The sequence below is a fragment of the Arvicola amphibius genome, chromosome 3, assembly GCF_903992535.2.
Source record: "Arvicola amphibius chromosome 3, mArvAmp1.2, whole genome shotgun sequence".
Classification (NCBI taxonomy): domain Eukaryota; kingdom Metazoa; phylum Chordata; class Mammalia; order Rodentia; family Cricetidae; genus Arvicola; species Arvicola amphibius.
Genome location: NC_052049.1, coordinates 157,209,594 through 157,352,933, shown reverse-complemented (window position 1 = coordinate 157,352,933; position 143,340 = coordinate 157,209,594). Strand labels below are relative to the sequence as shown.

General features: G+C 47.0%; 2 protein-coding genes and 1 non-coding gene across 5 annotated transcripts; 1 reads left to right on the top strand and 2 right to left on the bottom strand.

Moving 5' to 3' along the window:
* The first annotated feature begins 22,493 nt into the window (after positions 1-22,493).
* Positions 22,494-91,888, top strand: Tbc1d2b (TBC1 domain family member 2B). 2 transcript variants are annotated; one of them, XM_038321624.1, is made up of 13 exons: positions 22,494-22,892; positions 46,857-47,010; positions 56,438-56,606; positions 65,064-65,227; positions 66,595-66,830; positions 67,732-68,115; positions 72,284-72,394; positions 73,716-73,909; positions 76,521-77,015; positions 80,362-80,479; positions 83,681-83,866; positions 85,837-85,958; positions 88,855-91,888. In XM_038321624.1, exons 1-13 carry the CDS (start codon positions 22,530-22,532, stop codon positions 89,048-89,050), a joined length of 2,892 nt encoding a protein of 963 aa, XP_038177552.1. In that variant the 5' UTR covers positions 22,494-22,529; the 3' UTR covers positions 89,051-91,888. The 2 variants fall into 2 exon arrangements, with proteins under 2 accessions (XP_038177552.1, XP_038177553.1); XM_038321625.1 differs by lacking the exon at positions 22,494-22,892 and adding an exon at positions 23,789-23,871.
* LOC119810894 lies at positions 35,754-35,858 on the bottom strand. The gene has a single exon (XR_005284835.1). It is a non-coding gene; the product is annotated as a U6 spliceosomal RNA (small nuclear RNA).
* A 1,997-nt stretch (positions 91,889-93,885) lies between the features above and the next one.
* On the bottom strand, positions 93,886-142,669 carry Adamts7 (ADAM metallopeptidase with thrombospondin type 1 motif 7). Of its 2 annotated transcripts, XM_038322519.1 has the most exons (24): positions 142,409-142,669; positions 132,906-133,261; positions 131,146-131,311; positions 130,512-130,690; positions 127,322-127,405; positions 126,903-127,027; positions 125,754-125,903; positions 124,481-124,627; positions 107,870-108,014; positions 107,205-107,297; positions 106,779-106,924; positions 105,416-105,585; positions 104,976-105,109; positions 104,030-104,150; positions 102,787-103,031; positions 102,387-102,522; positions 101,914-102,040; positions 101,276-101,489; positions 99,628-101,004; positions 98,633-98,785; positions 98,101-98,274; positions 97,876-98,022; positions 96,838-97,000; positions 93,886-94,287 (listed from the first exon to the last, which is right to left on the bottom strand). In XM_038322519.1, the coding sequence occupies exons 1-24, from the start codon at positions 142,476-142,478 to the stop codon at positions 94,130-94,132; spliced, it is 4,980 nt and encodes a 1,659-aa protein (XP_038178447.1). In that variant the 5' UTR covers positions 142,479-142,669; the 3' UTR covers positions 93,886-94,129. The 2 variants fall into 2 exon arrangements, with proteins under 2 accessions (XP_038178447.1, XP_038178448.1); XM_038322520.1 differs by lacking the exons at positions 106,779-106,924; positions 125,754-125,903; positions 126,903-127,027; ... (3 more) ...; positions 132,906-133,261; positions 142,409-142,669 and having other exon boundaries at positions 124,481-124,551.
* Positions 142,670-143,340: the final 671 nt, after the last annotated feature.

Here is a 143,340-nt window from a genome sequence, read left to right as displayed (position 1 = left end):
TTACACTGGCTCCTTTATTTATTATCTTGATGGGATTGGGGTTTCTGAGGGTGGCATGAGCATCCTCATTGACTTTCAGGTTTTGGACCAATAAACTAAGAATTTCTCCCTATTTTATTCACACATTTTTTTTCATGCCTTTATCTCTTGTCAGTTGGCTAATGAGCTATTCTACTCAGATCAAAAGTAACAATTCTAGACCAGGCTGTGGACACTGATGATCCTTCTAGTATTTCTCTGTCTTTAAGTTTTTTTCATAAACTGAAATGTGAAGCACTCAATTCTTTTCAGACAAACTGTACACTTTTATGCATTGACAACTACCATGAAATCTAACAAGCATGTGCATCCAACACAAAATGGAACATCAAACCAAATGTGAGGGAAAATATATTTATATAAGCAAACGAATCAAAACGTCAGAGAAACAAGGATTTACAGAGCAAGGATTAGGAGCTGTGAAAACAAATGAAAAAGCCTTAAGAGTCTGTTAAAGACCCAGACTTTCTTAATAAGATTTTATAATTAAAAAGATAGACAATAGATATTTATATACATATATGCAAATATAGATAGTATGTGGTTAGAAGATAGGTGATAGATGATAGATAATAGATGATAGATAGATAGATAGATAGATAGATAGATAGATAGATAGATAGATAGATGATAGATAGATAGATGATAGATAGATAGATAGATGATAGATAGATAGATAATAGATAGATAGCTCGCCGCTCGCTCCGCCGCTCGCTCGCTCGCCGCTTCGCTCGCTCGCTCGCCGCTCGCTCGCCGCTCGCTCGCTCGCTCGCTCGCTCGCTCGCTCGCTCGCTCGCTCGCTCGCTCGCTCGCGCTCGCTCCGCCGCTCGCTGCTCGCTCGCCTCGCTCCTCGCTCCTCGCCGCTCGCTCCGCCGCTCGCTCGCTGCTCGCTCGCTCGCTCGCTCGCTCGCTCGCTCGCTCGCTCGCTCGCTCGCCCGCCCGCTCGCTGCTCGCTCCCTCGCTCGCTCGCTCTCTCGCTCGCTCGCTGCTCGCTCGCTCGCTCGCTCGCTGCTCGCTCGCGCGCGCATCGCTGCTCGCGCGCGGCTCCCTCGCGCGCGCGCTGCGCGCGCGCTCGCGCGCTCGCTCGCTGCTCGCTCGCTCGCTCGCTCGCTCGCTCGCTCGCTCGCTCGCTCGCTCGCTCGCTCGCTCGCTCGCTCCTCGCTGCTGGCTGGGTGGCTGGCTGGCTGGCTGCTCCCCCGTGCTCCCCCTTCTGTCGCCGTCGCCGGCCTCCTACTACACGCTCTCCGGTACATCCAATATAGCCCCATACACATACATCTCTAACCGAGGGTTCTTTTCTTTGAAGAACAAATAGAATCATCTTATCAATACCCAAATATTTGACATTCATGATGATATTGAAATAAAATAATACTTAGCAGCACCTAGAAGGCCGACAAGATGGCTCAACAGTTTAAGGTGCCAGCTGCCAAGCTTAATGTTTTGATTTCAATGCCCAAAATCACATGGTGAAAGAAGCCATCCTCTGTCCTAAACATACATTTTATGGCATGGATGCACATATACAAAATAAATAAAATTATGACAAGAACTTCAAATCTTTAAAGAAAGAAATTGAAGAAGACACCAGAAAGTGGAAAGATCTCCCATGCTCTTGGGTAGGCAGAATTAACATAGTAAACATGGCAATCTTACCAAAAGCAATCTACAGACCTAACTGTACTCTCAACAGAGGAATCTAAAATGGCTGAAAGACACTTAAGGAAATGTTCAACATCCTTAGTCATCAGAGAAATGCAAATCAAAACAACTCTGAGATTCCATCTTACACCTGTAAGAATGGCCAAGATCAAAAACACTGATGACAATTTATGCTGGAGAGGTTGTGGGGAAAAGGGAACACCTCTGAATTGCTGGTGGGAATGCAAGTTGGTACAACCCCTTTGGATGTCAGTGTGGTGATTTCTCAGAAAATTAGGAAACAACCTTCCTCAAGACCCAGTATTACCACTTTTGGGTATATATCCAAAGGAGGTTTAATCGTGCCACAAAGACATGTGTACCGGCGAGTACCGGCGGTACAGGCGGTTGTACCGGCGAGTACCGGTGGTCGGAGGAATTAGGAAGTGACCAAGATAGTCCTTTTATAATAAATCAGTTTTAATAAAAGGGGGGATAAGGGAACTTACAGAACCAAGGGTCCAGCGGAGCAGCGGGTGACGCGGGGAATAGCAAAACGGGCTCCTCCCGGCGCCCCGATGCTATTTAAGGGGTATCCTACCTCGCTGGGGCAGCCACGCCCCTGAACGCAGGGATTGGGCCAGCTACCCCAACAGACATGTGCTCAAGTATGTTCATAGCAGGTTTGTTTGTCATGCCAGAACCTGGAAACAACCTAAGTGCCCCTCGACCAAAGAATGGCTAAGGAACATGTGGTACATTTACACAATGGAGTACTATGCAGCAGAAAAAAAATAACGACATCTTGAATTTTGCAGGAAAATGGGTGGAGCTAGAAAACATCATTTTGAATGAGGTAACCCAGACACAGAAAGACAATTATCACATGTACTCACTCATAGGTGGTTTTTAAACATAAAGCAAAGAAAACCAACCTACAAATCACAATCCCAAAGAACTTAGACAACAATGAGGACACTAAACGAGATTTACATAGATCTAATCTACACGGGAAGTAGAAAGTAGAAAAAGACAAGATCTCTTGAGTAAATTGGGAGCATGGGGACCTTGGGGGAGGGTTGAAGGGGGAAGGGAGAGGCAGGGAGGGGAGCAGAGAAAAATGTAGAGCTCAATAAATATCAATAATAAAAAAGTAAGGAAAAGTAAGCCACATAAATATGGAAAATATACAGAGTCTGGATTATATTATATTATTATATTATCATTATTATAATTATTATATTATTATATTATTGTGTTTCCTTGAATATTTTGACTGTAAAGGAGCGAAGTAAAGAGAAACAGCTCATTGTACAGACTGCTAAGCTAAACCAACATATACATCTTAAAGATGTCTTGACTTCAAAATATGGGTCTAAGGATATGTTGCTTTGGAAAAGAGGTTCTTCTTTGGTTTCTACAGAAGATGAAAACTTATGGATTCCTTCCAGACTAATGTGGTTTGATGGACCAAGATCCCCTGAAAGATCACCATGAACACCCCTCAAATATTACTTCACCCACCCAAAACCAGGAAGCAGTTTGGAGAGAACAATGCCCATATTCCCAAATATGGTCTATAAACATTTGTTTACATTAAAGAGAAATATACTATCGAGATTTGCATTGTTATAGATCTTGGTTTATTAATACAAATTTTAGATAAATTTTCTTATATGTATATTTCTGCTTTTGATTATAGTATTGTGTTTGTGCCACTCATTTAAAAATGTAATATATAATTAAGAAATACAGGTTAATAGATAATCATCCATAATAGTCAAATTTGTAGTCATGTTTGTTAGGTTTTCTATATATATAAAGATATATTTCAGTTAGATAAATAATCTTGAAACCTTTCAAAAACCTACAGAAGTTTCATTTAAAATGTTTAAGTTATTAACTTAAGACTTTTCATGATAATGAGGCACACCTACTTCTGGCAGCACCAATCTACTTCAAGAGGAAGATGGGCAAAAAAAAGGCTCCTTATGTAGATTTCTAGCTATTTGGGCAAGAAACTGCTCATGCTTGCACTGCCTGATGTTATGCTGTATGAACTGGACATGCAGGACCCACAGAGAAATGAGTGCTGAAGTTGCCTAGAGAAGGTGAGACAGTCCTTCAGGGTTCCTGTTTCATAAAAGAATCTGCCTGACATTCTGCAGGATACAGAATAAAGCAATTGGTGGACTTTGCCATTACAAGGCAGAACAGATCTTCAAATTTTCTGCTTCATGGATAAGTTTGCCAGATACTGTGGGCCTGTAGGCTGAAGATTGGATGCCCCAACATTATAGAAGAACTGTGGGTGACTGTCCAGGCAGCAAGATGTCTCTGTCAATTCTAGAGTTCTGGAAGTTGCTTACAATGTGCTTACTGTTAACTTAGATAATATTATATCCTTCTGGAGTCTTTGATGGAGTTGAAGAATAGATAGTTATAATTATAGCTTTCCTTAGTTATGATAAAAAATAACATATATATAAATGTTATAACTGTAATTCTTGCTGGATACCTGTTTTGCTATATATAATTTTACTATGTTAAAATTAAAACCTTCCTTTTCATTTAGGCAGAAAATGGATGGTTATGTAGGATTCCCCTCTGTATGCTGTGAATACCATTGGTTAATAAAGTTCTGTCTGGGGCCTATGCAGGGCAGAATTGAGATAGACAGAAAAAACTAAACTGAATGCTGGGAGAAAGAAGGTGGAGTCAAGAGATGCTATATAGCTGCCAGAGGGGAAAGACTTGAGCTGCCAGGTGGAACCTTTTCAGTAGGCCATGAACCTTGTGGTAAAATATAAACTAATAGAAATGTGTTAATTTAAGATATAAAAGTAAGCCAGAAATATGCTTAAGTGATTGGCCAAGCAGTGATTTAAATAATATAGTTTCTGTGTGATTATTTCAGGAGTCTGGGTGGCTGGGAAATGAACAAGCAGTCTCCTACAACAAAACAACAATGAAAACAGGTACCCCAGGTGATCCAGCCTCTCAGAGTGCCTATGTAGCAATTTCCTCAGAGTTCTACATCCAAGGCTGAGATGGTCCAACCTCACAGACTATTCTAGGCAGGACTGAAGATAAGCCTTGTGTTTTCCCATTGCACAGAGACTGGACAACAAATATTATACCTAGCTCTCCCAAAACCTCACCATTATTCTAATTTTTCTTAGGATCCCCCAAAGATGCTGTCACCCCCAGACAATGAGAAGCAGTCTAGAGAACACAACACCCATATCCCCAAGAGGTAGGGTGGGTGGTTTTTGGTCATTTTGTGAGTTATGGGTGCTTGTCATCATTTAGGGGGATTGGTTACAAAGTTTTATTGGTCATGGTCAGAAAAAAAAAGCTGAACAAAAGAGATTAGATTCTGAAGGGAATAAAGGGGGATAGAGCATAAAATGTTGGGATAAAAGAGTAGATTGCTGAGTCTACTTTTGAATAACCACTAGTCTCAATTATTTTACATTGGTATGGATTTTTGTATAGTGAAACAAATTTAAGGCTATTTTGTTATACTATTTATATGTTTCTATTCTTGTTTAAAGTATTATACCTATGTAGCTCATTTTAAAATGTTATGTAAAGTTTTAGTCCTTAGAGGCAATTAAGGATAATAAGGAAATACAGGTTAATAACTAATCATCTGTAACAATCAAACTTAAAGCCATGTTAGGTATGTTTTCAAGGTCATTCAGAGGTATATTTTAGATAGTTGATCTTCAAACACTTCAAAGACCTACAAAAAATGGCATTTAAAATGTTATAACATAAGGCTTTCACAACAATAAGATATATCTGCTACTAGTAGAACCAATATACTTTTAAAAAGTATATTTTTGAACTCCCATATAGAGTTTGCTTTCTTTGTGGCAAAAGCTAGACATTTGGGTAAAAACTTCCCTTATCTTGACTGCTAACAGTATGATGTCCACACTGAACAAACAGGACACAAAAGAAAGTAACTGCTGAACTTTGTCAAAAGTGAATAGAACAGTCCTTCAAAAATTCCTGTCACAGAAAAGTCTATTAAATATTTTAGGCCTCTAGGCCAAAAATGGATGTATCAATGTTGCAGAAAAACCTTGGGTGACTGTCCAGGCAGCCAAATGTCTCTGATGTTTCTTAGTTTTGGAAGTTGTTCTGTACTTCCTGCTTACTCAATATTTTATCCTTTTCAGGTCTCTGATGGAGTTGAAGGCAAGATAGTTAATAGTTACAGTTTTCTTTGTTACCAAATTCAAAGGAGAAACTTTCAAAAGGAATGTAAAATGTATAAAGTTGAGAGACATAAAAACTTTGTTTATCTAAAAAATGTTTTAAGATCTAAAAAGATGTTTTGGGGTTGGTAAACAAGCTATGATAAAAAAATGGTTTAGCTATAAAACTTTGAACTCACTAAGATAGCATTAGAGACAAGACCCTCTTCAACTGATGGTGCTGGAAAATTATATCCATATACAAAACAATGAAACTAGATCCCTGTCTATCACCCTGTACAAAAATGAAGCATTAATATAATTAATCTTTATCAATAAAAAAGTTAGGAGTCAGATATCAGGGTAAGAACCTAAAAGATGAGGTTAAAGTTCAATTAGTGCTTTCTATAATTGCCTGCCATGTAGGATTGTGTGATAAACCTGTAGTATGCTTTATGTTATAATATGCAAAAAACTGTTTAATTTTACTAGAGACATTACACTGGAGCATTGTCAGTCTTAATTTGTACAGGTATCCCCATGATGACCATACCTTCTAACAAACATGAAATTACAGAATCAGCCTTTTCAGAACTCAAAGCAATTGCCTACTGAAATCCTGAATATGTATCTATGCTGTGGTGTATATATTGTAATTTTCTAAACTCTGCAAAATTAAACATATCCATTTGTCAAATTTCATTTCTTTGAGTACCCTTTGTGTTATTTCCTGCAGGTAGTGGAGTTTGGCTATACAAAGAACAAGTAGGGAATTTCCTTGATTTGTTACCAAGGGATGGAAAAGTCTTTTTTTAAACCCTTGTTCTTAACATGGTCTTCTTATGAAACTCTGAGGCTTCTAGCACATTTACTGCCAATAGCTGATCAATTTCATCTTTACCTTGTGCTAGAGGGACTGGTATACCAGAATGGGTTCTGATATGTGTTATATACAAGGGATGGTTCCTATTTCTGATTATTTCTTGTAATTGAATAAATAATAAAGCCAATTCTGAATCATCTGGAATAAATTCAACAGTGTCAATATGTAAAACAACTCTTCCTGTATACTGAGAGTCAGTAACTCTATTAAGAGGTTCTGGAAAATCTAGTAATATCATGAGAATAACATATAATTCTGATTTTTTAAGACAATCATAAGAGCTTTGAGCCACTTTACTTAAATTTCCTGATTTATAACCTGTCTTTCCTGATTTGCTTGCATCAGTATAGAATGTAGGGGCTCCAGAAATTGATTCTCCCTGTACAATGTGAGGAAAGATCCAGTTAGTTCTCTTTATAAACTGAATTCTCCTGCATGTAGGATATTTTGTGCTAATCACTCCCAAAAGATTAATGAAAGCTCTTTGCCAGTGTTCCTTTTTTTGCCCATAAAGAGTAAAATTCAGCATTAGTAAAAGGTACTATAGTTTCTGTTGGGTTAATTTCTGCTAATTGATGAAGCCTCAATTTTCCTTTTAGAATCAACTCAAAAAACATTTTCTACATAGCTCTTTAATTTTTTTCTGTTTGTGTGGTAAAAGTATCAATTCTAAGATATTAACTTCTCTCTGCCTTAGAATCCCTGTAGGGAAATGAATAGAAAGTAAAACACCAGAATATGATCAAGCTCTAGATCCAAATAATCCACATGTGCATCCTGTAATTTCTTTTCTACCAAATCTACTTTTCTCTCAGCTCCAACTGATAATTTTCTTGGACTACTTAAGACTTAGTCACCGTGTATGGCTTGAAATAAATTACTTAGTTCTTGGGTTGTCAATCCAACTGTGGGTCACGGCCAGCTAATATCCCCCAGCAATTTTTGAAAGTCATTTAGAGTCTGCTATTGATCTCTCCTGATTTGTACCTTTGAGGGTTCAATTTTTGTAAACCTATATCTTATGTAATTAATAGACTCTTCTCTCTGTATTTTTTAAGGAACAATTTGAAATCTCCAACAAGGCAAAATTTTCTTTACCGCTTCAAAAATTTTCTCTGAGGTATCTACATTTGAATCATCTAATAAAATACCATCCATATAATGATAAATTATAGATTGAGAAAACTTTATGAATTATTTTCAATAGCTGTTATACAAAAGATTGGCACAGGGTGGCGCTGTTTAACATTCCTTGTGGAAGAACTTTCCACTGATACCTTTTAACAGATCATGAATTACTATAAGTAGGCACCATGAAGACAAACTTTACTCTACCCTGTTCTTGTAAAGGTATAGTGAAGAAACAGACTTTTAAATCAATCACTGTAATAGACTATCCTTTAGGTTATAGAGAAGGCAGAGGAATTCCAGGCTGTAAAGAGCCCATCAGCTGAATTACTTTATTGATGGCTTTCAAATCTGTTAACATTCTTCATTTTCCAGCTTTCTTTTTAATGACAAATACAAGAGAATTCCAAAGACTGGTTGATTCCTTAATATGTTGAGCATTTGGTGTTCCTATACCAACTGTCCTGTAATTTTTCTGATGTTAAACGCTATTATTCACACAGACAGGTTTGTCAGTTAAACATTCTAAAGGTAGGGCAGTTGGTACCTTTGAAAGATGAGCAGCTGTTGTGCCCTGCTTATGTACAACTTCTTGTTTTAAAAGAAATGAATGCTTTTAAATAACAGCAGGTCTTCAAGATAGTTTGGATTGGGATGAATTTTTGTATAGTGATTCCTGTCCTGAGAATAAGAAAAACAGATGAGGACAAAAACCATAAAACAAGATATATGTATGTATGTGTGTGTGTGTGTATATATATATATATATATACAAGATATATGTATATATATACAAGGTATATGTGTATATATATACTAAATAGGCTATGATGATTAAAAAATTAATAATTTTTGTTCCTCAACCAAGGTAATATAAATGAGATTTTGTTTACTGTGTTCAATAACTCTACACTCTTTAATAAAAATGGCTAAGCAACTGGTCTTCTGGATATCAACTTTATCTCAGAATAATGTCATGGGTTAAACCAAAATGTTTTTCCTTGAATGTTCTCAAAGTTCATTGAGTTTGCAACCATCAGTGATTTGACATATGCAAAGATTCTTCTAGTAATTTTACCAGTTCTAGTTTTCACTTTAAATAGAGTGCGACAGTCAGATACAAACCCAAACTAATAGAATACACCAGCTCAGGGCCCAGATGTAGGCTTGAGACATCTGTTTAAAGGGGCCAAGACGGAAATGCTGCCAGAGCAGAACCAAATAGGAAAACTCCAGAAAAGAAGCTGTCTTTAGAAATTGTCCCAGGTCACCTCCTAGCTTAGGACTTCTGGCCTCTAGGCAGGTTTAGATGCCAACCTGACAGTCACCGTCAGCCAGGGACCAGCATCCCTAGTTGGATCTTTTTATTAAAAATATAACTTAAAAAATATTAGCAGAGGTTTGATGTCATGAGATAAGATAAAAATTTTACCTCCTGGGGGTAGCCCTACAGTCTCCTTCAAAAAATATGACTCCACCCGGAGTATGGTAATGCTAACCATTGCCCCACACCTCACCAACCTCCAGAACTCCACCGAGATTGTGGCCAAGCAGGAAACTGGAGAATTGACTGCCCTCCTTTATCTCGCCTAGGTAGGCCAGTCTCTCAAATTCCTCACCCATAAGAAAGTCTCTCGGATCTTTTTGGGTCTGGCCGCAGAAGGCCGATGCTGCCCTGTGTGGTGGTCAGAGAGTTGATGCTATCCTGTGTGACCAGTGGAAACTGAAACCAGTCTGCCTCCATGGAGATTACCGAGATTGTGAAGGAAGAGCCTGTGATAATCATCCAGGTAGTGGGTAAGTCTCTGTCATTTTAATTAATAGAAGGGACTTTTGTTTTACACTTCCTATTCAAAGAGACCCTGGATGTTTGGATGCTGACAGAAGGGAAATTAACTATCCAATAAGGATCATCAAGAAAGAGGACTATGACTTGTAAGGACAGGTGGTCAAAACATATACATTTAAATATATATTTATGAATATATAGAGCTGGCCTTGGAGTTGGACAATGGCTCTGTCCTCTAAATCCAAGCATGTTGTTAAAAGAAAAATTCAGTTTCTGTCTCATGTCAAGAGCCATCTGATATGGGATAGAAAGAAGAAAGAACTTTATTTTTCTTCATACCTATTTTTGTCTCTGTTATACCTTTCATTGAATATATATGTCTGCATATGTCTATATAAATAATGTGTAAGTTTTCCACAATGAACAATAAATTTTCCTGCAGTAATCTTTGAAGTTTCCAGGAAAAAGATGAGCCCCACAACAACTCCACCTGGTTGATATGACATCATGATGCTGATAGCACTACTAAAGACCTGTTTTGGGTACCAGCTGCTTAAGATGGTTTCAACTTGGTAAGCTGAAATGGTACACTTTCTTATAATGTTCTGGCTAGAACTCCAAATAGGAACCTCAGAAAAACCCTACCGAATACTCAGAGACTATTTGCAATTATACCAAACAGTAATATTGGAACTTAACCATTATTTTACTCTCACAGGATCCCATAGAAAGAATATCACCCCCATGACAGCTGGAAGTAATTCTAGAAGACGACGTCCCCCCTCCCAACAAAGTTTGTCCTCAGGGTTAGGGATATCATTTAGAGGTTGATTATAATTATAATTATAATAGTAAGTAATAGAGTGAATACTTGTGAGCTATTATTTATAGACAATTTACATTGGTATAGATTCTTGTATATCAATACAAATTTAAATTATATTGAATATGTTCCTATTTTCATCTATAATATTTGTATATCTAGGCAAAGTTATTTTGTCATATTATATGCATGCATGGTTTTACCTCTGCTTAAAACATTTTGTATATTGATATAATTTTAGGATACAACTATCATATTACAATGTACATTTCTACCTCTGATCAAGATACTTATACATTGTTTACATTTTGAGGTTATTGTCTTCATTTGCTGCACAGTTGTTCATTGTATAATATTCTAATATGAAGTCTTAGTCTTTAAGTTATGTAGGTATTAAGAATTATAGATCAATAGTCCATCTACGTTTGTCATAGTTAGACTAGTCAGGTTCTTTAGATACAAAGAGATTGTATTCTGCATAGATAGGTAATCTTCAACCACTTCAAAGAACTGTAGAATGTGGCATTTAAATACCTTAGGACTCTATTGAAGTGAGAGGCAATTGCTCTGGCAGCACCAATCTATTCCCAAGAGAATTTTGTGCACTGAAGACACTCTACTTGGAGCTTATTTTCTTCTTGGCAAAACTGGCCTTTGGGCAAGGAACTGCCCATGCATCGACCACTGACAAAATGCATAATGTCCAGTTGGGACAAGCAGGATACAAGAAAAAAGACTGTCAAATCTTGCCAAGACAAGGTAAGATGGTTTTGAAAAATTTCTTGTCTCTGAAAATGGTCTGTCAGTTACTCTAAGCCTTAGCCAAAGTTGGTTGCTCCAACATTGAAAATGAGACTTTGGGTAATTGCCCAGGTAGCCAGTTGTCTCTGTCATTTGTTGTACATTTTTGGAAGTTGTTTGATTGCACTTCCTGTGTACTCAAGTAATATTATTTCCCTTCTTGGATCTTGGATGGGGTTGAAGACTAGATAGTTGTAGTTACTTTTCTCTCATGACTTGGCCAAGTTGTTTATTATACAAGACTTAAACTCATTAGGATAGGATAATTATTGAAACATTTATTACATTTCTTGCTTGATTTATTTGTTCTTATTGATGTAATTTTGTATTAGGCTTAGAACTCTCTTATTTAAACAAAAGGGGGGGTGCTGTAGGAATTCCTGCCACCAGTAGCCTTTAAGTTACCTGCCCACTTGGGCGGGCCTCTTATATTATTTATGCCAATATAAAGTGTGTCTGGGCTCTTTTACACCTGTGGGATTCTGTTGCTGTTCCCTCTTCCAAAGGATTGTGATCTGTGAGTCTATCCCTAAATAAGTAACCCTTTATTATTCTCAATTCTGACCTAGTGTGGGATTTCTTTTAACTGTACTTGTTCAACATTGCACCCTTGCTTGCCTATTGGCAGGTGAATTCCTCCCCAAAATTCTGTATCTAGGTATCCCTGTTCCCCTGGATGTATGTTTATGATGGCCCAGTAAATATGTTTATGAGAACACATGTACTCATGGACCCAGGTCCTTCCATACTTCTTTTTCAGGGGAAAATGTGAAATTCCCCTCCTTATACCCTTCACAATAAGTGTAGGGTTAGGAACAGTTGGAGTAGTCTTGGCTCCACTGGTACAGTAATGGCTAACATTAACTTTAAAAACCTAGGATGCCAAATAACCCAGGATTTGTTTATATTAGAAAGAAAATCTATTGCCAAGCTGGAACTTGACTCCCTCATTCAAATAAACTCTCAGCAGCATTCTGTTGGTGGTGGTTTTTTAAATTCCTTTCCACGGGTTGAAAGCTTAACTGGGCAAGGTCATGCCCTAAGGTCACCACTCCCTTTATTCCATTTAGCATCAAACTTTTCTTTAAACCCATCATCTCCTTGAGCAATGGACTTAGGTCCATTACACTTCCTGAAGTTTCTTTTCTCCTAAAACTATAAATTTTGTATTTTTCCTTTCTCAACTTGCTCCTTTTCGTTACAGATCTGCTAATAGTCACACAACAGAGTCAGTGAGAGGCTGCCTTTAAATCTCTTCTACCAACACCATTAACTCAAACTTCTTCCAGCAGATGTTTTAAACAAGAACAGAAAGCAGTCACATTCTTTGCCAAAATACCACAACAGTCTCTAGACCATTTACTAATATTCTTCTCCGAAACTTCTTGAACTTCATAATTTACATTGCTTTTCTGAGAACCCTTATAAAAGTCTGAAACCTTGGAAAACAAAGCAAAAAGAGCACTGTTTCTAAACCCCAAAAGGAAAAAAAAAGCATAGAATCACAATGAGTAAATATATGTCAGTGTCAGGATAGAGAACAGTTGCATCAGCTTTATCCAGTAGTCCTAAGAGCTTCCTCACATGTGAAATGGCTCAAAGGCAAGAACGTCTTACCTCTAAGGAATCCTTAAATGTGGAGAAAGATAGCCAGGAAATCCTTGCCAATTACAAATCCAATGACTGCCTCAAAGCCAAGTCATTCCAAAAGCAAAATCATAAAAATAACCCTTTCAAAAAATTAAAAACAAACAATGAAAAGAAGCACACTTGTGTGTGTGGTGCATGTGTGAGTACAGACATGTGCGCTAGTTTGCTTACCCCTCTGTGCATGTGTGAGTACAGATGTGTGTGTTAGTTTGTTTACCCCCATGTGCATGTGTTTGCTTACCCCCACATGTGCATGTATGATTACAGACGTGTGTGCTAGTTTGCTTACCCCCATATGTGCATGTATGAGTACAGACGTGTGCGCTAGTTTGCTTACCCCCATATGTGCATGTGTGAGTAGAGATATGTGTGCTAGTTTGCTTACCCCCTATGTGCATGTGTGAGTACAGATGTGTGTGCTAGTTTGCTTACCCCCATGTGCCTGTAGAGGCCAGAGGTCCATATTTGGTGTCTTTCTTATCACTGTCTACCTTATTTTTTGAGGCAGAGTCTCTCAGTGGATTTAAAGTTTACTGTTTTGGCTATTCTAGATGGCCATTGAGCTCCAGTCTTCTGCCTGTCTCTGCTACCATACTCCATGCCCCAGGTCACTATACCTGGCTTTTATATGTATTGTAGAGGCCCAAATTTAGTTCTTAATGCTCAAACAACCAAGCTATCTCGGCAATTTGCACATAGTATTAAAAATATTTTCACTGATTTGTATTTGAAGTGTATTTATGTGTATAAGTCTTTGCCTGCTTGTGTGTCTACGCACCATGGGCATGCCTGGCTCACAAGGAGACCAGAAGAGGGCATCATATCCCCTGTAACTAGAGTTATAGATGGTAAGAACTAAACCTAGGTCTTCTGCAAGGCCAGTAAGGGATCTTAACTGCTGAACCATCTCTCCAGTCCCTCCACATACTTTTAATGAGAAAGGTGGCCATGTCATTTGATTTAAACAGCTATCCTTCTATGTGGGGCAGTTCCACATCAGTGAATTCAACCAATCACTGATGGAAAATACTAGGTAAAAAAATTACATCTGTTTGAACATGTGCAGATACTTTTTCTCATCACCGTTTCCTAACGATAAAAGCATAGCAACTATTTGCATAGCATTCGCATCAGATTAAGTAACAAATAAGGCCAGTACAGTGGCATGTGCCCATAATCTCAGCACGTGAGAGGTGGAGGCAGGAGAATCAGGAGTTCAAGACCAGCCTTAGCTAGATGAGACCTTGTCTCAAAAACAAAAGTATTGTAAGTAGAAATGATTTAAGATAAATGAATATGATCTGAGATGGTATGTATAAGTTATATGCAAATAGTATATGTATATATACATATGTATATTATATATATATATTTGTATTATATATGGTGGAGTTGAGCATCCAAGGTTTCCTGATACTCACAGGTGTCCTGGGGATACTGAAGAATGACTATATTGATGTGCGGTTAGAGGAGAACCACAACAGTAAGAGAGCCTTGGATCTTCATCCAAAGGTCGCAATCAGCCCCACCTGACCCATGAAGCTATCATTCTGCCTGCTCTGGGTCTGTGGGCTCCTGACCACCTAGAAGAAGGGAAACCTGAACTTCCCCGATGCCTCTGTCAAAGCACCCACATGAATGTTTCTATAGAGAGCCCCAGCTTCACTAGATTACGTGCAAGAAGGAAATCATGATCTTCTAACAGAACAGTCTGTTTACCACAGCTAAAGAAAGGATGTGCATTTAGGATCTGATTAGGGCTCATTAGGAAAAGAAGGGCCAAGGATCAGACCTTGAAGAAACCTGTTCGACAGCTTCTTGGAGGCCAGATAGCTGCCAAGGGGCCCAGGTAGGTAGGCTGGTCCATCTGGCAGAGTACAGGGTGGGGGCCCCTGAGTTGCTGCTCCTCTTACTCTGGTTGGGGCACTCTTCCCTTCACTTCATTGCTGAGAAAATAGAGGCCCCCAGTAAATCTCTAATTGCTTTTAATTGTTTGTTTTCCGGGATGGGAGTTTCACTATGTAGCCCAGGCTTCCCTTGGACTTGCAGCCTTTTGGGCCCAGCAACCTTATCAGCTAGTATTGCAAAGTTTTATGCTCTGATCATGTGCCAAGTGTGTGAAATATCAACACATAAGATTTTCCACTGTCTTTATAGCAGGTACACGTTTAATATCACTGTTCACCAGATCTCATTATGAAACAGGTAAACTGGCACTCGGCACTAGAAATGGCCTACTAAAGACATAGAATAACCCCAGCCCCCTCCCTGTACTCATGCCAAACAACCTCTCATTACTTTGACCCCCACACACTTAAGATTCTGAAGTACCTTCATCTATCTATCTATTTGTTGTTGTGTTGAGTTAGGGTTTAGTTATGCAGACCTCTCTATGTTGACTAGGCTGGCCTTGAACTTACAGAGATCTGCCTGCCTACGTGTTGCAAGGGCTGGAAATAAAGCATGTACTACCACACCCAGCTGGAAGTACTTTTAAAATGTAATGAAACAATTAATGTTTCCTCCAACAAGTTGGATTGCAAAATAGAAGCCAAATTTACAAACATTTTCCCCTTCCACTCCAGCGTTCAGCTTCTTCAAGGTCTTGTCTGAGCTCCTTTTTAGCAACTCTGGCCTACTGGGGTCTGGTCATGTTACTTTGCTTACATAAGCACATTCTTAAAGTCCTTCCATGGACTCTTTTTGAACCCAGAGATGCCTGTACTTCCTCCACCAGCACAGCAGATCTCTTCAAGCTTTCAGTTCAATGTTCCCTCCTCCTCATGAGAACACAGAGAGTGCTCACTCTTTAATCCCGTGTGAAAAGGGAAGGAAGGGTCTGAGAGTAAGCTCAGTGCTGAGCACTCGCTGAGCACTCACGACACCCTGGGTTTGAACCTAGAGAATTGGAGATCAGGCTTGGCTGAGTGGTGCAGGGAAAGGGAGGGATGTGGTGAAGACAGTAGGGACACGGTGCTAGACCCTGGGGATAAAGTGGTGAATGAACAGAACCTAGGGCTTCTGCTGCTGCAGTCCCATTGCCCCCCACTTGGGGGTATCTTCCTACCTCCTGTAGGAATCTTCTTCACTAGGTGTGGGGGTAACGGTCAACTTCCACCCTCATCAGCTCCAAGGACTTCCAAGCCTCTGCCCACCCACAACTTGGTTCCCCAGACCCTAGGAAGTAGGAAGTCATCCAATGCCTTCTTCAGAAAGAGAACCACGGGTATAGAGATTTGCCTACTGATTTTCTAGGGAAAACGAGACCCTTTGGAGAGCAGAATGAAGTGCTCTGAGCCCTCCCCAGAAGTTCCTACATGCTGTGGTGTCTTACAACAGGGAATAGGCCCAGAGCCAGCACTGGAGCCACCCCACCCCAGCCAGAGGCACAGAACAGGGACTGGAAAGATTTGTGGAATATCTTAGCCACCGTGTTGACATTTAACTGGGTGTCAGGGACCTGCCCATGTTTGCATTCATTAACTCAGGTAACTTTAGGACAGCTCGAGAAGGCCACTGAATTTACTCCACTCAGTCCGTTCAGATGAGGAAGCCGAAGCACCAGGAGATGCCTTCTCTTATTTTGGCACCGCCCTCCACCCATCTTTCCCAGTTTCTCTACCAACCTCCTAGTTGGGCGATAGGCATCTTGTAGAATGCTCCTTCAGAACAATGCAGCCAACACAGAAAGCCTAGGAAGCCACTTGTTGCAGCCAAGGAGCCATTACACTCAGAATGGCCTTCTTCCTCACACCCTACCACCCTTCCAATATCCCAGCCTCCTCCCCTACTTCTGACCCCTCCTCACAAGGACAGTTTCTTCATACTGTGCCCCAGCTACCAAGCTAAGCCATCTCTGCCTCTTTCTGCTTCAAGAACAGAGGCCTTAATTGTGGTCCCTGTGGGATGAAAGTAAAGATGACTTCCCTTCCAAGCAGGACACAGGGAAGGTGCCAGCATGTTACCACAGAGTACTCACGGTTGTCCCGACCAGTGGGCAGCAAGGCCACCAGAAACCAATAAGACCTTAAGCACAAAGACTTGAACTGAACTGGGGAGTTGCAGAAGGATGACCACAGCCCACCTATCCTCTACCCCCAGCTAGGCCTCCTGCCAATGTTAGGTTGCAAAGCAGGCAAAGTAAGGCCTGGAAGAATATTCACTCATCCATTTCTAGGATATCGGTGGGAACTGGGGTCCTATGCAGGGGCCTTGCTATACAGATGGGAACTGGGGTCCTATTCAGAGGACTTGTTATACACGTGGAACTAGGGTCCTGTGCAGGGGACGTATACATGACTAAAAACTCTTCGTTGCAGGTGAACATCTTGACCAGCTCAGGCTCCCTGCAATCTGATAGGTGCAAAGGCTGTATGTGCTTTGAGGCTTCCATAGAGCCTCTGGGCATGCTGTTCCTTTGCTGGAAAGACTAACTGGGGATGAACCCCTGGATATTTATTCTCTGGGGTTTGCCCAGGAACTAGCCTTGTGTGAGTAAGTTCACTTCCCAAATTTCCTCTTTTCGGTAAGCAGTGGCTACTTCCTTCTGGGCGGCCACTTCCTCCTGGTCACTGGGTTACAAGAAGGGGCCAGAGCAGAGGCTCACATGGCACAGATGAGTGGCTGCAGCTACATTTGTTTGGTTGCACTCTGCATAAACTGTAAAAAGTATCCAAACTGAAGGTAAAAGGCAGTGCAAGGATGAAATAAAACTAGTATCCTAGATGAGACAAAAAATCATGAAGTCAGCAGCATCATAGAGTAGCCTTAGCAAATAGGTAGAGGTCAACTTGAATTTGGAGTTGATTACAAAGGCTTGGACACCTCCCAAGACTCAGGGGGAACCAGACTTTCTTTGGATCCCTACCAAGATGGTGCTTTACTTTGTCACTGGGGAATCTCAGGCCTGTGGTTTCAGACTCCAGAAAGAGCCACATTTTAGGGTTGGCCAGAGCCAGGCAGGGGTCAAGTCAGTTTATCCCTTAGATAGGTTTATCCCTTAGATAGATAGGTTCAGTGTCCAGGTATGCTGGATTTTGAGAAACCAGTTAAATAACTATTGTATAAGAAAAATGGCAGCTGTGTGTGTTGGTAAGGTGCCTATGATTACAGCACCTGAGAGGCAGAGGTAAAAGTGTAAATTCTAGGATAGCCTGGACTTCATAGAACCTGCTCTGCCCTACAGAAATCAAACAGGAATGTATTGACTTTGAAATCTACAAAGTAGGACAAAATCAAAATTACGAAGCATTTTCTTAAATATTTATAAAATATAATATTATGTCCACTTGCTAGGAATCATAAACATGCCCATATCCTGGAAAAAAACCTGTAGATTTTTTTTCAGTTGGCCAGAATTGCCCATGTAAATCTGTTAATTCTCAGGAACTCATAGCCAGGGACTAGAGAGATAGATCAATGGTTAATAGAAGTTGATGCTCTTGCAGAAGACAAAGATTCTGTTCCAGCACCCATATGGTGGCTCACAACCATCTGTAACTCCAGCTCCAGGGGATTTAACCCTCTTCTGACTTCTACAGGCACCAGGCACACATATGGTCTATCTACATGCGTGCAAGCAGAACACTCATACACATAAAATGAAATAAACAAATCTCTTTTTAAAAATTAAAAAGGAAATTAAAACGAACAATTCATCATTATATAATATCAAGAGCACAATTATGAATGTATCATATGACAATTTTTTTTATTTATGTGTATGAATGTTTTCCTGGGTGTATCTATGAGAACTGCTGTGGAATGATCTTTCCGTACACTGTGAATATGTGTCACTCTCATTGTTTGATAAATAAAGCTACTTTGGCCTATGGCAAGGCAGGATAAAGTCAGGTGGAACATCTAAGCAGAGATACAGAAGAAGGGCAGAATCTGAGAGATGCCAACAAGCTACCAAGGAAGCAATACTTTTAAAAGATGAGGTAACAACCCACAAACACAAATTGTGTGGCAAAGCATAGATAAAAATTACAGGTTAATTTAAATGTAAGAGTTAGCTAATAATAAGCCTGAGCCATCAGCATAGCATTTATAAGTAATATTAAGCTTCTGAGTGGTTATTCAGGAACTGGCGGGTGGGAGAAAAACCTCCGATTACAGTGAGCCATGAGCATGCCTACAGAGTGTGTGTGGGGGGGTCATATTCCCTGGAGCTGAAGTTACAGATGGTTGTGAGCCATGTGGGTGCTGGGAATCAAACTCAGGACTTCTGTAATAGCAGCAAGTACTCTTAATCAGTAAGTCAGTGGTTCTCAACCTATAGGTCAAAACCCCTTTGGGGAGTCTAACAACCCTTTCACAAGCATCACCTATCAGATATCATGCATATAGAATATTTACATTACAATTCATAACAGTAGCAAAATTACACTTATGAAGTAGCAACAAAATGCTTTATGGTTGGAGATCACCACAACATGAGGAACTATTTTAAAGGATCTTAGCATTAGGAAGATTTGGGAACTGTCAGGACCCAAAAACGTGAGCCTATTCCACCTTGTCTAAAGGTCAGAGAGTGTGAGCTTATTTTTGCTCTTTCAAAGTTGTTAACAACAGGTGTGGCTACAAAACAAGATATCCTGACCTAGGGTGTGGTTACTTGATGTTTTGGACCTTAAGACGTCCCATAGAGGTTGATTCATCCACCCTGACCAGAGGTCACAGGATTCAAGCTCACTTCTGCTCCTTTTGAAATAGGAGGTTTGACTTAGGGAGTGGGTGCCTGCAGGAGATTAGGTCTAGGGTATGTTCACTGCTCCAGACAGCAAATACTTTTCTCAGGAATTAATGGCTTGATATCTCAAATATTAAGGCAAGTAACTGTTCTGGTTGTCTTTTGTGTCATGTCGAAGCAGTCTTTTGCCTTCTTCCCCCTTTTGTGTTGGAATATAAAAGTGTATGGAAATTAAACATGGGTGAACTCAGAACTCAGAATTCAGCATCCAGTATTCGCTGAGTTGCCTTCCTGTTGCTATCCTGTGCCTCTGTGTTTTTTTCTTATTTCAATTCCTCCTACCAATTGTTTCTAATCCTCATGCCCCTACCCTGGAACATACAAATCCACCGTGGCTAGGATCACAGCATAAGTCTCCCCAAAAACATGGTTCACGGCAGAGAACCGCTGCTCTAAGCAAACTCTCCGACCCCAATCTTTGAACATTTTATATACAAATTCTGTTGTTATTTACTGTGGGACATGAGAGCATTTCAATTTGTTTACTCTGACATAAGCTGTGGTCTCCAAAGGAAGAAGGCAGGGCCCTGCAGGCACTGCAGTGGGTCCCCCTCTCACCCAATGTGCGTGTTCAGGGAACTCAGATGCAGCAGAGGAAGGCCAGAATCAGCTTGGGATCCCTTGTCCAGTACTGTCTTTCTACCTGCTCCAGTTTGCCAGCGCAGACTTTCTCCCAGGGCGGAGGCTCTCTCCCTCTGACCAAGGATGGCATCTTTAATTTTTACCAGACATCTATTTCCAAATGACATCTACAAAACTTGACTCTGTCCTCTAAGATCATAGTTTGTGGCCAACCCTGCTTTCTTGCAGCTCACTGACTGAGCTGAGGTGGGCTGTATCCTTCCTTCTGTTTCTCACACCTCAGCTGAACAGATCGACTTCACCCAGGTCTTCTCTTTTCCATAGCATTTCAAAGTCACACCCCACCCTGACTGCCTTCTCCACAAGCCAGTTAGTCACAGGCCCTCGTATACACAGAGTGAGGCTCAAACTGAACTTGGTTCCCCTCACTCCCACTCCCCAGGAAAGCCCAGCTGGCACACAGCGCGGAGGTCTCTTGGCTACTGTACAGGTAGGCCAGTCTGACGGATAGATTTTCCTCTCAGAATCTCCTTACTGAAGAAGAAGCAAGGCTAATGGCACAATAAAAACAATAATAGCAATGGCAGTAAATAAAAGACTGAGGCAAAAAGAGGTTATTAGCCTGGCCCAGGCTCTAAATAGGATGTGTGTGTGTGTGTGTGTGTGTGCGCGCGCGCGCATGTGTGTGTGAGCACGCGTGCATGTGTGCAAGAGAGAGAGGGCACGTGTGTATAAAATATGAGAAGGTGGTGGTGCTGGCCATGGAGCTGGAGAGATGGTTCTGCAGTTAAGAGCACTGACTGCTCTTCTGGAGGAACCAGGTTCAATTCCCAGCACCCACTTAGTGGCTCACGTCTGCCTGTAACTCCCATTCTAGGTGGCCCAACACCCTCACAAAAACATGTATGTGGGCAAAACATCAGAGCACACAAAATAAAATGAATACCTTGTGAGGTTGTTATGAGAGTTGAAATGACTTAATACAGAAAGTACTGGGAAGTTGGGTGGAGTAGCACACTCCTGTAATCCCTGCACTTTGGAGGTGGAGGCAGGAAGATCTCCAGCGACTACCAGCCAAGGTCACACAGTGAGAAACTGTCTCAATCCTGCATTCCCACCCATCGCTGGTAAGTGACGTCTTAGTTAATAAAGCACCATGACCAGAAGCGGCTTGGAAAGGAAAGGGCTTATTTCACCTTACAGACTATAGTCCACCACTGAGGGAAGTCACAGCAGAAACTTGGGGCAGGAACCTGAAAGCAGGAACTGAAGCAGCGGCCATGGAGGACCACACTCCTCGCGGTTTGCCTCTCATGACCTGCTCTTCCCGGTTTCCCCAACCTGCTTTCCTGTGCCGCCCAGGACCACTGCCCAGGGATGTCCCAGTGGTCACACCTCCCTCAATCATCAACCAAGAAAATGCTCACACACTTGTCTACAGACCAATCCTATGGAAGCATTTTCTCAATTAATATTTCTTTTCCCCTAAGGATTGTAGCTTGTGTCAAGTCAGCAAAATACTAACCAACACAGTGCTGTTATCTTAAGCAACAATCTTTATTTGCGGGTCATAACAACACTCACGCAGCAAAGCAGTTGTTCTAGTTATCTGCTTTTTAAAATGTGTGCAGTATTGTTCTGCTTTATTAGAATATAACATGAGGCCAGGAAGTCCTTGACTTGTCACTGCTGAGTCTGCCAGTGTTTGAACCCTACACAAAACGCCCTCCATAAATATTTTTTATTCAGTGAACAAACCAGGATGTGGAGAGGCAGTAAATACTTTGGCTTCCATTCACAAACTCTACAAATATTTACCGAGCACCCACTCTCTACCAGGCAACAGGCACTCTAACTATCATCTATGACTACTGGCTGGGCACAGATTTTAAAATTAAAGCTTATTTAGAGTTCCGGGCAGTGTTAAGTGGACCCACCACAGGTTTTAAAAAACCCTCTAGCGGAACCCACGCTCGCATAAAGAAACAGAACTTTGCTTCCCGGGATAGGGAGAACCTTGGCGCCTCGAGATGAGCCGAAACTCGGGTTGAGCAATCCCGGGTCGCTAGGGAACCTCTTCTCCCAGTCCTACGCAGCGGGGGCGCGGCGGGGGCGGGACTACAAGTCCCAGGCTGCTCAGCGCGCCGCGGCCCTGCGGAGGGCGCGGCGCGGGGAGGTGGGCGCTGCGGCGGCGGCCCGGAGGCGCGGGGCGCGGGCGCCGTCTGCGGGGTATGCCGGGGGCCGGGGCACGCGCGGAGGAGGGCGGTGGTGGTGGCGGCGAGGAAACGGTGCCGGTAACCGGCTCGGAGGCCGGGGCGGTGGCGGGGCGGGAACCCTCGCGGCTGTGCGGCTACCTGCAGAAGCTCTCGGGCAAGGGCCCGCTGCGCGGCTACCGCAGCCGCTGGTTCGTGTTTGACTCGCGTCGCTGCTACCTCTACTACTTCAAGAGCCCGCAGGACGCACTACCGCTCGGCCACCTGGACATCGCCGACGCCTGCTTCAGCTACCAGGGCCGCGATGAGGCTGCGGAGCCCGGAGCCGAGCCGCCCACGCACTTCCAGGTGCACAGCGCTGGTGCAGTCACGGTGCTCAAGGTGGGACAATCGCGCCCCGGTGCCCACTCGTGTCCCGCCTGCAGATTTCCCTCTCCACCTTCCTTCCTTGCCCCAATGGCCTCCTCCTATCCTGCCCAAGCCTCCCTTCGCCTCTGTCCACTCTGATTCCTTCCTCATTCTTATCTTTTGCTCTTTACCTGTGCTTAAACGTTGAGGCTGGGGCAGGCTTGGGGGATTATTCAGTCTGGTCTTTGACACTTTGACCCTTTATCTCCCTCTATACCCTCCCTCGGTTCCTTCCCGTGTCCAGCCACCCCATCCAGTGGATGCTCTGGGTGTCCCTCCCACAGTTGTAGGCTTCCATCTTTCACCTCTGCCTTTACAACTCTGCCTGTGACCTTGGTCATGCCCTTTGCGCTTTAGCTGCCTGCTCTGTAAAGTGGGAACAGCAGTAATAGCGGTCTCATAGGGGTTCTGGGATTAAGTGATTTCCACTCTAAAGTGCTCTGTGAATGTTAGTGCTCTAGCCAAAGGCAAGTGGTGGCAGGGCCCCCAGAGATCATTTACCACAGCCCCTCCAGAGAGGTCGGGGATGCCCCAGCCCTGCTCACTCTGGCAATGCCTCTTGCTCCTTATTTTGGCAGGGAAAGGTGGAAGGGGTTGCTTCAGCTTATGGGGGGGTCTTTCTTAGGCTTCACAGAGATTGAGCATTAGAGGCTTGATAATAGTCACCAGTCCTGGGGCAGCTTTCCCTGTTGCTGGGAGTTCTAGAGACCAGGACCTTAATATCTACTAGGGATTGCCCTGATGAGAGCACCCAGGGTTTGGGCCCTGGCCTAGAGCTGGGCGCCCCCCCCCCCATTTTAGCCCATGCTCCCTGCTTGATTCCCTGAGTCTCCACCCTCTCTCTTTCTGGCTTCTCTTCCGTATTGCAAGCTGGGCTTTCTCCAGAGCAACAGGGCTGGGCTTGAAGCAGCAGCTCTCTCGAAGCTGGCCAAGTGGAGAGCAGAGTGGCCTGGTGAGTGAGCACGCAACTGTCCCTGAGATCTGCAGAGCGTGCAGCAGCTGGAGCTGCTCCCTGGAGCCATTTCTCGTCTACTCAGCAGGGTCTGATCCCCAGGGTCTCGTGGGCCCCTCTCTCCACTCTCTGAGTAGGTGCATAAATGTTTCTCTAAAGGAAGCCAGGCAGGCCTGCAGTTCAGCTTGAGGTAACTTAGTGTCTGTGTGAACTTGGGACTCACTCCAGAGTGTCCACAGGGACTTTTGTCAGAAGCCAGCGCTTGTCCTCTGTGTACATTGTGGACACTGGTGAATTTCCGGTGGAATTGTTTGCCAAGAAAGAAAACTGAGCTTCCTGTTTCAGATTTTCTCAGATAACTTTAGAATCCTCTCCCCACCAGCTCTTTCATTTTGAAAACATCCAAATAATGGCAGTATCTGCATACGTGCAGTTCCAGTGCCTAATGTTAGGAGTACGGCTTTAGACCTGGATGGATTTGAACTTGCAGCCTGAGTCATCCATCATGTGTGTTGGACACATTTGATCCCTCTCTATCTACTTTCTGCTTTGATCTAATGTGAATTTTACTTTGCTCTTGAGTGGCTGTGGGGGCTCTAGAAAACATGGAAAGAGGCTGGTACATTGTAAGCCCTGCCTGGCAGACATATAGAACATGCGGCACTATCTTTAATCAACCCTGTGATGTAGTCATTCTATTCATATAATGGCATGTTCTGGGTGGTAACTGCAGAGGAATTAGAATTGTGTGTGACACTATGTGTGCCTGTCGCAAACATTAAACTGAGCAAGAAATAAAAAGTTTCAAGAATGATACCTTTTATGTGACGATTAAGTTGGTAGGAAGTATTACATCCCAGGAGGATCTATGCTGTGCTCCGCAGGGAGTTGGGAAGCTACTTCAAAGTGACAAGCCCTGGCTTCAGGGTGGTAGATAACTGATAGGAAGAGGATTGTGGAAGGGGATGGATATCCTGGGGCGTCTACTTCTGTTTTGCAGTGTTCTTCAACTTAGCCTAGGTCATAGCTATACCAGGGTTTGTTCTGTTGTTCTGCTTACCTTTTTGTAGCCCTGACTGACCTTAAACTCACAGAGATTCAGCTGCCTCTGCCTCCTGGAAGCTGAGATTAAGGGTATGCACCACGACACCCAGCTCAGAGTTAAACCATTTGTTTGTTTGTTTGTTTGTTTGTTTTGCGTGTGTGATTGTATGGATTGTGCCTGGTTTCTTGCAGGGACCTGAAGAGGATATGTGAAAACTGGAGTTACTTATGGGTGTGAACTGCCATGTGGGTGCTGGGAATCAGGGTCCTCTGTAAGAGTAAGTGCCCATAAGTGATTAGCCATCTCTTTGACCTCTGAGACTCTTGTTTTGCATTTTTTAAAAAGGTGGGGGAAGGGTACACCTTTACATGAGTTACTGACCCACCTGATTCTCATTCAGAATTTCACAAACTTCATGAATTTTCATGCATTTTTTTAAACTTATTTTTATTTTATGCCTACATTTATGTAAGTGTGTCATGTGTGTGCTGTGCCCATGGAGACCTGAAGAATTAATCAGATCTCCTGGAAGCAGAGTTACAGTTGGGAAGCACCACATAGTTGCTGGGAACTGAACCCAGGTCCTCTTGCAAGAGCAGCAAGTGCTTTTAACTACTGAGCCATTTCTCCAGCCCTTGGGCAAGACAGTTTTGTATATGTAAAATTAGAGAACAGAGACAGGATGTCTGAGTGTTGGCTTGATAGAAATGGTGGGGATGGAAAAGGGAAGGCTTTCCAAAGGAAAAGATCCACTGAGATGTAGGGTTTCAGAATCAGGGTGTTTTGTGTTTTAGGTTAAGAGGCTGGGAAGGTGGCTCAGTTGGATAAAGTGTTTGCTTGGAGGGAAGAGGACCTGAATTTGATCCCCAGCACCCAAGCAAAAGCTGGGCATGGTATTAACATACCTATAAGTCTGCCAAGCCCTTATAGGTATTAACATACCTATAAGTCTGCCCTGGGGCTCTCAGACTAGCCAGTCTAGTCATCTAGTGAGCTCCAGGCTCATTGATCTCCAGCCTACACTTTGTGTGTGTGTGTGTGTGTGTGTGTGTGTTTACATGTGCACATATACACACACAAGAGCACAGTAACCTCTTTGTGGTGGGAGACTGGAAAGTAGCTGTCATCTTCTTCCCACGAGATCTGATTCCCATGAGCATGGATGCTTCCCCTCGAGAGCTGCCCGCAGGGGAGACCCTGGCTTCCAAAGAGCTGGAGAGGATTTGTTTCTGCTTCAATTCAGGTATAACTGTGCAGATGCCATTTCTTCTGAAAAGGAATGGGTTAAAAAGAGGAGAGAATCGGTGATTCACTTATTATATTATCATGTGTTTCTTATTTTAAGTGTCTTTCAGTCTTCTCGGGAGACTTGACAAAGACTGTGGCTTTGTCAGGGGTTTTTCAGAATGCCTTCCTGCTTAAGTCTTAATGAAAGCTGATACTGGAATTTCTTGGTAAACTCCTCAGTTCTTAAAGTCAGGGATCTGGTCCAGAGCCCTATTTTACAGATGAGGGGAAAGAGGCCCAAGAAGGGGCTGCGATTTGCCTGAGATCACAAGGCTAGACTCAGACTATCTAAGAGCAGAGTCTCTGGAAACAGGGAGTTTCCCAGTTGCGTTATCTGTTTTGGCAAATCTCTCTCTCCAGACTCTGGTACTGTTTGTTTGGGATTAGGTAAGGTGTAGGGGCCTTTTCCCCTTCGCTGCATTTCGGTCAGCCCTTTTATGTCCGGGAACATTGTCCTGCCTGATTTTACTAGGATGGATGTACATTACTTTGAGTAGACATTGGAAACGGCTGCAAAGGCCTGGAGGAGGCAGATGCTTCCTGTGCAGTGTATACCATGTGCTGCTGGAGGCTTCTTTCCCAACTTCCCTGGGACCAGAGGCATGGAGTTATTTCTGGATTGAGCTGGTACTTGGGGATAAGAAAGCATGTGACTGAATGTGGGTAAAGTTTGGATGACCCGTGCTCCGCAGTTCTTGGAGCAAGATGCATCATCAGACTGGCCACAAATGAATTCCCCTCCCCCTCCCCCTCTTGGAGGCACGTGGTACTCACATGAACATGTGTGTTGTCTGTTGGTTTCCAAATCACACGTAACTGAACAACTATGCATCCCTATTCTTAACCCTGTTTTGTGGGGAAAGGCCCATTCCCTCGTGTCAAACGGCTCTCAGCTTAACGACAAAACATTTGTTAGTGTGGATAATGATAGTGTGCACGACACAGAATAGATGTGGTAAACCAGCCTTCCTTGGTGAATGGCTCTGCTAAGCTGTTCTGCACTAAGGCTTCTGTGTAGGGTCTTGAAGCATTATTTAAATCTTAAGTTGTGGGAACCTGGCTTTTCATAGATTTGTTATGGTTTCTCAGGCAGTCAGTTCCTTACAGGCAAGTATACCTGCTCAAGTTCCTGATAGAGTTGCTTCCTACCCCAAGGCCTCTCACATACTCCTTGTCCTGGGGAGTCTCTACTGTGTGGTGCCCAGTCTAGCTCTCTGAGAACTTCGCAGAACTCTACCTGGCATAAAATAGGTGTGCTGTAGACTGAGTGAATAGTCACTGCCTTTCTCAAAGTTTCTGTCTTGAAGACCTGACTCAAGAGTGTCATGGATTTGGAAGGTGGGATCTGCGTGAATGAGAATAAGCTCCATAAAAACAGATTCCAGAGAGAGGTCATAGCATAAACGTTCCCCTCCTCAAATATTTAGTGAAAACTCGTTGTGTGTTAGAACCAGGTACTGCCAGATCTCAGATTCACCGGCCCTTGGCCAGCATCTTGATTTTGGATGCCTTGGCATTCAGAACTGTGAAGAATAAATTTTTGTTTAAGCCACTCAGTCTATGACACTATTGTCATCGTCGTCGTCATCCTTGGTATGTGTGGTGTATATGTGTGAATGGCACATGCGTGTGAGTGATTTTGTGTGGTGTATATGTGAATGGCACATGCATGTGAGTGATTATGTGTGGTGTATATGTGAATGGCACATGCATGTGAGTGATTATGTGTGGTGTATACGTGTGAATGGCACGTGAGTGTGAGTGATTATGTATAGTACATATGTGTGAATGGCACGTGCATGTGATTACGCAAGCAGCAGGCAGAGGATATTGAGCATCTTCCTTTGTTGCAGTCTGCCTGTTCCCTTGAGAGGGTTGCTCACTGAAGCCAGCCAGTAAGTTTGTAGGATGTCCCTTTTTGTGCCACCCCATCCTACCCCAGCATGCATGCGTGTGCACACATAGGTTGCAGACATACATCCGTGCCCACTTTTTTATGTAGGTGCTGAGAATTGCACAGCACACACTGAGCCATCTCTGCAGCCTCAGTGTATAATATTTTTTTTTGGTACCTACATTAAGACAAGGAACCCAAGCAGACCTTCATTAAATGAAAGAATAGGAAGTCATCACCAGTAAGCATGATTTTAGTATGACCTCTGACCCTTTAGAAGTGACCATCTAGAGCTCTCAAATGTATAGATGTTATTCAAACAACAACAACAAAACATTTTGCCACCTCATGAAAGTGGCTGCCATCAGTAAATGACCAGTACATTTCACAAGCATCAGGAAGCCAAAAGAAGGTTTTTGATTCAGCCTTCCCCAGAGGAGAGAGTTTACTGTGTAGTGCGAAGCGGCGGGACTGCGTCCCGCCACCCGGCCACCGGCTAGCTTTACACCCGAAATAATTACATGGAAACTGTATTCTTTTAAAACACTGCCTGGCCCATAGTTTCAGCCTCTTATTGGCTAATTCTCACATCTTCCTTTAACCCATATTTAGTAATGTGTGTAGCACCACAAGGTATGGCTTACCAGGAGAGATCTTAACCTGCGTCCATCTCGGAGAGGAGAAGCATGGAGACTCACTATGGCGACTGCCTGAAGCGTCTCCCCCACTCTACTTCCTTCTTCCCACAATTCTGTTCTGTCTACTCCACCTACCTAATTTTCTGTCTCTTAAAGGGCCAAGGCAGTTTTCTTTATTAATTAACCAATGAAAGAAACATAGACAGATAACTCTCCTCCATCATTACTGTCTATCCTGTATGTGGGAGTTTGTGGAGTGCTTCTTAATCGTGGTTTGTACTCTAAGGACCCTGTTCCAGCAGGGACACTTTTTTATGGAATGGGCCATATCATAAATACTGAGGTGGCACTGGCCATGCCATCTCTGTCACTACTGTATTCTGCTGTAGTAGTCCAAAAAGAATCATTCACTGGATATAGCTGGGTTCCCAAATTTGAATTTCATATAATCTTATGTCACAAAAGGCTTCTATTCTGATTTTTCCCAACCATTTAAAATGTTAAGCTTGTTGCTCTTACGCAATACAAAAATAAACAGCAGCTGGTCCTTGGGTAGGAGGACGTAGGTAGTACAGGGCCATACTAAGACCCAGCCATGTCTCCTTAACTTGAACCTGTACAGTGGTCCTTGGGTTTGTGGCAGGGTTTTGATCTTTGTGTCTAAGAGCCGAAGAAGTCAGTGAATAAGGAGAAACCAGCTGGTTGTCTTAATCCATTTGGACAGCTGAAACAGCATCTATAGACTGCACAGCTTATAAATACCAGAAATGTATTCTCATGATTCTAGAGGCTGGGAAATCAAATCCAAGGTATCAGCAGATGTAGTCTGCTGAGAACTCACTCTGTTTTGCAGACAGTGCCTTCTGCCTGGACCTCACTGGCAGAGTTTACTAACCATCCCCCCTACATTATTTCAAAACAATCCCACTTAACTCACCTTACTCCCTCGTGCTTTAAGTTGAGATAGGGTTTCATGTAGCCCAGGCTGCTCCTGTGTCGCCCTCTTCCAAGTGGTAGCGTCAGGGGTTATGAACATCTGCTTAGACTGAACATCAGGCTTCACGCTTGCAAGGTAAGCACGAGCTCAGCCAACTAAGCCCTGTTTGTCTCTTACTGAAGGGGGAATTCAATTCTTCAAAGACTGCTTGATGGATCTGAGTGGAGAGGGGAAGGCAGGACAGTACTGGGAGCAGGGAAATGTGTGATGTATGAGGATTCCGTTCCCATGAGAAAGCACATTCTTGGTTCCTTCAGAATGGGTGTACTATTTCCAGCATGGAGCTTCCCTTGAAGGAATTCTTTATTCCAGAAAGGTAGGCATGAGTCCTTGCCCACAGGCACAACAACAGCAAAGGCCAAAGTATTTCTTGAGTGCCTGAGAGGCAGCTGAAGTTGGAAATGGAGCCAGGCACATCCTAGTCCTTGGGGGCCATTTGGTGACCCTCATGATATGCAGTAGTCCACTTGTGCCTGTGAAATGGCCTTCTCTTTTGAAGCGCAGTCTTCTGATTCCTTCTTCTGCCACAATCTGTAAACATGTGTGGAGCCTGGAGATACAGGGTGTGAGGAAGGGTATTTCTGGATAATAAGGTAGCCTTGTGTCAACACCCAAATACCTCTCAAGCCAGAAAGATGACAGTACTATCAACCAAAGCCTGTCTGTTTCTCTTCTGTTGCCAATAGCCTGATGGGACCTTTTCTGATGATTTAAAGTTGCTATAGTCTGACTTTGCAACAAGCCTTGTTGCAAAAGGGGAGAGTACAATAGATCAGGCATTAGGAAACCTGTGTTCTAGGTTCAGTTCAATTTGTTCTTTATTCCCCAGGATCATTGGAGGAAAGGCAGTTTTCCTCCTGCTGGATAAGTGAGTTTCTCTGACAACTGCCAGCCATAGGATGCTTGGACTTCAGTTGTTTTGTTGTTGGGGAATACAACCTAGGATAAGGAATCTGTTAAGAGCTTGGACCCTGGAGTCAGGCCTCTGGGTGAATTCCCACCTCACCTGCTTGCTGCGTGCTGCTGAGCAAGATAGCGATGGTTCCTACTTCATAAACTGTCATTGAAGGTCAGATAAGTTAACTTTGGGAAGTGTTTGGACAGGACCTGGGGCATTACTGTCATTATTATAAAATAAAGTGTTAAGTGCATGAATGGATAAAGGAAATGTGTCACAGACTGGGGAGCGGGGGTTGTTCAGTCATAAAGAATTAAATTATGTCATTTGTAGGAAAACAGGTTAAGGTAGAGAATACCATGCCAAGTGTTGCATGTTCTCTTTCCTGTGGAATCCAGAATGAAAAGATTGTGTGTGTGTGTGTGTGTGTGTGTGTGTGTGGCTGTGTGTATGTGTAGATGTGTGTCTGAGAGAGAGATGCATATGAAACATGGAAGTAGAAAAGGAACTGCTTGGGAAGAGGAAGGGAATCGGGGAGGGGGACAAAAAGGAGTAGGATGATGGGAATACATGTTCTACATGTAGGAAATGTCATAATAAAGCCCATTGTTTTTATAGAAAATGTAATTTTTAAGTAGATAAATGCAGAGTTGGAGGTATCTCCACAACGCCCTCAAGTATCTTTGTATTGTCATGGCTAGGAGTGCTGCCACCTGTTACGATGGCTTTGGAGCACCTGTTCTGCCCTGGCCTCCAAATTTCCCCTCCCGGGACAGTCCTGAAGGCCACCTTCACTAACTGGGTCTTTCACATTGTTTTCCTTCTGTGTACACTGCCAATTCATTTCCCCTTCCAAGATAACTGTTTTCTGAGAAACAGAGGGGGCGCTGTGGTGGTTCGCATGAGCACGTCCCCCATAGGCTCATATATTTGAATGCTTGATCCCCAGTTGATGGAACTGTTTGGAAAGGTTGAGGACATGTGGCCTTGTTGGAGGAGGTGTGTAACTGGGGGTGAGCTTTGGGGTTTCAAAAGCCTATGCCATTCCCAGTTAGCTCTCTCTGCATCGTGATTGTTAACGCAACACGTAAGCTCTCAATTACTGCTCCAGTGCATTGCCTGCCTGCCTGCCTGCCTGCCTGCCTGCCTGCCTGCCTGCCTGCCTGCATGCTCCCCTCCATCATGGTCATGGACTCTACTGCCTTCTGGAACCCTGAGCCCTAAATTAAATGCTTTCTTTTTTAAGTTGCTTTAGTCTTGATATTTTGTTACAGTAATTATAAAATAGAAAATTAACTAAGACAAGCACCAAGTGTACTTAGTACTGATTCCCACCTGGCCAAGGATCTGAGGGGAAGATAGGTCTCTTGGTTGAAGGATTTAATGATCAGCCACTGGTTGCGACCTCCTTGTCTCTAGTCAGCAGAATGTAAATGGTAACTCTCTTCCTCCAGAAAGGAGAGAAAAGGACCCTGCTGTTGTAGAAATTATTTTCAGACTTGGAGAGGGAAAGAGATTTGATTAAGAATTTGGGGTTCTGCTATCCAGAGACATCGGAGTGGGATCTTCCCTAAATCCTCATAGGCCAGGGCTCTGCTGAGTTTGCTTTGCTTTCTTAGCCTACACTATAGTATGAGAATGGGGAGTTGAGAATTGGCAATACATTTCGCCAGTTTTCTGTAAATCCCCTCTATCAAAGGTACTCAGTTTAGCTACTGTCCTGGGACTGGTATGTATAAGGCCATCAGAGGGCAAGAAGCTGAGAGGGCCCCGGGGAGACCACAGTGTTTGTGACCTAATTATAAGCACAAGAAACTCGGGGTGGACTGGAGAGTCAGATGGTTTTCCCCTGACCATATCAGATCCTCTCCTAGTCTTAGAAACACCTATACTGAGTCCTGCAGGAGTACAAGAGGTTCCTGCGTAGTTATCACTGTTTCTAATGTTTTTTAGGGGTGCCAGGCACCCTGTAGATGATGTCCAGGCTATGTTTGCTAAAGGACTGCACCGAGCCCTCAGCTTCTTCTGTAGAGAGTGGGTATGGGTGTGATGGTAGGCAATGTGCTCTTACTTCATGGCAAACGGAAGGTTTGCAGTGGTCATTTATTTAGCAAATGTTCTCGTATACATTATCATGTTCTAAGCATTGTGCACCACTTTTAAATATATTTATGTGTATGACTATTTTGCCTGCATTTATGTATGTGCACCACGTGTGTGCCTGCCAAGGCCAGAAAGAGAGTACCAGATCCCCTAGAATTAGAGGTTCAGTTGGTTGTGAGCTGTCATGTGGGTACTGGGAATTGAACTCAAGCCCTCTGGAAGAGCAGCCTGTACTCTTAACCACTGAGCCATCTCTCTAGGCCCAGTGTTGTGCATCTTGATGCAAATATATCAGTGAGAACTTTCTGTTGATATAAGAAAATATAGTGTTAGAGTTTTAAAAGTAATTTGCACCTGTTACGATCCAAGAATTGCAAGAATGTTGGAAAGAGGCCTTATTTGTCTGTGTATGCCAGTTCTGGGAGGTAAATACCAAATGTCTGCATGGAGCTCTGGCATTTCTCCATCGTAGATGAGGGGGAATCCCTGGGGTCTGCCGGTGTCTGTCTCCCAGCACCGGGGTTGCAGGCGTACATGTCACAGCTGGCTTTGTCCTTGTGTTCTAGGAGCTAAACTTGAATCCTTGTGCTTGCACAGCACGCGCTTACCTAACACTGAGCCATTTCCCCAGCCTATGTCTAATTTCATCAAGAAAAATCTCTGGAGAAGATGAGCAACCAGGGGAATTCGGCTCTGCTATAATTGCAGAGCTACTCAAAGACTTAGAACCTCTTGGGTCTGCAAGAATGTCCCTAGGAAGAGGAGAGATTGTAGAAATGTCCCCAGGAAAACGAGAATCTGCACTTTTTAATGGGTTTTCACCCTGCATTTTGGTCAACTTTGCTAGGATTGTGTGGAGAAATGAAACTAGGGGAAAGAGGTTTTGGGAGGTGGATCTGTTGGCCGCTTCTTCCTCTGCTGTCTCAGGCCAGTCCACTGGGAAGAGCAGCCTTTCTTCCAGCAGACTGCCCCAACCTAGCCCTGTGGCTGAGTGTCCCCTGGCTAGAGGAGAGCAGGCCAGTCTTATCAGGATGTTGATCTTGGATTAAAGGAATTACTTCTAGGCAGCCAGCCCAGTTTTAGTTCCCTTTCCAGCTCCCCGTTTTCAGGAAGACTGCTTATAGGGGAGATGACCTGACTTTTTAAATGTGACTGCAGCAGCCACTTACCCAGCTGGCCTTGTAGGGCAAGGCCATGATGGGTATCCAGCTGGAGTCGACCATCACCTCTGGCCCGGGGGCCTGTTACTGGAGTGTGATCAGGGCACTGTCGTTTAAATTAATGGCTCTGTGATCTGGAGGAGCTCATTTTTTGTTGGTGGTGTTCTGCCCATTACCCCAAAGTCAGAACTAGAAAGGCCCCCAGAGATCAACCTGACTTTCCCCTGCATATAACACATTGAAGAAGTTGATTCCCACTCTTAGGCTTAGAACTAAAATCATCTCCAAACACATGGTCAGGCTGTTAGATAATACTTGTTCCGTGTGTCTGTTCATGTTCATTATTACAAAAGCATCTTATGCTGTCATGGCTTTACATAGACACACAATTGTACATGTAACTATTTTATGTTGGGCATAATTTGAAGACTTTTTTTGAGAGGGGTGTGGTTTCAAGACAGGGTTTCTCTGTGTGACAGCCCTAGCTGTCCTGGAACTAGCTCTGTAGAACAGGCTGTCCTCGAACTCACAGAGATCTGCCTACATCTGCTTCCCAAGTGCTAGGATTAAAGGCATGAAGTTAAAGACATTTAATTGCATGAAATTTGAACATGGACAGCATAGATTATAAATTTCCAGTAGGAGCTGAGCAAACAGAAACAATGGTGTCTCCGTCCTCATTCCTCTCAGGGCCTTCATTGTAAAGTACTCACCCAAGGAAGCCCACCTTTGGCCATGGAGTTCCCTTCAATAGGGAACTTGATTGCTCACCCAGCCCTCACATGGGTGCTGTTTCAGACTAGTAAGACTTTTCCTGTCCTTTGAAGAAATGTGGCTTCTTCAGAACAGTGGTTCTGGAAGTGGCTGCGTAGGGGAAGACTGGGCACTCTCAGAGTGCAGTGGTGGAGTTCCTGCCCTGGAGATGCTACCATGCTCAGTGGGCCGGTGTGGGCTTCAAGAGCCTACATTTCCAGTGGGCATCCCTGCCCTTCCTCTCCCCTCTGCTCTCTGGGTCATGAGTGACCGTTCTTGTTGGTTCTGTTTGATGGTGGCCATGATGCATGCGTAGAGGTCACAGGAAAACTTTGGAGAGTCGGTACTCTCCTACTGTGCGAGTTCCGGGGATGGATCTCAGGTCGCCCACTCTCTGACGGTAGAACAGAAATAACAGAACTGTGTGGGTGGAAACCCGTGGGGTGTGAGCCCTTTACTCTCGGGTTCACACTCTGTGGTTCGTAGCCGCAATTAACTTGCATTCTGGGTTTCTATGCTCTAGGAGGAGGCAGTGTTGGTGCAGAGCTGTCTGTCTGGCAGGCCCCTGACTGAGGCCAGAGTTCTTATTTGTCCTGGTCCTTGCTGACTTCGCAGTGGCAGAGCCATTGGAGTGTAGCTCTCTGGTCACTTGAAGACCTCCAGTGCTCCCATTCTCTAAAACAGAAAACATTTAGCAGACTTTGCCATTTCCTGAGAGGAAGAGCAGGCCCAGAGAGTGGCCTTGTCGTCCTTGCCTGCATCCTGATGAACCTTGTCTGTGTGGTCAGTCTAGGCTGAGAGACTGCTGTTCCCTCAGTCCCTCATAGGCCGGTCGTGTCTGCTGCTCCCGTGCCTTTGTACTTTCTCGATCTTCTCTGATCTGCTCACGGGCCTATTCAATGTCCATCACCAGCAGCTGGCCTCTCCTTCTCACAGCAGGGTCCCACTGCAGCCCAGGCTGGCCTGAAACCCATTGTGTAGTCCACATTGGCCTCAGACTCCCAGCAGTTTGGCCGAATGTTGGGGTGACTGGTATAGGCCTCTACACCTGGCTGCCATCTGTTGTGGAATTAAGAAGTGGCTTTTTCGCTCAGGATTTTTTTTTTGTAAAATATGGAATACCGCACAGATTGACTTAGTCATCCTTTCACGGGTCCATACTAATCTTCTGTGTCCGTCCAGTTTCAGTAAATGTGCTGCCCAAGCGAGCACACGGCTTTGCTTTTAAAAGTGAACTGCTCAGGTGCTAGGGATATAGCAGCACTCACCAGTGCTAGAGATGGCAGTGCTCACCAGCTGGCCACCCACCAGGTGAGAAGCACAGGAACTATCCAGCCCTCATGAAGGAATTGGGTTGGAGTTCAGGTGGTATTTTCATAGGATATATGAAAATGCCAATTTTAATTAGCAGTTTAAAGACTCAATGAATGAGAATTTACCGTGTTCCCTAGTTGCATGGAGTTTGAAATTGCACTCTGAGGAGCAGGAGGTCCTTGGCCTCTCACTTGGGCTCAAATAGAAGATTTCAAAAATCTTCCAGGGGAAAAACACACATTTTTCCATTAGTATGAAGTATAATCCTTTGAGATTGTCTCTAGACTCATGCATGATTTTGAAATGCTCCAAAGGAAAATTGGAAACTAGAGTTTGTTAGATTTGGGTTGTAGTCTGCCCTCCACCTGAACTTTGTTTCATATCATCAGACTAGTACAGTTTTTATTGCTTATGGGCAAAGTACCTTAGACATTCCTTAGAAATAAGTATATCCTTTCTTTCTTAAATTTAAGAATTGAGCTGGGTGATGGTGGCACACCCTTTAATCCCAACACTCCAGAGGTAGAAGCAGGCAGATTCCTCTGAGTTCAAGGTCAGCCTGATCTACAAAGCCAGTTCCAGGACAGTCAGAGCTGTTACACAGAGAAACCCTATCTCAAAAAGCTGAAGATAGATAGATAGATAGATAGATAGATAGATAGATAGATAGATAGATAGATAAACAACTTTTAAGAACTGTGGGTAAAACCTGTGTGGTTTATGCAGCTTCTTATGGGGTATGCAAACTTAACCCATCTGTATGTGTGTTATCCTGTCTGTGGGCTCCTGTGTTACTGTTGGTTTTGCTGTTATGGTTTATAAATATGGTGGGACTTGACACCCCCCAACCAGGAAGGAAGCCAGGGTCCAATCTCTTAAGTAGATCCAAAGCCATCATCACATATAGCACATTGGAGAAAGGAATAGTGACTGCAGGATGTGGATGGCCTCATAGATGAATGTCTCTGGAGGTGTTAGGTGGGGGGGGGGGTAGTGCAGCAGAACTGGCCTTGTTCTTGCTCTGTTGTGTGAGAGGAAGGTCGTGGTCCTGTGGAGGGTGGCACTGTGGGCCCTATACTCAGCCAGATGACTTGGCATTTCAAAACATTTAAAGGTTTTAGACATGGGGTGGGTATAACTTCATTGACTAGGGGTCAGAAGAGGATTTGGAAAGCAAAGACTAGGGATAGCTGTCCAGTCAGAGGGCCTGCTGCAGAGGCCTGGATAGAATGAGTTTGAGAGCTTGGTCAGGGCATCAGTCCAAGAACAGCAGACCTGGCTGGCCTGCTCTGCCTAGAAGCTGCTGTATCTTCTCTGTGTCTGTTTAAATGTGGCCTCATGATTGCTTACTGCTTCCCATTTCTTCCAATTTTATTTTTAAACCTTTGTTTACTTTATCTTATGAGTATGAGTATTTTGCCTGCTTGTATATCTGTGTACCACATACATGCCTGGTGCCCTCAGATGTCAGAAGAGGTTGCTGGATTCCCTGGAGCTGGAGTTATGAATGACTTTGTGCTGCCATGTGGGTGCTGGGAATCGAACTCATGTCTTGTATAAGAACAACGAGCACTCTTAACGACATCCCTGCTGCTTTTTATTTCTAAACACTGTCCTTAGAGCAGAGTTGGTGTGAACATCCAGTGACGGCGCATTATGGTTGATAGTCCTGCTCTCTCACTCTTAGGGGACCATACTGGTGCCTCAGAATTGAAGCCCTGGGCACTGATGAGTGTGCGCATGCATGGCCTCTGGTTTGCCCCTGACACCAGCACCCTCGTGGGGTTTAAGATTGATCTGCAGTGTTATGTGAGGTCATCAGCCTTTCAGCATTCGGGAAAAGCCATAGAGGAACTTCTGTTTCCTGCTGAGGTACTGAGAAAGGCGTTTGTCTTGGGCATTACTCTAGACCTCCTCCAGGGGTGGGGCATGCAGACTTGACCATGAAGCTGGCTGGGAGAGCTAGGTAAGCACAATGCCTTAGAAACTGAGTATAGCACCTGTCAACTGAGACCACCAGCCTGGAGCAGTGTCCTGGTGTGACGTCCATTTCCCGAAGGCCATCCAAGGCTTGGGTAAATAAGGTGCTTGCCTCACCCAGCTATCAGGTGGAAGACCAGAGATGTGAGTTCAGGTGCTTAGGCTCCATGTGTAGGCAGATGATTCTGTTCGAGAATATTGTGAGGGTTAAATGACTGTATGGACAAAAGTTCAGTGCCTAATAATTGTTTGACGGGGGTCACATTACTAGCATGCACATATGGCTGCTTGGAGAGCCTATTCTTCATTTCAGTTTTTTAAAGAAAAATAATGATATATTTGTGGGTAGAAAAATGTTGAGAAATAAGTACATCAAGGTTTTGGGAGGTATCATTTCCAGTGATGTGGTGATGTTCTATTTTCTTTGTTTCCCAAATTCTTCATGGGAGTTATGTGTGTGTTTTAATTCTTACTTGGCATTAAAGTCTAAATTTGGGTGCAGAGAAATGGCTTAGTGGCTAAGAGCACTTGTTGCTTTCACAGAGAACTGGGTTTGGTTCCCAGCACACACACGGCAGCTCATAACCATGTAACTTCAGTTCCAGGGGATCTGACTCCTTCTTCTGACCTTCACGGGTACCAGGCACATGCAACACAAAATACATCTTAAAAAAAACTGAAGTCTAAAATGTCCTTTTAGGCTAAGCACTTGGGAGGCAGAGGTAAGTGGATCTCTAAGTTTGAGTACAGGCTGGCCTATGTGGAGAGTTTTGGGACTGCTAGGGCTACACAGTGAGACCCTGTCCCAAGGAGGGGGGATTAAAATGTACTTTTATTAAAATATAGAAGAACGAGGTCTTTTCTAGGTCCTGCCATGCAGATTCCCCGCAAAGCTGTGATAACCCTAGACTCCACATCTAGATTCCAGGCTCAGACTTGGAAGATCTTCAGGCTACTTCACGGTTTCTCATTGCTTTTCATTTTATTTTAGTATTTTTAGTCACATAAACATTTTCTTTGCTTGCTTACAGTGTAGCTTTAGAAAGACTTTCTGTTCCAAGAAAACAGAAATGTGAGGACATTTCTTCCATGTTGCTAGGGGGACTCAACCCTGTAACTGTCAGCCTGGAGCCGGCCCCCTAGAGTTGTTGCAGGGGAGAAGCAGCTAGTGGCTTGTCATTTGAAATGTCCTTCTAGCTGTCATTTCAGGGCTCAGTCCTAAAGGACTGGCGTGTTTTTCTTAGGCCCTGCACCACAGTTCCCATCTAGTTTTTTGTTTTGTTTTGTTTTTTCCCGACCATAGAATGAAGGGTGTCTCAGTTATATAGCTGGATTTTCTTTTAATTTTTAAGACTGTTTTATTTAGAAAGTCAACAATCTGAGAAGACAGTGGATTAACATGCTAAAAAAAAATCTGTCTTTTGTCTTACCTCCAACCAACTGAGCATTTCATGTTGGCTGTGATAAACATGTGCCTCGTTATTTGCTGGGTTGAAGAAAATATTTGCCTTCCGAGTGACTTGGCAACAGGAATCAAGGGGTCTCCTTAAGGCCTGTGTCCCTTGCTGACTGCTAGGGTGTGGTCCTTGTCAATCTCTAATGCACATGCCATTGTCCCCTTTTCATGTTTGGCAGTGCTTGGGATCAATTCCTAGGAATGGGATCATGGGTCAAAGAAGTATTATGGTTTCTAAATGTACTGAGTGAGTGTGAGTATGTGTGTATGGGGGGGGGGGCAGAGAAACAGACATTGGCACCACATCTTCAAGGGTGTATATGTGTGTGTATTCATACAGAGGCCAATATTGGCTGTTGTTCTTGGGTACTTTCCACCTTTTCTTTTTGTTTGCTTGTTTGGTTGGTTTTGTAGGTGTGTGTGTGTGTGTGTGTGTGTGTGTGTGTGTGTGCGTGTATGTGTTGGTTTTTGACACCAGGTTTCTCCTTGGCCTGAAGTAGGGTAGACTGGCAAGCCTCAGGGATCTCTTTGCTCTGCCTCCCCCGCACTGGGATTACAAACATGCTGCCCTGTTGCCCTGCTGCTGCTGCTGCTGCTGCTGCTGCTGCTGCTGCTTCCCCCTTTTTCTTTTCCTTCCTCTCTTTTGTAATGTGAATTCTGGGGATCAAACTCAGGCCGTCATACTTAAAAAGCAAGTACTTTCCCAAAGAGCCGGTTCCCCAGCCCCTGTACTGAGTTTTGACAGATGAACATTCTGGACTGAAGGGCTGGAGTTTCAGGGAGTGAACAACTGAGGCAGTCATAATGGAGACAGTGCTAGTTGGTGAAGCCCAGCTCTCTGGCTTTGCTGCCAAGTCACCACCAAGCTCCCCAGTAATGTTTCCTGCTGTGGCGGGCCCTTAAAAGGTCTTCCAAAAAGGTTTGCAGTTACAGTTATAAAAGTCTAAGACAGGCAAAAGGACCAATAAGTTTCTGTTTCATACAACATATATTGTATCTGGACTGCCAACATGTAAAATGGCCAGTAAATTCTTTTGAAACTTCCCTTTTTGTTTTAATTTAAAAGGAAATTCCTGATGAAACCAACAACCTTGGGGTTAAATAACTTGATGTACTATTATTTTGAGCACTGCATTGGAAACCAGCTAGGCTGGAGAGAGAGAGCAGTCCTCGGGGTCCAAGAGAAGAAAGGGCCAGGGCCTGACTCATCCATGAGTGAGTGGGCTCCTGGATGGCCTAGGCACAGCTGGAGCATCACAAGGCACTTGGTAGGCAGCTGTCAAGAGCAGTTCCTCCATGACGAAATGCCAGGCTCTGTTCTCAGAACGGGAATTTTCTATCACAGCTCTTAGAGGCATTAGTTGGCTCTCATGTGAGGATTGCGCCCACACAGTCCTTGTCTGCCTTGTCTCTCACATCACATCTACTCTGGTTGTCTTCTTGATCACTCTGTTTTGTTTATTGAGGCAGGATGTCTCACTGAGCCCTGAACTCACAGATTCCAGCTAGTCTGGCGAGCCAGCCTTCTCTGGCAAAGGATTCTGTCTCTCTGCCTCTCCAAGTGCTGGGATTACAGCAGCTGCCACGCTCTTTACATGGATTTTACATGGGTTCTAGAGACCCAAACCCTGGTCCTCTTGCTTACACAGCACGGCCTTTTCCCCTGAACCATCTCCTGGCCCTGATTTCTATATTTCTTTTAAAAAGTCAGCAAACCCTTGATAATCACTGCCTCAAGGTAGTTTTGATGCCTGATTGGCCAGATTTCTGCAACCTGATAATATGCCAAACACAAAGGAATGTAAAGGCCTTTTGCCCCAGTACTTCAGTGAGAGATGACTGGTGTGTTTCTGATTGTTCCTAGTTAGATTTACTCTTCAGAGACTGAAGAAAAGGTTTTCTTGAGGAAAAGCAGATTTCCCATGGGGATACTAAAGACATCTGATGTGGGAGGGTTTTCTATCTATTTATCTGTTGCTTTCATTGGTTAATTAATAAAGAAAACTGCTTGGCCTGATAGGTCAGAACATAGGTAGGCAGGGAAGACAGAACAGAATGCTGGGAGGAAGAAGGCAGTGAGACAGTAGCCATGAAGCCAGCCACCAGGTCAGACATGCTGAATCTTTCCCGGTAAGCCACTACCACCTTGTGGTGCTACACAGATTAATAGAAATGGGTTAAGCAAGATATGAGAGTTAGCCAGTAAGAGGCTAGAGTATTTAAATGAACACAATTTGTGTGTTGTTATTTCGGGTGTAAAGCTAGCCGTGTAGGATCCGGGCAGGATGAAAAGCAGGCCTGCTCGCCTCACTATAGACATCAGTGAAGGGTCTCTATCAGCAGGTGTACCCAAGTGTGCTGAGCAACTAGTGCATCTAAGGCCAGATCCAGTCACAATAAGAGTGCAGGCTAGAGGAGGGAAGTCAGGCAGGTGTCTGTCCTGTCCTTGACTTGAGGTACTTCCCTGTCCTGGGTCTCTCCAGGGCCAGGGTAGTCATAGAGGGGTGGGCAATCAGGAAGCAGTAGGAGGGCTGGGTCACTCTCCATATAACCCTGTCTTAGTTAGGGTTTCTGTTGCTGTGAAGAGACTCCATGACCATGGCAACTCTTTAAAAGGAAAGCATTTAATGGATGGCTTACAGTTCAGCGGTTTAGTCCATTAACATCATGGCAGGAAGCAAGGCAGCATGCAGGCAGACATGGTGCTGGAGAAGGAGCGAAGGGTTCTTACTTCTTGACAAGCAGTCAACAGGAAGTCATCTCAGACTCTGAGCATGGCTTAAGCTTATCTGAGACCTCAAAGCCCACTTCTGTAGGGATATACAACCTCCAACAAAGCCATACCTCCTATAGTGTCATTCCCTTATGGAGGCCAATTGTGTTCAAACTACCGCAACCCCTAAGTCATGCCTGTCGGTTGGAGTGACATGGGGTCTTAGAGCTGACACTGTGCTTGCCTCACTGTGCAACCTCGGCAAGTCTCATCCCTTCTAGATCCTGAGGGGAAAGGACTAGGGGGCTTCAGGCTCTGACTCTGGCCACAGTTCAGTCTCATAGTAGCTGACTTGCTCCATGGCTCCTTTCTGTCTCCCATAAAGATGCTTGTGTTTTCTTGGTTTTGTCCCATGGTCAGGCCCAGCCCTCACCATCCAGCCTGCAACCAGCCTGACACTCAGACCCTAGGCTCTGCCTCAACTGGTGTCAGCTCTGGTCTGATGAATTGATTTCCTTCTCCTCCCCAAGATTATTCTCTAGCACACACACACCCATTTCACCAGCAATGTGTTGACTAATGTTGCCATTGCTTCTGCTGAGTTCCATATTCCACCTCTCTAGGAAGTGTTGGTGGATGTTTCTTGCCTATTGGCACTACCAAGTAACCACACTGAGGCACAATATTACTTATAAATGCTCAGCCAATAGCTCAGGCTTATTACTAATTCTTACAACTTAAATTAACCCATTTCTATTTAACTATGTCCTGCCCTAAGGCTCATGTCTTTATTTCTCCAGCATGTCTTCCTTACTCTTTATCTTTCTGGCGACTCATTCTCTGATGCCACCCTTCTTCATCCCAGCATCCTTAGTTTGGTTATCCCATCTATACTTCCTGTCTGGTTGCTGGCCAGACAGTTCTTTATTAACCAGTGAGAGTAATACATAGGCACAGTGTACAGAAGGATTATTCCACAGCAAGGAACTCTGTGAGTGAATGAGTAAGAAATGAATGAGTGAAGAATGAGTGAGTGACCGAGTTGGTGGCCTGGCCTGGCCCATACCGAGCTGCCTCCCCTGTCTGCTACCTCTGCTGCCCTACCTGTAGGCTTTTGCAGATGCCCCTCCACCTGGTGTCCCTTCTTTTCCCTTGTCCTTCAGGATGATGTAAGTATTCCCTTTGAGACTAAGTTTCTAGGGCACCTCTGGCTTTGTTGTTCGTTTGTTCAGTCACCTAGTACGTCTCCTGCTCTCTACCTGACACTGCAGTAGATGCTGCAGAAACTGACATCTTAGAGTTTGGGTGAACTGGAGAAGAGAGGCAGTAGGCTGCTGCTGGGCTGGCTAGTAGTCTGTGTGCATCAAACTAGAAAGACAATTCCCCTGCTGGACTGGCCAGTGGGAAAGCTTGTGGTGCATTTTATTGATTGATGATTAATGTGAGAGGCTCCAGCCCTCTGTGGACAGTCCATCCCTAGGGTGGTGGTCCAGAGTTCTTTAAGAAAGCTGGGTGAGCAAGCCAGTAAGCAGTACCCCTCCATGGCCTCTGCTTCATCCCTGCCTCTAGGTTTCTGCCCTGTCTTTCTTTAGTGATGGGCTATGATCAGAAAATGTAAGCTGAAAGTTCTTTCCTCCCACATTGCCTTAGGTCATGGTATTTTATCACAATAGTCAGAACTCTTTAAAGCAAGTATTCCGAAGCTCTCAAGCCCTCAGGTGATCTGTCCTAATCTTTGACTTTCTTTCCCCTCACATTACATTGCTACTTGCCTAGAGGTCCTTCTGCAGAGCTGTTGCCTGGGCCCTTTTTCATAGCACTCAACCTCTTGTGAAAACAATGATTTGTTTTCTTCCCAATGGGCCAGGTCCCAATAGCTAACAGGTACTCAGTAAAAGCTGTTGAATGAGTGGATGAATTGAGTGCTTGGCTGATAGCTGAAAGCATTTTCCATAAATCTCAGAGATCTGTACACACGGTTTTCTTTACCTTGGGCCAGGTGTGCAGATGTTAGCACGGAAGAGCCCAGACTGGAGTCTTAGTGCCCAGATTGGTCGAGATAGCAGCAGTTTGGCATTTAGACCTGTTATGTGCTGTCAGGCATGCATTCCCTGTGTCCGAAGTTTGCACACCATGTTGTATGCCAGCAAAGTTCCCACCATGGTGGCATAGCATTTTTATTCTTGCAGGAGGTCAGCCTGGAGCTTTGTGACCAACATTGTCTATTTGCAGTGGCTCATAGTTTGGGTCCCTTGTACCTTGGTTCATTATATGTGCACATATATATGTGTAATATATAGTATATTCACGTCTGTGGTGTATGTGGGTCACATGCTTGTACATGTACCAGAGAAGGACTATCACACTCCAACCGATTCACTTGAGAAGACAGGTCTCTTTCTGAACTAGACTAGTAGCCAGCAAGCCCTCCTGGTTTCCTGTCCCTACTGTCATGCCACTAGGGTTACAGGCAGTTATAAATGACTATTCCTGGCTTTTTACATGGGTTCTAGAGTTTTGAACTCAGGTCCTCATGTTAATGAAGTAAGAACTTTTACCCACTGATCCATCCCCTCAGCTCTTTTTATTTTTCTTTTTTTTTAAGGTACTTATGTTACAGAATGAAATCCATTCTATGGGTATATAGTTCTATGGGTTTGGATCAGAGCATAGAATCATGACTACCATAATGGTTATAATAGGGATAATTCCATCATCCCTGTTTCTCTGGTTTTGCTTTTTTTTTTTTTGTCAATTCTCGTTTCACCCTCAAGTCTAGAAACCCCACATCTGGGGTTTGCTTATGTCCTTGTGAGTTTTCCCTTTTTGATTGTTTGGAGACATATGTTACCTTTGTGATGTGGCTTCTTTCACTTATCAGTATGTTTATGATACTCATATGTTTTCTGAGTCCACAGTTTGTTCCTTTTGTTGTGTGGATATGCCACAGTCTGTTTGTCCATCCACCAGATGGTGTATATTTTGGCTTGCTGACAGTTTTTAGCAGCTGTGAATAAAGCTCATACAAGCTTTTGTGTGAGCGTAGTTCTTACTCCTGGACATGGATGAGAAGTGAGGCGGTAGTGTTACCCGATGACTGTATGTGTGACTTCATAAGGAACTGTGTGTGTCCACCACAGTTTATGAAAATTGTAGTTGTAGTATACCTTTGTCAGTACACCATACTACAAATAAAACATTACATTCTAAACTGAGTACAGTGGGCATACCTGTAATTTCAGAATTTAGGAGACTAAGGCACTGTGGTCATAGTAAGTTCAAGACCAGCCTGGGCTACATAGGGAGCCCTGTTTCAAAAACTGAGTAAGTGACTAACACCCATCTTAATGTATGTAACATCTGGTTTACAAGGTGTAATTTTCTCTTTATACACCCAAATTATGGCAAGTTAACAGAGTTAACTTGTTGTTTGGCAAACACACCATCTGTAAGTATACCGTCCATACTTATACTTAAATTGGGTTTCTTGAGGTGAATTTTTAGCAAATAGGTTTAGAGTAAAAGAACAGGGGCTTGCCCATCCTTCCCAAAAATCTTGGAGGAAAGTGTTATAGCTCATCATTCTCTAATCTTAGACTTAAAAACGGTTTCTGATCCATTAGGCTAAAATCTTTCATTAGAATTGCTGTTTGCTCACATCAGTCACGAAGCAAGAGATGCTCATCTGTGACTGAATCTTCCTCTGTCTGTCTGTCTGTCTTTCTGTCTGTCTGTCTGTATCTGTGTATCTAGAGTGCTATTGTGCATCTGTGAATTCTTGATGCATGTGAGAGCGCACTGTGCAGTGGTGCAATGTGGAAGTCAGAGAACAAATTATGGGAATTGCTTCTCTCTTCCCACTTTATGTGGGTTCAGACTCAGGGCTCCAGGCAAAACAGTAGTAGAAGGTTCCTCTCTAGGGCCTGTGCCTGCCTCTGCCAGAGGCTCTTGACTAGGTTTATAGTACTAGGTATGGCTTCCCTCTTATGCAGCAGGCCTCAAATCCTAACAAAAAGTGTTTGGTTACTGTCTTAGTTAGAGTTTCTATTGCAGTGAAGAGACACCATGACCATGGCAGCTCTTAAAAAGGAAAGCATTTATTTGAGGTAGCAGCTTAGAGTTTCAGAGGTTTAGTCCATTATCATCATGGTGCGACTTGTGGCTGGGAGTATGGTGGCATGCAGGCAGACATGGTGCTGGAGAATTCTACATCTTGCAGGCAACAGGAAGTGGTCTGAGACACTGAGTGTTGCTTGAGCATATACGAGATCCCAAAACCTGCCTCCACCGTGACTTACATCTTCCAAGGCCACACCCACTCCAACAAAGCCACACCTCCTAATAGTGCCACTCCTTTGAGGGCCATTTTCTTTCAAACCTCTACAGTTCCTCCCATCATAACCTTGCCAACCTTGCAGTGGTTTGCATATTGTGGTTGGTGCTGTACCTCTTGGGGTTCACATCTGTAATACTGCAATTGGCTTTTCTCCCCTAGGCCTAGCCTAGCAATCTGAAAGCTAGATAACAGGAAGGATGCTTGCGCTCAGTTGAGCTTTGTTTCTCTGTGTTCTGTATCTGAAGTGTGTGGTTAGTTTTCCAGCAGTAAGGCTTTACCATCGTGTTCTGGACAACCAAGTTGCTCTCTTCTTAATGCTGTTCTCTTCCATAAATACAGTTAGTACACAGATACTTTGTAGGCCTTTCTGTTACTTGTGGCTATGACAAGGTTTCCCTTCTCTCATTCTAGGCTCCTAATCGCGAGCTCATGACTTACTGGCTACAGGAGCTTCAACAGAAAAGATGGGAATATTGCAACAGCCTTGACATGGTGAAATGGGACAGCAGGACTTCCCCAACTCCTGGAGATTTTCCTAAGGGCCTGGTAGCCAGAGATAACACAGGTAAGACACAGATGGAAGGCTCCATGTCTGTCCTTTCAAGTTAGCCATTTGACACAGCATTTCAAATTAGCATTGAGTAGAAATGAATTCAGAATGAAAATAATGATAATCCCTTATGAATGGACTATAGTCTACCATGTCAGGTGAGAGAGCCATTTTCAAGCTAGTGCTGGCCTGGGTGTCAGACAGGGCTAATACCAAGCATATTGCAGAGATGGTGGAGGGCAACACCTGTGTATAACTGAAATCATGACCCACAGCATCTGCCTTCTGATCTGGCTCCAAGGCTAGCCTAATGTCTACCATAACTAAAGATGGAAGTCTACTCACCTAAGTATTCATGCTTGGGCCAACTTCCTGACACATTGCATTTCAAATGTGCCAAGAAAGTAACCGCATTCCACTGGTTATTTTCTAGTGTTTCTTAGAAAGGCCTTAAAAGCCAAACACTGATTTGATTTTATTCCAGATTCATGGCATTTTCATAGGTCCTAGTTCGTCCTGGTCATTTGCACCCTAGAGAGGGTGTACTTTTGTACTTGAAAAGCAAAACTTAAGCCCCATGATTAAGCCTTCTCGTGATTGTTGATTGTATTGAGCCCTCTAGAAAGAATGGGACAATTATTTGTAGATCATCTTACAAACCTACCTCTCCCCCTCTGAAGTGTGAGGCTGTTTCTCGTTGCCCCCCCCCCCCCCCATTAGCTTGTTAGAACAAGCCTATGAACTCTAAAATGGCCAGGGCATTGTACTAACGATTTAAAAATTATATTTACATGTGTGTGTGTGTATGTATATGTGTGTGCATGCACCTGTATATACTACAGTGAGCATGTGGAGGTCAGAGGACAATTTTCAGGTGTCAGTTTCTACCATGTGGTTCTTGGAGATGGATCCAAATCAGGTCATGAACCTCAGCAACAAGCATGTTTGCCCACTGAGCTATCTTGCCAGCGCTGTAATAGCATTCTTAGTTAGGCTTTCTTACCGAGATAGGGTCTCACTATGTAGCCTTGGTTAATCTGGAACTCTCTATTTAGACCAAGAAATCCGCCTGCGTCTGCCTTTGGGGTTCTGGAGTTAAAGGTGTATGACACCATGCCTGGCCCATACTAACACTACAAAGGAATGCACGTTACAATTAAAACCAGTACAGGGTTTGTTCTAGCACTTCTGTGAAGAGCTGTGGTCTGCACTCTGTGAAGTAAGTGGGACCCTCTGCTCTGCAGAGCAAGGGTAGTGGCTTCTGAGTTCTGGGCATTTAGCAGCTGTTAGACTAGGGTTTTCCAGCCTTGCTTTTCCTGGTTGGGCCTTTTTTAACAACTGTCCATATGAGTCAGTCAGAGGATACTACCTGATACTGCCTGTGTTTTATCTGTGCATTTCCTGGGAGTCTTTGTCATGGAGACTTAGAATTCTGGCTCTCCTGGGAGCAGAAGGGAATCCTTTATGTTCAAGTGCATGCCCCTCACTAGTTTAGAAAGGACTTCCTGTTGCCTGAGGCTTAGTTTGATTTGATTAATAAGTTAATTTTTATTTTCATTGTTTTGAGGCAGGCTCTGTAATCTAGGCTAGCCTTGAACTCGTATCCTCCTGCCTCAGCTATGTGCTGTACCACTGTGTTGGTTTATGGGGACCTGGGGTGTGGTGGGCAAGCACTCTGCCAACTGAGCTGCATCTTTATCTTTTTGTTTTGTTTTGTTGTTTTTCTGAAACAGGGTCTCATGTAGCCCAAACTGGCTTCAAACTCACTCTGTAGCTGAGAATGGCCTTGAACTCCTAATCCTCCTGCCTCTGCTCCCAGCCTATAGACAGGTATTTGGAAGCCACTGTTAGTGTCTTTTTCAAGACAGAAGCTCTATAGCCTCTTCAAGGTCTCTCGGGACACTAGGAAGAAACTGTAGGGGCATGGGCAGCCTCCATGCTAGTGGCTTATGCCTTTGGCACTGAAGATACTCCCTTGCCTCCACTCTGGGGACACAGATCAATGCTCTCCAGCAAGGACTTAGATGTGTAGCTGAAAGGAGGGCAAAGAGGTAGTACCTAGTCTTGAGTCCCCCTGTCATGGCTGTCCTGCTCCTTGCAAACCGGAGCGGTGAGGTTGGAGAGCCAGAGTGGCCATCTCTAGCTCTCATTTGGTTCCCCTCTGGTTTGTGTACTCTAGGTATGGAATTAGAGTTTGTGCCATGTTATTTGCTCATCCAGCAAGTGCCTGAGGTGGGCCCCAGTCTCGTCCTCAAGTGTTCTTGTGAGCTAGAGTATTTGTGCAGAGAAAAGCGAGAAGTGGAAATTGGGGAAGTACAGGGTAGCCTGGGCCCTTGCTGGGCTGAGCTCAGCATTGGGCTTATTGGGGCCTCTCTGAGGACAGATGGCCGGGGACTCAGTCAGTAAAGAGACAGAAAGGGAGAGGAAAGAGCCAGAGAAGGGTCCTTCCACATTGTCACAGGTCAGTAGGGCTGTAGGAGCCAGCAAAGCCACACCTGGAGGGCCACCCAGACCTGGAACAGACTGGGAGAGCTTGCTGGTTGGCCTTAAAAATTGAGGTGTTTTTTTTTAATCTAAAGGACAGTGGAGTTCTGAAAATTATCTGCATAGAAATAACCTTAAATGTCTTCTAAATTCTAGGTAGGAAATATAAGGAAGAACAAATATTGAAACCTTGAACCACTGAGCCATTTTCAAAATTGTAGCTATCTAGAAAGTGAAACATTCTCAAGTAGAAGGCCAAGAAGACCAGGGACTGGAGGGATGGCTTGGTGGTGAGAATGCTTATTGCTCTTTCAGATAACTTCAGTTTGGTTCACAGCAGCACCCACGTTGGCCGGCTCACAACTGCTTGTAACCGCAGTTCCAGAGGGTCCAGTGCCCATTTCTGGTCCCTGCGAGCACCTGTACATACATGGCATATACACACATGGACATACACACATACATTTTAGAGAGAACTGCATTTCAGGCCCTTTTGTTTCATCATCAGAGGGGAAAACTGGTTAAAAGATACATTTTGTGGTTATATGACAATGTCCTTTAATTTTCTGTCGTTAGCTTGTGGCTAACTGTGCTAACTCTAGCTTGACTGGGAGATGACTTTTTCATAGCACTGGTTTCCAGGAAACATAAAACTTGTCCTATTGCTGTCTAATCACCCAGTCACCTCCCCCAGCTGGACACTTTGTGGTCTTGAGTGTCCATCCATCATGATTCTCCAGGCACCTAAAGCCACTGTGGAGAAACATAGACGGAATTGACACTTTGCACGCAGAGCTAAGTATTTATCTTGGAAGGTGGTCCTGTCTGGAAGCTTTGTGGTCATCAGGCTCTGAACAGGTCACTTACCCATGACTGCAAGAGTGTACACCGTGCCATGGAAACGAAATTTGTCCACTCTCCACATCACAGGGATTGGAAGGGAAAGCACATTGCTAAGGTAGAGATAATTCTGTACCTGCACACACAGGCACGCTCACACACATACCTCTGGTAATGTGACTTCGAATGGGTGGGGACTGTGTTTCACTGCATTTAATAGGAAACTGGATTAACAAGAACGTTATTTCTTTTTCTCACTTATGGGCAGTTCGGTGCTGGAGCTGACTCCTCGGCCATGTCTGACTGTCCCATGCGTAGGACTGAGTTCCTGGCTCATGCTCACTGTCTCTGGGGTGCCACTCATATCACAGGAGGACGCTTTCACAGAGACCTTCCACTTCTCTTTAGCAGTGACTCTCACGTGCCCATTCCTCATTGCTACATCAGATGGTCAGAAGGAAATAAGGAGAGCCAAGTAGTTCAGCTGAGTGTATCCTAAGAAGCACAGCCTCTCGGGAAGCAGGGCGGACAGTTGGTTGGGAACTGGCACTGTCCCATAATTGCCTCTGTTTCTATATTTCTTGTCTTTGGAGAAAGAGACTTTTGTTTCTTGTGTGGTTGTTCAGTTTTTCAGTCAGGTATTAGAAAGTGGGGTGATCTTCTTCCTCTATTTGTTCTCTGTCATCTCTTCACAGCCTGGCTTCTGAGATGTACCTTAGACACCATCCCCACCCATTGTCTGCCAGAGTCAGTTGGATAAGGACCTAGCTTCGAATTATTGCTTTGGAAAGATAAAATCAACTCTCTACATGTAGAGATCTTCATGGCAATTAGGAACCAAGAGTCTGCCTTCAGGTTTCCATAGTGCTTGAGAATCCACAATACTGCATCCAGATTTAAGGTAGATGTCCAGTCCACTCGTTGACTGCATTCTCCACAAGACCTTAAGAGAAAGAGCAGAGGCATCAGGACCCTGCTCTTGGTGAGACTTCCTGAGCATCAGGCATGTGGAAGTATTCCTCACCCTACCCTACCCTCTCTCCTTCCCAGCCCCACTTCTTACTTCAGGGCCAGGTGACTCTTATCTCTGACTCGTGGTTTCAGTGGGCTGAGTGCCTCTACATGGTTGGTATTTCTTAAGAAAATTGTGTTGTGAAAACAGCTTGAGGCGACCACATTTCCTCCTCTGCAGAAGACATCACCTCCTGTAACTGTCACACATTCTGCAGGTCTGTGTGAGTGTGGGCAGAGGTTCCTCTAGACCAGTGCTTCTCAACCTTCCTAATGCTGTGTGTTGTGGCGAGCCCCCTAAAGTCATGTTCATTGGTACTTCATGATCTGTAATGTAAATATCTGAATGCAGGATCATGACCCACAGGTTGAGAACCACTGCACTAGGCCTTTAGGCTGCAAGGAGGCCTGTGGGTGGAGCACACAATAGTCACATGTTGTCTTCTAATGCCACGGCCCTCTGCAGTGATCACAGTGTGCGTCTGTATTACCCTGTTTGTGAAATGCTACAAAATACCCTGCAGTGTCCCCGTATGAGCCATGGTCATAGCAGCGCTGTCTCTGAGAGGCGTGTAGCACTGTGATTCAGCACATCTCAGCAACACCTTCTGGGAAATGAGACGTTCTCAGAGCCAGGTTCTTTGGAAGTCAGGCTGTGGGGGAGATGTGGAGTGCAAATTCAGCTCTGTGTGGAGGGGCCTCTGGAAACCCAGGAGAGGGGTCTGAAAGGAGGCTGTGCACAGCTGGCCAGGGTCTGGGCCCATGGAGGCATCCTGAACCAGGCTCTGGGTTTGAGTCTGTACAAGTGAAGACAGGGGTGCTGTACTATAAATGGCAGATGGGCCTGAGACTGCTGAAGATCAGGGATGGATGGGTAGGAGACAGGGAAGCTGAGTCTGGTGCACCCCTACTAATTCAGGGAACTGTAGCACAATTAATAAAAACCCAGAGACAGATATTTGGGTTCAAGCTGAAGATCAGAAAAGCAAAACAGCCAAGCCACTAGAGAAGTCTTACCTCTACCAGGTCTGGGCGACTGCAGACTGAGCCCTGAGCATTGTCTCCTCCCATCATATATTCCCCTCTAGTGCTGGGATCAAAGGCGTGTGACTCCCTAGTACTGAGATTAAAGGTGTGAGCCACCACCACCTGGATCTGTTTCTGCATTGTTCTTGTGTAATGCAGGGTGTCCTTGAACTGCCTCTGTCTCCCAAATCCTGGGATTAAAGGTGTGTGGCACATTGCCTAACCTCTTGTGACTTAGCTTTGCCCTACTGATATTCAGGCAAGCTTTTATTTATTAAAACATAAATATCACTATAGGGAATTTACCAGGAAATGGCAGGAAGAGGAAAGAGAACTGTGGAAACCTCTGTCACCTCCTGCATCATTTCCTTAGCCCACAGGAAGCCATTCTCGCCTCACAGCAACTTACTGTCATTAGCCATTCAGCAGGTCATGTTACCCATTTCACCTGCGCCCCTCTGCTGCTCAGTGAATCAGAGGGAGCCCCAGGCTTCAGGCTGTGTTCTTGGTGGGAATTATGAGCAGATGCTGGACCAGCTTTAACTTAGGCACATAGGCTGGTCCTCCCCAGGGGCTCTTAGAACCCTGACTTATTGCATCTCTATGGGAACTACAGCTTCTTGAAGGTGTCCCTGCTCCTGACCACGTACTCCTCCCCAATCTGGATTGGGATTGTAGCTCCCTGGTGGAGTGCTGGCCTCGCAAGCCCCAGAGCATAGTCCTCATTCAGCACATCCTGCCCTCCCCCACCTACTGTGGAGTTGCCAGTTCCTTTCCCCACCCCCACACTGGTGTGAGGAAAATAGCCATCTTCCCTGTGAGGATTCCCTGGGACATGCATACACTTTGCTGTCTGCAGGGGTTTCTGGCAAGGTGAGAGCAGGAAGGGAGGGAACAGACTCACAGGCTGGTCAGGTGAGTGTCAGCATTTTTGTGGGAGAGCTGTAGCAGGAAACTGGGACATTACAGGGAAGGAAACTGCCCCAGTCACCGAAATCTAGGGGTTGCCGTAGAATAGGGCCCTAGAAAGTGTACTGTACCAGCTCTCCAAGGTTCACGAAATGCCTAAAAAGAATGGAAGATACCCTCCAGGCAGATTTTCTCTTCCCACTGCAGTTGCCAGACAAAGAACATGCGCCACACTCCGAGCAGCCCCCAAGCCTCTGTTTCTCCCTAGGCTCCCTGTATACTAATGTTAGGGCATGTCCCCTGCTCTCCTTCTAGAGGCTTCTTGAATGCAGCTGCCAGGACACATACTGAAGAGAATCCAGCAGCTATACTTTGGGTGAAGCGTTTTTAAAAACCAAACCAAACAAAAAACAGGCAAAAGTAAATTGGAGCTGCAGTCGCTGTAAAAATATACTCAGGGCTGGAGAGGTGGCTCAACAGTTAAGATCACTTGCTGAGTTATTTCCACATGGCAGTCCACAATCATTCATAACTCCAGTTCCAAGGGTTCTGCACCCTTTTCTGACCTCCATGGGTATCAGGCCTGTACATGGTAAACATATATATGTAGGCAAAGTGCTCAAACATGTAAAATTTGATAAGCAAATAAATAAATAAGCAAGCATACCCAGCCAGGAAGCCGCTTCTTTTTCAGACAGCGATGACTTTTAAATACCATTTCTACACAAGACCCCACTAGAAATCATTTCTGCAGCATGGTCTTCCATGGTCTCCCTGTAGACCTTTTCTGCCCCTGCACCCTCCAGCTCCTCTAAAGTCCTTGAGTAGGCAGGGGTTTGCCGCAAGCCCTGGGTTTTCATAGTAATAGGTACCTTGCCACATCCGAGAGTGTGATAGCGCTTGCTCCTGCGGGGCCTCGCGACCTCACTGCCAGCCCACACAGGAAAAAGAACTGCACCTGCTGATCATAGCTGTGGATACAGCTGGTTGCTTGTTTCCTGGTTAGGCTTAGAACGACCATGCTCTTACTCAAGTTGGGTCTGTGAGAGGCCTGCCTTCAGGAAGTCTATAGAACAGCTCTGACCTTTCTGAAGTAAAGAGTAGACCTTCCATCCCTGTGTGCCCGTGGACTAACACGAGTACTTACAGGTGGTAAGTGCCTGCTATAATTTGACTGTCGGGTGCTGACCAATGTCATCTTTGCTTTCTAGCCATGTGTGTTACTGCCAAAACAGGTGATTCCTTTATCCCTGGCTCAGGCATTTAGTGTCGTGACAAAGTAGCTAGAGTGTGGCCTGAATTAGTGATGTCTGAACTTTTTTTCCTTTTGCTTAATAGATTCCCTTTCCAAATGAAGTCTTAAGGGGAACCCCAACATCTAAGTGAAGAGAGCAGCCACTGTGCTCTTCCTCCTCCCCCTCCAGCAGTCCCCAGGCATCTCCTGGAACCCTAAGACCCAGAGCAAGGGTCTGGCTACTAGAGCTCCATGTATCCTGTGGTGACTGGGAGCTGGCCATGCTGACCTTCCTTAAAGAATTTTCCTTTAGAGTAACAGCTCTGTGTCATGGGTGCTATTCCCTCAGTGCTTGGTGCTTAAGACATGACGGCGTATACAGAAGCTGTGTGTTGTTCTCCCGACAGCAGCCCCTATTCCTGTCACACTCAAGGCTCTTTTACAGGGCATTCTTGGAGCCTTTCCCACTGACACTGACAGCAGTCAAGTCAGTGAGCTGCCTACAAAGTGAGAGTCTCTGAGAAGACATTCCCAACCAGGACATCCGTCTCCAAGGGTAGTCGCTGCCCAGGATTCTTGGGCCCTGTTGTCTTGACCAGCGTTTTGTGGAGACCAGTCCTAAGCAGCCCTGGGCAATGCTGGTCCTATTAAAAACTAATTTTCTTCTTGGCTGTCAGTAGTTATCAGTTCTAGTCAACCTGTATTTTCATAGTAATATTGTGAACACTGTTAAAAAGACATGTAGACCAAGTTGGTTATAATGAAATAGCTTGAAGTTCTGTTCACAAACATTCATTATTCTCAGACGTTGCGACTGGGAAGAATGCAAGATGTTTGGCTTGTTAGGATTATTTCTTTGATCCGGGTATAAAATGAGTAACAGTGTTACCTTCTTGTTTATTAGATGGATTTAGTTACTATTTTTTATTACTTTATGACATTTTTATTTCCTACCCTTACCTGTTTTTCTAATTTTAAAACAATTAGCATGTTGCTTGAAGCAGATATTATTTAAACTATAAATATTGTTATTTCCAAATAAATATTAAGCATCATATTATTTCAAGCTGCAACATCTCCAGAAGTTACATTTTTAAAATTATTTTATTTATATGCATGAGTGTTTGGCTCTGTGTGTGTGTGTGTGTGTGTGTGTGTGTGTGTGTGTGTGTGTGTGTAGTGGGTGTGTGGCACGTTTGTAAGTATTCCACATGACCACAGTACCTGTAGAGGCCAGAAGAGGGCATCACATCTCCTGAAACTGGAAATACAGGCTAGTGAGCTGCCACATAGGTGCAAGGAAACTGAATTTAGATCCCCTCTACAAGAGCAGCCAGTGTTCTTAATCCCTGAGCCAACTCTCCGATTCTCAAAGCTTACATTTTAAAGAAAAGTTTTGAACTTGAACCATGGTTGGGTGCTGTTGCTTTTGCCTGTGGGTTTGCTGAGCTCCTGTTCTGTGATAAAGCTTACTTTTTCACTGTCACGGTTTGCAGTCGGGAAAACATGTTCATATCTGTAGTCTCTCCGTTTCCTAGAAGAAACAGTAAATAGAGTATACAAAGCTGATCCTTGCTTTCCTATTTTCAAATAACAGTTTAATCCTGGAAATTGTTCCTTATCAATACAGGTGAGTGGATTGTGTCATGCCGTTACTGAGGGGCATTGTGCCTTTTCTCTCCCCCTGAACCAACAGTTAATTTTGGTACCCTTGAAACACATCATCACCTTACTATGAGAAGCATGGCTCTGCTTTAGAAGATAGCACACGAGCACAAAAGCCACCCACAGACCGTGATTTTATATAGCATGCATCAAAATGTGCTATTAACATATGGCTGATATTCTTATGTAGTGTGGCAAATCAGTGTTTTATCTGGGATGACAGGTTTCCTGGAAAAGTTTGGGGTAACTGACAATTGTTTACCTTTCTTTCAGATATAATTTCCCAGCACCCAAATCCTTCTGCAGAAAAAGCCAGAACTGTGCTCGCTGTGGAAGCTGCCCCCGGAGAGCTGGTGGGAGACCGAGCTGCTCGCCAGCCAGCCCCAGGGCATCCGAATTCCATTAACTTTTACTCTCTGAAGCAGTGGGGTAATGAGCTCAAGTGAGTCTTTGGGAAGTAGCATATGTTATTGAAGATGGATTTTCCTTGATAATGAGTTATGTTGTGGGTTATATGTTTATATGTGACATTATAAAGCCACTTTACATGTATGAAGGGTCTTTGTGCTTTGCAGCACTTTCTCACATGGGTCATCTTCTTAAACAGTATGCCTGCTGTGTTTCTGGTACCATGCCAAGAGTCATCACGTGGCTTCATCTGATTGCTTGACTATGTCTGGTAGGTCAGATGGCTGACATTTTACAGAGACTGAAACTAGCTGAAGCGGGGTGGGGTGGTCTGAGCTGACAAGGCTTCTAGACGCAGGGCTGGGCTTTTTGTCCCTCCCACTTCACCCTGTTCCCAAATCTCAGGACTGACCCAGAGTTCTGTGCTCTGTCGGTGCATGGGCCAGTGAGAATGGATGTGTGTTTTTGTTTGTTTTATTTGTTTTTAAGAAAGGCTTTGTTGAGCTCTCCTGAGTAAATTGGGAGTATGGGGATCATAGTAGAAGGTGCGGGGGGGGGGGGGGAGAAAAATATATAGCCCAATAAAAACAATTAAAGGAAGGCCTTGTTGAAATTATATATAATTTATCCATTTACAATATAGTATTTTGTGTTTTTTTTTCATACATCCAGAGTTATATAATCAATTATAGAACATTTTGTTGTTGTTACTGTTTGGTTTGTTTGTTTGTTTGTTTGTTTAGCCAGGGCTAGTCTTGAACTTGAACTTGCAGCTGCCCTGCTGTCTCAGTTTCTCAGGTCAGGGATTATAGGCGTGGGTGAGCCGGACTCAGTTTTAGAATGTTTTCATCACCCTCAGAAGTTGTGCAATCCTTTCCTGCCTCTCTTGCCTTCTTTCCCCCTCTCCACCTTCAGTGGTAGGCAACCGCTAATCTGCTTCTGACTGTGTGGATTTGTTTGTTCTGAACCTTTCGTGTAAGTGGGATTGCTCAATACAAGCCCTTCAGTATGTGGCTTTCTGCACTTAGCATACTGTTTTCAAGATTTATCAAGGTGGTAGTGTTTAAATATCTCATTTTCTTTCCTGGTTAAATACTGTCCCTGTATACTATCCTAGTTTTGTTTCCTGTTACTGTGATAAAGCACTCTGACAAAAGTGACTTTATTTATCCGTCTTACAGTTCCAGGTGTGCTCTACAATTGTGGGAAAGTCAAGGTGGCAAGAACCTGGAACAGCTAGACAAATCCAGGCAAGAGCAGGGAGGAAGGAATTCATGTCATGCTCAGCTCCCTTTCTCCTCATACATAGTCCAGGACCCAAACGGCTCTTCCCACGTTGATTAACGTAATCACGACAGTCCCCGCAGGCCTGCAAGCACTTAACTACGGAGTCATCTCCGCAGCCCCAGTGTCATCTGTGTGACCCTAGCTGTCCTACTAGTGTGAGTCGACTGGTGTCTTACTGTGGAATTGGTTTGCATTTCAGTGATGACTAACAGCATCTTTTCCCACGTGGCGATTTTTGCATCCTTTTGTGTTGGATCTGTTCAACATAACAGATCCTTTACCTGTTTAAAATACTATTGGCTTTTTATTACTGAGTTGTATGTATTGTATAGAGACAATTCGTCTATATTGGCAGCAATACGTTTGGTGGACAAAGATTCTTAGGAGACTTGGCTTCAGTTAGAAATGGGAGTTAGTAGGAAGGTTTGTGTTCTGTGCATGAGCTTAGAGTAACTATTAGATAGCTCTGCCCAGAAAAGAGAATATATGTCACTTTTGTACATGACAACTCTTTTTTTTTTTTTTTTTTTGATTTTTCGAGACAGGGTTTCTCTGTGGTTTTGGAGCCTGTCCTGGAACTAGCTCTTGTAGACCAGGCTGGTCTCGAACTCACAGAGATCCTCCTGCCTCTGCCTCCTGAGTGCTAGGATTAAAGGCGTGCGCCACCACTGCCCGGCGTACATGACAACTCTTAAAGCAAGTTTGGAGTTAATGTCAACAGGAGCAATGCCAGCTATGCTGTTGTAGCATTGCATGCTGTAAGAGGCAGACTCCTTGAGAGAATTCTCAGCTGTGCCGCCTCATAATCAACTGTCTCACACAAGTTCCTTAGCACTCTGTGCCGGCATTTCTCATTTGTAAGTAAGCATGCATACCTCATGGGATGGACTGGATGATGATAATATGAACAAACAACATGGAACAGGGCCTGGGACTCAGTTTGAAGGAAAGTGAATGTCGTCATGTTGGGTCTTGTGACGACTGCTCTCTACAGAAGAGGGATGCTCAGACAGATCTCAAGTGCTTATGTTTTTTCTTTTCTTTTGGCTTGTGGGCATGCTGTAGGAGGTTAGAACAAAATGACCTGGGTGAATGGAGAACCTTTATAGTTCCAGGGATTGGAACATGCTAAGCAAGCTCATGCATGCTCTCTCAGCTACAACCCCAACCTGGAGAAAACGGAATGACCTTAGAAATAGTAAAGCTATTTTCCCCCAAAATGAATGGCTCAAAGGTTCTATTTTTGTAATGGATTCAAACTCGTATTAAGATTGATTGAGGTCAGGGTTTGAAGATGACTTGTGTGTAGCTTCATTGTGTTCATTAGTTCAGCTGGGCCTCAATTGGAATCACCTGCTAAACTGAGTTTAAATCCCACACTTTTCTACAACACCTGAGGGCCCACGCTCTGCAGTTACTGTTCAGTTGTCGTGACAGAGTACCATGGCTAAGGCAACTTATAATGTTTGATTTGGGGCTCATAGTTGCAGACGGTTAGAGTCCGCATCATAGTAGGAGGAGGCCAGCAGGCAGGCAGACATGGCACTAAGCAGTAGCTAGGAGCTTGCACCCCTATCTCCAAGTAGGAAGCAGAGGTACTAACTGGGAATGACCTGGGCTTTTGAAACTTCAAAGCCCACCCCTAGTGACACACCTCTTCCAACAAGACCATACCTCCTAATCCTTCCCAAAGAGTTCCACTAGCAAGGGGCCAAGTATTTAAATATCTGAGGAACATTCTTCTTCAAACCACCCTGATGTTCATTGTACCTATTCTTGTATCGTGTGACTGAATCACTTAGTAATCCCTTAAAATATATTTTTTCTATTGAAAGTAAGTTAGATGCTTAGGAAGAAAATTGATAAAGGTTATTATGCCACTAAAATATTGTTGAGACGATGTGGATGGCATAGTTTTGAGGAATCAAGAAGAAGAAAAACTTGTAAAAGCCTGTAATCTAGTCCTACATTGTAAGTGTATTCTTTATTCCATTAAGAGCAGCAGCAGCAGAGAAAGAGTATTGGAAAAGTTGGGTGACATCTTACAAGTGTGGTTTATCCAGGCAGGGCAGACTGCAGCCAGTAGCCCTGGCAGGCAAATCTTCTTACTCACTCCTGCATAGGCACCTCTGTTGTAGGTGTAGTTACTTTACTTAGTTCCCCACTTTAATGAATTTACTCTTTTAACCTACCCCATCCATCAGGTAATGGAGCTAGACCCTGTGTGAAATTCCAGGTGGTATGTATGAATAATCACTGCCTCGTAGAGTCTGGCTGGTTGGTAGTGTTCAGCCAGGTCTGGCTAGAGGATACAATGCTACAGGTCCTGCTCTCAGTCTTTGAGGCCATAAACAGTGTGGGCCTTCCCTTCATGTCAGGTGGAGAACCCCCCACCATGCCTGGGAAGTCGGAGCTTGCTGGGAAGGTGTACTTACCGTTCAAGGTTGTCTCTGCTGAGTCTTCTACTGATTCTGTTGCTGGCTGTGTCCTGGGCCCTTTGTTTCTGTTTTCCTCATGACCATTCAAGCCTGGTGGCAATGTCACTTGTATATGTGACTCAGATTCCTAGGAATCCACTGGTTTTGCCATTTAGGGCTTTGCCTGGTGACTCATCTCTTTCAGAGCCCCATTTCAAAGAGAAGGTCACCCCAGCCCAAACCAGTGCCCAGATATCTGGTGCATTTGGGGAAGTCATTTATGCCTGTGGCTATGTGGTACTTGCTGATGTTTTCCTTGTTTTAAGGCGTAGCTCAGTCTTTGCCAAGAAAGGAGGATTGTAGTCATGTTGCTGCCTCATGGGTGTTTTCAGAACCAGGCCTTCTGGAGGGGAAGCTCGGGGATGGGCTGAAGAAGGGCGGGCTGTATATGTTGCCGTGTCGATGCCCAGTCTTTCCGGCAAGCTTCCTAGGACATAACGCTGTTTGCACCTAGCTAGTCCTCCTCGCCTGCAGTCCTTCCCCTCCTGCTTGGAACCGTGCTCTTCCAGAGGCCCGTTCATTAGCAGGACTGCTACAGCTTAGAGAAGCCGTGAGTGTGGCTTGCAGACAGGAAGACCTTAGATGGCTGGAATGGCATCTGACTCAGTATAGGAAACCAGAGAATGTCAGTCCCTGCCTTATCCAAGGCCATCAAGCAATTAGCCCAAATTTATTAATTTTAATTAGAGCTGAGGGCTATATAAGAAGGAACAGTTGGTATCTTCTGCTGGGCCTGCTGGACCCACTTGTTGCAAGAGCCAAGTTCTCAGTAGCCTGAGTCAACTCATTCCGCTCTCTTGGCCCTGCAGAGGCTTCTCGGTGCCTCAGATTACCCAGCATAACCTCCCCAACTCAAGAGCCTTCCTGTAATCACAACAACAGAGTTCCTTTCCTGAGATTCAGATGTGGCCCTTGTGGGCAGTGGGCGTTACTTATCCCATCCCGTTGGCATTTTCCACTGGTTCCTGCTTTCTCTCTTGCCTCCCCAGCACTTCTCCAGCTCCCATTGGAATACGGGTATTGTGATAGCGGTCGGTGGGACAAGTGGTAGGAAGCACAGCCTGGGCTCTCAATCTTCTCTGAAATACTCAGACCTTGGACCCCAAGCTCTGGCCTAGATGAGCCCAGAGCCGCCTGTCTTGCGTGTTGCCACCCACCAGCTTCATTCAACCTGTCCTTTCTTAGTCCTACGTTTCTCCTTGATAGTGAAAGGCATGCATGCTTATAAAGAGAGAGGCCTGTTCCTGCTGAGGGGCTTGGAGCTAAAACAGAGGCCTTTCTCAATCCACGTTCTAGAAGTAGCTACTAGAAATAGAATCATAGACGTAAGCGCTCTGGAATTCTCTCTGCCTGTTGAAAGAGACCCTGCAGTACACACTCTCTTGGTGCCTTAATGTTCTGACGTTTCCCCTCGACGTGCTTTCTCTGTGACACCCAAGACACGAGGGCCACTGCACCAGTGCTCTTCCCTGCAGAGTGAGAGGCTTGGCAGTAACGGAGCGTGGGTGACAGCTCCAGGATTCCGGGGCTGAGCACTGTATGGTCAGGATGGCCTAACTCAGTAGCTCTTCTGGGGCTACAGACAGATTCAGGAGTGTGGTGTGCCCTTTATTTAACCTGTTTCCTAATTGTAGGTATCTGCTCATCAGTTCAGAGGAAAAATTGCTGAGTCACCTCCAGTGAGAGGGTACCTCCTGTTTTGTTTTCTGAAAACGGTCTGAGGGAAGAGAGCTGAGTACTGCCCCTTGGATTAGCCTGCTTCCTTGCTGCCCCCAGCCTCCTTTAAGTACCCAGACCTCCACCTTAGCCCACCTTTCACCACTGAAAAAGGTTGGGGTGCTGGCTACAGTATGGCTGTGCAGGCAGCATGTGAACTTGTAGGCTCAGGAGAGAGTTGATGGGCCATTTCCAAACCCTTCTCTCAACATCTAAAGTCCACTTGCTTGTCGAGATTACAGTGAGTATTGAGTATATAGTTACTGTGTTATTTGAATAACTTTAAATTATATTTATTCGTTTGGGAAAGTGTGGCACAGTGTGTTGCACAATAAAGAATTGGATTCTGCCAAGAACGCACTCACCCAGAGTGTGGCTAAATAGTACTTGAGCTGAAAGAGACTTCACTTTGAAGCCAGTCTCATTTCCCCTTTACCCCAGCCTTGGCAGTTGTCACAGCCCTCCAGAGCTGTCCCTCAGCAGTGGGGGTTTGCGACAGCCTGGAGACAAACCCTGGTGGGGGAAACAGAGGACGTGAAGTTAGTTATTGAAACGGCCTTTCTTCCTGCACAGGCTGAGTTTGAGTCTTCTCTGCTCTCATTTCTCCTTTTGGGGTTGACTTGAAGAACGAGAGTGGCAGATAGGGCTCCAGTTGCGCCTCAGCTCACTGTTCCGCACGCCATTCTTCAAGGAAAGAACAAGAGCACATTTTGAAGCTGTGGCAAATGGCAAGGAGATTTTTACCTCCTGAAATATGTTGTAGGAGAGTAGGAACAAGGAGTTCTGGTCTGGAAAATGTCACCAGAATGTTGGGGCAGGATCACAGGTGCAGGACTGTGCAAGGGTAGGGAAGCATTTGTGAGAGTTCCTTTTCTTCCAGAGCAGCTATTTTGAAATCATTTTCTGTACAGTTCTGGGGTGTTATGAAGCCAGAGTTGACCATGACGTGTGATCATTAGGTTCCCCTGGGGGCTAACAGAGCCCCTGCATGTACAGAGCCAGGCACCAGAAGAGATTAAGCTTGAGTAACATGCAACATGCTTACTCTGTTTACTTCCCTCTGGTCTCAGTCCTCAGTAAGTGAGAAAACAGCTGCCAGGTGTTAGACAGGTATAGTCACCAGTTTTAGGGTAAAACTGTGTGTGTGTCTGTGTATGTATAAAATGGTGCATTCACATCTTTTGCCAGCAGTATGATAACCTACATGTGCTGTATAATCTCTTTGTGTTCTAAAATTTTAAGTTACTTTAGTGAAATTCTAATATAAGGCATAAATCATGCTTTTAAAAACATAGAGACAGAGACCCACATTGGAGCACTGGACTGAGCTCCCAAGGTCCAAATGAGGAGCAGAAGGAAAGAGAACATGAGCAAGGAAGTCAGGTCCGCGAGGGGTGCGCCCACCCACTGTGACGGTGGGGCCAATCTAATGGGAACTCACCAAGGTCAGCTGGACTGGGTCTGATGGAGCATGTGATCAAACCAGACTCTCTGAACGTGGCTTGCATGGAGGGCTGACTGAGAAGCCAAGGACAATGGCACTGGGTTTTGATTCTACTCCATGTACTGGCTTTGTGGGAACCTAGTCTGTTTGGATGCTCACCTTTCTAGACCTGGATAGAGGATAGAGGACCTTGGACTTCCCACAGGGCAAGGAACCCTGACTGCTCTTTGGACTGGAGAGGGAGGAGAAAGGGGAATGGAGGGAGGGGAGAAATGGGAGGAGGGGAGGAGGTGAAAATTTGTAATAATAATAATAAAAATAAAAAAATAAAAATAATAGTAACACAAATATTAAGGGACTCAGGTGTCTTAATGAGTAAATGCTTGCAGCTCACGCATGAGGACCTGATTTGGGATTCCCAGTCCCCGTGTAAAAACCAAGCATTGGGTCCACATCTGTAACCCCACTCCTGGGGAGGAGCTCTGGAAAGCTTGGGGCCAGCCAGTCTAGCTAAAACAGTGTGTTCCAGCTCAGTGGGAAGGCTGGTGAGAGGGCCAAGCCGGGAAAAGTGTTCAACACCAAGCCTGCTTATCTGAGGTCTGGAAAACTGTCCTTTGGCCTCCTCCGCACACGCACTGTGGTGCACATGCTTCCTCCCCGGAAATAAATAGCTTATTTTATGAGGATGAATATTTTGTGTACATGTATTCCTGTGTGCCACATGCGTGCCCAGTGCCCATGTAGACCAGAGGAGGGATTTATATCTCCTGGAACTGCAGTTATAGGCAGTTGTGAGGTACCATGTGAGTGCTTGCTGGGAATTGAACACAGGTCCTCTGGAAAAACAGCCAGTGTTCTTATCTACCAAGCTATCTGTCTAGCCCAAAACTAAAGCAAAATTAAGTAAAAGAAATAGAGAGCAATAGTTTCCTCTATATAACCACTTTTTATAACCACATTTTCCTCCTTGAATCTTTTTACATCCGTGTTGAAGATCAGCTCACCGTAAGTGTAAGGAGTGGCTAACATAAATAATGCCATGTATACTTTAGTGTCTCCCTGAATTTGTGCACAGGAATTTCATTTAGGAAATTCTACCATCTTTAGGAAAGGCAGTTCTCATAAAAATATATTTGTTGGTGAAAGTATAAAATCCAGTGTGAAGCTCCACGACTTGAGAATAGCTAATCTAACTGTACAGAAATTCACTGAGGTGGATAGGCTTGGATCTGGTTAATTTTGGTGTGTGACTTTATATTTTAAATAAAGGGGTTTTTTTGTTTTGTGAAAGGAAGGAAGGAAGGAAGGAAGGAAGGAAGGAAGGAAGGAAAGAAAGAAAGAAAGAAAGAAAGAAAGAAAGAAAGAAAGAAAGAAAGAAAAAGAAAGGTCTCTTCTCCAGTCTATCTTGCTCTCCATGACACTAGATCAGTGCATACTTCCTAGCAATGTGTATTTTCTTGTTTTTTTTTTTTTATACTCTCAAAAACATCCGGTATTATCGAATCTTCATTTTTAGAAATCCTATATACAATTGTATTTTGTTTTTCCTCTTCTTGTTTTTAAATAGAAATTCGATGTCATCTTTCCGTCCTGGGAGAGGACATAGTGAGAGTCGCAGAACCGTGTTTTACACCAATGAAGAGTGGGAACTTTTAGACCCACCTCCTAAAGACCTAGAGGAGTCCCTGATACAGGAGGAAAAGAAGAAGCAAATGCCTGAGGGGAGCAAAGGTACAGATGCACCTGTGCTCTGTTGCTCTCTGTGCTGCCATTTGTCACCTCTGGGGACATAATAGACACTTGGCTGCCAGAGTTCCTGGAAGCATGAAGTGCAGTAGAGCCGTGTGTTTTGGCCAGGGGTGGGGGCAGTAATTCCTAAAGGTTTGTAAAGTGTTACAAGGAATAAATGTCCATCTAGCCCGGTGGCTGCAAACCTTTTCCAAGAGATAGAATACCTGTCATGTTTCTGTGCATCACAGAAATGCTGACTGAAGAAACTTTGTATTTATTAAGCCAGGCATTATGTCATATACCTGTAGTTCTAGGACCTGGGAGACTGACGCAGGAGGATTGCACATTTGAGGGCAGCCTGGGCCATGTAATAAGACTCTGTCTCAGAAACATACACACACACACATACACACCACCTTTATTTACAGACAGACGTTTGAGATGTACTCAGAAGGAACAAAACATAGTATCATAGATTCTGAAGAATTGGTTTAATTAGTCTTAGTCCCACTACTGTAACAAATGCCTGAGGTAAAGTATGTAGAGAAAAGGTTTATTTTGGCTCACAGTTGTAGAGATCTTAGTCTATGACCAGTTGAACCCATCACTTCGGGCCTGTGGAGGTGCATCCTCATGGGGACATGTGGTCAAGACACAGAAAAGCTAGAAGGGCTGGAGTACCACTCTCTGAAGACTTCCCGGTAACCCAGTTTTCATCACTAAGAAGGCTTGGGAAGACATGCTAGTCTGAACAGTCCCCAAGTCAGAAGCTTGCGCCTCTGTTTGTCATGAAACCAGACACAGCAGGCATCCAGTGCTACCGAGGGGCCTGATGCTCTTGCCCCTCCCAGTCTCTGCCTGACTTACTGCAGGGCCACTGTGTGCTTCTAACAGCGCAGATGCCTTCGTCTCTCATAGCTTCAAATAATCAAAACTCCATGGTGCTTTTGTGTCTCCTGTTTGCGTTCCTGAGAATGCATTTGAAGCCATTCATAAAGAACATTTATTTGGATCATTTAATATGTAAAGTCACACATTAAAAATGTATCTATACTTTTTAAAAAACATTCATTTTGCTTTTAGTTTTAGCCAAAAACAAATGAGTAAAAATAAGAAGCCAAGAATTTCCTAGTCCACCTCGGCTCGCTGTAAAGTGCCCATAGTAGTCTTCTGTAAAGAGTGGTCTGAAACTCCGCTGGCTTTACACCTATTGAGTAGTCTCTGTAATGAGATGGGACAAAGTGACATCCGCTGCTCTGCTTTCTTCATAGGTTGATTAGTCCACACCCCCTGAGAGGGCAGTCTCTAAGGATATCTAAGGATACAAGAAGATTTGACTTGCTCAAAAACTTTTTTTTTTAACATAGGAGTCACTAGTTCGGGATTCCCCTTCGAGTTGGGGCGGCACCCTTACAAAGGAAAGCGCCCCTTGAGAGACATAATTGGGTCATACAAAAATCGCCACAGCAGCGGTGATCCTCTGATCGAGGGAATGTCACCCGGTGCTGGAAGCCTTGCTAAACCCGTCTCTGAGATGCAGCTGCAGATTCAAAGCCAGCAGGAGGAGCTGGAGCAGCTCAAGAAGGACCTGTCCAGTCAGAAGGTAACTGTCTCTTGAGTTTTATGTCCCTTCACCTGACCTCCCAGGGCCCTTCCCTAACTCGTGCTGCTGCAGCCTCCATCCTGTGCCCTGAGCTATGCCCATCGTTAATTCAAGGACCCTAGACTATGTGGAGGGAAAGGAAGGTTGCAGGGTGCTGCTGTCTGCACCACACCCAGTTCCTCAGCCTAGAGGTCTCCGAAGTTTCCACATCCTGTCAGGCAGTACTACTTTTCTAAGCTGCTCAGACATTCTACCTAATTGCTGGACAATTCAGTGATTCTTAGAGCCTGGATTTTTCTTCCCCCTCCCCCCACCCTGTTTTATCTTATTTTTAATTATGTGTGTGGGTATGTGAATGCAGGCACTCTTAGAGATCCGAAAAGGGTGTCAAATCCAGTGAGCTTCCCAATGTTGGTTCTGGGAGCCAAGCTCAGAACCTCTGCAAGAGCATCATATGCTCTTAAATGCTAAGTCATCTTTCTAGCTACCCCCCACCACACACACACATCTATTTATTTTTGAGACAGCATCTCACGGCGTAGGCTATGGAACAATTGATCCTCCTCCAGTACAGGAATTACAGGCATGTGCCACCCCACGGTACTTCACAGATCCCTTAGTACTGATAAATATGTGCCAGGAACCATTGCTAATTACAGCGAGCACATCCATTATTTCCAGCTTCCTATTATTGTTCTCTTCACGCTGTATTTGTGGACTGAACTTCTTTCCTCTCTATTTTTGAGATCTTTCAAGAGGAAGTTTGGTATTAAAATGTTTCCAACAAAGTTTGTTTCCTCATTTCCTCAATTTCCAGTGGTTATTTATGTAACATGGTTATGATTTCTGTTTTTCTCCCTGGTGCTCATACCCTTTATCTCAGCATCTTCTTGGTTCCTAGGAGCTCATTCGGCTGCTCCAGCAGACAGTCCGGTCATCCCAATATGACAAGTATTTTACGAGCCACCAAATCAGCCAGGGGGTCCCCAGGGACACACTGGAGCTTCTCCACCAAAAGGACGAGCAGATCCTGGGCCTCAGCGGGCAGCTGGAGAGGTATGGTGTGGAGAAGGAGAGCCTCCAGCAGGAAGTGAGGACGCTGAAGAGCAAGGTGGGCGAGCTCAACGAGCGCCTGGGGATGCTGATGGAGACCATCCAGGCCAAGGACGAGGTCATCATCAAGCTCAGCGAGTGTGAGGGCAGCGTGACTTCGCCCACCATGGGGCCCAGCTCTCCTTTGGCCTCCCCAGCCAGCAGAGACCAGCTGGAGCTGGACAGGCTAAAAGTAAGGGCAGGGTGTGGGCTGGCTTTTTGGACAGAAATCCCAAACTTTGTTAGCTCCGTCAGTTTTGATCCCTAGAGGTACTGTTGTCAGTGAGCTAGTCTGGTAAGGGAGCAGAGCTGGGAGTGGGGCACAGAAACAGGCTTTGCAGTCAATTTAAAGAACTCCTTGGAAGCCCTTCCAGCACTGTTGCCATTGCTGCTCTTGCCTGCCTGGAACCCTTTCAGCTCCTCCTGTCCCTGACTTAGGAGTAGCTCAAACACCCCTTCCCTCTTATTTGTTCCCCTCTCAAGACTCCAGCGTACCATGGAACATATGGAGGTTGTCAGTTTCCTCTTCTGTTACATGAATGCAAACACAGGCTTAATTTGCACAGCTTCCCACAGGCCTGGGCAGGAATATTGTCCCAGTAGTCAGAGTAGGGCCAGCTGGGAAAGTGGGGAAAGGAGCCTGCTTGGACAAGGGTCAGTGCCTAACATAAGTCCTGCTCTTGGAAGGGAGGACAGAACTGTCTTCCCAGTGCTGTCTTCTGAGATGGCCCAGGATGGGAGGCTGGCTCCTGAACAGAAGGGAACTGGGGTGATAAGCAGCAGTTGAAGGAGGGGGGACCACTCCCCCTTTGGGAAGCAGAGCAGCCTGCATCTTATGCCTGTTGAGAATCCTGCAGGTCCAGAGCAGAGAGCTGAACAGTTTGGGCGCTATGTGGAAGGCTGTAGAGAAGACCAGCACATCTTTGCTGTCAGCAGCTCCTGAGACTCTGCTGGAGAAGTTTTAAGTAGACAAACATCCCCTGGGACGAGGGGCATTAGGTGGATCTGACTCCAGCGGACCCCGAGTAGATCTGTGACCCCTAGCCATGTTTTCACACAGCCGTTGTCCTCTTACAAAGAAATTGACTCTGGGTGTTTGAGTTTCAAATGGAGTTCCCCTTGAAGGGCCAGGTGTGTTACTGTTGAGATTGTTAGAGAATGTGAGTGGCATGGCTTCCAGCGCCTTCCATTGGCCAGCAGTGAGCTGAGCAAGTGCTGCGCAGGCTGGGGACTTCCAAGTTAGGAACACTGAGACAGCGGCAGCGTTGTTGGGTGTGTGGGTGGTCTGTTTTAGTGACAACTCCCTTCGGATACTCGAAAGACCAACATGGTTTATTTTTGGGGTGTGTGTGTGTGTGTGTGTGTGTGTGTAGATGCACATGTATTTGCAGGTCCACATGCCCAGGCGCACTCACACGTGTGGAGGCTACATGTTGATATTCTCCCTCCATACCTCCCCACCTTATTTTTTGAGACAAAGACTGAACCCAGAGCTTACCAGTTGGCCTGGACGCCCCAGCGATCCTCTTTCTCCATGCTCGCTGCACTAGGGTTATAGAAGCACCATCACACAAGCTTTTATGTGATGTCAGAAATCCAAATATGGGTCCTCCTGCGTGTACAGCAGACACTTGACTGGCTAAGCCCTGGCCACAGCTCCCAACAGGATTATTAATGAGGAATCAAAACACTTCTTATTGTATCAACTATAAAACAGCCTTCATTATTTTATTCTTTTATATTTATAAGACAAGGTTTCATACTGTAGCTCAGACTGACCCAGAACTCACTGTAGCCCAGGTTAGCTTCAAACTCAAGGTGTTTTGTCTCCGTGTCCAGGATGCTGAAACTACCAGGTGTGAGCTGCTGTGCTTGGCTGTTTGTTGTTTCTGTTTTGTTTTTCTTTTTACAAATTTTTCTTAGTGTTGCCTGTAGAAGTCAGTTTTGTTTATATACTCAACCTTAAATGTTTTGTTCCTTACTACACTTCCCCACAGCAGTGATACACTTAGTGTCTGCATTTGTAACGTGGGTTTTCCAGACGGTGTCTTTTGTTCTTGGCAGAAGAGAAGTATATGGCACACGTTTTCCCAGGGAGCTAAGCCAGGGTGTGAGAATGGGCCACGTAGCTGCTATAACCACCGAACCTTTGAGACTCCTAACTTACCTCATCCAACGTGGGCTGTCTCCTCCTGTGTCCTTTTGTAGCTGGAGTGACTTTTGATGAGTCATAAGGATCTTTTTCCTCAACATTTCTCAACAACTTTAAAGCTGTGGCTCCAAAGTCTACACAGTGAAGCGTAGTGGGACGCTTCTTAGCAGGCAGAGGCAGCCTGCCTAGGTCAGGACCTCACGTTGCTGGCCTTGGCTCTCCCTGAGCCGTATACAGTGAGATGCAGCGCTCCCAGAAGAGTGTAGGCAGCTTGCACGGAGCTCAGTCATCCTTCCACAGTGAACTCTGACTGTGGCGGCGACCTCAGGTCTAGGCCTCATCTGTCAAACAGTGCCACCTCTGGGGTGTTACGAGGGCTGAAGGAAGTAGTCCACATCTGGACCGGACACCTTGCGGAGTGTTTACTGCCAGATGTTATTGTTATATCAACATACTCAACAAAGTATTCTGATGGTAAATAGTGAGAATTTACTTAGACTGGAGCACAAATTTTACACTAAAGACAAACTACACAGCCAGCAGAGACCAAGTACCTGTCATCTAGTCTTTCTCCTCGGTTCAGTATCTTTAGTTCCTTTCCAACCAACCTCCTGTTAACTGACCTGCCTTTTAATGATGTGTTTATTCATTGTTTCCAAATACAGTATTTTTAAGATGCCAGGAAAGAGGAGAAAATGTCATCATTTGAGCTAGAAAAGGACACATTAACCTTCTTTGGGGCCTGACATTTTCACTTACATACTTGGATTGCTGGGGCGATGTCGGTACCATGCAAAGGTTGGATTGCAGGTGAGGAGGCTCAAGCACTCAGCCTGGCCCTCCGAGCTTAGAAATTGACTTCCCAGCACAGCATTCAGCGAATGCATAGCCTCCCTGGCCTGGGTCTGCCTGGAAAATAATGTCAAGAATGCCTCCTGGGGCTCGAGAGGTCTAAGTGAGATCAAGAAGCTCATGTGCCTTGCCTAGGGTTCTGTGACCCATAGCATGTGTTCCATGAGTGCCAGCAAATCAGAGGCACCAAGGGCACCTTTCCAGTTCCTCTGCATCTCACAGAGCAATCTGTCGGAGACTGGGGTGTCTGGAGAACTGTTTAGAAATGGTCAGTCTATCTATCGGGAGACTGGGGGTGTCTGGAGGACTGTTTAGAAATGGTCAGGGGCAGAGGAGGCTGTGGTTGCAAAAGATGGAATTTATAAGTAGTCTTTAGAAACCACAGTCTTCAAGATGCTTCTAATTCATCTTTATTTAGAAGCTTCCTTGGTTTACCATGAGGAACATCTAAAGGAATCAGTAAACCTTATTACCAGAGAAGTTTGCATGAGAGCTCTTCCCCACCCACCCACAGCTGCACTTCAAGTGGAACAAGGCAAAACCTTGTTTTGTGACCATGGAAGGCAGAAGCAGGGCCAGAGTATGATACTCTGAGTTCATACTCATACATAGATACGTCCAGGACAGCCAAGGATTTATAGTAGAGAGACCCTGTCTTTACAAAGCAACCTTGTCTCCAACTCGCTATGTTCTCTCAAATAAAAAATAAATGTCACAGAAGTGAACAGGTGGGCACCCACTAGAGGGCCCGTTTTGTTCTTGTAATTTGTGGAGTTGGTTGTGCCGGAAAGGAGAGCTTTACCACCGAGCTCCACCTCTGCCCTGTTGTGCTTTTCCTTCAGCTCTTCCCCAGCTTTGAAACTTGGCAATGTTCTCCAAAGTCCCTGATGCTTCATAGATTGTAGCATTTATCATTACATGCCATACTTAATTAAGGGCTTTGTGCATTTTTATAGCCATTTTAAAATAGAAGCTATATGTAAAAACAAGAACCTACAAAGAATATGTTCAATTTCTCTAGTTGAAAGCAATGTTAAATTTTGCTTTTTTTTCTCATCACCAACTTAATGGGTATGAATGAATTTAGAAAATACATCCTGTTTATTTCTCCTGAAATCAGTTGAGAGAAATCTCCACTGCTAAGTAAATGTTTTGTTCACCTGCTTCATTGCAACAGCAGTTCCTACCTCCTCCTGCCACCGCAAATGACCGGAACATTTATCAGAACACACCTTCAAACATCTTCAATGTTCTTTTAGAACTTGCTCTCACTTAGCAGGACTCAGATATGCTAATTAGGTAGGATAATTAACCAACATGCAACCCACATAAACTGATAAATATTTTCCCCTTACAGGATAGTCTGCAAGGGTACAAAACCCAAAATAAATTTCTAAATAAGGAAATTTTGGAACTCTCCGCTCTACGAAGAAATGCGGAAAGGAGAGAGAGAGATCTGATGGCAAAGGTAAGTCAGGATAGACACATTTTACCATTTGGTGAAAGAGGAAACTTGTAACGGGAGGAGTGGGCTGCTTGTCGTCCCAGCTGCCCAGCTATCTTATACCCAAAATAATCACACAGAAACTATATTCATTTAAACACTGCCTGGCCCATTAGCTCTAACTTCTTATTGGCTAATTCTTACATCTTAATTTAACCCATTTCTGTTACGTGACCATGGCTTACCAGCAAGATTCTAACCAGCATCTGTCTCGGGCAGGAGATCCATGGCGTCTGCCACTCTGTCCTTCTTCCCAGAATTAAGTTCTCTCTACTCCACCTACCTAATTTTGTCCTATCAACTAGGCCAAAGCAGTTTCTTTATTCATTATCCAATGAAAGCAACACACAAACAGAAGGAACTCCTACCCCAGAAACTGTATTTAAGTGGATGTGCTTTAGAACCTACCCAGCCACCACATTGGGAAAAGCATGGCTACTGGCATCAAAATATATGTTAAGTGTGTCCAGTACATTTTCGTTGTGAATGACAAAGAAATACTCTCACACATGTGACCTTCTTCATACATTTTTAAAGTGTTTTCTGGGGTGAAAATGAAGTGCAATTTGGGGTTCTTCCAAGTTAAAATTGTCTAGCTTTTCATTTATGCTGTTGAGACTTAGTTTCACATCTGTGAAGCAGGAATGGTGAGAATATTACCATCTCCATAGATCCAGCAGTGTTGGTTTGAGAGTCAACCATGATGATGGCGGCAGAGGGCTTTTTAAAGTATAAGGGGCTTTCCAGCTGTTTGCTAGTGAGTTACAAACACCTGACACTGCTCCACAGCTGTGGTGTGTATATGCTGTCTTTTGAACAGTCTTCTGAGCACATTTCTAAATCGTATTCCTGCATATTTGCCAGGGTGAAGTTGATTTTTCTGATCAGGTAGCAAATGGGAACTAGTCCTGCATGAACATGATGTCCTAACAAAGTTGGTGTATGTGGGGTAGGGGGATTCATGGCCCATGTAACCAACTAGGATTAGATTTGACCTCAGTAATTGGCACACAACAAGTTGTTGCTCACTCTAAGCATGGTGAAGACTGGTACCTGTGCTTATCGGCACTCCCTCTGCGTCAAAACCCTTAGGAAGAAGAGGGCAGCTATTTTAGCCCTAAGAAGGTCTGTGGCGTGATTAGCTGTAGTCTGCAGCGGGCTCACTTCCTCATCTACTGGGCATGCTGGCTTGAGCTCATTGTTGGCTAAGATACCCAAGGCTTGCTTTTCCTGTGTTTCTCTCTGGGTGGGGGTAACACCTCACCTAACCTTATATTCTCTGCAGTATTCTAGCCTGGAAGCCAAGCTCTGCCAGGTAGAAAGTAAGTACTTGATACTGCTTCAAGAAATGAAGACACCAGTTTGCTCAGAAGAACAGGGGCCTACCAGGGATGTCATAGCCCAGTTGTTGGAGGATGCTCTGCAGGTTGAGAGCCAAGAACAGCCGGAGCAAGCGTTCATTAAGCCTCATCTGGTCAGGTAAATGTGTTTGATTCTGTCGGGAAGTCCACCACTTTCTAAAGTTACCTCTCCACAGCGGGAGACACTCACGGGCACTTAACACTGTGTCTGATTTGATGCCTGTGACAGCTGCTGTCAGGCCAGTGAAACGTATATCATGATTCTCCCTCAGAGATCAAGTGGTGGAGCTGAAATCAGTCCACATCTGTTGATTCCAAAACTATGTCAAAGAGGCCACACCTCTGATACATACCTCCTTCTGCCGGGGCCAGTTTTCTAAGGAATGGGAACCTTTTCCTGACACACATGCATCCCATCCATAGGGGAACCAAAAGCAAAGGGCCAGTGAAGGGAAGCTGTTTTCCTTGTATGGGGAGAAAGTTTCTACAACAACTGAACGGCCCAAGACCCACATAGGATCTGAAACAAACCATGGACCCACCCTAAGATGCGCTAAGACACGTACATGTAAAATACTGCACTGTTTTTGCAGGGGTGAGGGTGCTGTAACAACGGTGCTGCTCATATTCTGAAAGTTTACTTTCATAATATATAGAACCTAGAAGTATATGATGGATCTTGGATTAAAAGCTCATATACAATATATTTTCTGACAAGTCTCATAGTGTTAGGACTAGAAAACTCTGCAGACTCACCTGGTATACCCTCCCCTTCTGCCTCTGTCACTCAGACACAGCACTATCTCTGGGCCTTGCTCAATGGTCTCCTCACTGCCTTTCCTCCAGCCTAAGATGAAGCCCTTTGACATGCCTGGCCCCTTCCCCAAGCTAACAGAACCTGCCAACATTGACTGCTATTCAAATGACAGAAGTAAACTTTCAGAATATGAGCAGCACCATTGTTACAGCACACTTTTCTGTACCAGTGCGCCGGGAACAGGAACTGCTAAGTGCTCACATGCACAACTGTGTTAAATGCTCAGTGCAGGTGGGCTTTGCCTCCCTCTATGAGGTGACTGAGTTAGGGGGTGGTATAGCATTTCCTAGGTTACACCCTGTGATACATGGGTGAAACCCAGCCAGGCAGCCAGAGCCTCACGTTCAGGGCTGCTTTCTCCACATATGTGGTTGCATCATTCATAGTTGTGGGTGACCTCTGGGAGCTGTTCTGAAGGTGTGTTGCGTTCTTCCTGTGTGCAGTTAGGAGTTTTTTCCATCCTTCCTTGCTTTGCCAAACTACACTAGATAAACAGACCACAGAGGCATTATTGCTTTCCCTCATGAAGGGCACTTAAGACCTTTCTAGTTTTTGTAGTTACAGACACCGTGGTCTGTGTTCTGTGTGCCCAGGCAAGAGTATATCCAGAACAGAGAAAAGGAACGCGATTCCTAGTGTGGAAGAAGTGCATGCCTTCAGCTCCACTAGATTTGATTTCCAAAGTTCCTAAGCATATCCATTATGTCAGAAGCTTTGTACTAGATTCTGATACTACCGCAACTAATCACAGACTTAGCAGCAATTTTGCTGTCATAAAGTTCATAGGTCAGAAGGTCTTGCTGATTGAAATCACAGTTTAATCAAGGACTGGCTCCTTTTGGATCTTCTGGGGAGCAGTTCATTTCCATCATTAAAAATGTTGGTAGATACAGTTCCTGGTAGATATAAAGTGAGCCCTGCATTCCATGGCTCACGGCCCCTTCCTTCTTTAAAGGGTCAGCAGCTGACCCAGTTCCTGCAAAGGTACCCATCCCTCCTGCCTCTTCTATTGTCATTTTCCTCTGATCTGTTCTTCAGCTTTCCCTTTTTCTCTTTGAAGGGTGCATGTGGCTATTGGGTCTCTTGGTAAACCAGACAATCTCCTTGTCTTAATTCTGTAACATGAGTACCATCTGCCACCATCTTCTTGTATGTTGTCACAGATTTCAGGAGTAGAATGTTGACATCCATGGGGCCATGTTCTGTCCGCCAAAGCCTTGATTAATATTCGTACCCAACATCTTACAAATATACCCTCTTCATGTCTTTTCACCTTTGAAAATGATGCCTTGTGGGTAGGTATGGTAGCACACACTTGTGATCCCAGCTACTTGGGAAGCTGAGACAGGAGAAGCAATTGAGTCTAGGCTGGCAAACATCACAAGATAGTTTTTTCTTTTCTTAAAACAATACCTTTTGAAGCATGAAGTTGTTCCAGGTGTATGAAGGCAGAGACATGTACATTGACATAGTCTTATAGTTGGGCCTCCTTTTTTTCATTTTCTTTGGTCCTTTATCTGAGACAGTGTCTTTCTAGCTATACCCAGACTTGTCTTGAACTTAGAATCCTCCCTCTCCAGCCTCCTAAACACTGAGATCGGCCGTGTACGCCCCTCTGCCCCACTTAGGTCAGTCTTGCTTGGTGATAGTGCCTGTATTTCCTTCCGGTTTTAGCTGCTTTTATGGGTTTTACCTGGTTTTAGGGGAGTTTTAACCCATCTGACAGTGACTTTTTTTCCCTGTATGAATGGAGAGTTGATCTCATTAGACCTTTTCTGTGCAGATGGCCCGTTGTCCTGGCCCTGCTCATCCAGACGCTTGTGTGCTTGATGGACTGAAATGTCTCCTGTTTCGGTGCATTGTTTGCCAAGATCATGACGTTTCTACTGTCCCTCTTGTTGTTTGTCCACAGTGAGTTTGATATCTACGGGTTTAGGACTGTCCCTGATGACGATGAGGAAGAGAAGTTGGTTGCCAAGGTCCGAGCATTGGACCTGAAGACTCTGTACCTCACAGAAAATCAGGAAGTTTCCACTGGGGTCAAGTGGGAAAACTATTTTGCAAGCACAATGAACAGGGAGATGGTATGCTCTCCGGAGCTGAAGAACCTGATCCGAGCAGGCATTCCGCACGAGCACCGCTCCAAGGTATGGAAGTGGTGTGTCGACCGCCACACCAGGAAATTCAAGGATAGCATGGAGCCCGGCTACTTCCAGAGCTTGCTCCAGAAGGCACTGGAGAAACAGAATCCGGCCTCCAAGCAGATAGAGCTGGACCTGCTGCGGACTCTGCCCAACAATAAACATTACTCCAGCCCCACATCAGAGGGCATCCAGAAGCTGCGCAGTGTCCTGCTCGCCTTCTCCTGGCGAAATCCAGATATTGGCTACTGCCAAGGCCTCAACAGGTGGGTGTCAGACTACTCTCTCACTGTGGCTTAGAAAACCTCCAGGCACCAGGCAGTACCTGGCAGCTTCCTTTCCTCCCAGCTAAGAAAAGCCTGTATTCTGTGGGGGAAAGATCCTGGGATGACAGCAGGTTTTCATGTTGCAGTACCTCCAGCTCTGTAGCAAGCTTTCTTGACGACTGTCTTTGAATTGCCAGCCCACAGATAATGACCCGGAGACTTAATATTAATTATGAAAGTTTAGCCTTTAGCTTAGGCTTGTCTCCAACCAACTCTTATAACTCAAATTAACCTGTTTCTATTCATCTATGTTCTGCCATGTAGCTAGGGTGCCTCTGTTCTGTACTGTATGTCCAACTTCTTCAGAGTCTCATTGGAATCTCTCTGGTATAATCCACTTGCCTAGATTCCTCCTCCTCTTCCTTTCTCTCCCTGGAAGTGTTGCCTCTCTCTCCTGCATAGCTATTGGTCGTTCAGTTTTGTATTGCACCAACCACAGGAGTACATCTTCCCACAGTGTACAGATATCCCACAACACAGTTCTAGATTAACTCAAGCAGGTTCTGCTTTAGAAAGTCTAAGGAGTAAAAAGCTGGCTGGGATATGTGTCCTTGGCATAAGTAAGACCCTGGTTCAGTATCAGCACCAGGATTGGTAAGCACAGAAGTCATGTGATGAACATCTTGGAGTCTCATTTTTTTCTTCGTTGCTTTTCTCTTTACACTTCAGTTTTAATCATAAAAATATGCATTATTTGATAATTGATGGAGTAGAAGCTTGTGTTATTTGTTTATGCAGGATCTTGAATGTTTTTTTTTCTGTTAATTAGAACTCAGCCCTTAAAGGACGTAAACTTGCTTGCCTTTTTTTTTTCAATTAGATTTTTTTTCTTACCAATTTTACTCGTGTACGTAGTCCATCCTGACTGCTGTCATTCAGTGCTCTCCCACCTCCCTCCATCCCTGTTTACTCCCCTCCTCCCCACAGATCTCTCTCACATTTATGTCTATTTGTTTTGCTTTGTAGCCATTGAGTAGAACCTCTTACAGGTCTTGACTGTTTTCTGCGTTTCCATAAGCAGAGAACACAGAGGGCCTCTCACCTTTTAGTAGTGATGCAGGCTGTCACCCTGAGCTGCATGTTGGGCCAGGACAAGGCTTTGTGGGTACCAAGGTCTGCTGCCCACCAAACTCCCCCTCAGCACCAGGCCCTGGGTGCTGGGACCGCTTCTTCCCACGTGTCTCGTCTTACCCTGTGTCATCTCTCTGCTCTCTGCTGTCACTGCAGTTTGTGTTCCCTTCCAAGCTCGTCAGAAAGATAAGCCGCACATGGTGACACTCCTTTAATGCCAGCACTTGGGAGGCAGAAGTAAGTAGATCCCTGTGAGTTTGAGGCTAGCCTGGTCTATATAGTAAGCTCTAGGCCAGTAAAGGCTACGTAGTGAGACCCTGCCTCAAATGGGAGGGAAAAGAGAATAAGAATGAAGATCTTTGTGTGTTCTTGAGAAGTTCTCCCCTAAGCAAATTGCATGTGCTTGAGTTTTGGATGCTGGTGTTTAGTCTGGCGGCTCAGAGGCTTTTTGCCCCTGATCTCCTGGTAAGCTGTCCGAGTCTACATGCGAGTATTATGGGAGGGGAGGCTTAAAGCTGGACTACTGCTTACTCAAAACCCATCTGAAACCCAGTGGCTACCAGGAAACCGTGACATCTGTTAACAGGACAGGGTACTTCTCTCTGCCCTTGAGAGATTAAAGACACCTCAGCTTCTCTTAGTCTCCATTTCAAAATTAAAACCTGCCTAAAGCAGTCTTGGTTTTACTTAAAGCCACAGCTCACACCGCACCGCACCGAGTCTGAAACCTCTGAGGCCAGGGCTCCGTGGAAGACTTGCAGTGCTCTCCTGGAATCAGTTCTGTGGTCCTCGGTGTACTGAGAGCACTGGCACACCCCCACCCCATCCTGTTAAAGCTCTGAGTTTTAATTGGTGGGTGGGGGTAGATTTTTTCCTCGGAATACTTGGTACATGCCCCTGGCTTCTGAGAACCTAGCACTTGACTGTGAGAGCCCTAGCTCATTCCCGATTTGTGCTTACCGTGCTCAGCCTCAGTTAAGTGTGGTCCTGACAGTTCTGTTTGAGCTCGCAGCTGCCTCCTGGAGTCCTGGGAGCTGGGCCTGGTTGCCTTTGTTTGCACCGTTGGGAACTTTTCTCTGTAACTGACCTCCAGCTGTCACCTCCCCACTCTCCATCCCTTTTAGGAAAGCTGGAGTCATCCCATTGCCACCCACTCAGGTCCTGTTTTTTAATTTGAGATTTGCTGATTCTTTCAGTTTTATCAAAGAAAAAGAAAAGATCAAATTCTGAGAAAGGGCATTTTTCCTGTGAGTAACACATTTAAACTTTGTTTAGGGCAGAAGTTACTTGATTTCAGCTTAGTGGAAAGGGACTTTTCCTCACTTCCGCCCGTTTCTGGTATAGCCGCATCGCCCACCCTTGTTTTGTGGTGTGGGGATTGGACCCCAGGCCTGAGGCATGCCAGGCCAGTGCTGTGCCACTGAGCTGCATCCCCAGCACCCTCTCCTCACACACACTTTTATTTGAAATTTTGAGACAGGGTCTTGCCGACTTGCCGAGACATGGCCCTCACCCTCAGCTTGTGATCCCCTGCTCTAGCCTGCTCAGAAACTTGGATCAGCCATGTTTTACCAGCAGCCTCTTGATCATGACAGTGGACAGATGGGCGGAGCCAGGCTTCCATTATGAGTGGCACAGCAGTTGGTGTGTGGGAGCTCCTTTCCTGCCCCATGTGCTCACCTCCTGCAGCTCCAAGGGCCCCTCTTGGGGATTCTGTGCGGTGCCTTCCTCCCTCCAAAGAGGCAGCTGGATAGTGGGTGAAATCAGATTCTTAATCTTCCTCATACTCTGTTACATTCACATTACTTTTTAGAAATAAAAGGACTGATGAAAATATTTTAAGCAGTGAACTCAAAGAATTAGCTGCTTTAGCAGAATATTAGACTGAAACATTTTTTGTTTGTGGTCCTGACCTTCGATGGCTGAGCCCTTCAGCCCAAGTGAAGCATTTTTTATGCAAGTCTGATGGATCACAGGGAGGAGATTTCGTTGGGAAGTAATTTCAACTTTGAACAAAATCCAAATGACAGAATCAGAGGAAATGTGGCTTTTCTCTTCAGGTTTTCGAGGATCCATCACTTACAGAGAAGTCCTCATTCATCCTTCATTAGAGAAGTAGAAATCGCACTGGCCCTTAGAGAAAACGGCTTCAGCAGACATCTTGATGAAGGCAGAAACAGGAGCCCACACTGACCTTGTCCCTGTCTGCCCATAGGTTGGTGGCAGTGGCCCTCCTTTACCTGGAACAGGAAGATGCTTTCTGGTGTCTTGTTACCATCGTGGAAGTCTTCATGCCTCGAGATTATTACACAAAGACTCTGTTGGGGTCCCAGGTACTTCTAAATACTCTGCCGTGGTCACTGGCTTCTAGGACTCCAGTTGTCCTCTGACCCAAGTCAACCCCGTGGGGGCGGCTGTGTGCGTGACTGCAGCGGGGCTGCAACAGCTGATCTCTGAGTGGATAGGTCAGCTCCTTCCGCTCCCTGAGCACCTCAGAGAGACGGCCCTCCCTGGCAGTTTGTCATAGACCACAGATATGGGGGCGGGAGAGATGCTGGTATGTTTAATCAGTTCTTCCAGGATGCAGGGAGCAGGCTGGAGGAGATGAGGGGGACAGACACTGCTAAGGAAGCTGGAGGAGCCTTAACTGTTAAAGGTGCCCTACCCTGCCCTACCCTAGTTTCTGGGAACAGACAAACAATGATGAATCTTAAAGAGCTGCAGCAAGATTGCCAGTGACCTCCCAGTGACCTCCCCCATCAGAGGATCCCTCACGCCTGGATGATGACATCAGAGGCCAGAGGAGGGTGACATGGCCTGGAAGAGGCCAGGTCATCTGTCTGCACCTGGTCTTGCCTTGGGCACTTCTCTGGGGACTAGGACTACCCTAGTGCTCCCCGATTTCTCTGCTGTCCTGGCCGTTTTCTCTGTTTCCTGGCTGCCTTGTTCTCCGGCTCTTCCTGTCTCAACCATAGTTATGGCTGCTCCACAGCTGCCTCTCCAGGTTCACGCAAGCCTGGCATGCCTGTTGACGCAGTCATCCTTGCTTTCCTTTCTGCTCCAATTGGGCTAGCACCAGGGACTAGTTCCTGCCCACTCCTAACTGCTGGACACAGTTTACCTTCTAATGACAGAGAACTGGTTCTCAGTTTGCAGAAGTCCTCTACAAGAACAAATCCCCTGCATCCAGAAGTTGCAGCATACACCCTCCCTTCCACACTGCCATCCTGCATAACCAGGGCAGTGTAAGGGGTGCTTCAGTTCATGCCACCCCATGATGGCTGTTACCCAGCTGGATTAACTCTTGCCTGCCTGCTCATTCTCCAGCTAATCAGTGGTACCATCCAGACCACACCTCTGTCATCTTAGGATGTCCAGCACCATCCAAAGATATGTATTTAGTGAGCCTGACCTTATTACTACCAGTTACACTGTCAAGTCATACTATGTAGCAACCTTATTGTCCCCCATTAGGCTCAGGAGAGAAGGAAAGTCAAAGACATTGAACTGGGTAGGACCAGTTAATTCCCTTGGGCCAACAAGATGGCTCACTGTGTAAAGTCATTTTCACCAAGCTTGATGATCTAAGCTTAATCTCTAGAACCTACATGGTGAAAGGAGAGAACAAATTCCTTCATGTTCTCATTCCCATACCATGTACATGTACACACCCCCAAAAATGAATATTTAAAATACAAAAATAGATAAATAGAAACAAAAAAGGTGCAGTTGCTGTGGGACTGAGCTGAGGGTTGGACTTGGTCCTCGTAGCCCCACGCCTAAGCTTATGCGCTCCTTCCACGTAGCCGCTGGAAGTTGGTGAGAAGCTGAGCTCCGACCTTCCCACAGCAGCAAGTCGAGGTCCCTGTCCCAGCTGCATGATGTCATGGACACTAGAGAAGCTTGCCTGTTCGCCTTGCAGTCCCTTCACCTGCTCATTACCTGTGAGCTGTTTCCCTGTCAATATGAGTTTGTGAAGTAGGACATGGACAACAGGGGATGAGGCGGTAGTCTCAGTCAGGTGGGGTTTTAAAAATGAGCAGCTAGTGTTTTGTGTAATCAGAGCACCTGAAAACAGCCCTGTCAGCTCAAATTTAGAGCCTCGGATGCCCCAGTATTTTGAAATAGAAAAGACGAAGCATCGCTGTCCCTACCACTCTGGGTGGGGTGTCCTCAGATGTTTTTTTTTCCCCTGATATCGGTGCCTTTTCTTCTCTCAGATGTCTGTAACACATTCATTTCTCTACAGCATCCCCGGCTATTATGTGTAAGGCTGCTCTTAAAGTGAGTGTGCCATCGGTGCCAGTGCTGGCCAGATCCCAGAGCCCCAGGCCCGCTGCCTGCTGCTGCTGTGACCCAACTGTTGGCCAGGTTTCCCTTTCTTGCCGTCCTTGAAATGTATGTTGTGTGCCAGGACCTCACCAGGCATTGCAGACACCGATGAATGACATACTTATCCCATGTCCTCCAGTGCTCAGTGGAGGAAGGCTAAAACAAAGGCCTCAGCAAGCATTTCCTGGCAGCCTGCTCGATGCCCAGCCCTCTGCCAACCCCTGGACAGCCTCAAGTAGGCACAGTCTGCCATCCTGTTGGAAGAAGAGATGTGTACACATGTTTTCCCTCCACTTCAGTGTCAGTTGGCTGTCCTGCACTTACAGACGTCTTCAGCTGACCCCCACCCAGATAGAACAAATCCTGTGTCATCACTTGGTCTCATACTCAGATGTCCATCAGTCTTGTTACTTTCCAGCTTCTTCCATGCCAGGGTCTAGAAGTGTTGGCAAATGTGTCATTGTTTGATTGTTGAAGGATAAAGTCATGAGCAGAAAGTGTGTGATCTGACTGTCAAGGATGGCGCTCCTGGGGCAGGGGAGCAATGCTTCCTGCTGAATGTACATCAGCCCCAGCTTGACCTCTTAGGCAACTTGTGGGAGCATGGAATAGTTTGACAGCTTTTGAAATGGTTTTGAGGATATTGAGGTTTGACAGGGCAAGCAGACATGGGTGAAAGGTGAGGTGGGCTCTACAGCTTTTTATGTGCACTTTTGGTTTTTTATTATTCCAGAAAATTACGTTCATTTTAGCAGTTTATACCTTTGATTTTGACGCTGATGTTCTTTCTACCCACCCTGCCATGTTAAGCGTGTTCATTGCATGAATGTGGATAGTCACGTTGTATTTCTTGTTCGGTGACTCAGCTTTTCTCATGCACCCGTCTAAGACTGCCTGTATTCATGGGAGTGCTGGCACCAACCCGCCAGCTCTCTTGGTGGCCTGCTTTCACCTGAGGTGTTGAGTGCAGGAGCTGTTTTTAGGCTACAGACTGCTCCTTTCTCCTCATCCCCTGAGGAGAGTGCCATGTAGGGCCCTGCAGCATTTGCGCTAGCTGCCCCGGGCCACAGAGCAGCCTGGCTCTATGTGTCCCCATGAACATCTGAAACAGCTGTGTTATTGCATGTCCCCATGGGTTCCACGCTCTGTTCTCAGGTGGAGCAGCTGAGCCCAGATCTTTCTCCCCTCTGATCCCTCTCCAGGTGGACCAGCGCGTGTTCAGAGACCTCATGAGTGAGAAGCTGCCTCGGTTGCATACCCACTTTGAGCAGTACAAAGTGGACTACACCCTCATCACCTTCAACTGGTTCCTGGTGGTATTTGTGGACAGTGTTGTCAGCGATGTCCTTTTTAAAATATGGGACTCTTTCCTTTATGAGGGACCAAAGGTGAGTGTACTCTTTCCAGTTATATGCGCTTGACCGTGTCATCAGTGGCTGAGTGGCTGGTTCACCTGGAACTTAGGACATTACCACAGCACCAAAGTTCCCAGTGTGATTGCTCCTGCAAGCCTTGGGAAACAGCAGTTACTTGCTCATCCATCAAAAACCTCAGTGTGAAGCTGAGCTCGGTTACTCATAGGGAGATCCTGTAACTAGCAAAACACTCAGTAGTTTGGTGGTCCAGCACACACTTTGCTCCTGTGAGGCCTCTGGGTTCAGTACCTGTCCTCCTCTCACCCCCACACACCACTCCACAATACACCAAAAATAGATAAATAAGTGGCTGATAGGACATCACAACAACCTCATAGCCTGAGTGTAATTCCTGGAATTACGTGGTGGCAGGAGAGAGCTAGCTTCTACAAGTTTTCCTCCGACCTCTAGACACAAGCATGTGCCCACACACATAACACACACCAGATAAATAAGTAAATAATTTTGATTAAGTAAAAATAAAAGCAAAATATAACTAAGGATAAATAGTAGGAAAGCAATCTCTCTTCTCCTAATTTTCTGTTTTCTTCTCAATTTTTATATTCTCGTCTGTGTTTCTTGAGCCTATCTAAAGGATGCTGTTTTACTGTATCTTGGAGCTAGTGTACCAGCACATACAGGACCTTGTTACATCATGTTGTAACATGATGGCATTCCCTTGTACAGGAGTCAAAAATGTACACAGCAGCCCCTGATGGCGGCCGCTTTGGTTGATTTCAATCTCTTGCCACTTCAGAACAAGCTGCGCCCAGCTCTCCTGTGACTTTCCTCTTTCCGCACAAAGGCATGTGCATTATAGATTTAGCCAAGAATTGCAGGATCCAAGGTTAGTTCACCAGCAGTGTTGGGGTAGCACCAGGTTGCTCCTCAAAGGGGCCTTATGAGGGCTGGGTGGTTGTGGCGCACGCCTTTAATCCCAGCACTCAGGAGGCAGAGGCAGGTGGGTCTCTGTGAGTTCGAGGCCAGCCTGGTCTACAGGGCAAGTTCCTAGATAGCCAGGGCGATATACTCCCAAGGTGTGTGTGTGTGTGTGTGTGTGTGTGTGTGTTTGTGTTGCCCCGTATGCATATTCAGTGTCCAGCACAGAGTGCTACCACTTTTATAGTCTTAATTCTGTCATTAATACAAAGAATTCTCAGCTGGGATCATCAACACTGTTCCTCTTGGGCTATAAGTGAGTATCTGAAGAGAATCATGAACAATTTGACCCTGTAAATATCACTTTCTAAGTACAATACAGTGTAGGCTGGTGCAGGCTAGTCAAGACTCTTAGATGTGGAAAAGCAGTTTGTTCCAAAGCTGCCTGGACTTGTAAGACCACCAGTTTTTTCTCCCCAGCCCTGCCCAGAGTACCCCCAAAACAAATCAGCAAAGACCGCCGGTTCATTCTCCCCAGTCTTGCCCAGAGAACCCCAAAAACAAATCAGCAAAGACCGCCGCTTCATTCTCCCCAGCCTTGCCCAGAGAACTCCAAAAACAAACCAGCAAAGTCGACTGGTTGTTTCGCTGTGTTGAGGAGCCAGTCAGACCCCGAGCCAAGGCTGCGCTGCCTCTGGAGCTGCAGCTTCACATTTTCAGTCAGAAAAGCCTGGGTTTGATCCCAGGGGAAACTGGCTCCTAGGTTAGTATTGTTTGCCGAATACAAAGGTTAGCCAAATGCGAGAGGATTCCACAGAGGGCTCCTCACTCTTAGGAATGTTTCCGAATTGGGCTGAACTGTTGGAAACCACAAGCATTTGTTTTTCTGTACCGAAGGGCTTTGTCCAATCCTGGAAGTCACCCCTGAATTCAGGTGTCTACCTGAGGGCAGGGCCCTTGGGATTCTTGCTCCAGCCTGCCCCCAGCTCCAGAGTCCAGTCTCATGCCTGGACTCCTGTAGCCACAGTGTGTCTTCAGTTACAGTTTCCCTGGCTTTCCCGTAGGTTATTTTCCGTTTCGCCCTGGCACTTTTTAAATACAAGGAAGAGGAGATCCTGAAATTGCAAGATTCCATGTCCATATTCAAATATCTCCGTTACTTCACTCGGACCATCCTTGATGCCAGGTGAGTCGTCAGGAGTCCTCAGACTCGGAGCTGTCCAGAGGAAGGTTCTTTTTTGTTCTTTTTTTTTTTTTTTTTTTTTTTTTTTTTGGTTTTTCGAGACAGGGTTTCTCTGCAGCTTTTTTTTAGAGCCTGTCCTGGAACTAGCTCTTGTAGACCAGGCTGGCCTCGAACTCACAGAGATCCGCCTGCCTCTGCCTCCCGAGTGCTGGGATTAAAGGCGTGCGCCACCACCGCCCGGCTAGGAAGGTTCTTTTTTAGAGAAAGAAATGAGAAGGGCTGTGGCCTTCCAGTCAGTCGGGGAAACAGAGATGAATATGGTTTTGTTCTTTATTCAGTAAATAAATCCCAGTAACCAAAAGCAGTGGTTCCATGCCTAAAGCATTTCTCTCTCTGTGATAGGGCAGAACCTGTCCAGGAATGGGATGGTAGATTAAAAACAACTCCCAGTGGAGGGATCCTCCCTTGGACCATGTAGTGATGAAGCCAGGCTGGAAGAGAACAAGGCTAGGAGGAAATAGCAAGAATTGTGCTTGACAGATGCTTCCGGCACAGATGTGGGAACAAGTGTACTTAGAGACAGTGGGAGGGGCCGCCCAGCTCGTGCCAGGGTGCTGGGGCTCATGGCTACAGCCTAACCTGGCTCCTGTAGACTATGCTTGGGACTTTGAGCTTCATTCTAGACAGAAAGTTACTGAAGGCAGGAGAAGATTGGGACAGGACTGGCCGTAGGAGAGTACTGACTGTTGGAAGGACCAGGAAAGGGGGTGGCAGTCTGGAGAAAAGAGTCCTAAGAGGTGGAGAAAGGTGGGAGAGATTAAAGAGACTCAGGATTTTAACGTGGAAGGACCCTAGGTTTCTAGTGTGGACAGCTGGAATATTCATGAATCGTTTCCCTACACACACACACACACACACACACACACACACACACACCTCAGGCCACATATTTTCTGTCTGGGCTACCATTTTCCCTAGGCCACAATTGGTGTTTGCTCTGGCAGCTGGGGTGGTTGGCAGAAGCCACACCAGGCCTCTGGGAGGTCGTCTCTGTCTTTAGGATGTCTCTCTGGAGAAGATAGTTTCAGTTTTAGTACTAACACTAAAAATAACCTGATTCGTGCCCAGTGGGAAGGGTGTCCGAGAGTGTTCGCTGTGACAGAAGGGTGAGAAGTTCAGAATGCGGATTTTGTTCATCTCACGTTGGTCAAGATTATAAATGACTCAATGAATTCCCACAGGACAGCTGACTCTGTTGAGAGCATTTTGGTTCCAGAGACAGATTCTGCCTCACCCCGACAGTCTTAAGGGGAATGTCAGGACTGCCTGGAGATGAATTCCCCTCTACTTCCTGTCACCATAGCTAGAACTGGGCACTCCGATCTTGTCTGATCCTACAGCGCCACCTTGTGAATGGCTCTTGAAACAGTTTTCCTTTGCTGTGTTCAGTCAAGGTCACTGGACTAAGGGGCCTCTGGCCCCTGCTGCTGCACCTCCCCACCCCCAGCAAGGCTGCTGAGACTGCAGGTGCCTTGACTCAACCTCCACACTGAAGTTCCAGTGTTTTAAGGAGCTGCCCATGCTAGTGCTCTGAGGAGAGGCAGTTTTGCAGAGTTGATAGGTATTACAAAGAGGGACAGGGACTTCTGTCACCAGGTGCATTCAGGAGACGTTGGATGATGCAAGATGGGACTGGTTGGTATCTGTGGCAGGACTTCTGAGGTCCATGAGAGGCTGAGCATTCAAGGGCAGTATCTGAGTTCCCTAGGACTGCAGTATGGGCCCTGCTGCAGTTGGCTCTTTCCAGCTAGAGGAGTAAATTAATAATTTAGCAACCCCTTTTCCACTTTCTATAGTAAAGAATGAATGTTCTGGTTTACGGTGCCTGTAGCTCACATAAGAGAAAGGACAGTGGTGGCTCCTGGCTCCCAGTCTCAGTGATGTGCCCTAGCCAGGTCACAGAGCTGGGACCTGAAACAACACCTGGGCATGGTCAGGTCTGCCTTAACCTCTGTTGAATCCCTGTCCTCAAACATGGGGAACATGGCTGTGTAGAGAGCCAGCCAGTGTAGCCTTCCACTTCCTTGCCAAAGAAGGTGGTTAAATATAAGAAGGAAAAATCCTGGCACCTTGCATATCCTCTGTACGCCTGTGCTAACCGTAGCTCGCACAGCTAAAGAGCAGAAGAACAAATGGTTTGAAACGGGGGAAGTCCCGACAACATGCTGTTGCTGCAAGTTTATAGGGCCCATGGCCAACAAGGGAATGAGCCCCTGCTGTCGGGAAGCAAAGCCATGCCACGCGTCTGGCAGAATCAAAGCGGTGTGCCTGACCCATGAGTGCTGGAGAGCAAAGCCAGGCATCCAGATGGTCCTTAGCTCTGTCTTCATTAAACACTGACCAGTGGCTAACGTAACAAACTTAAGACATGTTTTTAGTTGGTTCCTTGACAAACTGGCTGTGCCTCTTTGAAGTGTGTCACACTACAGACAGGGTCTGATATAAGGATCTAATGTCATTACCATTCCTAATCCATTGGTGTCAGGACAATTTTCCTAAGCACTTAATATGCCCTGCCTAACGCTGGCCCTGAAGAGTCATACTCATTGACACCTGCTGCCTCCAGGTGAGCGCCAGGTATTAGTGCCTCCATGTGGGAACCATATGGGGTGACACCTCTGTTATTCCCAGAGTGCAGATGAAGAATCAGGCCAAAAACGATTCTGAGTTTAGGGTCGTCCTCTTGGCCACTGCACCTTCCTGCCTCTCTGCATAAGATAGGCCTGGGCTCCCAGGGTGGCATTCCCCCATCGGACTCTCAGCATGGTACATGTCTCTTGCTCCCTTTCCTGGTCTCCAGTCAGTGCTCTCCTGATGCCTCTGCCCTTTGTCCCACCAGGAAGCTAATCAGCATCTCCTTTGGGGATCTGAACCCCTTCCCCCTGCGCCAGATTCGGAACCGGCGAGCCTACCACTTGGAGAAGGTCCGGCTGGAGCTGACAGAGCTGGAGGCTATCCGAGAGGATTTCCTGCGTGAGCGGGACACTAGCCCTGACAAAGGCGAGCTGGTTAGCGATGAAGAGGAAGACACTTGAATGAACCCCCCACCCTAGGATGCTGCTCTTCTTGCCTTTATAACCAAAAGTAGCAAAGAGAACTCCAGGCGTGTCTCTGCTCATTCGGCTGCCAGAATGTAACGTCTGTGGCCTCTGGGTATCTGCTGGGCAGATGTCCAGAACTAAGCTGCACTTTCTCATCTCTCATTTGGGGGCAGAGGTCTGATGGCTTTGCAGCCATTTCTGTGCCACAGCATTCAGTCACTTATATCACAGCCGTGCTTGCTGCCCGGCTGGTGACTCGCCAGTTGGCTGTTCCCAGGGGCCTGTTTACAGCATCTTCCAGTTGTGTGTTTCACAAAATCTACTGTGCTCCACGTCTCCCCATGCTCTTTCTTTTTATTCATGGATAGCACTGTGGAGGAATGCATACAGGGCTTCAGCGTGGCTGCTTCCAGGGAAAAGGTCATCATAAGGAGAGGGACCTCTTAAAAACCAAGCACAACTCTTATTCAGAAGCAGCCTTCCTAGAGGGCATGGGAGCCCTCTGCTGGTGGTTCACACTGCCAGCCACAGCCCCGTCTGGACTAGCCTTTGCTTTCATACATTGCCTGTAGCACTCACCCTGCCCTGCAGCTAGCCCCACCCTTCTCGTCGCAAGCTGCTTTGCCAGTTGCTCTATCCTGACTTGCAGGGGATTGACACACCTCTAGAAGCTGCTGTGGAAAGCTCTTCTAGCTGTGGGTGACTTGGAGGTGCCATTCTCTAAGTGTGACTGGATTGGGGTTCCAAGTGAACCTTGCAGTAGGCCCACCTCTGCATGAAGGAACATGGGAAAGTTTCCAACGTGGCAGAGCTGTGGCTTGCGGGCTCTTGGGTGGCGGTGGCCAGGGCTCTGATACCATGCCCAGCCACTGGGTGGCGAGTGAGGCTGACTGCCAGCCTTCTAGCTCTGGAAGCATCTTTGCCTGAGGACAAGAGTGATGAGCTCTCCAAGTCTTTTTATTGCCTGGATCATCCTTGTCCCCAGCAGGGAGCTGGGGTCACTGTGGCCTCTGGCATAGCATATTCTGGGGACTTGGGACACTTCCTTCTTGAAGCCTAGAGAGGGTCTGAACAAGGGAGGTTATTTTTGCTCAACCCTAAGCATCCCTGATGGGTGGCTGTCATGAGAACATTTTTTAACACAGTATTATCGGAACACAAGGGAAACAGCCTTAAATGGACTATCTTACACTACCTGGAAAACAAATAGGAAACAATCCTTAGCTAGTATAAACAGTGAGACTGAGAATTGGAGCAAGGCAGTTGTAAGAAGTGCTTCTTCCATGACCGGTTTCCTGTTTTTGCTATCTACTTTTTAGCACTTGAATGGCTGAGTCGCTTTTCCAGCATCTTGACTGTGCTCAGCTTCTCTAAATGTTGCTTCATTTATTGCCATGTAAAAGGAGCTGGTCTCTATATTTAGTCAATAGCCTTTGTCTCATTTCAGCTATGAAAAGTGTCATCGTTGTGACTCCCTGAAACCAAATGCCGGAGGAAAGCCCACCCCTTATGAGATGATGGCTGTCAGCCTTGGGGACAGCTGCTAAGGAGGTGCAGTAGATAGGGTTGGAGCCCAGTGGCTCAGCTCCAGATGCCTGATCACAGTTGCCATGTAAGTTCCCCACTGAAAGGTGCCAGTCAGTCCAAATATGTATTTGACATCAATTCTCTTTTAGCAGTGTGTGCCCAGTAGAGGCATCTTAAAAGTATGTGGTAGTTCTGGAGACATGGCTTTAGTGGTAGAATATGTGACCTGGCATGGCCTGGGTTCCATCCCAGCAATGCAAAAGGAAAAAAAAAATCCCCAGTATGCTCTTCTACCGTCCCCTGAGAGACAGCATTAGTTTTCCAAGCAGTTTCAGTGGCCAGGTAAAGTCTCAAAGGTCTCAGACTCTCCTCCCTGCAGAGCTGAGAGGGCATGGTTGCCTTCATTCCAGTTTGGGGACAGAATGACACAGGCTCCTCCCAGAGGCATAAAGCCAGTGATTGGAGCCGTCACCTCCCGTTCCCTCATCACTGAGACCTCTCTTTACCCTCCAGTGCCCTGAGGTTCCAGACTTAAACCAGCCACCATGCCAGGTACCCTTAACATCAGGGGCTGCCTCATGCTGCTGTTGATTTGAACCTTTACCCAGCATGCAACATGTGGCTCCTTCCTGGTGAACCTTGTGGGCTGAGAAACCCAAAGCATAGCCTCCAGCGTATGGGTCCAAATGCACGTGCCATAGTGCGGGGAGCTCCCTGCCCTCAGAGCCCCCTCTGGTGGGTCTTACCAATAGTTCAACTGTTAATACTTTTATATTTTCACTACATTTTATATTTTTATAGACTATTTTATTAAGGTTTTTCTAGACTCTGTAAGACTTTTATATAACAAGTTCTATTTTGTGTTCACGGCTCCCTTGTATGTATTTATATCAACCTGAACATCCCAACTGCAGTTCCCTCCTGTTCCACCTCCTCCCCTTAGCCTTGACTATTCCTCACTTCTGCTCATCCAGGTCGCCTCTGGTGTCAGCTGTGCTCTGTTGGTACAGGAAGTAACTAGGCAGCACCCAGTCGGGTTTGTGATCTGTGTTACCACACAGCCCCTCTCAGTCTCTGTACAGTGCTGTCTTCCTGATCCACCCACCTCTGGGTGGGCCTGTTCAGGGAAGTCCTTGAAGATGAGGCTGGACGCGAGCCCAGTGCCTGCGGTTCTCGTGTGGGCAGCTGGAGGGCTTGAAGGCACACCATCAAGCGACTGTCCTTTTGTATCACAGCAGCTCTTATGCTCATCTTTGAGTTAAACATTAGACTCATAAAGGGAGAAATAAACTAATTTGTATTACATCCTGCCTGGAAAGGTAGCTGTAGTCATTTGTGATGGAAGCCTCTGCATGGTCTTGGAGCATGGGGTGTGTGTTATGGGGTTGGCATCCAGTCTGCCAGCCTGCTGAGTCTTGTGTCCCTGCCCTTGGTTCCACTGGGAGAGGAAGAACAGGATGCCTTTTTCAACACTGGTAGGCCTGAGTGTCATGGCTGAACTATGACCAAGGGCTCAGGGCAAAGGTCAAAGCCATAAAGTGAGATGCTGCCTGTGTCTGGACAGTCCTTACCACACCACCTCACCCCTTGGGAGACAGGTACCCTCCTGCACCAGCTGTGCGTGCCCAGCCTGAGTCATCGTTTGTTTGCCTTCTGTCTGGGCAGACAGCTCAGGCCCAGCTGCCACTGGGGACTCCCCCAGCCATTTCTGGAAAAACACAAGAATGATTAGGACCAAATGTCTTTCCACAAGGAGGTGGGGGCAGGGCTCATCAGTGTAGGCCTGGACCTGGTAAACTGCTACTCTTAGGGAGTCATGGATTTATTCAGCAAGGCCAAAGCTGGGTCAGGAACCCTAGGTCTCTGCCACAGTGCCAATCCCTGATGTGTGTGGGTCTGGAGCAAGGAAACGGCTCTGTTCCCATCTTAATGAGGAGCTGTCATGGGGAGTGGATTGGGCAAAGTTGTAGGAAGCCATTACTCAGAGCGTGGGTCTCCAGGGCCTTTTGGGGCCCACAGGGCAGCTGCAGACATAGACAGGAAGCAAATCCAATGCTTCTCCACCCTGAGCATGGAAGTGTTTGGATGCACACACGCAACCAGTGACTTGCTTTCCTGAGTAACCTGATCAGCTGTCTGTATTTGGCCAAGCCACACAGAGGCCTGCCTGGAGCTCAGAAGAGGAGGTAGGGGCTCCGGAGCTATACTGTGCCTGTACCTCCTAGTCACTTCCCTCCACTGTGAATGTCACCTGCTAATGTTTGATGTGATAGTGCGAGAATAGGGAACCTGGAGCTAGACAGAAACCTTTACTCCTGAGAACAGCCGCCCCTGATCCACCCTCCCCACTCATAGGTAGAGCACATCCTGGGACAGGCACAGTGCTGACTGGCTCCATCCTGTGATCCCATTTCCCCGTCTCAAGAAGTGACTTCCAGTGCACCCACATTCTCAGTGATCAGATTCCTCCATGTTTCCGCACACACCTCACTCTGGAGAATAAACTGTGACCAGTGTCGTCCTCTAGAACTCCCGTGCTCCAGACTTGGAGGAGGGCCTAATGCCTTCCACAAGACATCCAAGGATGGGCTGGAGAGATGGCTCAGAGGTTAAGAGCGTTGCCTGCTCTTCCAAAGGTCCTGAGTTCAATTCCCAGCAACCACATGGTGGCTCACAACCATCTGTAATGAGGTCTGGTGCCCTCTTCTGGCAGTCACACACACTGACAATATTGTATCCAGAAGGAAGAGTAAAACAGAGGCCAGGGGCAAGGCCTAGTTCTCCCTGTCACTAACCAGGATCCAGAACCTTCTTCAAAGTACCTGCATGTCCAGCTGCTCCCACGTAGCAGATCACATGTGCTTACTGTCGTGCCACCCTTGTGGGAGACAAGACAGCCTCAGCTGCATGAGGGCGTGTGGCTCCACCCCTGTGAACCCAGGTCTTTGCGGACCTAATGGACGGTAGCGGGCAGAGGTGTGGAATGAGTGGAACAGTGAACAGGATTCCTTAGGCCGCTGCCAACCTGGACCCCCTACAAAGACCTTCCTATCCCCGCTGTGTAACCCTCTGTAGATACGCCTTCCCTTGAAGCCATCTCTACCCACTTCAGGATCTTCCATGTGTACATCAGGCATCTTTGTGTCACCTCTGTGCTGGCCATGCTGATCTGCCCCCACAGGAACACAGACGCTGCTGTCTCTTGAGGCTTTAACAAGGGACAGGGTCATAGCCATTTGATAGGAGAGGTAGGTAGGTAGGGGTCATGTTGGAGAGTCTCCAAACCCAAGACAAGGCCAAGCTGCTTTGAAAGGGTAGATACTCATTTATGTAAAACAGTAACAAATGTGCAAACAGAATAAAAAAATACCTTTTCTGAGAGGAAGAGAGGTCCCCAGCCTGCCATTGCACAGGGATGGGGTTAGCACCATTAGGGCACGAGGAGCGGGGCTCCACCGCAGCCTGTGGTGGGGCACTGAGGTCTGTGTGTCATGGGTCAGTTTGTCTGTGCATTCTGATGTGCATTGGTGGAGGCCAGGCCTCTGTTCAGCGTCTAGCCACCCGCTGGTGGCCTCGGGAAGGGACACCACGGCTGAGCGGGGGGCATGAGCGGCAGCACTGGGCGCGGATGGTGGGTAGCTGGCAGCGGCCCAGTAGGCGCAGCGTCTCACAAAAACTGAAGGACAGGCGATCCCGTTCACAACCTAGGGATGGGAAGAGGTGAGAAGGATGGTCAGAACCACACCCAGTAATTGGGTTGAAAGACCCCTCACCTCAGTATTCTTAAGACTTCGGAGACAGGAAGAGACCCAGTTTCTGAAGGAGGTCCCCAGAATCAGAACCCCAAGTAAGTCCTTAGCTGTTGTCCCTGACTCGTCTGCCCTTGAACTACTGACACCGTTGGACTTAACTTTCTGGAAGAAAGGTTCTGAGACCCCATCCTTGACCACCTCAGGAGGCCATGAGATGCCCAAGAGCCTGCCCGGCAGTGCTGAAAGCCTTCCAGCACTTTCCATCCTTATTCAGTCATGGTACTTGACAGGACCGGGCCCACAACTTTACCTCCCGCACTTGTGTCAATATGCATCCCCTCCACATCCCTGCCACCTTAAGTCCCACGTGCTTCTGCTGCCACCACTGCACCATGCCGCCCCGCCCCCAGGCTCATGTGGGCCACATTCATCCTCACCATTCATGTAGCAGGACAGCCACCTGTTTCACTGGGTTATAGCCCAGAAAACTGGGCCTGGCCAGGACCACAAAGGCACCTGCGGCTGGGTGCAGGCCCCTGGTGACACGGCACAGGAGAGGGTGACTCTCCAAGCCCTGACTGTCAGTGGCTAAGGCCTGGCTGGCTCTCCTGGGAAAGCTATTTGGAGAAATGGCTTGCTCCCAGACCCTTGGCCTCCCTCCCAGTGCTGCTGCTCTGTTGTTGCTGCTGCTGAGGCCGCAGCTGCCTGAGACCCCACTTACTTCCGCAGACTCCCTGGAGAGAAGGAACAGGCGGGCAACCTGGAGCCCTAGTCTGCGGCATCCCCAGGGGTGGCAGAGGGCACGAGGCAGCAAAAAGACTCCTCTGCCCTATCTTTTTGGCAGCAACTCCAAACTCTGTCGGCCTGCACAGCAGTTCCCCTGGGTGACCTCAGCCAGACTTAACCACCGGGTGAAGGTTTCCTCTTGGTGGCACGCCCCACCTCCACAGGGAAGGCCACATAACTAACTAGGCGTGTCGGCGGCTTTGCCATGGTGATCGCACACCCTAGAGTTTCCAGGATTTCCAAATGTCCTGTCCCACAACCGCACAAGTCATCAAAACATCCTGGAAGCTCCAGGGACTTGGGGACCAAGAGTCTTCCCTGATTGGCTCCCTTCGCTAGGGGCATGAAACTCTTCATGTGGGTGAGCACTGGGTAACAGCCTAGTCATTTCCTTAAGTCCCTGCTGAGCCCACCCTCCCCATTCCCCTGGGAGACCTTGCAAGGCCACAGCCTCCTAAGCCAGGCTATTTCTGGTGGAGCTTCAGTTCCTGCCCTATCTAGCTGCATCACCTGGGATCATAGCTACCCCTGACTCTGTCAACTCTGAGCTTGGTGTGAGAGACAGAAGAGCCATGGGCACCATCAGTCCTGAGGGCAAGCCCTGTGGTACAGCACCCAGCTTATCTGTGCTGAAGTGTCTTACTGGTTCAGATAGATGCGGGGAAGTAAGGAGAGCAAGACAAGCGGGAATGGCTTGAGAAACCCAGGTTGGCATTTTCCTGGCACCTTGAGGCAATGGGATTCAGGGCAGACTGGCACAGCAGCAGCCGCTCTGGTCCTGAGCCTGTACCCCCAGGAGCCAGCTGCTGGTGGTGAAGGCTGTGCAGATCAGGGGGAGGCAGATTGGGGCTGACACCCACAAACTATCCTGGTAGCTGGTGCGGCAACCCAGGAGGTGAATGCCAAGCTCCTGTATTCCCTCAACTATCAGAGGTGGCCTCAGACTCCCCTGCCTTTGCTGTAGAGGACAGTAATGGCTGCTGAACGGGAGGAGGGTAAAGTGGTCTAGCCTGTGCTAAGCAGGGGCACTAGCCGTACTGAACCTTTAACCCTCAGACCCCACTGTACTAGAATAAGGGTTTTCGGCCACATTATGCTTGAAGAAATGACAATCCAGATAGGGAAATAGAGCCCAAGACTACACGGCTGGGGAACGGGTGCCCAGATATGACTCGGGCCACATTGTTTTCTGTGTTCAGCTGGCTGGGGACATCTGGAGCCTCAGGAAGGAGGTGATTTCCAGAGCCACCTCTGGCTCAGGCCTTTGCTCCACAATGGCTCAGTTGCCTAGGAAGCCCATAGACAGCAGGACCCTGGGAAAGAGTCCTTCCTGTGGCCCCGCTGCTCACTGCAGGCTGTGATCCTCCTAGGAATGGCAGCGCCCAGAGCCCAGGGGCATCCTCGCCTCACTGTGGGGACTAAGACCCCAAGGAAGAAAAGCTTGTCACAACTGAGAGAGCGGGGGGGGGGGGCTCCTCCAACTCCCCAAGGCTACAGAAGCCGCCTACAGGATGCCTGAGTGGCTGGGATTCCCCTTGGCTGATTCCCAGTTTTGAACCTTAGCACCCTGTGGCCTCCCAGTTAAGGTGACCATGTGGTTTGAAGGAACTGTAAATAGAACAGCAGCTGTTATGGGACTGACATCTGGATGATTCTCTAATTCCCAGCCACCCTTCTTCCCTGCCCCACCATCCCCAGGGGTAGGGAGACACTCACGTGGTGACTCAACCAGCTCACAGTCCTCAGTGGCACATGGTTGTGAGCTCTCAGGCCAGGCCTCATGGCCACACTGGTCATTGTCTTCCTCTGCCAAACCCGTCTGAGTGTTCACACATTTGACCAGACGCCGCTGAACACCACCACCGCAGGGGGCTGAGCACTGCACAGGAGAGAGAGGACAGAATGTCCCCAGGACCAGCTATCACCGGCTAGCACTGGACAGTACCACCCTCTCCAGGAAGCTATCCAGTAGAGCATAGCACTGAACCCCGCTGTCACGGGAGGCATCTGCCCTGGCAGGGAGGGCAAGACGAGAGTAAGAAGGAATGCAAAATGCACCTTGGACAGAGAAGGCAGACACTGGGATGAGACCACAGTGCCCAGAAGACACAGAAGATGTTCTGCGAGCCACGGGAAGCAGAGGGAGAGGCAGTGGGGCTCAGCCAGCGTCCCCACCCTGAGTCAGACTGTTCTCAGATTTAATCTATGCTGACACCACACAGGCTCCGTGTTCTTCCATTAATCTTCCATTCCTCCTCTATGCTGCCCCCATTTTAAAGGTGAAGAAGAAAAAAAGCTCTGCCCAGTCATTCAGCAACCAGTAGATGGAGGAATCACTGAGGTTCCTGAACCAATCAGCTCCCAACTGGCCCTCCCTTGGGGCGGCGGGGGGGAGGGGGGCCTTCCCTCCCCTCCTGCCACACTTGTCTGTGCCATCCGCTGAGTACTGAGTACTCCTCTTCATTCCTGCCTCATGGCTCAGCACTTGCTAGTCTCTTCATCCCTCATCTTCGCTCATTCCTTTAGGTATCAGTCTGAAGTCTCCTCCTCAGAGGATTCCCCACACACAGCCATTTTCCCTCTATATGATTTTCCCTGGCAAAGTACAAGGACTTCATCTGGTCACTACTGCATATTTAATGACCCCAGAGAGACCAGCACACAACACACACCCTACCACTCATCCTTCAAAGCCTAAGGACCAGGGGCTACCTGCCAAGGACTACTCCCAGTTCCTCAAAGAATCCTGCTCACCTGACCCCAAGGCCCCACCACCCACTGTGTGCAGGGGTGGGTGTTGCAGGGCCTGGTGCTGTTGGGTCTCAGCGACTCCTCACAGAGACCTGGCTCTGGGCATGTCACCAGACGCTGCTGTTCACCACCACCACAGGCCTCAGAACACTGGAGAAACAGGGAGGCATTAGGCATAGCCAGGGTCTGAGGGGGTCCCTAGTCCCTACCCTCAGGCCCAGGTCTCACCTCTCTCCAGGAAGATGTGTACCAGCTGAGGCAGGGTTGGGTCCCACAGAGCTGTCGGGTGGGTGGCTTCGTAGGCCCAGGCTGGCAGTGGAAGGGCCGCAGTGGCCGGAGGTCCCGTATGTCCACACACTGTACGTCCCTTGTGGAGGAGCCTCCGCCACAATTGCGGGAGCACTGGAGACCAAGGAGCACACATGTAGACACATTCTAAACCCATACATGCAATATGACCCAGTGAAGTTTATGGTACAGCAGGGTTAGACCTTCCAGTCTGGGCCAAAGAGCCCCCAGAAGACTTAGACTCTAGATGACAGCCCCAGAAGACAGGACAGATGGAATTGGGGTGAGCTGGTGAAAAACAAGTCCAATGGTGTGCCGTGGGAATGCAGAGGAAGGACGGCAGCATGAGCAGGACCAGGCCAGGTCATGCCCAATGAAGGGATCCCAGAGAGATGAGGACAGACAGGCGCCCACCCTGCCCTGCTGGTCTCTGACCCAAGGCCGTGAGACTCAAGTCTCCCTCCTTACTCACCTTACTCCAATTACCCGTGCGCCAGGCAGCACAGGGCCGCAGGTGACAATGGCGGGCCGGCTGGGGACGGCTAGAAGGGAGGCAGTCCTCATCGCGGCCAGAGCTGCAGCGCACCAGCCTCCAGGTGGCGCCCAGACCACAAGTGGTGGAACACTGTGGGCCACAGAGGATGTCTGTAAGCCCAGCAGACCCTCACCCTGTACACCCCACCTCAGAAGGCCCCAGATCCTCCACCCACCTCCTGAGGAGACTCAAAAAGTCAAATGTCACCTGCAGTTAACTGTCCCTGCTCCCGTGAGCCCTGTAGGCCCACCTATCTATCCTGCCACTCTGGCTTCTCCCTTACCAGGGAACTCTGGGCCCTAATTCAAGCAGCTAAATGAGTAAATCTCCCCCACAAGATCTCTTCCAATGACAATCTAGAGAAGGGGCACAGGTCATCTTTTTTTTCCCATACAACTCAGAACATTACGGGATCGCTAACAAAAGGGGGTGAGGCCTCTGGAGGAGTCTGGCTGTGTCTCAGCTAACCTAGGCAGTGCTGAGTCTGGGAGCCATGGAAGGAGGCCTTCCGTACCCTTCCATCTGGCTAAGAGAAGTCCTCCATTTCTGGGGCATGCGGATTAGTATAAGGACACTCCTCCCGGCTGCACTGAATTCACAGTTACTCATGTTTCTGAAGCCCTCCATGTGGCCTAGGAATGGCCCGCTAAGGACTCAAAACTCAAGCAGATGTAGCCCCTCACTCCACTTTATAGTTGGGAAACTGAGGTGCAGTGGGACGGACTAGCCTCAAGGCCGCACAAGAGCTGGAATAATACGCTTTCTGCTTCGTGGAACCTCAGCCCACCGTGGCCACCGGTCAGTTCATCCCAGGAACTATTACACTCTTCTCCATGGGAGGCAGGAAGAACACGGCTAGGTCTTTCTCTGCTTGAAACTGAGTCCCAGGGTCCTGCTCAGACTCCCCACCATCTCTGGTACCACAAACTCACCTGGCTCCAGTTGCCCACTTGCCAAGTGGCATTCTTGGCAGGCAGCAGATCTGTAGGGGACGCATCCTCCACTGGGCTGGGCTGCAAAGGCCGGACCGCAGGGTCCTTACTACTGTTAGTGTAAGTCTCCTGAGCTGGTTTAGGCAGCAGCGCAGAGCTCAGGGTCCCTTCAGGGTTAGGGGGCGGTGACTGCCCTGGTCCTGGGCTACTTAGATCAGTTGGTGCTGTCCAAAGGGAGGTTCCTGGCAATGCCAGAGTTTTCGAGTTCTGTGAGCCCAGTTCTGGGGCTGAAAAGGTAGGAGTCCCTGGCTCCACGGGGCTGTCCCTGTCCCAGATGCTTGGTACAGTGGCCAGGGGAGGAAGAAGAGGAGGAGCCGCCTCCACAGTGGGCCACTGCTCACCATGCACAGGCTTCAGGTCACCCTCTGACACTGGGTCCCAGGCCACAGGCCCTTCTGTCCACTTCTCTGCCGTATCAGGACCAGGAGATGCTTGAATGGTGCTGATGTAGGATGAAGAAGGCTGTGTGGGGAGAGGACTATGGGGCAGCGCTGGTGATGTATGACCCAGGGTATCCTCATCTTTGGAAACCTTGTTCCTGTTAGACCACGGAGTGGGTGACTGGTCCTGCCTGTCTTCTCTCACTAGTAACTCATCAGGGTTTCCAGGGGCAACAGGTGTTGCCATGCCATCAGCTGAAGCAGGGGGCCAGGGCAAGCTGGGAAGCCCAACTTCAGGAACTTCCATGGGAATATCTTCCTCGGACAAGAAATTGGCCAAGGGGTTCACAGGGGTCTGCTCTGAGAATACAGGTGGGGAATGGCTAGCCTGGCTGAGAGAAGGGCTAGGGGACCAAGCTCCAGGACCCCTCTCTTCCTTAACTCCAGGGGTCCCTGCAGTAGGCACTGGAGCATCTGAGGTGGGTTCAGTGGATCTGATGTGGGGTGATGCTGTCCAAACCCCTGCATCAACCGGGTCTGGATGGGGTTCTTCAAAGGATCCATAAGACAGGTCTTCATGGAAGTTAATGAAATTGTAGTCATAATAGAAGTCATCCACAAACACAGGCCCTGGCGGATCCAGTTCCAGGTCCTCCTCATCAATAGCATTGCTGATGCTCACTGGCTTGGGTGAGGATGCCGGTGAAGGGCGTGGGGCCGGCCGGTGTGGGATGAAGTCAACCTCATTGAAGAGCTCAGGGCTGGAGGAACCACTGCCAGAGCCATCTGTGCCCGTCATGTACATGGGGCGTGGGCAAGGAGGCAGAAGACAGGTGACCTCAGTCACCGGTCGCTCACCTTCATGGCAGGGGACATCAGTATCATTGATGCAGAGGACACTCCGCTGCCGAATGCCGGCTCCGCAGGTCACAGAGCACTGCAAAGGAGGCCAAAGCTCAGGCCAGGATGGGGCTTCTGGGAAAACCCAGGGCATGGTGGGAGAACCTGCCTACTGCTGGTATCATAGTGACAAGATGATAGTCAGCATGCCAGGGAATTCCTGATTCCCCACGGCTTTGTAAACCATGTTGTCCCAGGAATATTCCAGGCTCCCTCCCACCCCAGGTAACAAGCAGTAAGGATTCTGTGCAGGTTTTCTGAGTTAATGGTGGTACCAGACTCGGGTTCCCTTTCCTCCATACGCTTACCTGAGACCAGTTGCCCACACCCCAGGTGGAAGGACAGGGTACATGATGGTTGCATGGGGTTTCAGCCAAGGGACGAGGAAGATGCGCACAGGCACGTGGTTCCAGGGCTCGCTGCTCATCCAGCCCTACACTGCGTATGCAGAGCACGGTCCGGCGAGAGAGACCTCCAAGTCCGCAGGATCTGGAACACAGCTGCCACTCCCCTGCCCACCACCTGGCAAGGAGCACACGGTGATGATAGCCTGACATTAGCCCCTATCATGAGCAAAGGTGGTCATGGCATGGCTTCAGGCCGTCGGGGTGCAGACAGGGCTGAACAGACAATAATCCCCATAGAGCCAACCCCCAAGTTGGTGCTCCGCCCCTGAATCCCAGTAGTGGAGCCCTCTTCACTCCCACCACCGTCACCCCAGGGACCTGGACAAGATACCCAGTGACACAAAGAGGAGTGATCAAGAGCATCTAGGCTGGCACTGTCTGCCCAAGGACACTCAAGGGTAAAGCCAGGTCTATGGATTGATGCCTCTGACTTGGCCACAAGCTACTTGCTCTCTTCCCCAGAGGTACCAGCGTCCTGATGCAGAGGAAAGAGCAGGACACCTAGGAACTGGAAGTCTGGTGGGGAACAGTATGCTCACCTGGCAGGACAGGGCTCCTCACTGCATTTTCTCTGGCGGTCATCGGGCCGATTGAGATGTTCACAGTGCTCCTCATCCACAAGTCCCGCCTGCCTCTCCATGCAATACAAGCTCTGCCTCTGCACACCTGGAAGCCATGGCGATTCAGCCTGGGCCTGGCACCAGGGTATCCCAAAGGACGTAAACACACCCTCTCTGTCCAGACCCTCATGGAACAGGGTTCTACTGCCTCTGTCGGGGTGAAGACAGGCCTCTTTGACCTCAGTGCCCTCCCAGGCGTCCCTCCATGACACCCTACACTTGGAGGCAGTAGAAGGGGTAGTGGGCTAGGTGACCCACCCCACTGCTTCTTGGCTTAAGACTTTCAGCTCTATAAACTGGAAATAAATAACAAGACCCACTTCAAAGCCCTGGGGTGCGCGCTACATGTGATCACACATAAGCTTGAAGGGTTCATCAAGTGTGAATCTCACCTGTGCCACAAGTGACAGTGCACTTGCTCCAGGGCCCATAGTGCCAAGAGAACTCAGGTAACTGGACTTCATCATGGCTGTCCCTGTGGATGGTATACTTGTAGTGCACCCCAGGATTGCTCTCTTGGAACAGCAGCTGGAACAATCAAATGGGGGGAAATCTATGAGCCCAGGGACCCTCCCCCATCTGCCCAGCACCTGCACCTAGGGTCGTCCCCAGCCACCTCTGTAAACTGAACTGTTCTGGAGACCTACCCTAGAGACAAGAAAACTGACACAGAGGTTCATAGGCCCCATCAGCTGAGCCCAACCCAGAACCATACCCTATGACAGCCCTAAGGTTTCCCCATATATCCTACCAGGATGGAGTCCTCCCATCCTGGCCTTGAAAGGCAGGTACCTGGATCCAAACAGGCTCACTGGTGGGGCCGGGGGAGGTGAGGTTCTCCCAGTTGCCTGTGCGCACATAGGTGAAGGTAGTGCCCGCCACCTGATAGTCCCCATTCCATTGGATGGTCCAGCCACCATTGAGGAAGTACTTATCTGGGTCCTCACTCCGCAGGGCCAGGAAGTTGGCAGCCTCAGCTACCTCCTCAATGAGGATCTCTCGGGCTCCAGCTGGGATCAGCCCTATATCCACATACCCTGTTGGCAAGGGTTGGACAGTGTTTGGGCCCTGGGATAAGCAGTCAGTTACCCCCCCTCCCAACACACACACACACACCTTCTTGCTTCCTTTTGTTTATGCTGATGAAGCCAAAGACTCTATCATCAGCTCAGGATTCTAAGTCCTTGCACAGGGCAGGTACTCTATCTACTCTGGGTCACGGAGGCCTCAGAAAGGGTCCACAGATCCTTCCCCGCTGACACATGGCCCAGCATCACTCTCCTGGAAGACTGAACTGGTCTTTTTCACAGCCTTGTCTATAATCTCTCCCAACCTGGAAAGCCGAAGTGCTTGGGCCCTTCTCCTTTTCCCTAGTCAACCTGACACTCTTTTGCAGTTATGGAACACTGTGCTTGGGTCCACCCAGTGCTACCCCATGCCGTAACAGGCTCTGTTGCCATCCCCATTTTACAGAGGGGGAGATGAAGCACTGAGGGAAAGAAATGCAAGCTGTGGAGTCCAATGTCATAGCCTCACAGCCCACCTGCCCTGCAGGGCCAGGCTCTGCCACAGGCTCGAGCTGGGATTCTCCTCACCCAGTCTCCTGAATCCATCATCATCCACCTCCTATGGGTGTTTCCTTCTCTCCCTGAAGTACACAGCCTACTGCATTCATCACAGCGAAGGTTCTGTCACCCTGTGAGCTCTTCCCCTAGGTGCCCCCCATAGTTGAGCACAAAGTTGGCTCTTGAGCCCTATGTGTAACTCAGACCCCAAAGTTGAGGCACGGCACTAGGAAGGTCTCTGAAGGGTCAGAAGACAGCAGGTCTCTGAAGAGACGACAGATCACTCACAGTCCCTCGAAAAGAAGGACCACTAAGACAGGTCTCACTTGGGACAGGGTCTCACTGAATTCCGGAAGGATCCTGGCCAGACAAGGAGACCCCTGCCAGTCACGTCTAGTCTAGGCAATGCCCACAGGGGCAGAGACTAAGATGGCAGGCACACAATCACGGTCCAGCAGTCCCAGCCATACCTAGGCCCTCAGCCTCCTCGAAGGTTCTGCTCACGGTGTGGCAAGTAGAGCCATTGCCCTGGCATACACCACAGCGGTCCTCCACGGCACCAGAGTCGATCTCAAAGTCACAGCCCACATTCTGTAACAGAGAGGAGGCCCTTTGTGCTGGCTGCCAGCCTCCTATGGGTACCCACCAGGGCTCAGTAGAGAGGCCCTAGGTGGAGGTCAAGAGCCGTTGCCTTGGGTCCAGTCTCATCACAGCCAGTGTCCCTGTTACACGTGAGCTACTCTTACCCTGATGAGATAGGGGGACATCAGTCCATGCCTTACAGGAGTGTTGAGAGCATCACATGACACAAAAGGCAAGAAGTCTCTTTCATAGAAGGCTGCAGGTAAGCATGGCGCATAGCACATGGTGGAATTTTCCAGAAATAGGATTCAATTTCAAAGACACTGGGTTAGCACCTCTTTCCTAGGCTTCCTCTAAACCCAGGCCTTTAGCACAATAGCTTTAAAGGCGAGAAGCAGGGTAAGGAAGGTGGCTGAGGCCCTGGGCATGGAAGAGCAGCCAGAACTAGAAATCAGAAGAGCTATTGCTAAACAGCACTTTCTGCAGGCCCAGAGCCTGGCACACCACGAGTACCACCTTGTCAGCTCCTTCCTATCAGAGAGGAGGCGGTGGCCTGCACCCATCCAGGCTCTGGTTTCATGGCTGGGGTTGTATAGGCAGGTGTGCTAGGATGAGCAGCAATAGGCAGTTGGTGGAAACAAAGTAATAGGATGGTAGTGGCTGAGAATCTAGAGCCAACTGTGGGATGTCCATTGCCAGAGACAGCGGGGCACAGAGGCTTTGTCTTAGGGTCGGGGGACAGGGACGTGCAGCCTGGAGGAAGCCAGGAAAGACCTAGAGATGGAGCCCTTGCCTGCCAGTGAATCTAGGAGAGTCTCCTGCTATCCCACACACCTTGCAGATGCCGTTGATGCAGATGTCACGGCTGACCCGGCCTTGGTAGCAAGGGGTGCCATCCACCACGGCATCCCTCAGCTTCTCTGTATTGGAGTGTTTGGAGGGCCGGCAGTGCAGCTCACAGGGGTTCTCTACGGGGACAAGCAGAGGACGCGTGCAGCAAAAGCAAAAGAGCAGGCGTTACAGAGGCCATCAGGAAAATCCCTTCATCCTCCATAACGCGCATGAGTAGTAAGGCCAAGGGCATCCGACAGGACTGAGAGCTATCTGCAGAGTTGCAGACCAAGGAGCTGGGAATGAACAGCTACCCCAAACAATAGCAGGGAGCAGACAAGGGCTGAGGGTGATATCTGGACCTCAATACGTGGGCCTATATCACTGGGGCCTTTACATGCCCCATACCTGGCCTCGGTGTCTACATGGGTAGCAGGACTCACCATCATTGACCACAGGCACCCATGTATGCAGTTGGCCTTTGTAGAGCATGGCATCAAACTGGCTACACTGGGTATGGCGGAAAGAGGGGCGGCCAGCAGGACAGGCTGGCAGGTTGCAGAGTCGGAACCGCTTCCGCTCCCCCACACAGTACTTGCCTCTGTGCTTAGGCCTACGAGGAAAGCCATCAGGGTGTGAGCATGCTACTAGTACCCAATGCCAAGCAACATCTGTATCCTACGCACCCATAGTCCCCTGCTATCTTCGGTCATGCTGCCCTACCCTCGAGCCACTCTGACCCATACACATCCATCCTGTTTCTGAGGATCTACGGAAGAGTGGCAGCAAGAAGCCTAGGTTTGGCCAGACCTGCTGTACGACCATGGGCAAATGCTCGCCATCCTCCAGGCCTCAGTTTCCTCATCTCTAGAATGGAGTTGGGCTGCCTCGAAGGGGGATGCTGAGAGCTGGAACATGTGGTGAGCTGAAGGGCCGGCCTTATGTCATGAGAGTTGTCATGGGGGCAGCACCCTGAGCCAGCTCGAAGGAAGCCTCCAGGCCCCACCCAGGTGAGACACTGCCTTGGACTGGCATCTCATATGCACCCCATCTCAGCCAGGCCAGCCCCACCCTGGCTGAGCTGGAAGAGGAGACATGCAGAGAGGTACAGACCACCGGCCTGGTGAAGCACCAGCCCTGAGATGGAATTGCCTGTGAGTTCTACCTCCTTGGGAGCCAGGCAAAGAAGTTTATCCAAGAGCCAGACAACCTCTTGTTTCATGGAGTCTCCACAGGCCCCTTAAAATGAGAAAGCTCACCCCAGGCCACAGCCACCCCACCAGTGCTGCCCAACTGTTGCCAGTTTCCTCAGGTGTCTGAAGTAGCTGGTGCTGAGCACTTCCCAGAGCATCGGGAAGGTCAGTGCCTCACCCATGTGGCCTGACTTTACCCAATAGCAAGTTAACTAGGACTCTGCTAGCATCCCATTATAGAGTAGAGCACACTGAGGCCCAGAGGAGCAATGGAAAAGGAATCCCTTGTGTGATGGTGGAGGGCCTGAACCCTGAGCATTCCAGGACCCAGATGCTAAGCATTCACCTCTGCCCCGACCTCCCCACAGTCCCTGCCTGTGCAGCAAGGTCTCTGGTTCATCTCCCCAGGCTCTGGGAGAGCACTCCCCTGACTGCAACGGTGTCAGCTCTGGGGGAATGCTTCCAGAACACTCCCTGGAAGTGGCCGGTGGTGACTTAGACACTGGACTTGGCCCTTCTAGGGATACTTTTGAGAGCTGCATGCTAGAACACAGGTAGACTCCACAATCAGCTCCGCTCAGGTCCTTTATCCCAGCCTGGGCCCAGCACTCACACAGGTCGTGTGCACTGTCGTTCAGCACTCCGTACACCCACGCCACAGCTCCTCGAGCAGACAGACCAGGCACTCCAGCCAGACCAGCCACCGTCCACCGCCTCAGGCTGGAAGCCCTCAGGGACGCACTCTCCATTGAGACACCACTACGGAGACAGATGGAGGCAGAGCAACCCAACCCTGACACCTCTCAGTCATTCTCACCCCAGTGAGAACAAAGCGAGCAAGACAGTCTCGAAAGGCGGGAGGATGGAAGGTGCATGATAGTCTTTATGGTCACCCACAACCCAGACACCATGCTGAAGCAAAATGAATACTAAGAGCAGAAGCTAAAGTAGACCCCAGGGAAGTCTGGCGTGGCATGGTCAGAGAACAGGCAGCCCTCCCCCACCCCACATTCAGTCAGGGTCAAGGTTTCCCACCTACCTTGTTCTTCCCACATCTCGTGCCATCCACAGCTGCATCCAGCTTGGAGTGACAGGTGGTCCCCACAGAGCACCACAGTGTGTGGCAGACGTTCTGCAAACAGACATGTTACATCACCCTCATCCTCTTCCCAGTGAGACCACCCAGTCTGCCCCTATTGTCTCCCGAGAGCCCCCTGGACACTTTCCATACGGGTAGTACACCAAGTGAGTGTGCGAGGGTCCACGGTCTGCTCCTCCTCTGGCCCCTCCCCTCAACCACATCCTATCATGGGGCCCTTGGGAGGGGCTACCCTCCAGGCTCAGTTGGAGCTGAGCACTATCTCCAGCTGGCCACTTCTTCCAGCCCCCGCTATACCTCCTCAAACACTCAAGGTAGAAGCCTCTGTCATATCTTTACAAGACTCTCGGTTGGACCCTGAAGGGTTGATATTTTCTCTTCTAAGTCAAATCCAGAGGGCTAGGAGTCTTATCCAAAGTCCTCTGGGGATTGATACAGAATCCAGACCTCAGACTGAGACCACGAAACCCCAGGCTTCTGCCGCAGGTCACATTAGGTATCACCATGTCCCTTGAGAGTCCAGCCCGAGCCAGGCAGAGGTTCTCAGAACCTGTCACCCTCAGGCTGGTGAGGGCCATCGCCTGGGATACCACACCCTTACTCACATCCATGTCCTCACAGAAGACTGAGTAAGCCCCATACTGAAGGCGGCACTGGTGGTTCACATCGTACAGGACGCCGGGCAGCACCGAGGGGAAGTCGATGACGTCTTTGGCTGGAGAGTCATCCAAGCACAGGCCCCACCCACGGCTGCAAAAAATGGGATGGAAGGGTAAAGTGAGGCCCCTTAGGGCAAGAGTGCAGCCTGAGACCCATGAGAGAGATCTGGGTGGAAGAGCAGAGCAGGTAGGACTCGTGGAAATGGCGGGAAAAATGACAGTCTTCCACCTGGCCAGCCCATCATGAGGCCCCTGCCTCGCAAAGCAGTCCAGTAGGCTTCTCTCAGCTGCCTGGAGCTCCAGCCTGCTAACAAATACCCCACCCCTATTGCAGGCCTTGGCACAAACCACTGGACCGCCACAGACACTCTGGCACCCTTCTTCCAAAGGTCAGGTCCACCAAGCCCTCAAGTGGCTATGCTCTTAGCTCCTGCGGCCTCTACCCCTGCTGGGAGCCCGGGGCCAGGCTGGATTGGGCCAAGCTCTGGAAACCATCACACCACAGCTGATAAAACAAAAGGCCTCTGGGGGAACAGCTGCCCGGCCACCTCCCACCCTGACCCGAGGGCCTGCCCCCTGCTCCTTACTCCCCGTTCCTTCCTGCCTTCCTCTAGCAAGCATTCCAGGGCAGTGACAAGAGAATGGGCCAATGTGAGCAGGCACAGCCCATGTGCATCACATGCTCCTTCAGATGTGGTGCCCAGAAAGGTGGCCATGCAGCAGCTGCGGCGGCGGCGGCAGCAGCAGCGGCGGCGGCAGCAGCAGCGGCGGCGGCAGGAGCAACAGGCAGCAGGCAGGGAGCAGGGAGGCAGCAGGGATATCCCTAGTCCGCATAACCACCTCTGTCTTGATTATCTCTAAATGTTCTTTGAGGTTGTCTGGAAGCAGGAGGGTGGGAGCGTGCTGCCAGCCCCGGAGGGCTCATCTTGGTCCCTTAGGGATGGGAGGAGGGTCCAGGGCCTAGAGCCTAAAGAGATTTGAGCTACAAATGTAGGCAACTAGGTGACAAGACAGAAAGGACTTAGTTAGAAATAATAGGAGGCAGAATCTGTGGGACACAGGTCCAGTCACGGGGAGATGAGTACAACCCTAAGCCAGGTTGACTTGAGAACAGAAGGTACCGGGCCAGGGAGCAAGGATGAACATGATTCTGGTTGGAGCAGGAAGAAGTCCCAGGGAAAAAAAAAACCAAAGAAGTAGAATCTGACAGAGGGAGGAAGAAGAGACACTAGTCCCTTGTGAGACTGTGCCAATTTGCTGGGGGTGGGGCACCTATGGGCTTAATGCTAGACAGCTAGAGAGATAGCAGCCTACCTCTCAGTTTGGCTGAGGATGTTATGTTGCCTCAGTTTACCCCCGATCTTCTCTGAACTGTCACAGCCTCATGTCTAAGGGACCAATGCCAAGCTGTAGAAGCATCTACCGCAGTGTCTGCTTGCAAAGTGACAGAAGTAGCTGGCAGCTGGCCTTCCCTTCCTCTTGTGGGTGTTGTATGATCTTGGACTACTCCCCAGCCTCTCTGGACCTTCACATCCTCGCGTGTAAGAGGCCCCAAGCTATCCCAGAACAGTGTCTGCTTAGGAAAAACCAGGGGCAGCCTTTCCTTCCTCTGGCTGGCTCACGGCCAAGCTCCTCGAACAGCTGGACAGATACCAAGGTCCCCACACCCATCAGCCATCCCCTGGGGGCTCTGTCTTGTGCTAATTATGGCAGGGCCACTCCACATAGGGTCAGAGTAGACATGGGGTGACTCCAGTAGGAAGTCTTACTGTCACCTCGATATTGGGAAGAGCTGACTGCATGTGTGCCAATTTCCCTCTCTGGCCCTGGTTTCTGGTCATAAAGTCTCTGTACAGGAGGTTGTTGGAGAAGAGATGAAGAACCCCACACTCCCCCAGGCAGGTCTCTGTGAGTTCGAGGCCAGTGTGGTTTACAAGAGCTTGTTCCAGGACAGCCAGGGCTGTTACACCATGAAACACTGTCTCATGTGGCACAGGGAGGGGGGTGGGGGGGGCAAATCCTTGCTTGAACGGGAGAGACGCGTGGAGGCTGCAACCTCTCCACTATACATAAGCACCTGTTGGCCCAAAGAGACTCCTGAAGTTCTTCAGATCAGCTATCTTGGATTAGCTGCAGACTCCCCTTCACCCCACAACCATCCCCTAATCCTTCACCCCGTCAGGTTCCCTAGGTTCTGCCTTTGCCAGGTTTCCCCTATACTCAGCTTCCTCTCCTACCCAGCTTCAGTGTCAGCTCTAAAAGCCCTGAGAATGTCTCCCTGACTCCAAGAGAGGTCTCTGTCCCTCCACACCTTCTTACACGCCCCCCCACTCACCCAGGACTGCTGCCACCCCCTCCTCACTTTGCGTTATTATGCCTTCATCTTTGTAAGGGTGAGGGTCTGCAGACAGGTTCTATGTGTGGCCCTGGGCTCTATTACATGTGTGCCCATGGACCCAGTGAGGGGAAGCCATATCTCAGTAAAGCAGCTCAGGAAACAGATATTGGCTGGGAGCTGAGGGGCGTGACCATATAAGGATAGTGGGTGGTCTGTACATGATGCTGAGAGTTCCCCAAGCTATGGAAAGACTGTTGCACCACCCACCCAGCACCCACTCATTCAGATGATCCCCACCCTGTTTGGGCAGAGACTCTCTCCTGTCCCACCCCAGCAAGGAGCTAGTGGGTGGGAGATGGAGCAGCCACTCTGCCTGCTGTGGAGGGTTCCTCTGCTTTCCCCTTCTCCTGGACTTTACATCCCTTGACTGTTGGCTCACAGACGGAGCAGAGAGGCGTGGCCTGACCTGGGGTGGGTGACTCTCCCTCCTGAGCACCCTCAGGTGGTGGAGTCCAGTTCCATCCGCAAGGCAAACCTCAGGCTCGGGCTCTCTCTGCCTCTCCTCCCACCCTGAGCCCAGGCCCCCAGCCAAGGATCTCATACATTCCAGCCGCTAAAGGAACACAGAGACTTGCCTGTTCAGTTATCTGTCCCTGAGCCAGAGTGCTGGGTGGCACTCTGGGTGGGGCAGCTGGGAACAAGTCCCGTGGGTGTTTCGGGGTACCCACTCTTCTGATTTCCTCTGCCCTCTCTGGGAAGTTCACCTCCTCCCCAACCCAGGCGGATTCTCTGGTTCAAATCCACAGGTCAACCACTTGGTTGACTGTAGAAAGAGTAACAGCGACCGTGGCCACATACTGACTGTGGACTAAGTGGTAGGCACCGTGCTAAGTGTGCCTCTTGCTTCCTTGGTTAATCCTTACAGCAAACACTAAGCCTGTCCATCATGATCCCCATTTTTGGAGGCTTAAGGGCTAATGTAACTCATCTGCCAACACGGGGAGCCTGGGCCAGAGGCCAGGTTTTAACAACTGAATGGAATTCTTCAGTTTCCAGTTGTCACCCCTCATCCAAATCCCTCTTCCAGGAGAGACCTGTGTACATGCTCTCACCAACCCAGACACCCTAGGCACGCACCAGTCCAACACCATAGGGAAGGGACTTCCAGAGAACCGCAGCACACTGAGCAAGCAGGCACAGCTCTTTGGCTCTCTGCTGAAGCTCGTCTACACTGACATTTGAGGGATAAACAAAGCGTAACTCCACCCGGGCAGAGGGTAAGAGGACATGATGACAGCAGATGAATGATGTCAACAGAACTTCTGGAAGCTGCAAAGCAGACGGCTGACCAGTAGCTGACTTGGTAAAGCGACAGATGCTGAGCGCTAAAGCTGCGAGGAGACACAGTGGAGAAACAGAACCCTAGAAGATTCAGGAATCTAGATCTCAGGGACCCTTAGATATCTGGGGGCCAGTGGAGCTAAGGACAGAGCAAATTGGAAGGTGTCCATGCCAACCCTGTGTGGCCGGGGGATTGGCATCACCCTGCCCAGAGGAAAAGAGACCCAACAGGACCTGGTCTAGGAATCCCGGTCACAGGCAAAGGCTCACAGCAAAGGAACCTATAGAGAAAAGACCACTACTACTCTGCACAGTAAAGGCTGAGACACCAGTAAGCCCTGTCCTTTCAGATGCCAGCAGATGGATGTGACATGCTCCCAGGAGACTAGAGTCTTCTCTGGGTGTCTAAAGTCACTCAGAAACATAACCTCAGTTTCTGGCATCTAAGGATGACTGCTCCCTCTCAAAAATAAGATGAATCCCAATAAGCCCTTCATCGGTGACTCAGAAAGCTATAGCCAAGGCAACAGATCTCCCAGTAGGCAGCTGTTTCTTCTTATCTATACAAAATATACCAACGCATTTTAAGAAAACCTCTAACATGAAAGAAAATATGTTTAGAAAGAATAAACCAGGCCCTGGAGAGATGGCTTATCAGTTAAGAGCACTTACTGCTCTTGAAGAGGACCAGGATTCAGTTCCCAGCTCCCATATCGCATGGCTCACAGCAGCTTCTAACTCTAGTGCCAGAAAAATTCAATGCCTTCTCGTGGCCTCTGCAGGTACTAAACTCTTGTGTGCATACAGAGAGACACATAAATATAAATAAATCAATCTTTTAAAAAAAACAAAGAAAAGATTTCAGTCCAGGCAGTGGTGGTTTGCACCTTTTTTTAATCCTAGCACTCGGGAGGCAGAGGCAGGAGGATCTCTGAATTCAATAACAGCCTAGTCTATAAAACAAGTTTTAGGGCAGCCAGGTTTACACAAAGAACTCCTGTTGTGGGGTATTTGTACACTGTATGAAGGTGTATTGCTGTGATTGGTATAATAAAAAGTTGGACAGCCAATAGCTAAGCAGAAGGTATAGGTGGGACTTCCAGGGAGAGAAAGGAAGTGGAAATGGATTGAGGTACACAGGAGACACTATGGAGACACTGGAAGTCAGACATACAAAAGAAAAGAAAAGTAAAAAGCCACATGGTAAAATGTAGATTTATAAAAGCAGGTTAATTATAAGAGCTAGTGGGACAAGCCTAAGCTAAGATCAAGCTTTCATAATTAATAATAAGTCTCTGTGTTGTTATTTGTGAGCTGACAGTCTAAAGAAAAATCTGACTATGTTTGGTGCCCAATTCGAAGCCTACAAATCCACATAGGGCCTGAGAAGGCTAGGGGTGGAATAGCAGAGTTCTGAGTAGGCTGAGTGCTAGCAGTGTACACAGGCATGACTCTTTTAAGAGGCCCTGCTCTGAGCACTTGAATGGGGTTTATGAGCAGTAGGCAATGCACTGCTCAGTGGCGGGAGACAAAGTAGAAGCCTATTGGAGCTGGGGCAGATAGACCTGCACCAGGCCAAGGCCCAAAGGCATGAGGCTCCGCTCTCACTGCCTTGAAGAGGGCTAGGGTCAGCTGTCAGCACATGCACCAGTGCCATGCACTAAACTAAGCCATGCAGCAGCTGACATGGCAGTTTAAGATGTGTCTCATGAAGTCAGAGAATGCTGCAGGTGCTTAATAAAGCAGGTCCAGATGCAGAAAACCTCTAAAAAAGCACAGTGTGTTTAAAATGTAATTAGATACTGAAGAAAGAACAGAAAATAGGTATAGACACTCATAGAAAAAAATAGTTTAAAAATAATAAAGTCTTTAAAGAGAGAGTAAAGTAATATAAAAAATATACCATGTAAAAATGGGAAATACACAGAGTACCTTAATCCAGTATATTGTTTTGTTGACATTGAATTTTTTAAATGCTGATGTACAAAAAACAATAGCTGCTGAGAGACATTAGATTATGGAAACTGCTAAGTTAAACCAACCTATATATTTTAAGAGTATTTTAACTTCAAATGGAAGCCAGAAAATATGTTCCATTGGGGGAGAGGTCATATCTTTGTTTCCACAGGAAACATGACATAGGAATGATAGGATAAAAGAGTAGATTAATGAATCTATTTTTAACCTAAAAAGCAATCATTAATTTCAAATATTTGACATTGGTATGGATTTTTGCATACTGATACAAATTTAAGGTTATTTTTGCTAGAACATACTCTATATATGTTTCTGTTCTTGTTAAGGTATTTTTGTATGTTGATACAAATTTAAGGTTATTTTTGTTATGCTGCATATATGTTTCATATAATATTCTTGTTTAAGGCATTATACCTTTGCAGCTCATTTAAAAATGTAAAGTTCTAGTCCTTGAAAACTGGTTAGTAGTTAGTCATCTATAATAATCAAAGTCGTAGTAATTTTAGATATGTTTTCAAGGTCAATCAGAGATATATTTTACATAGATAGGTGGTCTTCAAACACTTCAGTGACCTACAGAATATGACATTTAAGATGTTTTAAAAACATAAGGTTTTTCATGACTATAAGACATATCTGAATCTAGCAGGACCAATCTACTTTAGAGAAGATGACGGCCATCAAAGCAACTCTGTATGAAGGTTGTTTTTATTGTGGCAAAATTAATCACTAGGCAAGAAACTGTTCTTGCCTCTACTGCTGACAGAATGCTGTCCAAATTGGACAAGGAGGACACAAAAGAAGGCAGCTGTTTAACTTTGCCAAGACGAGGTCTTCAAAATTCCTACTTTACAGAAAAGTCTGTCAGATATTCTAAACCCATAGGCTGAAGATGGATGTCTCAACCTTGCAGAGGAACCTTGTGTGACTGTCCAGACAGCCAGCTGCTTCTGTCATTTCTATAGTTTTGGAAGTTGTTTTCTCTGCACTTTCTGTTTACTCATTATATCCTTCTTAGTTCTCTGATAGAGTTGAAGATGAGATAGTTATAATTACAGTTTTCCTTGTTACCAAATTCAGAAAAGAAACTCACAAAAGAGGTATAAAGTGTATTAGGTTGCGAAACATAAAAGCTTAAATTGTTTATCTAAGAAAATTTTTTGAGGTCTAAAAAGATAATTTTGAGTTGGTAATAAAAGTTATGATAGAAAGTAAATTAGGTATAAAACTTTGGACACACCAAGATAAGATAGATAACAGTAATTTCTCTGAATTTGTCTAATTCAAATGAACTGGACATTGTAAATGTAATTATTACTTGATAATTGTTCTTATTGTATATAATTTTACTGTATTACAGTGAAAACCTTTCTTTTTTATTTAAGCAAAAGGGGAAATGTTGTGAGATATTTGTGCACTATGTGAAGGTATATTGCTGTGATTGGTGTAACGAAAAGCTCAACAGTCAATAGTTAGGCAGGAGAGATACGCAGTACCTCCAGGGAGAGAAAGGAAGAGAAGATGTATTGAGGCAGGCAGGAAATACCATGGAGATGCAGGAAGTTGGAAATACAAAATAAAAAAAAAAGATAAAAAGCCACATGGTAAAATATAGATTAATAAAAGCAGGTTAATTAAGTTATAAAAGCTAGTGGGACAAGCTTAAGCTAAGACCGAGTTTTCATAATTAATAATAAGTCTCTGTGTCATTATTTGTGACCTGGAGGCTCAAAGAAAAATCTGACTACAAAACCATCTCTAAAAAATAGAAGAAAAAGGCAAGAAGGAAGAAAAAAGCAAAGGAGGGAGAGGAGGAGGAGAGAAAAATATTTCATAAATTCATGTAAATCTGAACCTCAGAAAGAGCAGACAACATACATATGAAGTAAGACAACTTAAAAAACAAGTATTTACGAATCCATTCTTGGATGTATTCTTCATCAGAACCATCATCCACCATGGTCAAGTCGGCTACATCCCAGAGATGCAGGGATGGTTCAATATACGAAAATCTGTCAACGTAATCCACCAATAAACAAATTGAAAAATAAAAACCACATGATCATCTCATTAGATGCCAAAAAAGCTTTTGACAAGATACAACATCCCTTTATGATAAAGGTCGTGGAGAAAGCAGGGATACAAGGAACATACCTAAACATAGTTAAGGCAGTATACAGCAAGCCAACAGTCAGCATTAAACTAAATGGAGAGAAACTCCCAGCAATCCCACTGAAATCAGGGACAAGACAAGGTTGTCCACTCTCTCCATATCTATTCAGTGTAGTTCTTAAGATCCTACCTGGAGCAATAAGACACCAAAAGGAGATCAAGGGGATACAAATCGGAAAAGAAGAAGTCAAACTCACACTGTTTGCTGATTATATGATAGTTTACATAAGTGATCCGAAAAATTCTACCAAGGAACTTCTACAACTCACAAACACTTTCAGTAATGTAGCAGGATACAAGATTAACTAAAAAAAAAAATCAGTAGCCCTCGTGTACACAAATTATAAAAGGGCTGGGAAAGAAATCAGAGAAACATCTCCCTTTACAATAGCCACAAATAGCATAAAATATCTTCGAGTAATTAACCAAGCAAATTGAAGACTTGTATGACAAGAACTTTAAATCTTTGAAGAAAGAAATTGAAGAAGACACCAGAAAGTGGAAAGATCTCCCATGCTCTTGGGTAGGCAGAATTAACATAGTAAAAATGGCAATCTTACCAAAAGCAATCTACAGATTCAATGCAATGCCCATAAAAATCCCAGCAAAATTCTGCAAAGACCTCAAAAGAACGGTACTCAACTTCATATGGAAAAGCAAAAAAACCAGAATAGCCAAAACAATCCTGACAATAAAAAAACTTCTGGAGGCATCACAGACTTCAAACTGTACTACAGAGCTGCAGCACTGAAAACAGCCTGGTATTAGCATAAGAACAGACAAGAGGACCAATGGAACTGAATTGAAGGCCCAGATATTAATCCACACAGCTTTGAACACCTGATTTTTGACAAAGAAGCAAAAAGAATCAAATGGAAAAAAGAAAGCATATTTAACAAGTGGTGCTGGCATAACTGGATGTCAACCTGTAGAAGAATGAAAGTAGATCCGTGTCTATCACCATGCACAAAACTCAAGTCCAAATGGATTAAAGACCTCAATATCAATCTGAACACACTGAACCTGTTAGAGGAGAAAGTGGGAAGTACTCTACAACATTTGGGCACAGGAGACCGCTTCCTACATATAGCCCCAGCAGCACAGACATTAAGGGCAACATTGAATAAATGGGACCTCCTGAAGCTGAGCAGCTTCTGTAAAACAAAGGACATTGTCACTAAGACAAAAAGGCAGCCTACTGACTGGGAAAAGATCTTCACCAACCCCGCAACAGACAAAGGTCTGATCTCCAAAATATATAAGGAACTCAAGAGACTAGACTTTAAAATGCTAATTAACCCAATTAAAAAATGGGGCACTGAACTGAACAGAGAATTCTCAACAGAAGAAGTTCGAATGGCCAAAAGACACTTAAGGGCATGCTCAACCTCCTTAGCAATCAGGGAAATGCAAATCAAAACAACGTTGAGATACTATCTTACACCTGTCAGAATGGCTAAAATCAAAAACACCAATGATAGCCTTTGCTGGAGAGGATGTGGAGTAAGGGGTACACTCATCCATTGCTGGTGGGAATGCAAACTTGTGCAACCGCTTTGGAAAGCAGTGTGGAGGTTTCTCAGGAAATTTGGGATCAACCTACCCCAGGACCCAGCAATCCCACTCTTGGGAATTTACCCAAGAGATGCCCAATCATATTACAAAAGCATTTGTTCAACTATGTTTATAGCAGCATTATTTGTAATAGCCAGAACCTGGAAACATCCTAGATGCCCTTCAGTGGAAGAATGGATGAAGAAAGTATGGAATATATACATATTAGAGTACTACTCGGCGGTAAAAAGACAATGACATCTTGAATTTGCATGCAAATGGATGGAAATAGAAAACACCATCCTGAGTGAGGTAACCCAGGCCCAAAAAGAACATGGGATGTACTCACTCATAATTGGTTTCTAGCCATAAATAAAGGACATCGAGCCTATAATTCGTAAAAAATCCTAGAGAAGCTATATAAGAAGGTGAACCCAAAGAAAAACATATAGTTATCCTCCTGGATACTAGAAGTAGACAAGATTGCCGGACAAAAAATGGGAACATGGGGGTGGGGTGGGATGGGGGTAGAGGGGGATGGGGAGAGAAAAGTGTGAAGTGGAGGATGGGAAGAGCTTGGGGGAATAGGATGGTTGGGATATAGGAAGGGTGGATATGGGAACAAGGAATTATATATCTTAGTTAAGGGAGCCATTCTAGAATTGGCAGAGACTTGACTCTAGAGGGGTTCCCAGGTGTCCAGGAAGATGCCCCCAGCTAGGTCCTTGGGCAGCTGAGGAGAGGGTGCCAGAAATGTCCAGATCCTATTGCCATACTCATGAATATCTTGCATATCACCATAGAACCTTCACCTGGCATTGGATGGAGAAAATGACAGAGCCCCACATAGGAGCACCGGACTGAGCTCCCAAGGTCCTGACGAGGAGCAAAAGGAGGGAGATCATGAGCAAGGAAGTCAGGACCGTGAGGAGTGCGTTTACCCATTGAGACGGTGGGACAGATCTAACGGGAGACCACCAAGTCCAGTTGGAATGGGACTGATGGAACAGGGGACCAAACCGGACTCTCTGAATGTGGCTGACGGTGGAGAATGACTGAGAAACCAAGGACAACGGCAATGAACATGAACTCTACAGCATGGACGGGCTCACTGTGAGCCTTGTCAGTTTGGTTGCTCACCTTCCTGGACTTAGGGGGAGCCGGGAGGACCTTGGACTTAACATAGTGAAGGGAACCCTGATGGCTCTTTGTCTTGGAGAGGGGTGGAGTGGGGGTATGGGTGGAAGGGAGGGGAGGGAAGGGGGAGGAGGAGGGGAGGAGATGGAAATCTTTAATAAAAAAAAAATGAGAAAAAAAAACTTCTGGAGGCATCACAGACTTCAAACTGTACTACAGAGCTGCAGCACTGAAAACAGCCTGGTATTAGCATAAGAACAGACAAGAGGACCAATGGAACTGAATTGAAGGCCCAGATATTAATCCACACAGCTTCGAACACCTGATTTTTGACAAAGAAGCAAAAAGAATCAAATGGAAAAAAGAAAGCATATTTAACAAGTGGTGCTGGCATAACTGGATATCAACATGTAGAAGAATGAAAATAGACCCATATCTATCACCATGAACAAAACTCAAGTCCAAATGCATCAAAGACCTCAACATAAAGCCAGCACACTGACCCTTATAGGAGAAAGTGGGAAGGAAGTACACTTGAACGAATCGGCACAAGAGACCACTTCCTAAATATAACCCCAGCAGCACAGACACTGAGAGAAACAATTAATAAATGGGACCTCCTGAAACTGAAAAGCTTCTGTAAAGCAAAGGACATGGTCAACAAGACAAAACAACAGCTTACAGATTGGGAAAAGATATTCACTAACCCCACATCAGACAGAGGTCTGATCTCCAAAATATATGAAGAACTCAAGAAATTGATCATCAATAGAACAAATAATCCAACTTAAAAAAAAATGGAGGGGCTGGAGAGATGGCTCAGAGGTTAAGAGCATTGCCTGCTCTTCCAAAGGTCCTGAGTTCGATTCCCAGCAACCACATGGTGGCTCACAACCATCTCTAATGGGGTCTGGTGCCTTCTTCTGGCATGCAGGCATACACACAGACAGAATATTGTATACTAAATAAATAAAAATATTTAAAAAAAAAATAAAAAAAAAATAAAAATAAAAAAAAATGGAGTACAGACCTAAACAGAGAATTTTCAACAGAGGAATCTAAAATGGCTGAAAGACACTTAAGGAAATGTTCAACATCCTTAGTCATCAGAGGAATGCAAATCAAAACAACTCTGAGATTTCATTTTACACCTGTAAGAATGGCCAAGATCAAAAACACTGATGACAACTTATGCTGGGGAGGTTGTGGGGAAAAGGGAACACTTCTGCATTGCTGGTGGGAATGCAAGCTAATACAGCCCCTTTGGATGTCAGTGTGGCAATTTCTCAGAAAATTAGGAAACAACCTTCCTCAAGACCCAGTAATACCACTTTTGGATATATCTCCAAAAGATGCTCAATAGTGCCACAATGACATGTGCTCAACTATGTTCATGGCAGCTTTGTTTGTCATAGCCAGAACCTGGAAAAGACCTAAATGCCCCCCGATCGAAGAATGGATAAGGAAAATGTGATACATTTACACAATGGAGTACTACACAGCAGAAAAAAATAATGACATCTTGAATTTAGCAGGAAAATGGATGGAGTTAGAAAACATTATTTTGAGTGCAGTAACCCAGACACAGAAAGACAATTATCACATGTAGTCACTCATAGGTAGTTTTTAAACATAAAGGAAAGAAAGCCAGCCTACAAACCACACTCCCAGAGAACTTAGACAACAATAAGGACACTAAGAGAGACATACATAGATTTAATCTACATGGGAAGTAGAAAAAGACAAGATCTTCTGAGTAAATTGGGAGCATGGGGACCTTGGAGGAGGGTTGAAGAGGAAGGGAGAGACAGGAGGGAAGCAGAGAAAAATATAGAACTCAATAAAAATTTTTTTTTAAAAAACAAGCATTTAGAGATTAAAGCTAAGGGAATAAAAAGTACAATAAACAAAACGTCAAAATTTTACCAGGGCCAAGGGTGGGGACACACATGTATAATACCAGCACTTAGTGGATAAAGGCAGGAGGATCAAGAGTTCAAAGTTGACTCTGGCTTGACAGCAAGTTCGAGGCTAGCTTGGGCTGCATGAGACATTCATCTCTAAACAAATAAACATAATCTTTGACAGAAGAAATATATGAAAGACAATGCAACACCTCTGTGAAAAGAAAAAAAGATAAAACCTAAAAATTAAGGGAAGAACAGCTCAATACTAAAATTGTTACAGAAAGAAAAAAATAGATTATCAAAAATAAATAATACAAGAACATTTCCAGTAACTGAAAAACATGGGTTTCTAGATGAAGGCAGCCCAATGAATGTCCCCAAAATAAAAAGAGACCAAGGCACATAGTTATGAATTTTAAAGTTGCCATAAAAGAAGAAACAGATTCCTAAAAACTTCCAGACTATTTAAAAGATCACATTCAAAGCTGTCAGGAAAGGGATGGTATGGGGCGTCTCAACAGCAATGTTGGAAACTGGTAGACAATGGGAAAAAATGCCTTCCACATTCCAAGGGTGACTGAGTACCAAATCACACTACCAAACTTGTGTTAAGAAAGAGTAAAAACATGTTCAGACAGACAGTTTACCTCAGTGTGCCCACTTTGGAAAGATTCTTGAGGGTGTGCCATATCAAAACAACAACAAAAGATAATCCCTCAGAAAGTAGCATGGAATTCAGGAAATGGGAAGCCTCTCTATGACAACTTCAGGGAAAGCTTAGGAAAGTATCCAGTCTACAGAGAAGCTGGTGGTGGTACACTGGCTGGTTTTGTGTATCAACTTGACATGAGCTAGAATCGTCAGAAGGGAGGAGCCTCAGTTGAGGAAAGGCCTCCATGAGATCCAGCTGTAAGGCATTTTCTCAATTAGTGACCAATGGAAAGGGCTCAGTCAATGGTAGATGGTGCCATCCGTGGACTGGTGATCCTGGGCTCCATAAGAAAGCAGGCTGAGCAATCCAGTAAGCAGGACTCCTCCATGGCTTCTGCATCAACTCCTGCCTCCGGGTTCCTGCCTTGTCCGAGTTCCTGTTCTGACTTCCTTCATTGATGGACAGCAATGAAGAAGTGTAAGCCAAATAAACACTTTCCTCCCCAACTTGCTTTTTGGTCATGGTGTTTTGTCACAGTATTAGAAACCTTAACTAAAACAGGTGGAGAGGTTACAGATAAGTAAATAAGTAAAATAAAGTAAATAAATAAAGTAAGTAAATAAATAATAAATAAAGTGACAGGTAAAAGCTTCCAAAAGGTCACATTCTAGAAAGAGGCATCATTAGATATGGAAGGCCAAGAGATGAGAGAAAACCAGGCAAATTTAAAAAAAAAAAAAAAAACTTGTTGGCTAGGAGCTAAAGAGATGGCTTTGTAGGTAAAAGCACTGGTTGCTCTTCAAGAGGGCCTGGGTTCAATTCCTCACAACCATCTGTAACTGCTGTCCCAGCAGCTCCAATGCCCTTCGACCTCCACAGTCATCAGGCCACACATGATACATAGACACACATGCAGGCAAACCCTTATATACATAAAATAATTTTTAAAAATTTTATTTGAAAAATTTCATCTTGAAAATAAAATTTCATCTTGCTGTAATACTTGATTCAGAAAAAAAAAAGATAAGCACAAAGCCATAATAATGAAAACATTTAATATGTTCTTGCTATGGTTTGACTGTGAACTGTCCCCCATGGGCTCTTGGGGTTGAACGCCTGGTCCCCAGGAGCGGCACTGTTTGGAGAAGTTAGGGAACCCTTGAGACACTGGGTCAGCAGGGTGCATGTGGCCGACTGGTTGAGGGTCCTGAGGGTTACAGAACTCCAAGTCTCCAGCCCACTCTTGTTTGCTGTCTGAAGCTGCAGCATCCGCAGCTGCCTCAGGCTCTCACCTACATGGACAAAGCCAATCCAGCCTCCACCTCTTACCACCCGTGATGGGCTGCATCCTTAAACAGAGAGTCAGAATCAGTCCTTTTTCCCTTAAGTTGCTTTGTTGGGGATCTGGTCACAGTAATGAGACAAGTAATACCATACTTAATCAAAATGTCTTGCAGCTATTTGAGGCTGACATAGAAAGAATGAGTATGAGCGCAGGAATTAATGCAAGAGAGCGAACTCTCAAACTGCCAGCTAAGACCTAGAATGAAAACATCAAGAAATAGCAGGCTGGGGATGCTTTCATGAAAGTATAGCTAAGGAAAGAAGCTGCATGATTTAGGGTTGAAAGCAGTTGTCTCGAGAGAAAGGAATAGGCCACTTAACATTCTACCGTTGACACCTTAAAGTTTTCCATGTCTTTGAACCTCAGCTCTGTAAGCAAGTTCTGGAAGGACACAGGAGCATGTGCGTGAGAGATACACAGTGTTCTTTGTCACCCTCCTTGTACGTAGCATTCACACTTCTTCGTGAGCACAGAATCCTGATAGACCCCACTGCGTGTCTGGAAGCCCACTAAAAGGAAAAGCAAATCCATGCAGATAAGAGGACCATGGCTATAACCAAGAGAGGAGCATGGATAGCTCTAGAGGCTGTACTGCCACTCAAACCCAGTCTTGCTTCTGAAGAAGGAAGACGCATTGGTTCTGGAAACAGAAGCAACTAAGGAGCTCCCCTGTCCCTTCTCGCTCAGGTTACATCCCTGCCTCAGCCAATGACTGCGGACAATGATGACACAAGAGGAACAGACAAGATAGGACCCGTAGCGAGCGGTCTTTTCTTTGGGGTTGTTCCTTGCCCATAAGCAGATGGTGGACCATCGGGAATGAATGTGCATGTTGCAGAAACAATTCACAAAGCAACCAAGCGGTTTCAGCAGTGGGAATAGTTTCATTCACTATTTCCACTGCCCAGCGAAGATCACTCAGAAAGGCCAGCTATGCATGCACGTTAAAAGCTGACATCGGCATTTAAAATAAAACTGGCACCAGGGGATGGACATGTAGCAAAGCCTCCGAGAGCAAGCCTGGCCATGTTTGAGGCTGTGGGATTGAAGAGCTGAACCACAACTCCTGGCCTGCACAAAATGAAAATGAATGGTAGGATATGTGCTGAGAAGTTGGGCAGGGGCCCGGCGAGGTGGTTCAGCAGGCTAAGTGGCTTGCCATGCAGACCTGGCAGCCTGAACTGGACACTCAGAACTCGTGTAAAAGTGCAAGGAGAGAACTGACTACACACAGCTGTCCTCTGACCTGCATTTACATACCATGGTACACCACACGTGCGTACACACACACATATGTGCACGTGCATGCATACACACATACACAAATATACACACTGATAATTTTTAAAAAGAGTGTGAGCTAGGTGGTGGTAGCACACACCTTTAATTCCAGCACTGAGGAGGCAGAAGCAGACGGATCTCTGTGAGTTCGAGGCCAGCCTGGGTTCCAGGACAGTCAGAGCTACACAGAGAAACCTTGTCTCGAAAGAGGGAGGAGGAGGAGGAGAAAGAGAGAGTCCTTAACTTTAAAAACAAGAGGGGGAAAGAAAGAATTTAGGGCCGATAAGATGGCTCAGCAGGTAAAGACACTTGTCTGACAGCCTGCGTTAGAACCCCAGAACATACAAGATGAATCTAGAAAACCCATGCCCACAACTTGTCCTCTGACAGCCACACATGCATATCCCAGTAAACAAATAAGCGTAAAAAAGTTTAGATTTAAACTTCTTTCTTATTTAGAATATTAAGTAGGAATACAAAATAGCTCAACAACATAAGAAACTGAAGGAAGGAAAAGCCTTCTATTTTTGCTCCTCATTGCCTGGTCTCACTGAGCTATGAAGCTGGCCACCCATCTTCCAGTATCCCCACTGGCCAGCCTCGGCTGCCAGCATCTTCCTGACTCCACAGAGAAACAGCCCTCCCTGTCTGCAGTGGATACCCCTCCCTGCTCTGGAGTCCAGCACTTCTCCTCCTGCTCATCCTCTGAGGCACAGCACAGCTGCACACACAGGGGCACTGCCCAAGGGGACCCTTGAGGACCCCCATCTGCCAGGACCTGGCCCTGCATCCCCACCACGGAACAATGACTGCACAGACAGGGCCCGGCCACCAGGCCCAGGGAAGGACTTACTCTAGGAACCTGGTGATGTACTGGCGGCTGCAGCGGGACCAGGTGAGCGGGATGCCTCCGTCATACAGGAGCTGTGGAGACATGATGAAAGGCCGTTTCCCAATGGACTCACAGTCATTGCCGGTGCCGTCATGCTGAATGCCAAAACTGCGTGAGAGCACAGGCCCCAGGGGCAGGTGAGCAGCAGGAGGCCACCAGGCCTCCTTCCCATGGAGGCCTGCAAGGGGTACAGTCCCAATTCCCAGGGCTAGCTCTGACATGCACTAGCTGTGTGGTCTTGAGACAGTCACACACCCTCTCTGAGCCTGTTTCTTTCATGCACAATATGGCTACCACGGTGGTGTTCCCTGGGTTTCCCATCTACGTGTACCAGGTTGGACCTGATATGACCTTTTTTGAGACCCTCAGAACCCCATCCTTGCTCCCAGAGTAAGCCAAGAATGGCAATCCAGGAGACACAGATAGGCGTCTATTGTGGCCCTGCATTCTCCCTGACCCCAAGATGACTTCAGGCTGTGAACTTGAGTTAACGTATCTGTGCTACCACCTCCCAGGAAGGTCTCAAGAAACCATCCCTAGGAAGGGACCAAGAAAACGTTCCTGAGCACCAGCTAGGAACCAGGAACCATGCCAACTACTAACTCACTTAGCCCTCATCATCCCAGAGAGCCTCAGAGAGCCCAAGGAACTAACCAGCATAACATAGTCAAGAAAGAAGGACTGGGGCTACCAGCACAGACATGACTGTCACCAGCCCAGATCCTTTGACCTATAGAGCTCTCTGGGAACCTGCCATGAAGCCGATTCACAAGCTAACCAACCCTAGCACAGGCTGCAAAAGGTCCAGGCCACGCTACACGGGAGTCGCAGACAGAGGTGACATTACTGCATCCAGCCCCCTCTGTCTATGGGGACACACGGAAGCCCAGAAAGGACAAGGCATGGAAGCAGAGTGATAAGAATCAAAGATGCCAGCACCAAGGGTAATAAAGTAGGTGGCCAAGGCTCCAAACCCTGATCAGCCATCCTCACTCCTCTCCCATGACACGCTGCAGATGGGTCTCAGTGATGCCCCAGCATGCCTCTCTCCTTCTTACAGAAGGGTGGTCTTGTTGAGGAAAACACAGACTGTGCCGGGGCTTTGTGGTTAAGACTGCCATCACAGACACTATTGTTCCCTAGGGTTTTGTGACCCATGATCCTTCCTGGCTGGTGCCCAAAAGTAGAAAGGTAATGTTAGGTTCCTTACTGGCAGTGAGGACAGTTGAGTTACCTGTGTCCTAGCTCGTGGGCCACGGTGAAGGCCAGAGGCAGGCCGGTGTCTTCACTGACACTACAGCTAAGGTGAGGATGGCACATGCCAGCCACGTGAGACAGGCCCAGGGTTTCACACGGGTGGTTCATGGCTGCACACAAATCCTTCCTGCAAAGAAAGAGTTGATCACAGGCTGGCTTAGTCTACTGCCAAGAGGGCGGGGAGGAACCCGGGCCACCCCACGTCTGGGGAGAGAGGGTGTCACTTCTCATCACTCTGACATTGGACCCACAATGGCCATGTTAGAAGCAGGAACTTTGCTCACACACAACCTTTCCAACACACTGGCACCTCGAAAGGATGTGTGTCTAAAACAAACTACGTTGGTACCACTCCAGCTACTGTAGCCCAGTAGAGGGAAGGTAACTCCAGGCTGAATACAACAGCACAGGCTCTAAGCCAAAGAGATAGCTCAGTGGGTAAAGGCACTTGTGGCCACCCTGATGTCCTGACTTAGGTTCCTGGAATCTACATGATGGAAGGTGAGAAACAATGCCTGCAAACTGTCCTCTGAGTTCCACACGCATGTGCCGTGGCATGCATGTGCACATACACACATACACACACACATAAATAAATTTTAAAAGTTGGAAAAAATAAAATAAAATAGAGCCCCAGAATGTAGAAGAGAGGGAGGGAACTGCGATTGAAAGCAGGCGGCATAAGAGTGACTTTGAAAGCCAGTGCTCTGTAAATGGACCCTTGGCCACCAACTTACACAACAGATAGTGCAACACTACACACACACTCTACGCATACCATACACACCACACATACTCCACACACACAAACACACGCACACACACACACACACACACACACACATATATATATATATATCACATACATACAGCATATATACCATTCATACACACACACACACACACACACACACACACACACACGTGCATGTAGAACTGGTGCATCCTGAACACATCTTTGGATTGCACCTCTGTCCACTTCCTACTTGTGTTATCTAAACTTCACTGGGCAAGGCATTACCATGGGAAGTTTGGGTGGCTACAAGGTGTCTCTCTATTGCTTATGACAATAACACGAGATTCCTCAACCCTAAGGCCCTCCCACCCTTCCTGGTTTGGTAGGTACCTGGTGAGCAGGATGGCAGTGTCATGGTGCTGCGGGTGGGCATCCCCCTTCGTGTTGATGCTCTTCTGCCATTTGCAGAAGCTCCTCAGAGTGTTGTCCGCATGGTGCGTGATCTTTAAGTCCTTCTGGAGACAGAAAGAGTGGTGGCTCATGCCTCATACTGAGCTCTGAGGGACAAGCCCAACTGGGCTCTACACCAAGACAGGAGTCAGAGATCTAAGGGGCAGAGCAACCAGGGTCCCCAGCCTCAACCCCTCTGTCTGTAACCTGAGAAAAAGTGTCTCAAGGGTCAGAGGTGTCAGGTTACTATCAAGGCCAAGGAGGCCTATACTTGTCCTTCCACGTAGGGTGTTCAAGGTACAGGGCAGGAGAGCTCAGGCCATTGCTGGGGGACAGTTTAGGACTATATGACTTCTCACCTCCTCATCTTCCAGCAGGATGAGGCGCACGATGGTGATGTGAATGGGGTTCCCAATGCTGGGGTCATGAAACAGGCCAGCCACCTATGTAAGAGGGTGCAAGAGGGGATCAGGCCACAACCAGGATATAGGACATGGAACCCAGTACCCACCCCGGCCACCCAGGAGCATGCACATCTGATCACACACAAGATCGCTCTCAAGGGCACACCAATGGCTCACATTACAGCAACTATGTATATACATGTGCCTGCCCGTCCCCACACCTGCATGTCTCCACAGCTGCCCGTCTCCACACCTGCCCATCTCCACACCTGCACGTCTCCACACCTGCCCATCTCCACACCTGCACGTCTCCACACCTGCCCGTCTCCACACCTGCACATCTCCACACCTGCATGTCTCCACACCTGCATGTCTCCACACCTGCCCATCTCCACACCTGCATGTCTCCACACCTGCCCAACTCCACACCTGTACTCACACCGCCCCAACCCAGCAGTGACAGATCACACACACAATCCTTCCAGGTCACTTCCTAGGGCTCTGGCCTATTCTGAGCAATAGCTTGAGATCTGCTTGCAAATACTGACCCTTTCCTTTGCCCCACCCCCAAACAAAGCCAAAGCAGCTCTTAGCTCTGAATATCAGCTGCGTAACATGGGACTGACTCTTCTCTTTCTATCCTGGGGAAACCAGGACCAGTCACCCCACACAGTAGATACGAGTAGATCCTGAGAGCCCAGGTAGGGGCAGGAGCCAACATGGAGCCCCCACCACTCTGCTTCCCGGTCCTTTCTGGGGGTGGCAGCTCTGGACTGATGAGGGCAAGCATGTTCTTGTCTGTCACAGGCCCCATGCCTACTGACATTGCTCTAAAGGGCCCCCTCTAAAGATAGAAACTGTACCAGGGTACAGAGAACTGATCACCAATAGCCACCAGCCCTGTGAAAACTCCCACAGAAAAGAGGAGGCCAGGTCAAAATTGGGGTCAGTTGTCAGGTCCCAAGGGACAGACAGCAGGTTGGTTGTGACTAATAACAATACCTAAAGAAAAATCGTATCTAAATAGGACGAGGCTTTCAGGGGTGTGTGTGTGTGTGTGTGTGTGTGTGTGTGTAGGTCAGAGGTCAACCTTGCCTCTGAAACTATCTTGTTTGTTTGATTTGGTTTAATATTAGCCTGCCTATATACAATGCGTACATGTGGACACTCACATGATATGCACATGTGAGGAGGTCAGAGGTCAACCTCCAGGGGTCTGTCCATTCCCTCCCTCCACCATGGGTTCTGGGGATCAAACTCTGATGCCCAAGTTTTCCAGGCAAGTGCCTTTACCTGCTAAGCTCTCTCCAGCCCCCACCTTGTTTGAGACAGTTTCTTCTTTGACCTGAAGCTTGCTGATTAAACAAAGCTTGCTGGCTGGTGAGCCCTAGGGATGGATCTACCTGTCTCTGCCTTCCAGCACTGAGATTACAAGCACATGTCACCTTCTCTGGCTTTTTTTATGTATGTTGTGGGGGTTGAAAGCACTTTGCCAACTGGACTATTCTTTAGACCCTAGACACTATTGTTTAAGGGAAAAGAAAAAACGTTGAGGGTAAATGGCCTCCCGAAGTCAAAAAGAATGAAGATAACGTGATGCCAGGGGCTACCGCCACCCCATATTTGGGCTGCATGTCAGCAGGAGAATGTGAAGGCCAACCCCACCTCTTCCCAATAGAACCTGATGAGTCCTGAAGCAAAATGCCTGATCCTTGATCCACCAAGGAATGTCATGGGATACTGTTAAGTCTGGGTAGGTCTCACTAAGCACAAGTCTTGACCCCCAAGAGACTCTCCTAACCGTAGGCGGTTCCAGCCAAGCTGCTGCCCCTTTCAAGCCAAGTCTGTAAGAGGTGGCACTGGGAAAAACAAGACCTCAGGGCTGAGAACCCTCCCCGTCCTTCCTCACCTGCCCAGAGGCCAAGCCCTGTTATTCAGCAATAGCCCCTTACAGCCTGGACTTCAGTGGCCACCTCCATGTGCAGACCAAGTTCAGCAAAAGAGGCTTGAGTGAGGCCCCTGAAGCAAAAGGCCTCAGAAGCCTTTGGTCCCTAAAGAACAAGGAGCTGATGATGTTATCCTAATAAGAAAAGGCTACCTCAGAACTACACTCGCTCACAAAGACTCGCACAGTGGGACTGTGATGCTAGCAGGTGGACACCAGCCATGGCTGCAGCCCCTTCTTTTGAGTCCCGACTTCACAGTCAAACATCCTGGTTGACCTTAGAGGCACTTCCTCTTCGGTGGCAGCAAGCAAACCCTGGCCTTGGGAACAGACAGAGCTGGATGGAGAGCTTTTCTCCTGGGAAGCTACAAGCATCAGCCTGGTAGCCTGCAGGTTCCTACCTGCCCATCAAGGAGAGATCTGGGAAGGAGGTTTTGACCCTATGGTCCCCACGGGGGTGGATAGATCAGCCACAGTGCCCACTGGGTGGCTCTTTGGAGACCCTAGACTGCCTTGCCTACCTCTGGCTCGCCTCACTTTGACTTGCTAAGCCCATGCACCCCAAAGTCTCTGTCATCTCAACTGTCAGGTGGAGTCAAGAGCAATATGTCCAGCCCACGAGGTGTCCCTGCCCTCCGCAGTTCACAGACCTGCCCAAGGTCACCAGCTAAGCTAAGAGACCCTAAAACTAAGCAGATATTCCCATCTCTAAGGCATGAATATGTCTTGGGTGGAGCTATTCTGGCGAGGTGTGTCTGTCCCCAGCACTTAGCACAGATCCTGACATAAAGCAGGAAGGGGTTTGTCCTGGGCAGAGCGTGTGAACAACCAGACCATGTGCTCTCCGGCAGGCACAGGGCTGGGGTGGCTCAGTCTTCACTCACCCCTCCCAGCAGGTGGCACAGCACAGCGCTCAGCACTCTGGATAGTCTGGGGCCAGGGAGGGGCATGTGGAGTGTAGTTCAACATCCAAGAAGCCCTACAACTGTGCCCGGTGCCACAACACTCCTCTAAGGATCCTACCAGGGCTGTGTTTCTCTCTAGACTTGAAGCCTTGAAACCTCCTTCACGCTTGGAACCTGACCCACTATCTGGAAGCCAGCCTGTCAGCATTCCTACCCATATCTACTTCTGTGTCCCATTTCAATGCCCCCTCCTTTGCCACCCCCACCTCCCTTGTAGTAACTGTTATAACCTCACCATGTTCATGATCGTCAGCACGTAGCTCTCCACTTGTGGTTGCCCATGGTACTCTACCATCTTGGCATCCGCCACCACCAGGGTCTCCACCCACTTCTCTTTGCTGATTGATCGCTGCTGCCTCCGCTTCTGCCGCCGCTGTTCCCATCGCTCTCGCCGATGCTCCAGCTCTGGGGACACTGATGGGCAGAGATGGAGTGGGTAAGATTCCCCCAGGTACTAAACTAAAAGGCCCCAATAACACAGCTTAGTTAGTCTGGAGTAGAAGCAGGAAAGAGGGGCAGGAGCTTCCTCACCAGCATCCCTGCTGGGATTGGCTACGGACAGCCCAGCCAGCTGAGGAGGAATGATTGATGGAGTCAGAGACACCCTAAGCAATATGTAGAGAGAGCAGAGGAAGAGGAAATGTTAAAGTAAACAGAGGAAGTAAGTAACAAGAGGAAGGACACTCCAGGGGACCTGTCAAGCCCATGCCACAAGTTAATGAGGCATCCAAGGCTATGGTAGTATGTCAGTTTGAATGCTGCGTGCCTCTAGTCCAAGGAAGATGGCCAAGAGGGTATTAAGAGAGGCTTCTAGAAAGGACGTATTCTGAAGGTCACCCCTAGCCACAACTCCATAGGGAGGTACATACCTTGTACTCCACAGGTGCCTGGAGCCCTTGAGTGATCCTGCTGGCCCCGCTGCTCAGGGACTTGGTGCTTGTATACCACGTGGGGCTGGGCATGTCCAGTCTGAGCTGGAACTCCATGCAGAGGCTCAATGAAGTAGTCCTCATTGGAGAGCTGGAACACACCTCTCTGGGGAAGATGCACCAGGGTCACAGGAGGGCTGGTACCAGAGGCCTGCCCTACTCAGCTGGGCCCCACCTCCCCAATCTGAACCCACCACAGCCACACAGGGCGGCTCCCTCCTGCTGGTCTATTGCTAATTCTTTCCTCGCCATTCTACACAGGGAAAGACTTCAAAGCAAAGCTCTGGCCCTTACTAGAAGTCTCTTGAAACATCTCCAAGGATTCTGCTCCACCACCATTAGAAGGGAGAAAGAGGTCTGCATCAGAATCTGACAAGATGACATTTTACACAGTCCCAGACAGCCCTCCTGAGTCGGGTGGCCCGTGGCCAGGCCCTCGGGATGTTTTGTGTCTCCTTTGCCAGCCAGTTTTCTCCAGCCTCCATGCCCCATCCCAGTTGGCCATTACTTCTCATGGACTTCTTCAGTCTCCCTGAGGCAATGAATCACTCCAAAGGCAGCTCTGTCATACCCAAGCCACCCAGTTGCCATGACCACCAAGATATCCTGCTTCTTGGGTTCATAGCTGGCAAGAGCACTTTGGGTACATCTGCGTGGCATAGAGTTAAGAGAATAGAGCGTTTTGGGAAGCATCCAGACAGCCCACCATCTCTGGTGCAAGCATGGGACTCCAACAGAGAAGGTGTCACCTCCTTAAGACGTTCCCACTAGCACCAATTAGACCCCTTGGGTCACACAGAGTACTAGAAAGTACATCTGCTTTAGGGACTACAGATGGGGTTTTGAATCAGCCTCCCTGAATGATTGGGATTTGGTGACCAGTACAAGGTTCCCTCAGAGCCTGTTTCTTAATTTATAGAATGTGGAGATCTCTGCTCACCCTCCATGCAGGCTCAATGAGAGGAACTACACCTGAGAAGCAGGCATGGGCTCCTAAACCAGAATACATTACTGTATACAGAGGCCTCTCAGTCCTAGGCATTCTGCAGCTCATAGTGCATGCCGCTTATGTTGCTGGTCCCATAGTTTTCACCTGAGCCATGCTGGCCGAGAGCCCTTTGAAAGAAGTGGATGGCTGTGTGTGCACACCTCCACTCCTGCTATACACACTAGGGTGCTTGAAGTTACAAAAATCAGGTGAACACTGCCTGGAATGGAAGCTGCTTTAGCTTTTGGTAGTGGAATCTCACAGGCAATTAGGGCTGCAGCAGCGGCAAAACTGTCTTAGAGGCTGACAAAGGGAGAAGAGAGAGATTGCAGGAGGCCTCTGGTCTGGGCTCCAAGTAAAGGCAAGGGGTGCCTAAGTGAGTCTTCAGACCCCCAAGAAGTAAGCACCCAGGGTTTACTTGACCTCTGCAATCTGGCTTCCATATGGGGGTCTCTGGGCAGCTTCTATCCTACCCAGGACATTTTCAGAAGTTCAAGAATTGGGTCCAAACCTTGACAAAAACCAAGGCCAACAGGTGTCTGACTCACTTCAAGCTTTCTGTCCTTCAGAACAAGAAGGTCTGCACTGTCATTTCTGTCTCCTTCATGAACACAGAAGCTAGCAAAGGAAACGTATATTGACCGAAGCCACCAGGCAGAGTCAATGTCACGCCAATCCCAGACCCTCCCCACATGCATCCCAGGGAACTCACTAGGCCATCACAGGCGCTGATGGCTGCAAAACCGCCTTCCAGCTCAGGGTCCTGCACATCACCAAGCAAGTGGCAGGTAGGGGCATGGGTTCGGATGTGCATGTGGCCTAGGCTGCTGCGACGCCGGATCTCGCTCACAAAGCCAGGGGCCAGGAGATAAGGGTTGGTGGTCAAGTTGAAGAGCAGCTCCCGCCCTCGATACTGCAGCTGATAGAAAGCAGACGAGGCCTGGGTGGCAGACACATCTCGCTTGCGCAGCACCCGTGGCCACAGCTCATAGGACAGGAAGGAGCCCCCAGCATCCACTCGCACTGGGTGCACGATATCCAAAGCCGACCGGCCCTCGGTTGCGAGACCTGCAGAAAGAAAGCAACATTCGGGTCCGAGGCAGACTCAAAGTTCTAGAGCAGTGGTTCTCAGCCTTCCTAATGCTGCAGCCCTTGAATACAGGTCCTCATGTGGTGGTGACTCCCAACCACAAAATTATTTTCATTGCTACTTCGTAACTATAGTTTTGCTGCTGTTATGAATCATAATGTAAGTATCTATGTTTCTCAAGGGTCTTAGGCAACTCCTGTCTTCGACCCCAAAGGAGCTGTAACTCACAGACTGAGAACCACTATATTAGATGATCACCAGAGACTAGAGAAGGGGGCAGCTAAGAAAAGGCAGCTGGGGCAAAATGCCTAGACTTAAATCACTACCGTGGCTAAGCCTGATGAGGCAGGCTTGTAGCCCTGAGGAGTTTCAGGAGACTGAGACCACATAGGAAATAGGAGGGCAGGCCCCATTACACAACAGCACCATATCTCAGAAGAGCAAAACCAAACCCTTCTCTATGCTTTTTACCAGCTTTGCTAGTTCATCACCCAGTGCCTCAGTTTCCCCATCTGAATTCTTACAGTAACTTTTTGTTTTCTGTTTTCTGTTTTGTTTTGTTTTGGAGACAGGCTTTCTCTGTGTAACAGTCCTGGCTGTTCTGAAACTCACTTTGTAAACCAGGCTGGCCTTGAACTCACAGAGATCTGCCTGTCTCTGCCTCAGGAGTGCTAGGATTAAAGGCATGTGCCACTACTGCCCAGCTTCCTGTGGTGTCCCATCTCTCTCCCTGCTTACACCTTGGGAGCACTCTGTCAATTCATTTTCAATACAGCAACCAGAAGGACTCACAATCTCACTCCGCTCTTGTTACCATGGCTACTCCCATCTCACTTAGAACATAATATAATGTAAATGCAGTGGCACACGAGGCCCTCAGCAAGGAGACCTTCTCCAACGACTCCTTACTTCCCTCTACTGGACCGCCCAGTCCCTTGACGTCCCTCGGCAGGCCAGATGTGTCCCCACCTCAGGATTTTGTTTCTTCTATGTGTCTGAACAGTCTTCCTTCTGTCTTCCACCATTTTCTTTCACCTCTGCTCTGAAGTACTGTGTTGAGTCCCCTCTGTATGCTGTGATTACCATTAATGAATAAAGAAACTGCTTTGGACCTATAGCAGGGCAGAACTTAGGTAAGCGGGGAAAACTAAACTGAATGCTGGGAGAAGGGAGGCGGAGTCAGAGAGAAGCCATGGAGCAGCCACCAGAGACAGACATGTTGCAACCTTGCTGGTAGGCCATGAGCCTCGTAGTAAAATATAAAGTAATGAAGATGGGTTAATTCTAGATGTAAAAGCTAGCTAGCAATACGCTTAAGTAATTGGCCAAGCAGTGATTTAATTAGTACAGTTTCTGTGTGGTTATTTCGGGAGTCTGGGCAGCTGAGAAATGAACATGCGGCCTCCTTTGACAACATGTGTTGTCAAAACAGCAGCTGCCAAACCTGGTCCTCATTAGCCCAGCACACTTCACCAAGACTCACACCATTTTGAGTACAAATGTCAAGATAGAATGATTCTACCTCCTGTTTATACAAGTGAGCAATTGCTGTTGCCAGCGCAGCTTGAGGACTAGCTGATAACTAACTAAGTTTGTGCCAATAAAGAAGCACGTGACTATAGCAAAATGTCAGAAACAGCAGACCTGGGAGCTTGTCAGACCAGGCGGATCCTTCTCATTGGAACTTTAAAGGAGCCCTAAGATTAAGATGTAGCAGACACACTGACCAACCACCACGTGGGTGATGAGCCTTGCCTAGGAAAACTGCCGTGGTGAAGGACCTTCACCTGTCCTGGGGCTTCAGTTCAAGAAGTTTGTTGGTTGCTTGGTTGCTTGGTTTTCTATCAGAGATATATGACACATTCAAACTGATACTCAAAATCGCTGCCACCTGGACCTGCATTTCCTAATTCTGAGGCCTGAACAGCTCTGTGGATAGTAGTCTTGCCATTCATGAAACTTGCTTGGTCCCACTGTGAAGATGGCTGCCTCTTTAAGCTATTCTGTGATGTGTATACATTTTTGTGTGAAGTACAATGTGCCAGCAGAGAATTAATACTGGTAGTTGAGATGAGAATAGGGGCTGGGAAGAATGGCTCCATTGGTAACATGCTTACCGTGCAAGCATGAGGATCCGAGTTCAATTTCCAAAACTAAGATTTAAAAAACCAAGTGTGGTTGCATATCCTTGTAATCCCAGAACTGGGCAGGCAGACAGGCAAACAGGCTTCCTGACCTAGCCTAATCATGAGGTCCATGCCAACAAGAGACCCCACCTCAAAGGAGGTGGACAGCGGTCCTTAAGACGACACCCGAGGTTGTCCTCTGACCTCTGGTCATGTACATACGTGCTACACACACACACACACACACACACACACACACACACACACACACACACCTACATATTTTTAAAGAAATAGCAAGAATAAAATAAGATGTTTCTCGCAGGCTGGAGAGAAGGCTAAGTTGCTAAGAAGACCACTGCCCAAGAGTGTAAACTTCAGTTTGGATCCCCAGAACCCACATATGAAGGCAGGTGCAGTAGCAGACACCCGTAACCCCAACTCTGAAGAAAGGAGTATGAAGACAAGTCCCTGAAGGTCACTCATCAGCCAGACTAAGTGTATCAGCAAGCTTTGAGTTCAGTGAAAATCTCAGTCTTTTAAGGTAGAGAGCAACCAAAGGAAGACAATATCTACCTATGACCGCCACATGCACGAATACGCAGGCAAGCAGACACACATACATTAACAAGTACACGTCCACCCCACACAGAACAAACCTGTTTGCTGATGACCGTGAGAACCAAGGGAAATACAGAACACTCAATGGATTACAGCCAAGAAACTTCATGTCATCTCTTGCATTGTGTCTGTTTCTAACATGGCTCACGCAAGAGAGCCTCCTTCAAGCCCTTGCTCAAACATCTCTCTGGGAGGCCTCTCTTGGCCATTTTATTTTAATATTGTGACTCACTGGGTTTCTCTGTCTGCCTTCCCTGCTTTATTTTCCCCACAGCAATGATACACCCCATCACTTAACATTTTTTATGTGTCTCTTTGTTTTCTCTCTCCTTCCAATGTCATCACTTCTAGCAAAGTATGCATCTTTATATTGTTTGCTGAGGGATCTTTTTTAAGGGCTTGAAGCATCTGGAACTTCATTGTTTTTTAAGAAATATCTGTTGAATGAATGTGTAGACCAGAATAACAATAGAACTTACAGTGGCTCTTCTGAGGGCTGAAGGTACTGAGCCACCCTACACACAGCAGTGCCTGACCCACTGGACTCAGCAGACATTGTTAGGGTTGTTACCAGCCTCATGGATTAGAAAATGTGTCCTCAGCTGCCTGTGGGGTACACAAGTGTCTGCTGGCCTCCTGGGATGGGGAGGAGGACCACCCAGATGGGGCTATCTGGTGTCTTATACTCCTATCTCAGGGGAGCACCCTTGACTCTCTGTCTTGGAAAGAGTCCATGTCAAAAGACCTCACTCAGCTCAAGCCCTCGGGGTTTGAAAGTCTCTCTCTCTCTATCACTCAGTCCTCTTACATTGCTCAGAAAGAAAAAGATTCTTCATATTGTTTATTTGCTTGTCTGCTTGTTTCCCAGGCATCCCTTCTCAGAAAAACATTTGTAAATGCCTAAGATACAAGAAAGACCAAGGAAGTCCACTGTAAGGAGACACAGCTATCAAAGGAACCTAGAAAGTAGAGCACAGAATTCCGTGGTCATTTATGGGTTCGTTAAGCAAGGTTTAACCATGGTGTTAGCAACTATAGTTACTTTGAAGCAGCAATGAACAACAAAGCTTATTTAAAAGCATCTGCATCAGTGAGACAAGCAATCTATTTGTGGAGCCGGGCAGTGGTGGTGTATGCCTATAATCCCAGCACTCTGGAGGCAGAGGCAGGTGGAATTCTGTGAGTCTGAGGCTAGCCTGGTCTACAAGAGCTAGTTCCAGGGCAGGCTCTAAAGCTACAAAGAAACCCTGTCTCAAAAAACCAAAAAATAAAAAAAGAAACCTATTTGTGGGACTGGAGAGAAGGTTCTGCAGTTAAGAGCCTATACTGCTATTGCAGAGAACCTGGGTTCAGTTCCCAGAGCCCACGTAGTAGCATAGTAGCTCACAACTACTATAACTCCAGTTCCAGAGGATCCAACACCCTTTTCTGGCCTCCTCAGACTCCTACACACATGTAATACACATACATACACTTAATATATGCAAAATAAAATAAATCTGTTGTTGCTGTTTTGTTTTGCTTTTTGAGACAGGGTTTCCTCTGTGTAACAGCCCTGACTGTCCTGGAACTCACTTTGCAGACCAACTGGCCTCAAACTCAGAGATCCACTTGTCTCTGCTTTCTAAGTGCTGGGATTAAAGGCATAAGCCACCACTTCCCAACTAAACTATTGTGGAGCTGAGGAAGGTAGCCCAGTCAGTAAAGTGCCTGCCCTGCAAACATGAGTTCGATCCCCAGAACCCACATAAAAACCCAGGCCAGGTGATGCACGCTTGTAATCCCAGCACTGGAGAGGTGGAAACAGGAGGATCCCTGGGTCTTGCTGGCCAGCCCGCCTAGCTAAAGTAAATGATAAACAGTGTCTCAATGGAGGTGAATGGCATTCCTAAAGATGACACCCAAGGCCATCCTCTGGCCTCCACACACATGTGCTAATATTGAGCTCCACTGGTAATATTCTTAATTAAATACTCATACTCCATAAGTTAAATGTGTTGGCCATATTCATAATTAAGGAAAATGCTAAATATCACTTGCTATTATAAAAACTGTAGGTGTAATATTTTCCAATCCAGTTTCATAGCTTCCTGGGATTAGGGGTCCCTTGGGCTGAAGACTCTAGCCTGACATATCAAGAACTTTCAGGTAAGGAAGCAAACAAGAGCTCAGAGCAGTAAAGTGGGCTAAAGCCACACACTGAGAGTGAGAGAATTGAGACTCGACCCCATTTCCCAAATGGCTTCTCGTCAGTAACATCACTCTATGCTCTCAGCGATCTGCCTGTTCCTCCACCATCACTATGGAGAAATTCGATTAGCTAAGTCTCCTAGAAGTTAATAACTAGGCTTCAGAAGAAATCTCAGAGGGCTGAGGAGAAGGCTTGGATGGTAGACTGATGAGGAGCATACGTAGGAAGCCCTGAGTACAATCGCCAACTTTGCCAAAACCTTGTCCTGGTGGTGCACACAGATGCCAGCATTCAGGAAGGGGCAGAGCGAGGATCAGAAATCCAAGGTCATCCCTAAGTACACAAGGAGCTTGAGTTCAGACTGGGTTATTTAAGACTCTCAGAACAACAACAACAACAACAACAAAACCTCTTGTGCATACCTGCCTACCTTCGCGCTCTGGGTCCCCTGCTCTTGTCCTCCGCCCCTCCCCCCCCATGAAGGGCCTAGACTCCAGGCACATCCAGAAAATTTACTGCTATGATTCACCGAGGTTTCATTCAGTCCAGGTGCTACTCCTTAAATAGCTGGCTGTTCACAGCAGTGACCTCACAGGCCCACAGAAATATTCTGGTTCAAGTGTCTGGCAGAGAGATCCTGAGCTCTCTTTGCTGCCACCTGCCAAGTTGGAAGGCTACGCCTACTCAGGGGCTTGACTGTGGCCATGTTACAGAACCAGATCCTCCCTCCATCGGTTGCCAGAACTCCTGCAGCGTGCCCCTCACATGCCAGTGGTGTGCCTCTGCTCAAGACCCTGCCCTGCCAGCAAGTGGCTTCTCAGAGTCATGGGACAAGTGAGCTGGGAAGGATTGTGTAGCAGCTCTGAGCAAACCTTTCCAATCAATGAACTTCGGGGGAGGAAGGGGTAAATGCAAAGAGTTCCCAGACTTCCTGGACAAGACTTTCTTAAAAACAAATTCCCAGGCCCCATCCCAGACACACTGAATCAGCATCTCCAAGAAAGAGGATGAGGAAGCTTCATTTTTTTTAATAGCAAGATCCTTAGGGAACTGGACTTTGAGGAAGTGTGGAAACCTCCCACTGGGAGTGATCTTGGCTAACTGACCATCAGCGGTACCTACAGAGCTTTGAAAAGCTACAGGCACCTGGGACCTAGCCTGCCAACTGCTATTCTGTAGGTCTTGGGCTCTGGGGTCCCAAGATGCATATGCTGTGGATTCATACCTTCCCAGGGATTCTCGCTGGGTCGTTGCAGGAGCTGGCATGCTTACTACCCTGGCATTCTAATAAGGGTATTTGAGACTATCTCCTGACTATAAACTGCAGCCCTGTTTCTATTTATTGGCACAGATATTGAAAAAAAGAGTTAATTTAATTTCCAGTGTTTAAGAATTATATGATCCTTACACAAACATTTCAATCCCAGCCTTCCTTGAAGTCTTGTCATCTACACATATCAGACCTAAATTCCTACCTATCAAAAGTGGCTGGAGGAAAGCAGCAAGTCTGTCTTAGAGGACCCGGGTTCCCCATCTGTCACTGTCCCCACGACTGACTATTGTTCCCAGCACTCAGGCTGAGTATAGATAGGCTGCCTATTTGCATTGTGTGTGTATTTTCTCTCATTCAGTAAAAAACTTCATCTCTAACCAAACTGGGGAAAAACAATTAAACAGGCCGAGAATCAATTGTTTCTAAACAAATACATCTCTACATCTCCCCAACAGCTTTGTTTGCTCATTTCTATTATGAAATGCTGGGTTCACAATGCCTGGTGTAGCCACAGTGCCCTTGGACTACTAACTGTTTGGAATCATGTGGTGATCCAAAACCCAGGGAAATGCAAAAAGCACTACCTTACCCTCAAAATAGAGAGGTTGGCACAAGGCATTCACAGTCCCACCTCCCTCCCACGGGCACACCCACCCCGGCATAGTAAAGAGAACATACAAGCATGGGAAGGAGATGCCCCTTGCTTATACTGGAATTGGTTGTGATAAAGAGATCTTCATCAGAGACTGCCCATCGAAAACTTGGGGTCCTCAGATATGCTCAGCATGCATCTTATGAACTGAGCCATCTCCCCAGCCTTAAACCATATCAAAAAATAAGCATGGTGAATGAAAAGATAAGTAATTTTCAGTAATGCCAACTGGAAAACCCTGGTAGAGACTTTGGTGGCTGAAACCATCAGCACCTAGTGGCAGTAAAAGACAATTGCAGGTTCAAATGCATTCGCCGACCTGGACCTACACAGCGCATCAGAGCTGAAATTCCCTCGGAATAGCAGCTGGCACCAGCCAGCAGGGTGCCAGTGGCTCCTGGCCAAGTGTCCTGCCAGGTCAGAAGGTCTGCCTCAATGGGACTAAGCACCTGCCACGCCACACACACTCCTGTGATTAAAAACTCTTCCTATCACTGCTAAGTGACAACTCTCACGTCAGAGTCTCTCTGCCAGGGAAATGCCAACCTTGTGCTAACCCTCACCTCCCTATCAAGAACCTAAATTACGATCCAGCCCTTCAAATGACCTGTGGCACAGCAACATATATACACAGGGCTCACACAGCAATGCACAGGGAAATACAGCCTGGCAACCCTGAAGTCCCTGAGAAAAAAATAATAGTACGCATTTTTCTAAAAGTGAGCCTAGAACATGCTCTTTGAGGTACCATTCAGTGGCAAGAGTCCAGGCTTAGAAAGAAAGAAGGAAAAAAAAGACAAAAAAGTTCACAGGCTCAGAGTCAGAAATCCTGAGAGCTGAAACAGGAGGGCCCCACACTGTCTATCTAGGGGATTCCAGAGACACACACTCTGGGAGAGTGGTTGGCCTGCTGCTACCCCAGGCAACAAGTCCAAATAGCAAGTCATCAAAGCCTCACGAAATCCTATGGAGTTTGTCTAGCAGAGTAATAAAAATAATAACAATACAGCAGTTACTGCCAGTAATAAGCAACTGATCTTCAGTATTTCCGTACTCATAAAAATCCTTAAAGGCGCACCTCTCCCCGACCACACACACTTCCCAAGGGTCCAGGCACAGGGCCTGTCTCTGCTCTTTCTTTCCACTGCGCTCACCAGAAGATCACACTAGTTTCTGAACCTGTTTTCTCATAGACGAGGAATCGGCTTCCTTTCAGTTTTAATAAGAGATGATGGAAAATAAGGTCCTAGTAGGTGCTCACTAAATATTTTTATACACACACACCCTGCCTGCTCTCCCCAGCCATTCTGTTCAGTGGTTTAAATGTTATTGACATTCGTGACCACAGCTACAGTATCTTCACTAGGAAGGCAAGTAGCCTAATCCCGCCCTGGGCAGATTTTCCTCGAGGTCACTCCTGCGCGCTCCATATTGGTCCAACCCACCCAGGGTTCTTCCATCCTTCCAGTCCACCCATGCCGGCAATATCCTTGAATCCCTTACCTGCAGATATATTCCCTAATACCTGATCAGTCCCCCAGTCGACTTGGAGCTTCCTTAAAAAAAAAATGGCCTGGGGTCTCCCACATCCCTGACTCGCATATTCCCAGGCGGGCAGCTCCGGACTCTCCAGAAGCGTGCTGCAACGCAGGTCGCCGCCAAACAAGAACCTGGACGCTAGCCAGAGGCTCGTCTGAGGCCGGCCGGCCGGGCGGGGCTGGGAGAGTTAACCCAGGGCGGAGGAAGAAGCTCCGGCTCCCCATTCTCCTCCTAGTGCCTTCAACTCTTGGGGGAGGGGGAGGCAGGAAATGCAAGGGCGGCGGAGGCTAGGACCCCCGCGCCTCCAAGTTGGGAGGCGCTGCGGCGCACCCCAGTAAACCTGCGACCTGGCGCGATCCCCGACAGCTTGCTTTCCAGAAGAGTCACCCAAAGGAGAGGGCGAGAAGCAGAGACTCTCAGGATTTGTCCAGTCCCATCAGATGAGCGCTCTCTACGGAGAGGTGAGCGCAACGCCGCTCGCGCGGCTGGGAAGCTGGAGTCCGACGAGTGCAAGCTCACTCCAGGGGAAAGTCCCGGACACAACTGAGTCGAGCTCTGAGGGATGGCTCCCCGGTGGGTACAGCTTCGCTCATATGTCTACCCGACCCTGGCCCGTTTCCTAACCCCTGGCGGAACCCGTCTCGCGCAGGGTGCACAGAGTAGCGACTGGGGATGTGGGGAGGGTGACAGGGTCAGGCGGGTCCCAGAGGCTCAGCCACCCACCTGATGCAGGTCCCGGGACGTCGGACACCAGAGCGCACAGGATCAAGAGGAGACTCGTACCACGGTGCATGACCAGAGTTGGGTGGCCGCCGGACGACCCCTAGCTCACGCCTTCGTCGGTCGCGTTCGCGTCCCAGCCGGGGCCGGGGTCCCACTCAGGATATGCCCGGCCGCATGCAGCCTCCAAGGTTCAGGTCCCAACTCCGGCCGGCGGGCAGCTGCACTCGCTCCTCCGGCAACAAAGACTGCAAGGACCGCCCCCTCGGCCAGCTGCCGAGGCAAAGAAAGAGAGAGAGAAGCGGAGAAAGAAAGAAAGAAAAGGAAGGAGGGGGGGAGCAGGGCGCCCACCCCCGCCCCGCCCGTCAAGCTCCTACCCCCGCCCCCACCGACCTCGCCCCGCCCCCGCCGGGCCTCTGAGCCCTGCGGGCGGGCCACCTCTTGCAGGGCCGAGCTGGGGACCGCGCCCGCAGTTCCCACCCCACCAACTTAGGCTCCCGACCTCCCACAGGGCTGCAGGCGTCCCCTGGTGGTGAAGCAAGCCCAGGCCGCTTGTACCCTTCGAGGTCCCCGAGAGAATCTGGAGTTACTGAGGTTTCTGCCTTGTCACTAATATGTGCTTCAGGAGACGTCCTTGGGTGTGCTTCCCAGGACAAGCGGGCCTTCTGAAAAGAGAACCTGGAAACCTCCCAAGGGATCAAGATTGCACAGCGAGGAAGCAGGGTCTGGGGGTTCTAGATTTGGGTCCAAAGTCCACTCAAGAGAGAAGCCAAGGCCCTCTTAGGCCCTCCGAAACCGGGCAACAGTTTCCCACTCAAGGTCTAGAGTCCTCTGATGCCTTGTCTCCAGATGCTTTCCCATGTCTCTTCCCCTAGAATCAGCACGGAGTTCAGCCAATAGCCTGAAGACTCTGGTGGGCCAAGATAGTACCCACA

Coding starts and splice junctions, on each gene's coding strand:
- Adamts7 (XM_038322519.1), bottom strand. CDS start 142,478: ATGCACCGTGGTACGAGTCTCCTCTTGATCCTGTGCGCTCTGGTGTCC. Junction 127,406..130,511: donor TGCTGACGATCATGAACATG/GTGAGGTTATAA, acceptor CCTCTTACATAG/GTGGCTGGCCTGTTTCATGA. Junction 125,904..126,902: donor ACTGCCATCCTGCTCACCAG/GTACCTACCAAA, acceptor CTTTCTTTGCAG/GAAGGATTTGTGTGCAGCCA.
- Tbc1d2b (XM_038321624.1), top strand. CDS start 22,530: ATGCCGGGGGCCGGGGCACGCGCGGAGGAGGGCGGTGGTGGTGGCGGC. Junction 66,831..67,731: donor AGGACCTGTCCAGTCAGAAG/GTAACTGTCTCT, acceptor CTTGGTTCCTAG/GAGCTCATTCGGCTGCTCCA. Junction 73,910..76,520: donor ATTAAGCCTCATCTGGTCAG/GTAAATGTGTTT, acceptor GTTTGTCCACAG/TGAGTTTGATATCTACGGGT.